At 46.3% G+C, this 142,771-nt stretch overlaps 1 protein-coding gene across 1 annotated transcript; it reads right to left on the reverse strand.

Annotated features, from left to right (window-relative positions):
• Positions 1-30,840: 30,840 nt before the first annotated feature.
• Positions 30,841-75,062, reverse strand: LOC147666758 (myosin-1B-like). Its single transcript, XM_086948898.1, has 40 exons — positions 75,026-75,062; positions 56,832-57,050; positions 56,602-56,745; positions 54,940-55,096; positions 54,822-54,849; positions 54,599-54,719; positions 54,418-54,510; positions 54,246-54,309; positions 54,050-54,148; positions 53,345-53,448; positions 53,073-53,211; positions 51,089-51,207; positions 50,823-50,972; positions 50,561-50,731; positions 50,170-50,476; positions 49,695-49,774; positions 49,475-49,562; positions 49,265-49,382; positions 48,809-48,932; positions 47,982-48,118; positions 47,620-47,875; positions 47,274-47,516; positions 46,577-46,753; positions 46,031-46,176; positions 45,650-45,740; positions 45,175-45,564; positions 44,966-45,092; positions 44,432-44,550; positions 43,452-43,648; positions 43,180-43,363; positions 42,927-43,092; positions 38,573-38,697; positions 38,162-38,470; positions 37,877-38,080; positions 37,642-37,767; positions 35,971-36,141; positions 35,772-35,876; positions 33,092-33,187; positions 32,138-32,272; positions 30,841-30,967 (listed from the first exon to the last, which is right to left on the reverse strand). The coding sequence occupies exons 2-40, from the start codon at positions 57,033-57,035 to the stop codon at positions 30,947-30,949; spliced, it is 5,835 nt and encodes a 1,944-aa protein (XP_086805024.1). The 5' UTR covers positions 57,036-57,050; positions 75,026-75,062; the 3' UTR covers positions 30,841-30,946.
• Positions 75,063-142,771: the final 67,709 nt, after the last annotated feature.

The following is a 142,771-nucleotide window of genomic DNA, read 5'->3' on the forward strand; positions in this document are numbered from 1 at the left end:
GTATAATAGGCTACCACAAAATGTACAAAGAGATTTAGGGCCATATTATCAAGAACAGGCGATAAGGGGCTTGATAATATGCCCCATAGAATTCCAATAGAATCCCAGGTTCTGGTGTGAAGGACATCAAACCTGGGCTTCTATTGGAATTCTATAGGGCATATTATCAAGCCCCTTATCGCCGCATTAGCAGCAGTTTCCTGCCGCTAAAGCTGTGATAATGTTATTGCCCGTTCTTGATAATATGGCCCTTAGTTTTCAGATAAACTAAGTTCTCTCAAATTACATGTTCTCAGTAATCAGACTGTTCCTAATGTAAATATTTTTTTGTACGTTTCCATTAGAAGGAAGCAATTCAGAACTCAGCTGCTAACACCTATATTACACCTCAAAAAGAATACATCATTGTCACCATGAAGCCTCAAAGAACTCCATTAGTTAAAACCTATCTATGCTACCATGCAGCCTTTTAATTTGCTGATTAACCAATTACACACAGTTCTGCTTGTTTTAGGTAGCAGGCACCCTGGCGAGATGGCTTGTTTATTCTTGAGCAGTCTGCTGCAGTCTTGGCTTTCCTTACAGCCAGAGGTTCCTGGAGATAGGAACTAACTGTCCAGGGATGGCTGTTTTTAACAAAACGCAAACAGTTTTTTGTAAAATTAAGAGATCTGAAACGTTTCCAACAGATCCCACCCACTTTAACCACTGACTGCCCTCTTGTGTTGACACCTCTCTGAAAACCAGGACACATGCTAAATTGACAAAAATGTGATGGAACACAGGTGAAAAAAGGAAAATCTGGCAAATCTCGGAAGCCTGGTCAACCGATTGTTGGCATACTGCATAGGGTTGCCACATCTGTCAGAGAAAAATACCGACCGTCTTTTCACGTTTTAAGATTCTGCAAAGGCTCAGACATTAATCCTAAGTGAATTTTATATGATGTCTGTTTTAATTTTAACATGACCTGTCTCTTTGTTTACTTTAATTATCAGTCAGGAGTCATTGGCAGCTGTAGAACACCCTTGGAAGTGTTTCCGTTTAACTTTCACTGACTGACGTATGCACTTATTAGTGGATAAATACCAACTTTAGGTGATTTTTTCAAATTGTTGCACTGGCAGGACAACAAAATACTGGCCAAGCTAGTATAAAACTGTCCAGGTGGCAGCACTAACACTGCATCTGTCGCCACCAAAAATAGAGGCAACTTCTTTGGCACTTGCTGCCGAAGGACGGGAATGTACATACAGCACTGGTCATCAAAAATGTCCAGAATGTAATAATGCCTTCAAGGGACTTATTCAGTCTATATTTGTTAGTTGAAATTATTCTAGAAAGGATCAATGGATCATCCTTGGGGTGAATTAATCAAAACTGATCAATTTATATTATCAACATATAACATATAAACAAAGACACAAGGTGTATACGAAAAGGTTTTTATCAAATAGTTCATTAAATCAACTTCATATACAGATAAATAAACAAATAAGATTTTAGGACTGTGGGTACACATATAAATAAATTGCTAAGTGACTCAACAGAACCTAAAAAACACCTATCCCAAAACACATTGAGTAAAACAAAGAGGGGGATGAGATGTATTGTCGACGTTTCGGTTTCTTAATAATGATTTGATGAAACCATCCTCAGGACCATTATCAGTGCTGATCTGTATAGAAATATTGTAATCTGCTCGCAAATCGCAATCACAGTTTCACGCAGTGAAAACGTTGGTGGATCACAGTATCCTAATGCCTTAACTAGTAGATGTGGAAAGCATTCATCAAGGCTGGATATGAAGTCAAATCTTCACTCCCATGCATGTATATTATAACGCAGAAATCGCCCGGTGTCACTCGTGCGGAGTCTTATCTGCTTTTTAGACACAGTCTGAAGTAATTATGACCAATATGAATTTTAAACAGGTCAGTAAACAGTCATTTGTCCTGCAGCGCCTAGGATTCTGGCGAAGTGGAATCACAAACACGTCCCGTCTGAAATGAAGCCACGGACGGACGGGACGTGTTTGTGATTCCACTTCGCCAGAATCCTAGGCGCTGCAGGACAAATGACTGTTTACTGACCTGTTTAAAATTCATATTGGTCATAATTACTTCAGACAGTGTCTAAAAAGCAGATAAGACTCCGCACGAGTGACACCGGGCGATTTCTGCGTTATAATATACATGCATGGGAGTGAAGATTTGACTTCATATCCAGCCTTGATGAATGCTTTCCACATCCACTAGTTAAGGCATTAGGATACTGTGATCCACCAACGTTTTCACTGCGTGAAACTGTGATTGCGATTTGCGAGCAGATTACAATATTTCTATACAGATCAGCACTGATAATGGTCCTGAGGATGGTTTCATCAAATCATTATTAAGAAACCGAAACGTCGACAATACATCTCATCCCCCTCTTTGTTTTACTCAATGTGTTTTGGGATAGGTGTTTTTTAGGTTCTGTTGAGTCACTTAGCAATTTATTTATATGTGTACCCACAGTCCTAAAATCTTATTTGTTTATTTATCTGTATATGAAGTTGATTTAATGAACTATTTGATAAAAACCTTTTCGTATACACCTTGTGTCTTTGTTTATATGTTATATGTTGATAATATAAATTGATCAGTTTTGATTAATTCACCCCAAGGATGATCCATTGATCCTTTCTAGAATAATTTCAACTAACAAATATAGACTGAATAAGTCCCTTGAAGGCAATTTTACCCTTCTACTTTCATTACCCAAGCCCTCAAGGGTATTCCGGGTTGCTCACTTCCTTGATTATCAGAATGTAATAATGCCCTGGGGTAAAATGTGGACAATCAGGAAAGTTTATGCTATCTATAAAAAGGCTGGCCTAGCCACTCAAAACTAGGGTTTCTACTTTGCTGTTTTTTACTGGCATTACTTATGATGATTGGTTGGTTGGTAATAACAACGAGTGAAAATCACACAAACCCGTATTTTTATTCTAGTTTCCAATACACACTTACATAACTGCCTAGATTCTCAGGCCCATGCTTGACAATTTAGGTCAGCCCTGTATTTTATTTCTATTAAAATACTGGTACTTGTAGTCTTACAAGTTCCAGAAATTCTAAGAAATACATTGGATTTGACTAACTAATCACATAAGGACGGGGGAACATGTTAGCTATGTATTAAGGGTATCAAATGAAAGAAAAATCTGCTTCAAAAGTATTTTGGTACTGCCTACTGTCATTCTTAAATTATTATAAAAACGAGCAATTCAACGAAATAGCAAGTTAGTAGAATGCAATAAAGGGGAGATTGTGCACAAAATATTTTTCAAGTAACCTTCCTGGCTTCTTCATAACCTCGAAGCCTACCAGGTAAAAAAAAAATTTTTTGAAGTGGCAACACTGATTTCGTTATCTTCCCAACATGAATTCTATATTAGTGTTTATATTTTTCTTATTTTTTTTAATTACTTATTGCTTACTTTACCCTGATGTATTGCATTTTATTATAATTGTATGAACATTTACTTTTAAGAATAATAAAGATACTGAACAAAAAAAAGTGGTAACACTACGCCTAAACGTGTATAAAATCACCTTGCGCGCGTTTATCCATCCGGAAGGACAGTTCTTGAAGCCATTAACGGTGTACGAACACAGCGCGCCTCCGCACGCGCTCTTGTCGGATACAACCTCGCGCACCTTGGACCTCCCCAGTGGACGCAAGCGGGCGGGGTCACAGGGCCTCTGGCCAGGTCAAAGGCAGGCACACGCGGCTTTTAAACAGGTGAGGTCAGGTCACCGATGTGACGCGGTCGCGCCGAATTATAAACTGGCCGCGAGCCGCCTCCGCCTTCGTTGTTTGCCTGTCCTGAGGAAACTGCGGGCGGTTGAGAGCGCATGCGCAGACCACCGTCTCGCGCCCCTCGCTCCAGATGAATGTGGTCGAAGCCCGCCTTTTTTTTCCTGTCAGACGACGGCACCAGAAATAAGACAAATGTGTGAAAAGGTGCACATAATCGGCTTTTAACAGGTAACCTCTATGGCGTGCGATTGAAGGGGTTGGTATTTGATTTATTTTCCTGGTGTATTTGGGAATTTATAAGTGCAAGTACTCCTTGTCGCAGAGTACCTGTTTGTTGCTGTGAAGTGCCGGTACTGTTCCACTAAAAACATTGTAGTACTGCTGAGAAGTGCTTGTACTATCCCTTACATTTTCAAATGAAAGAAGTGCAAGTACTGAGTACCTTTATAGTATCTGGCCATGTTTGAAGCACTGTACTACACCCGATTAGGCTTTCAGGTGATTTGAACTGCACTACCTTTTTTCTGTCCAAGCAGCCAGCTCAGTACTTTGAAATAGAGCGCAAACGTGAGGGTTTATTGGTGCGTTTTGCATATTTAAATCTCCAGGGTCAAGTAGACCTCATAAAAGTCTGTTAGCCAGGCTTGTTTTGAGAAAGGCTCTTAACTGAAAACCACAAGCATCTTACGGAAATTTGAGGAGGAATATCTCTTGAGAGCCAATATATCTTGTTAAATAAATAGGAAATAGTGGAGTTTAGTGTACCTCATAGTCTTTCCTGTCTGTATCTTATACTTGCTTAGCAAGTAAAGTTCTGATGGTCACTCCTGGACTTTGTCATTTATTCCATGTTTATCCATGTTTCTTCGATTCTGTTTGTAAGTATATTCTGCTCATTGTAGTCAATCATTTAACGTTGATACAATACTTAACTTAAATAGCAATACCAATTTTCTCATGCAGGCTTTCTGATTCTGTTATGGTGGGCTTGCTTTCAACTTTGCACACGTTCCCAGGATTTGGGAATGGATAAGAGAGATTGAGGGAAAAGGCAGGAGTTTAAGACTAAGGGGCATATTTCAAAAGGTTTTGCGTTACCCTTGCACCGCGCAAGGGTGGGAGGGGGGTTCACAGGTGAGTTACAACCCCCAGGACAAGAAACCCATAGTGGGGGTTCTAATAGTGCAAGGCAGTGTGCTTTAGTGATAACACTTTATTTTAAAGGGAGACATTGCTTGGCCATTAACTCTGGGATGTGAGCCTGGATCTGCAATTCAAAGGCAATATCCCGCTACTTCCTGGGCTTCCAAGCAAACAAGACAGCAATCCCATATAGTCTTGATTTGTAATTGAATTTATACAGCGCTTACAACTCATTTGAGGGGTAATAATTGCGAAATAAATGCTAAAAAGAGAAAAATTGTGTAGTTGTAATTTAATACAATTCCACTCACAGTCCTGACTTTTCTGTCAATAGCAATGCTGGGTGGGGGAATTTCTCATTTTGGTTCTAAAAGTGCCAAGTACTGACATAAGAACATGCAAACTCATGTTGACAACATAGGGGTGGGGTGGATGGATAGCAAAGATGGCCCGTGGGTAGAAGTTCCAATCTTCTGGGTAAAATGTTCCTGGCTGCCTAATGTTTTCATATTTGTGCAGTTTTATATCGCGCAAACGTGGAGCAAAGGCCTCAGGGTGCTTTCTATGAGCACCAGATTACCTTACACAAAATCAGAATTGTTTTTTTAGGCACAGGAAATTAAGTGATTTGTTCAGGATCACAGGATGTTGAGCTGGCGCTGGGACTCAAACCTCGTTCCCTGGTTCCAAAGTTGGCAGCTCAGACCACTAGGCCCGTTCTCGTCAGTTAGTATTGGTGTCAGTGGCAGCTGTTGATCTTTTGAAAGGGGTGTGGGTGTTATACCGCCCAGGAGTTTACCCCATTTTTTCAAAATTTGCCTCACTCATACTCACTCCTGCTCCCATTTAGACCCAGATTAGCAAAAGTGACACAAACCTGTGCAGAATGTTTTTGTAATTTACTTTTTAGAGCAAAACTGTTTTGCTCTTGAAAGTTGCCTGAAAGTAACCCAGAGCAGTGCAAATCGCTGCTTTCTGTTACTCTGCATCAAAGGGGCATTCCATGAGCCGTACACGTGTTCCCATGCAACCACCCATGTTTTTTGTCGTAAAACCTTATCTTCTAACATTACTAGACAGTGTTTTGCCTAAAAAAAATAAACCACTTGAAAGCTGCCAGTGAAAAGGATACAGTGCTTTTATTTCTCCTAATGTTTTGCACTTTGCATGTGCACTGGACTGTACAGCACACATCTGAAGTAGGAAACGTTTTAAAGTTAGTCAAAGCATAGTATTTTGTACTGGAAGGACACCCTTCCAGTCCAAAATCTGTGCCAGACTCATTCAGACACCTCTTCACTATGGCGCAAAGGTGTGTGCGTGACACTTTCTAGCCAAGTTGTGTGCAGTTGCTAGAGAGCAGGATGGTGCCATATCTTTGTAGATATGGTGCTTTCCTGCTCCCTCCCTCTCATACAGCTCAGCAGCTGTGGATGCTGCGCTGCTTTTGGTGAAACTTTTGATTATCTGGGCCTTAGTCTCTTTTCCCTCATGCACTCTGACTCACATTCCCTCTCTTGTTCTTTCTCTCACTCTTACTCATTCCTGGTCACTGACACACACACACAAATGTACCCATACTCACTGATTCTCATCCGCACTTGCTAACACTCACACACTCATTAATTCTGGGCCTGGTGCAACTGCACCTGCTGCACCATTGATAGCTACACCCATGATTCACTTTCACTGCTTCTCACAACCTCCAATCAATAACACATTCTAACACACTCATTCTCCTTCACCTATTTCTTTGTACTTACTTTCACTTATTCATGCACACTCCCAAACTCTGATTCTCACTTACACCCTCATTAACACTTTCGAATACACACTTTCACTCAATCCCATTCGCTCTCAATCATTCACAAATACTCTCACAAACACATAGAGAAATAACTTTTTGTTTTACTTACTTGGCTGGCAACTTGGAACCTCTATGGCAGCAGCAAAACAGGGATCTGGTGCTGGGCATAGGAACCAGCTAGTCATGATTCCCAACGAGGAGCCAAATGGAGTAGCAACAGCAGGTTTGAAAAGGGGAAGGCCCACGTTAATACCCTGTCAGCTTCGTGATAGGCATGAAATACGCATCAGGGGAGAGCCACATTATGTGGGAGGGTAGACTAAATTATGCATCAAGAAAAGACAAATTGTACAGTGTAATGCAGCACATTTTTGTGATGGTATCATTTAATTATCTGGTAATTTTACACTTAATACTTTCTAGGTATAGGTTGACCTTCATTGGTGCCAATTTAACACCTAAATATAGCAATAAGTAGCAGAACAGAAAAGTGACCAGTCAACCTTTCCAAAGGGACTTCCGCTTCGCAGTAACACATTGCTGTTTTTTGTAAATTTTGAACCTTTTTGAGCTAGAAACAAATTTTGTTTTTGTTGAAATCTCGAAATTATTCAAAATATTATGGATAATGTGGCAAAAAACCATAATTATGCAAAAAGAACGCCACACAATCACATATTTCCAGAGGTAAACGTTTACCACACAACTTTTTCCCTGCAGGGATTTACAACGCGGTTGTTACAACAACCACGTTGTAATTCTGCATACCATTACTCCGCAAGTCGTTACAACGACTTGTGGAGGGGGGAGAAGGTGTTGGATTTAAAATCCAACACCTTCCCTACTGTCCGCACAGACTGGAGTTGGAATGGTAAATTATACTATTCCAACATCCAGCGCCCCCCCATACGCAAGTCATTGTTACGACTTGCGGGGTAATGGTATGTGGAATTACAACATGGTCGTTGTAACAACCGCGTTGTGATTCCCTGAGGGGAAAAAGACAGTGTGATAACGAGGTATATTAATTTCCAGTGGCCCTATAGATCGCACTGGAAGCACAGGCCTATAAGAAGCTGAGATAGTTCTGGAGATCCTGGCCCTACCTTCACTTTGTGGCTTTTCATTGTGTCCAGGGATGCACTGATGTGCGCCCTGACAGACACATTTTAGCAGATATACTGTGCAGTATGTCTGCTAAATAAAATGGATTGTATCTGTGTTAGGGGTGCTTACTTACCTGTTTGTAATTGAAGTAATATTGTGTATTTGTATTCATAACTCCAATTAGGAGATATACCAATGTGTTATTGACTGGTGTGTAATAAATAGACATATTTTTATATATACCCTATGTGGTTCTTTTTTGTTTAATCTTCACCACATGATTAGATCTGGTAAAACAAGCTGCTTAACACTCATTCAAGATAAGCCTGAAGATTGCTCTCCACAGCCACCATAGAGCTTTCTATGGTTATCAAAGATCACTAAATTCACTGTAAGGGTTGTCTGGACTAGTGCAAGGTGCTTCACTTAAATAAGTGTGCACCATATACTAAGCCAGCCTCCTACACACTGTGTCTTGTAGATACAGTGCATTCCTGCCCTTTTGAACTGGCATAGGGCAGCACAGCAAAAAGACTTGCGGCGCTGCCCTACGCCAGATCTTTGCAAATGAGGCCCTTAGTGCAGGAAAGTGGGAGAGAACTCTTCAAAAAGAAGCTCATTGGAATTCGAACCAAGGATTACATCTCACCACTTTTAAAGGTCACCAGTCGCCACTGATATTAAGATGCGGTCATGAAACCTAAAGTGTACACAGAATAGTTCAAAAGAGGGAGTCAGTACTGGTGGTACAGAAGTTTGAGAAGTTGGCCTGGTATATGATGATCACTAATTCTAGTGAGCACCTTGCACCAGTCCAAACGACCCTTATGATGATTGGTTGTAAGTCAACCTTATAGACCAGCTATCCTAGGGGTAGCATGGATAAATGCAGTCTTAGGCTAAACTCAGGAGGGCATGTGAAGCCAGCTGTTTTACCATATGCAATCCTTTTAACATCAAATGAAAGGACACCACACAAGTTATATATTACAAAATATATGTATTTATTTCTAGAATAATCCCCTATACTCTTTTTGAGCACAGAAGCACAAGCGTAAAACTAAGAACTCAATATAACATACAATAAGCTGCACAATTATGGATAGGCCAGGTGGCCACTCAAACCATATATTAAAAAAGTGGTATAAGTACCACGTTACCACGTCACGAACAATGGTAAGGCCTAGGGCCTTGGGAATCGCTGGGCCTACACTGGACTAACGAAGGTTAGGACATAGGAGGCCCACAGGATGCGGGTGCAGTGTCTATAGGCAACTGCGTTTACCATACAAGTCAATGGTGCGTAAAAATCAGAAAGTTATAGGTTTAGGAGACTTCCGACTGGACTAGAACTTAGCCACTTGAAACTAGGCCACTAGGGATGTAAATCACTACAGGGGCACCAGAGTACCCTCGTTACCTCACCCACAGGAAGCGGGTGCATAGGTGCCAAAGTGAGTCGGGTTTCTTCGTGGAGTTCTATGGCGCCTGGAGGAAAAGATGCTGCAGGCGGCCAGGAGAGAAGGGTCCGGTTGGATCCAAGGGTGGATCGAAGATGTATAGTGCCTGAAAGCAGAGGGGGCTTAGTCTAGGTCACTAGCCAGTGACCAGGATGGAACCAGGACAGAACCAGGCAATGTCGGGTTGGGATCAGGTGCTGTCGAGTAGTTTGTCTCCGCTGCTGCGTGGACCAGGAAGGATCGAGGATGACCATCTGGCGGACACAAGCTGTCCCACGAAGGCTCTTGCTGTTGGCGGTGTCGGTTCTCAAATCGCAGCAGTCACCAAGCCTTGGCAAATGTAACCCACGCAGGACTCAAAGATGGCTTCTGGATCGGACCGGGAAGGTCAGATCAGTGGCTCCTTTTCAGAGTAGCTAGGGCCAGTCTGGAGCAACCAGACCAGCAGTTCAAAATCGAGGTTCGTTGTCTCAGAGACCACTAGCCATCGGGCAAGTGACCGGACAGACGCGTCGAGCAGGAAAATGCAAAAAAGCCCCACGCAGCACTCGGTGAGTGTGGAGAGGTGATCTTTGGTGCAAAAGCTGCTTGGGACTGGGGCTTCTCAATTCCCAATGCACAGCTTCGAGGGTGCCTCGGGAGCTGCACAGGAAGCACTTCGCTGGCTTTCCAAGATGGCCGGTCCCACGTCTCACGTCGCCTCCACGGTTCTCAGCTTTGCTGGGGCTGTGGATCGGGCTGTTGGATGTCTGGGAGTCTGGTTCTTGTCGGTCTCTGTTGCTCGAGCTCCGGCGGGAGCAACGACAAATAAAACCTATGAGCGCTGATGGTGCCTGCTTGCACAGGGTGGCCACTCCTTGACCACAAGGGAGATTCTTCAGTCTTCTACGTCGAGTAGGATGTCGAAGGGTACAGAGTTTCGTTTCAAAGTTTCAGTCAGGATGATCTGATGTGCCATGGCACAGCTCCTACCTTTATTCCAAATCAAGGGGCTGGATCACCTGCTAGGTTCCTCCTATGGGTGGGACCCAGGAAGGGGGTGGTTACACCCCTTTCCCTTTGTCCAATTTTGCGCCAGAGCTGGGGCTGGAGTGCCCCAGCACCGGTTTGAACTGGGCTTTGCATGGGACACCTTGTGTGCCCCAGGCAGTGTCTAGTTTCATTCAGCCCTCCCTGCCCCAATCCACTATCTCCTGTCTGGGGTGGTGTAACACCTCCCTGTGACAGGAAACCTATTGTCCAGGCCTCCCCTGCCGGAGTTTCGGTCAGCAGCAGGAGGCTAGACTCGTGTCTGTGGCAGCAGCATCCATTTTGTGATGCTGAGGCTCTGGTTAGATTTAATCACGTTTAAGGAAAGTAACATGTCTTCTCCCTCTAGAAGGGTGGAATGCTACCCCCGTCGCCAGGACTGGTGAGGGGGTAGTATTCCAAAGCGTATGACACCTTACACGACATGTTTTGATAAAGCCAAACCAGAGATAGCATTTAGCCACGAGGTTCATAATGCACTTAAGAGTATATGGTATGGCAATATCCCGGAACAGCTATATAAGGACATGGTTCCGAAAGCTGCAGACAGGCTCAGCTCATGCTAGAGCACCATCTCACATAAAACCAAGCACTCTGCCTCCAGGATGTTAAGGCCTGCCATAGGAGTGACTTATATGTGTATATGTGTCCAGATATAGGTTTAGATATAGGTATACTATATCTAAGCAAGGGGTGATTACACCACCTTGCCCCAGCTGAGTGATCAGCCAGTTGTGTCAGTTTGGATGGCCAGCCAGAGGTGGCAGAAGATATGCTGCAGCCCCTGGTAGGCCTTGGATGCACCTATGCCCTGGGTACCTATAATACACTGTACAGGGGCTGATAAGGTGACCCAATATCCAATTGGAGATGTACCTAGGGTACAGGGAGTTCATTTTAAAGAGAGAGCAGATAGCCTGGGGCCCTGATTAGCAGGATCCCAGGCCATCTAAGTCGAAAACCAGCTAAACACTAGGCAAAAAATCTGGGGTAACCATAGTCAGGTATCCACCTTCCTACATTAAACCCCCCCCCCCCAAAACCATAGGAGATAAGGCTATCCTTGACCAGGTAAGCCAATATTGCATAAGTGGCCATATAAGGAAGTACCTGCACTAGCATGGTTACCCCCTGTCTCATGGTCCACTAAGCAATCCCTCACCCTAAGGGTATCAGAGGGTCTCCACCATAGGGAATCTCTACCTGTGGTGTGTTTTGGCAAAGTAAAAGGCTGGTGTGGGAATGGAGTATTGAAGTGAGGCGGGGGCGTGGCTTGGACGCCGATCGGGATGGCGGCGTGAGCTCGCAGCTCCGCGCGGAATCCCGCTAATTCTCCTGTTTTTCGGGACCCTAGGCGACCCGGAGACGACGTTCCTGCCCTCTGAAGTGTAAGGGGACAGCTGGACGTAATCGGTGAATCGCTGGGGGACTGCTGGCCCCGAGGAGATCGAGGAAGAGGCGGCCGAGGTGTAGTCCGGGGTGTGAAGAAAATGGCGGCGAGGAGGTCGGATGGTCCCGAACTTCAGCCCTGAGTCCGGCTGTCGCCAAGCAGAGAGGGACCCCGCACCCGGCTGCCCAACGCACTGGGATTGGCGGCGCGAAGCCCTGAGACCGGGGGACGCTGCCCGATTCACCCAGGAGGTCAGGGGTTCTCGCCGACCACCGCCCTACGACTCATCCTCCCCCCACTGGCCCAGAGGGGGTGACGGAACGGAGCTCGTCCGCCTGGTCAGTGCTCCTGAGACCATTGGCGGTGACATAGCACTACCCGGTGCCCGGTGACCGGCACGGACCCACGGGGGAACCCACAGTACGGGTGGCCGGCCTTGTGACGCAGCGCCCTGACATGGCGGCGATCGGAGGGCCGATGCCCGGGAGCCGCGAGGGGGACTCGGCGACATCGACCCAGCTGAATGAGAATCCCTCCCCGGAGCCTGATCAGGAACAGCGGCTGAACCGGCGCTTGGATGCCATCCTTGAGGCGATCACCTCCACTAAGGAGGCGTTGCACAATGACATTGCCCAAGTGGCCACGGGCCTGGGGCTGCTACGCGCGGATCACGCGAAGCTGGCGGATCGGGTCAAGGATCATGACCAACTGTTGCTGGACCTGAAGCCATCGGTGGTGACCGCGGAGCACAGGATTACAGACATTTTGGCCCGACTGGACACTCTAGAGCGGAGGGCGGAGGATGCCGAAGGCCGCAATAGGCGGAACAACGTGCGGGTCGTAGGCCTGCCGGAACGGATTGAGGGGGAGGATGCGGTGGCCTACATGGAGAACTGGTTCCGCACTGTGGTGGCGCCGGAGGGGCTTACTCCATTTTTCACTTTGGAGCGGGCTCACCGGGTGCCCGCTCGCCCGCCGGGGCTTGGCCGCCCCCCCCGACCAATGGTGGTGCGGCTCCTCCACTACAAGGACCGAGACCTCCTCATCCAGCGGGCCAGGATGTCGGGCCCTTATGAGGTGGAGAACAGCAAGGTAACGATCTTTCCGGACTATACGCAGGCGGTCCAGAAGGACAGGGCATCGTTCCTTGCTGTGAAGAAGGAGCTCAGGGAGGAAGGCATTCAGTACTCCTTGCTCTACCCGGCCAAGCTGCGGATTATCATGGATGGCACCACACACTTTTTCCAGACTCCGGACGAAGTTTGGCAATGGCTGGAGTCGTACAGAGCAGGGACGGATAGGACGCACCAAAGTCGGCGAGACCAGCCCAAGCAGCCCCGGGTGCGGCAGTCACAACGCATCAGGTCCCGCAATAGGCGCCAGCGGGAGAAGCGGGAGGCTCAAATGGCGGCGGAGAAGAGGGATGCACTCGCGGCGACGGCGGCCATTACAGGGTCGCGACAGAACAGTGAACGGGCCGAAACGGACTCGGGAGGAGAAGGCAGCAGAACAGGAGAGGAACTTTCGGAGGCAGAGAGCCAGAAGGGGCCGACGGTGACCCCACAGACTTCGGATAATATTTTCTGCGGCTGAGATAGACTTGGGACTAGATCGGGACTTCATGGTAGGGTGATATCCTGTTGCTGGAGGGCGGGTTGCTGGGTGGGGGAGCTGAGTGTATCGGAGGGGATGAAGGGCGGGACGCGGGCTCCGCTAGCTGGGGTCGGCGGCGACTCACCCCCCCTAGGCCCTTAAGGTCGACTGTGGTGGAGACCACAGGGTAAGTGTGCGAGAAGTTGGATCAAGGTTTGGATGGGGGCGGCCATTGGGTTCATGTGCTCTGTCCTGGGGAGTGGGGTTTGGGGAATGTTTCAGTTTTGGGGTTGTTTGGGGGGGGGCAACTGCATTGGGGGGGTCATGGACCGTTGTTGTTTGATTCGGACTGTACGGAATTGGAATGGGGACATTACCTAATTTGAAATGCCTAACGTGGAATGTCCGGGGGCTGCGGACTATGGTGAAACGTCACAAAGTACATGCATACCTGGTACGCAGGGGGGTTCAGATAGCTATGCTCCAGGAGACTCACCTCACCAAAAAAGAGTGCGCTGCCTTGCAGAAAAGATGGCGGGGCCAGGTTTTTGGCACCACTTACTCAGCGTATGCCAGGGGGGTCTTGATCTGGGTGAGGGCGGGGATACCCTTTCAAGTGCTGAATCAGGTAATAGATCCGGATGGCAGGTTTGTAGCGGTGGAGGGGAGATTGTATGGACGAGATGTGGTTTTCTGTTGTGTTTATGCACCGAACACTGACCAAGGCCGATACTTTGATAGCCTCTCGGGGTCCTTGGCCTCTTTCCTGGCGGGTCCGATAGTGCTAGGGGGGGACTTCAACTCGATTACCGATGTGGCTCTGGATAGGTCCCATCCCCCCCTAGTAGACTCTCCTGTGCGCAGGCTGGCCGCGCACAGGAAGGACTGGCAAGAACGATGGGGGTTACTGGATGTCTGGAGGGAGAGGCACAGGGGAACCAGGGATTACTCCTTTTATTCCGCTCTCCATGATTTACATGTCAGGATTGATTCGGTGCTTTGCGGGAGCTCCCTAGCCCCATTGATTACCCATGCTGAGTACCTTGCTAGGACGATTTCCGATCATAACCCCCTGTTGGTGCATATTCAATGGCAGAGGGAGCGCTCAGTAATACCAACATGGCGGCTTCGGCCGGAGACGCTAGAGGATTCTGTGTTCGACGATGCGGTCCGGCAGGGCATTGATAGTTATTTCGGTGTGAATGAAGGAACGGCGACGAGTAGGTCTACTGAATGGGATGCAATGAAAGTGGTGGTGAGAGGGGTGTGCTTGGGCAGGTTCTCAAATGCTCGAACGACTGTGCTGAATGACTTAATGAAAGCGGAGGAAACTTTGAGGGACCTGGAGCGCCGCAGGCCAACTAGGCCAGGTCTACAGGCCCAGTTATTGGAAGCGAAGGAAGTGGTAGCCGCGGAGACGGAACGTTTGAGATGTTATGACTATAGGCAGTACATTATCAGGGCACACGCAGAAAGGGACAAGGTGGGTACCCTCTTAGCCAGATTAGCTAGCCCGGAACTTAGGGGTTGCCCGATCCTCAGCATTACTAACGCGCAGGGAGAGATGGTGTACTCCCAGGCAGCTGTATTGGACCGCTTTAGGGGTTACTATGAGGAATTGTACCGGAGTCAGTTGGGAGTGGGGGTTCAGGACATCGTGGAGTACCTGGGGGAGAGGCCGCTTCCGGTCTTGGACGAGGACGACGCGAGGGTCCTGGGTAGCCCGATCACGCTTACGGAAATTCGAGTGGCTATCAAACATATGGCCCGTAACAAGACACCCGGGGTGGACGGACTCCCAGTCGAGTTCTATCAGCACTATGTAGACGCTCTGGCACCCAGGCTGCTGGTGGTGTATACGGAGGCCTTCGAGAAGGGGGCATTGCCTGGCTCCATGCGGGAGGCCTTGATAGTACCACTCCTCAAGCCTGGCCGGGATGCCGCGGACGTGAGGTCTTATCGCCCGCTGTCCATGCTGACGGTGGACTATAAGATCCTGAGTCGCATCCTAGCCACTAGATTGGCCCCGCACATGACGGGCCTGGTACACAGGGATCAAGCCGGGTTTATACCCACGAGGAGCACGGCGATGAATATCCGCCGCCTGGTGGGAATAATGGACGCCATCTTGGATGGGGAGGGAACGCCAGCGGTTTTGTCCGTGGATGTTGAGAAGGCCTTCGACAGTTTGGAATGGCCTTTCTTGGATGGAGTGCTGGAGCGGTTCGGCATGGGCGATGGGTTTCGAAGGTGGACGAGGGTCTTGTACACCTCGGCGACGGCGAGAGTTCGATTGGGCGGCTTGGTATCTGCCGCGTATCCGGTGGGCAGGGGAACACGACAGGGATGCTCTCTCTCCCCTCTGTTGTTTGCCCTGGCGATGGAACCCTTGGCGGTCCATGCGAGGTCAGGCGACCGATACGCGGGAATAGTGAGTGATGGGCAATGGCATTATATATCGCTCTATGCAGATGACCTGCTCCTGTACCTAGCTGACACTTCGGGGGCACTGGTTGGAGCGATGGATCTGCTGTCCGAGTTCGGCCGACTGTCGGGCCTTAAGGTCAATTGGGCAAAGACCTGCGTGTTTCCGCTGAGAGCGGGATCGCCAGCCCCTAGCAGCGACTCGGGTGTGGCATGGGAACCCTCTTGCATTACCTACTTGGGTGTCCGCATTTACCACTCGGCGGCTGACCTTTTGGAGGGTAACATCGGCCGTTGTGTCCGGTCACTACGGGGTAGCTTGTCTTTCTGGTCGACCCTCCCGCTGACAGTCCTGGGCAGGATAGCATTGTTGAAAATGGTGGCGCTCCCCCGCTTCCTTTATTATTTCCGAACGCTACCTGTCTGGATTCCCCAGGGGGTGTTTAGGGAACTGCGGTCACTGATTATTGGCTTTCTGTGGGGGCATGGCCGTCGCAGAATAGCCTTGAGCACGCTACTTCACCCCAAGCTGGAGGGGGGCATGGCCGTGCCCGACCTCGAGCTGTACTATCTAGCGGCGCAGTTGCAGGTCCTTACGCAGAACGTAGCCAGGGTGTTCCGGGGGCCGGAGGAAGACCGGGGTCGGGGGATACAGCGCCACGTGCTGTCGTACATCATTATGCAGCAACGGCTCGAGTTACGGGCCCTCACCATGGAGGAGCGGACGCTCCGGCTGTGCTGGCAGAGGAGCCTTCGGAGAGCGAGGGCATCGCGGCCTTATGCCCCGGAGATCCCGATCGGGATGTTGACGGCTTTGCCGCACGGAGGGGATTGGTCCCCGTTGATGGACTGGGAGGACGCGGGGTTGCAGGTGGTGGGTGACTTGTATATAGATGGGGCGTTGGCGCCGTTCGACGTGCTCCGGGACCAGTTCGGACTGCCTGAGGGGGGCTTCCTACTACACGCGGCTGTAGTGGCTGCCATGCAAAAGCACTGGAAAGAGGGGCTCCTGGAGCCCGCGACGACTATGGCATGCCAATATGTGGTGATGGCGGCTGGTACATTCAAAGCTGTGACGTGCCTCCATAATAGGATGCTGAACGAAGGGCTGGAACCACTCCATGGGCTCAAAGCTAAATGGGAGGGGAGCGTTGGCCGGCCCATACCGGATACGGCATGGGGCCATATCCTGCGACGCACGTGGAAGGGCACCAGGAACGCGCGCTTTCAGCAGGTCCATTTTTATGTGCTCCATAGGGCCTATTTAACTCCAGAGAAACTAGAGCGGCACTTTCGGGTGCCGGATGCCTGTTGCCCCCGGTGCTCGTCCCTTGGGGCGGACATGGACCACCTGTTTTGGGGGTGTCCACAACTGGGAACTTATTGGGCGGAGGTAGGGGAACTCCTGAATGAGGTGACTGACAGGGAGGTAGAATTCGACATGGCGGCGTGTCTATTGCTCTGGTTCCCGCATACTAAGCACACCAAGGTGACAAGTAAATTCATAGATCTGGGCCTGATACTGGCTCAAAGGGAAATATCATGGCACTGGAAGGCCAGGGGGGGTCCCTCACTGCGTAGATGGAAGAATGAGTTGCTGCGATGGTCTGACTGCGAGAGCGTGCTCCGGATGAAGCAAGCAGTGAAGTTGGGGAATGAGAAAGCTCTGGATGCGGCGCGTGCATGGGAGTTAGTGGTACAGGCTCTGCGTGATGCTTTGGTTGAGGATGAGGACGGCGAGAACTAAGCCGCTGGACATCGCGGGGCGAACACAGAAGTATCTCACTACGTACTGTAGTGGAACCATCCAGTTCAGTAGAGCGAAGCACACACCTTAGCAGTTGCCAGGGGGGGGGGGCGTTGGGGGGGTTAGTTGTAGAGGGGCTTGGGGAGGGCCGGAAGCCATTGGAGGGTAGCTGGTGGAGGCCTTGGAACTACTGGGACAGGGGGTATTGAGTGGCGGGCAGACTGATTGGGTGGGACGGCCTGGCACGAAGGCCGAATAGCCCAGAGCAGGCCCCGACGGGGGCAATTACGTTGATTCCACGGAGATGGCTGACGGGAATGTTGTTGCGGGTGGGGGGGTAAAAGCAGATACGTAAAACGACCTTCCGCCAGGGTCCCAATGGGACGTACACTGTGTTGTGTTCCTCTCGAGCGATCTAATATGCCGCCCGGCCTCCGGGATGCGGGCTGAATGGCTGTGTACAACTGTGAACTGTCATTGGACGGGGGGAGCCCACAAGTGCACTGGCTGTTTACTTTTTCCTGTTGTTTATAACTCTGCAATAAAAATATATTTAAAAAAAAAAAAAAGAGTATTGAAGTGAGGCTCCACTAATGTAGGGCTCAGCTTCCTCCAATCACTACCCACCATGGATGCCTTTCTTTCCAGGACTGAGTTCCACTGTGCTCTCAGGGTCAACCTCTGGCTACCTAAAACTGGAGGCTGGGTCCCTTTTGTTGGCTTACTGGAGGGACAGGCCAGGTGTGGGGCCTTTGGGTCCCAGGTTTGGCTATGCCCAACAGAATCCATCTGAGGGAGGCTCCTAACTAAGTGTAAGGTAGATCCCTCAGGAGTTTTTGACTTTTTCACCTTGCTAGGGCTGCTATCTTTGGTGCCCCTAATCTGCTGATGGGGTGGTTCTTTTGGACAGGGGGCCCTTTGGGGTCCACCACTGGCCTCCCTGACCTCTACAGCCCTGGGCTGACTGAGGCAGGGTAGAGAGGGGCAGGTTACCTGCTCCAGACTGGGTCCCACCTTGGAAGGGCCCACTGACATCAGGGGCTCTGCCAGGCTAGACCTGACTACTTCTGGGGTAGTTTCTTCACAAGGGGTAAGATCAGTTCCTTGAGGAGGCTGATCCTTTCCTAAAGTCTGGTAGACGGAGATTTCTCTTCCTCCTCCATGCTCTCTGTTTGTGTAGAGTGATCCATAGTTTCAGGCTTCACAACACAGGAATCTGTTTGAGTTTGGGCTGTGGCCATCACAGCCCCACCAACCTTTTCAGGAAGGGACTCAGTTTGGGTTTGGGCTGTTACCATCACAGCCCTGTCAACCTGTTCAGGGAAGGAATCTGCTTGAGATTGGGCTGGGACTGGCACAGCCCTCCTGACCTGTTCAGGGGGGACATCTTGGATTGGGGTTGTGGCTTTCACAGCCCCACTAACCTTTCCATGGAGATTTACCATTTTAGAATGGGTTTCTTGTTCTACCTCAGCCCATGCTGAGATCTCTAGATCATTCCCCAGTAGACAATCTACAGGCAAGTTTGATGACACTGCCACTCTCTTGGGGCCAGTGACACCTCCCCAGCTGAGATTTACCACTGCCATGGGATGATCTTTCTGCACTCCATCAATGTTGGTCACCTGGTATGTGGCTACAGGTAAAAGTTGCCTTGAGGGGACTAGACTCTCAGTCACCATAGTGATGCTAGCCCCTGTGTCTCTAAAGGCCTCAACTTTCAGACCATTGATGAGGGGCTCCTGTCTGTACTTGCCCAAAGTGTTGGGACAAGCAGTGAAGTTGGCAAACCTCATGCCATTTTCACAGACAAGAGTAGCTGTGGTAGGGGACCTGGTTAGGCCAGAGTCCACCTGAGTTCCCCAAGTAAACCCAGCCAAATTTTTGGGGGCACTCCCACCACCCGGGGGATTACTACTAGTAGTAACCGGAGGTGTTGGAGCATTACTTGGAGGAATATTCTCCTTATTGGTGACCTTAGGGCAACTACTGTCAGTCTTATAATGGCCAGGCTTTTTACAAGCGTGGCAATAAGGTTTCTTAACTGTAGAGGAAGTGTCTTGGGACCCACCCCCATCCTTAGAATTTTGGGGCCCTGGAGAAGTCTTGTCTTTAGATTTGTCCGCACCTTTTTCTTGAGGCTTGGTAGACTCCTTCTTCTGGTCATTACCCCGATTTCTAGGCCTAATCCTGGTTCTGACCCATTTGTCTGCCCTCTTACCCAATTCTTGTGGAGAGGTCAGATCTGAGTCCACCAGGTGCTGGTGTAAAAGCTGGTTTTGACAATTACTAAGGATCTGCTCCCTCATAATCAAATTATACAATCCTGTATAGTCATGTACTTTGCTGCCAAGCAACCAACCTTCCAGAGCCTTAGTAGCACAATCTACAAAATCAGTCCAGTCCTGAGTCTGTGTCTTCTGGGTATCTCTGAACATTAACCTGTACTGTTCAGTGGTTAAGCCAAATCCATCAAATAGAGCACTCTTCAGGACAGAGTAGTTCTTTGCATCCTCATGTCTAACAGTGAGGAGCTTGTCTCTCCCTTTTCCTGAAAAGGAGAGCCACAAGATTGCTGCCCACTGATCTTGGGGAATCTGCTGTACCATGCAGGCTCTCTCCAGAGCAGTCATCCATTTGTGGATGTCATCCCATCTTTGTAGGGGGGCACAATCTTACTCAGGTTTCTATGATCATAGGACCTGTCTTTATCCTTAGGGATACTGCTGCCAGCAGTGGAATCTAATCCACTTAATCTTTGCTCCCTTGCTAAATCAAGTTTAGCTTGGGCCAGGGCTACCTCTTCCTTCTCAATTTGAAGTTGGACAGCTCTCATCCTAGCCTCATGTTCTCTTTTCTGGGGGGAAGACATTCCCCTTTGAGATCCCCTGGAGGCAATAGACTGGTCAGACTCCCTGGGAGGAGATCTATCCCTTCTATTGCCAGGGTTAAGTCTACTATTAGGTCTGGGAAGGTGTGCCACCTCTCCATCCCCATGTAGGCTTACATTGGCCCTGCTAAGTCTTCTGACCTGAACTTGACCATTCTCCTGATCATCTGACTCATCCCCATCTACCTCCTCATCTTCTGGAGTGATGGTGTCATCTTCTCTGAAGACCCCTTCTCCTTTATTAACTGGGAGGACTTCTTCAGGCTTCCCCATATCTGCTGTCTCCAGGATATGTATCAGGATAGGGATGGTGGGGTTATGACCCCTTTTCAGCCCCCTTGAGACGCACAAGGCACTCAATTCCTTGAAGCTGAGTTTTTCATAGCTGGATGGTGCCTTGGGAGGGTCACTCACAGGAAGAGAACTGGATGGTTCACCTGTGCCAGCCATGACTAGTGAGGTGAAGGTGGTGCACCTACCTACACTATGTGTTTACCTACTTGAACCTCTCTAGAGGTTGTAGTCAGGGTGTGCTAAGCACTTTGGTCTACAACCACTATGTTCAGTAGAACTTAAGTATATTAAAGCTTTGTTTATATGTACCTAAGGCACTTGATGTGATCTTTCAAATGATATTGTCAAAGATTACAATTGGTAAAACAAACAGCAAGCTCAAATCCCAACCGCTGCACACCAATGTGAGAAGTTGGCCTGGCATATGATGATCACTAATTCTAGTGAGCACCTTGCACCAGTCCAAACGACCCTTATGATGATTGGTTGTAAGTCAACCTTATAGACCAGCTATCCTAGGGGTAGCATGGACAAAAGCAGTCTTAGGCTAAACTCAAGAGGGCATGTGAAGCCAGCTGTTTTACCATATGCAATCCTTTTAACATCAAATGAAAGGACACCACACAAGTTATATATTACAAAATAAATGTATTTATTTCTAGAATAATCCCCTATACTCTTTATGAGCACAGAAGCACAAACGTTAAAGAAAGAACTCAATATAACATACGATAGGCTGCACAATTATGGATAGGCCAGGTGGCCACTCAAACCATATATTAATAAAGTGGTATAAGTACCACGTCACGAACAATGGTAAGGCCTAGGGCCTTGGGAATCGCTGGGCCTACACTGGACTAACATAGGTTAGGACATAGGAGGCCCACAGGATGCGGGTGCAGTGTCTATAGGCAACCGCGTTTACCATACAAGTCACTGGTGCGTAAAAATCATAAAGTTATAGGTTTAGGAGACTTCCGACTGGACTAGAACTTAGCCACTTGAAACTAGGACACTAGGAATGTAAATCACTACAGGGGCACCGGAGTACCCTCGTTACCTCACCCACAGGAAGCGGGTGCATAGGTGCCAAAGTGCGTCAGGGATCTTCGTGGAGTTCTATGGAGCCTGGAGGAAAAGATGCTGCAGGCGGCCAGGAGAGAAGAGTCCGGTTGGATCCAAGGGTGGATCGAAGATGTAGAGTACCTGAAGGCAGAGGGGACAGAGTCTAGGTCACTAGCCAGTGACCAGGATGGAACCAGGACGGAACCAGGCAATGTCGGGTTGCGAGCAGGTGCTGTCGAGTAGTTTGTCTCCGCTGCTACGTGGACCAGGAAGGATCGAGGATGACCATCTGGCGGACACGAGCTGTCCCACAAAGGCTCTTGCTGTCGGCGGTGTCGGTTCTCAAATCGGAGTCACCAAGCCTTGGCAAATGCAACCCACGCAGGACTCAAAGATGGCTTCTGGGTCGGACCGGGGAGGTCAGATCGGTGGCTCCTTTCAGAGGAGCTAGGGCCAGTCTGGAGCATTCAGACCAGCAGTTCAAAATCGAAGGTTCATCCTCTCAGAGGCCACTAGCCAATGGGCAAGTGACCGGACAGCCGCGTCAAGCAGGAAAATGCAAAAGGGCCCCACGCAGCACTCGGTGAGTGTGGAAAGGTGATCTTTGGTGCAAAAGCTGCTCGGGCTGGGGCTTCTCAATCCTCAATGCACAGCTTTGAGGGCGCTGTGGGAGCTGCACAGGAAGCACTTCGCTGGCTTTCCAAGATGGCTGGTCCCATGTCTTACGTCGCCTCCACGGGTCTCAGCTTTGCTGGGGCTGTGGATCGGGCTGTTGCGTGTCAGGGAGTTTGGTTCTTGTTGGTCTCTGTCGCTCGAGCTTTGGCAGGAGCAACGACAAATAAAACCTTTGAGCGCTGATGGTGCCTGCTTGCACAGGGTGACCACTCCTTGACCACAAGGGAGATTCTTCAGTCTTCTACATCGAGTAGGAAGTCGAAGGGTCCAGAGTTTCGTTTCAAAGTTTCAGTCAGGTTGATCTGATGTGCCATGGCACAGCTCCTACCTTTATTCCAAATCCTGCTAGGTCTCTCCTATGGGTGGGACCCAGGAAGGGGGTGGTTACACCCCTTTCCCTTTGTCCAGTTTCGAGCCAGAGCTGGGGCTGGAGTGCCTCCGCACCGGTTTGAACTGGACTTTGCATGGGACACCTTGTGTGCACCAGGCAGTGTCTAGTTTCATTCAGCCCTCCCGGCCCCAATCCACTATCTCCTGTCTGGGGTGGTGTAACACCTCCCTTTGACAGGAAACCTATTGTCCAGGCCTCCCCTGCCGGAGTTTCGGTCAGCAGCAGGAGGCCAGACTCGTGTCTGTGGCAGCTGCATCCATTTTGTGATGCTGAGGCTCTGGTTAGATTTAACCGCCTTTAAGGAAAGTAACATGTCTTCTCCCTCTAGAAGGGTGGAATGCTACCCCCGTCGCCAGGACTGGCGAGGGAGTAGTATTCCAAAGCGTATGACACCTTAAACGACATGTTTTGATAAAGCCAAACCAGAGATAGCATTTAACCGCGAGGTTCATAATGCACTTAAGAGTATATGGTATGGCAATATCCCGGAACAGCTATAAGGACATGGTTCTGAAAGCTGCAGACAGGCTCAGCTCATGCTAGAGCACCATCTCACATAAAACCAAGCACTCTGCCTCCAGGATTGTTAAGGCCTGCCATAGGAGTGACTTATAGGTGTATATGTGTCCAGATATAGGTTTAGATATAGGTATACTATATCTAAGCAAGGGGTGATTACACCACCTTGCCCCAGCCGAGTGATCAGCCAGTTATGTCAATTTGGATGGCCAGCCAGGGGTGGCAAAAGGTATGCTGCAGCCCCTGGTAGGCCTTGGATGCACCTGTGCTCTGGGTACCTATAGTACACTGTACAGGGGCTGATAAGGTGACCCAATATCTAATTGGAGATATACCTAGGGTACAGGGAGTCCATTTTAAAGAGAGAGCAGATAGCCTGGGGCCCTGATTTGCTGGATCCCAGGGCAACTAAGTCGAAAACCAGCTAAACGCTAGGTACAAAATCTGGGGTAACCATAGTCAGGTATCTACCTTCCTACAAGAAGTAAGGAGGGTTTCAGTCATAGTCACAGAGAAAGTGAAAGTAGTACTAATAAAACTGGTCAGAAAAGGAATAATTGAACTGGTTGATTCGTATGGGATTTCTTTCCTAAGTCGTGATCATGTGGAAGACCTTTTAAAGTTCGGTGTGGTCCTCAAGTGTTTGAACCAGAGCATACTCTTGGACGGGCCTCCCTTGTCCAACATTAATGACATGGTCTTACTCCTGTATGAAGCTAAGATTTTTTAAATTAGTCCTGAAGTTAGGGTATCGCCAATCCTGTCTTCATCTGGACTCAAAGGGCCGCCTTCCTAACTTTCAAGAAAATATGTACATTCACATGATTACCTTTAGGTCTAGCCTCTGTCACTGGGGGTTTTCACTAGAAAAAGATTATTCTGTTCTATCATTAACCTAACATACATTTCTCCTAGGATGACACTTTAGTGTATTTAGTGTATGGCAGTATGAAGGAAGACCCTAATGAAGTGTTGCAGAAAGATTTTATGATCTTGAATAGTGCAGTATTGGCTCTTTGCAGGGATACATACAACTTTATGTTGAAGCAAATTGAATATTTCGGATCTACTATCTTATAGAACGAGTTAGACCAAAAGAGGATTTGATGGGTGCCATAAATGTAGCTACTGCTCTTGAACACACAGAACAATTGAGGCATTTTATTGCGTTTTTCTAATTTTACATACAAAAAACAAATTTCTCAAATTTTACGCACAGTTTGTATGTAGCTCTGCAGATAAAATGGAGCCCTTAAGATTGTTGCTGAGGAAGGGGTCAGGTTTTTTATGTGAAGTTCATTAATCCAAGGAAGTTGCGAGGGTAAAAGAAGGTATAGCTACTACAGGCATTTTGAAACTTTTTGACATCTAGAAAAAGACTGTTTCCTCAGTGGTTGCAAATGCCTGAATTGTAGTTGCAGGGTTGCCTCAGATTGATAACCTGTAGCATTTCTTTCCTTCTCATATAACATGGTTGAACAGAATTACAATTTTATGGAGAGCTCAGGTTGAAGGGCATATTATTTCTGCTCATATGCATAGTGTGCTCAATTTCCCCTGTATACAGATCTGAAGTCCTTTCTCAAAGTTATTCATCCAAGAGGCGCAGTAAAGAAGTCCATCCTTTTGGGGCAGTTGTTGTCAGTTTGCAAAACATTCAGTACGTAGTAGAACCTCTGGCCTGGTGTAGGAACAAGCAGGCAGATTGTGGGGGTTCCCTCTAGGGTGAGTGGATATTGTCAGTAGGTCATTTGAGTGTTGGAAGGCTGAGTGGTTACCATTGTAATGGGTCAGGTAGGGGAAAGTGAGGGATTGGTTTGACAGGGTTGAAGCAGGCGATGTGTACAACAGAGGGGGACGAAAAGGGGACGATATTTAGAGGGGTCCAGTGTACCTGTCCTAACAACATGTAACAAAAGAGATGTACAAAGTTCCCCTGGGGGTCATCTTATAGAAGGGTCTCTCTCTCTAAACTGACTGGTGTGGTCGATATTCAGGGAACCAGTCAGGTCCCTTGTCGGAACTAAGAAACCTCACACAACTAATGGGCTGGATGACATGTTTCATTTAGCCCTTGTGGTGTTGTATCATCATCGGCTTCCTGCTCCTACGTCAAGCTGGCGCTGCAATGCCTGACGGGTAACAACAAGTGTTACACTTTTGTGGAGATCTTTTGTTCCTTGCCGTGGTTTGAATGTGTGTGACGGACTATTCCAGAAACAATGGGTCTGCCTGGCACCGGGGTGACTCCCTTGTGGATCTTTGGTAGTGTGTAAAAGTAGGGGGTCACCGGCTCTGTTGTAATGAGGAATTCTGCTTCCTTCTTTGTTAGCCATTCGTTCGTTTCACCCTCAATCACGAGACTCATAATGGTAGTTGTCAGACGTTTGGTGGGGTCTATGGTGAGGGGTCTGTAGTGAGTACTGTTTGACAGTTGTCGTCTACATTCCCGGTCGTATTCATCGTAGTCTTGGATGACCGTGGCTCCTCCCTTATCCGCCTGTTTAATGACGATCGTGTTGTCATTGCCTAAAGCTTGAGCGGCTTGTCTCTCAGCTTTGGTCAAGTTGTTGAATTGGTTGATGCTCGGGTGATATATATATCTAAAACTTGGGAAGGTAGCAAAATACAATAACTCGGAATGTAAACAGATTGTATCTAATACCTCTATTCCTTCCCCAGTTCTGACGGTACCGCAGGACTACCAGCTTGCCCCAGTAATAGACCTACCAGGTTGTATACTGTATACACTAACGCCCACTCCCGGGCCCCTGATTAGTTTATGAGCACTACTTGGTCCTGAAGAATTGCCCTTAGGGTATGAAACATGTTGACCACACCTGAGGGTTGAACTGAGACCACACTAACCCATTTTTGGTTCTCCATACCCCTCATTGTACTTTTTAATAGGGTGGCTTACCACATGAATAAAGGTTACTTAGTGGACTAACCAACCCTTTTTAAACTCACTTTACGCTCACTACTCCCCCCTTTTTTCTAAGTCCCTCACACACATTCAAACCACGGCAAGGAACAAAAGATCTCCACAAAAGTGTAACACTTGTTGTTACCCGTCAGGCATTGCAGCGCCAGCTTGACGTAGGAGCAGGAAGCCGATGATGATACAACACCACAAGGGCTAAATGAAACATGTCATCCAGCCCATTAGTTATGTGAGGTTTCTTAGTTCCGACAAGGGACCTGACTGGTTCCCTGAATATCGACCGCACCACACCAGTCAGTTTAGAGAGAGAGAGACCCTTCTATAAGATGACCCCCAGGGGAACTTTGTACAACTCTTTTGTTACATCTTGAAGCAGGCGACCCAGGAGAATAGAACGATGAAGACTGTACAACGGTTTTTGAAGGATGGTGTTTGGAAGGATGTTTGAAGGCCTCAGTACTATCAGCTAAGTTTCATTGAGGTATAGTTGAGGCAGTACGATGTTGCACTTCAAGGTGAAAATATGCACTACTGGTTTACTAATGAAACTGGCCTGTGATGTGTTTTTTACCTTTACTAGGAAGAATCTAGGAGGTAAGTGCTGATGAAGGATGAGGAGATTTCTCAGTGGATGGAAAACTGAATTAACTTCAAACATAGTCAGCAAAGACTGAAACTGAGGGTGTTCATCCTCAAAGTTATAATAATCCAGGGGAGAAGGGGTATCTTGATATCATAAACCCCTCTAATTTTTTTTTGGGATGTAAATAGATGTGCGGTTATGGTTGCAGTCATAATGTTAGAAGTTTATTTTGTGAGGGAATTGCGATTCTCCAATTACCATGACTAGAGAATCTGGATTAATCTTATTTTTCCTATTTAAGGATGATTTGGGCTAATTATGGATGATTTGGGCTAACCCCCCTTTAAGCTCCCTGCTCCCTGCCCCCACACCGATTTCCAATTTATGGAAATCCCCTTCTTCTCTTTCCTCTCCGGTTGATTGCTGTATTGTCTATTTATCTACATGTGACTTAATTCATGTATGTTTTAAACTTGTTCATTTTACAGCACCGGTAAATATTATCTCTATTTCATTTATTTTTAAATGTTTTGCTTTCAGGTCTCACTTTGACTCCTACGCGAACCACTTGTTATCGTTCGGGATTTACTCCCAGTTCTATGCACTTATTAAGGCTTTCCGAAAATGTTCTGTCCCCAATGCGCGCCGCGGCTCGAGCCCGGTTTTGTAACGCTCCCTACTTAGAGAAATGAACTTTGGAAACCATGACGTCGCGCTCTCACGTTGCCAAGGTTCTTTCTTCTTCTTTTTTCCTCACTCCGGCCTCTAACTAAATCCAGGCACAGGTTTCTATGCCAACCAACAGCAGCAGCTGATCGCGAGCATAAACAAGTGTCAATTACTCGTCAGACTCCGCGATCAGCTGCTGCCTCCTTCTCTAACTGCAAGTTTACTCGTTTTTCTAGCTTCTGCATAAAAAAAAGATACTTGCCTTGCCCCTGCTTTTATTACAGCGCATAGCGCTTTATAAGCTGGTCTTCCCTGCTTTGACCCTGCATTTACTACAGGGCATGGCGCTTTATAAGCTGTTCTTCTCTGGTTTACCCCTTCTTTTATTATAGCACATAGCGCTTTATAATTTTCAATGTAAAAGTTTTTTAGATTCCTTTATTTTTTCTACTTTATTCCATGCGCCATGTCTGACCCAGAGTCAGATGACGCTTCTGCCCCTACAGCTTATCTGGAGAAAGAAGCTTTTAACCCCTTCCGTGCTCATGACGAGCTGAGCTCGTCATGAGTTGTGCCGCTCGCATGCTCATGACGAGCTCAGCTCGTCATGTAACGCAGCTTTTTGAAAAAAGCCGCACAGCACGAAAAAAGCCGCCGCACGCATGTGGTTAAGAAGCTTTTACATAATGAAATGCAAAGCTGTATGCTCAATACCCTAAAGAAAGTCATGTCCTCAAAAAGATCACTCCCCTCTGAGGAGGAAGAGTTTCTTGAAACTCTTAATGATTAAATTTCTAATGTAAGGGGTAAACAATCAAATAAAATAAAAAAACTTAAGAGTATTTAAATCCTAAGAGCACTATGGAAGGTCACAGCACCTCACTGAATCCGGGAGGCCTCAAAGTTATAATAATCCAGGGGAGAAGGAGTCTCTTGATATCCTAAACCCCTCTAACTTTTTTGGGGATGTAGATAGATGTGCGGTTATGGTTGTGTTCATAACGTTGTTAGAAGTTTATTTTGTGAGGGAATCACCTTTAGATCAACCACTGATGTATTAGGGGGCCTTTTCATGACAGATGCTTCCTCTCCTCGTGCATAACATACTATGGTTAACTTTCTAAATGCAGAGTTTTCTATGGAACTAGAAAGTGAAACATCTTGGCACACTTCCGCATAGGCAACAGTCTAATAGAACTGATGAACTTACAGGCTCATTTAAGGGTAACATCCAAATAGCAGAGGTACCAGTTAGAATGTATGGGTAATAGTAATTAAGTGGGTGCGGGCTTCCACCACCACATGTAATACAGTCACAGGGGAAGTTACTTTTTACGTTGATGAGGGAAATCAAAGATGGTGAGAAATGACTCTCCTTTTGGATGTTGGCAATTTTTGGGAGGGAAGGTGAAATGAAAGATATGAGAGAAGGAAATGACTGGGTGTTGGTAAAGGGAAGATCTGAATAAAGGCATATATTGCGAAGAGATTTCTAAGTACTCAGATCCGTGGATGGTTAGAGAAGTCAAAGGGAGTTAATGTTTTGTGCATCAGACAAAGGCAGAACAGAAAAGGAGTGGTATTGTATCAGAAAGTTAGCGGGGTGTGGGGAGAATAGGGAAGAGGTTGTACTTGCGAGGAACGTATATTGCGTTAGTTTTGTGAGTAAGGAAGAGTTGGTGAGTGGTGTGAATGAGAGATTAATAGCAGGAAATGAGTGCCGAGGTTTAGGGGCATGTCTAAGCAATTAAAACATATAGGCTGCAGAAGTGCATGTGTATAGATGTTTCTGGTGTGTTTGGGGGATTATGATCTATCCTGCTATATTTTCATATTATATGTTGTTTGTTTGCCATATCGTTGGTTCTGGTTGTGTATGTAGGGAATGGGATGAGATCAAATGCTTTACCTGGTTGTGATATATGGCTCACTGGGTGTGATGCATAATATGGCTATGATGATATGATATGGACCCATTTGCATGTTCTGTTCAGTGACTACTGGAATATGACCTGACCAGTTGATGCTGGCATGTAGTGATCACCGTATATGACTTGTGCTTCTTAATAAACAATCTGATTATCATGCAAGCATGATGATGATCACGTCACCTGGAGTCTTCAATCTGGTGGTAGAAGACTACCCATTTGGCACGAAAAATCCCTCTTTTGCCAGAAGAAATATCTGATTTATAGAGTGGATTGTTCTTAAATAATGGGTGCTTCCACCACATAGCCTCTCTATTGGTTTCTATCAGCGATTTGATTTGGACCTCATAATAGTGTACATCATTGGGTCTGAATCTATGATTCATTAGTTTATTGCAGTTTTGGAGATATGTGAGAGAATCAAAAGGAACCAAGTAAAGGCATAACTGTTCCTTCCTAAGTAAAAAATGATAAAATCTTCAACATAAGCAGAAGGTGAAAATGAGATCCCCAGCTGCTGAAGACAAATCCCTTGAAATCACAGGCTACTCAAAGTCTGTAAGGCAGTGGTCTGACAAGGGCAGAGGGTGCATGACATTTTTATCAAAAATCAGATCCTAGTTTTGCCCCTGGAAATTTTTGTGCACAATAACCTTTTACTAAATATCGCAAAGTTACAGGCTAGCGATGAGTTAATTTACCACACCATCTGCAAGTTAATCCAAACATGGCTGATCTACAGGGCAGTCTCTTCCCACCTGTAATGTTGCCACCCATGCCCACCAGTAAAGTTGCTACCTCACCAATATATTATCGGCATGACCAGTATTTTTATGTCAAGGTCCGTAAAGAAATTAGGAAAAGCAGCCGAAGACGGTATTTTTTTCTCTGTTTGGTATATAACTAAAGTAACAAATGAAATTAGAAACAATTTAAAACATATTCTACAGTCACTTAAGTGTTACCTGAATAACAGTTCAAGTAAATGGATGCAGACTTGCCATCTTTTGATTAAATATTTCAGGTATCAGCTATTTCTGAATTTAAAAAACTAAATGGCCAGTATTTTCTGTGAGAAAGATGAACACTCAATTAGAGGCAGATGAAAGATACAAATTACGCTCTAAAATGAGCTTCTTGTTTAAACCCAGGGTTATCGTATGACTGCGGAGATTGCTAACTAGATTCAACCTTATATCTGAAGACAGTCATTACCATTAGAATTGTTAAGCTTTTTCATAATTTCAGGTGTAAATAAACCCACCCCCCTCACCCACTCATACTCCTTTTATCATTTCTCAATGAGGAGAACTTTGCTGGCAAATTAATTTTGTGTGCTTACTGTGAGGATAACAGAGAAATATGAGAAAAAAAATGTATACAAATATTTTTTATTGCTTGTTAGAGACAAACTGTGCCAGGGACTCCTTCAGTTCACATTTTGCAAATTTAGGTTTCTTCCCTGTTGACAAGATACTTGTTCATTCTTCGCTTTCAGCCTTCTAAAAAAGAAAGAGTTTGTTAAAATACAAAGAGTAAGGTGCCACCATCACAGTGATATTGTACAAAAATCCGAAAATGACTTTGCAAAGTATAAACAAAGAGCTGTTGAAAATCATACTGGTTGTTCCTCGAAGCGAACACCTAGGATAGTTATAGTGCGATATTGTGCATAGATTGTATTTTCATCATGTCAGTATAGAGCAAAATGGCCATTATTTCTTGATTTATTTCTTATTTCTCGGATTGTTTTTATAGCGTGTCACTCTACCAACACAGTTTGTCAGTGCCAAACCAATGTAGAGGCAGTAGGCAACCCCTTCAATTAAACATGAGGTAACTTTAGTTAACACCTATAAATATCACAAAGAACTTTCTTTCAAAACAAGATTAGAGGATGATTGGTGAAGTAAATAGAATGTGATGGTTTTTGCTAAAGAAGATGTGAGATGCTGCATAGGAACTAGTGTGTGGAAAAAGAGAGGATAAGTATACAAGGAAGAAGTGAAAATGGACATGAGAGCATTGGGGGAATGTAAGTCAAGTAATGAGATGGTGGGAGTAGAACAAAGAAGATACTGAGGAAATAATGGTGTTTGTCATAAAAGAAGAAATCGCCTGTGACCAGAGGTTAAGGTGGGCAGAGGAACAGAGGGGAACTATCTTAGAGGTAAACGGATGAAACTTGGCATAGAGTTAGTTGATTAGTCGAGATAGATTATAAACAGATGAGTTTTTATCCCTTTGTAAAATTGGAACAGATCCTTCACACATTTCCGTTCAATAGGAAGCAAACTTTACAAGGAGGGGGGCTGCTCCAAAGACGAGTTTTTAGTAGCCTGGCAGTTATACTTGAGGGATATGTGCATGCACTCATTGTACCATTGGGTAAGGATAGGAATCAGACTATATTTCTCATGGCAACTCTGGTGGCTGAAAGACTTTGTGCTCTCTGCACAGTTGATGAATCTCATTGGTCACACTCTATTCTGGCGGTTCCCCTTCTAAATTTAATAAAACCCTCTTGTGAGACTGTAAAGTGAGACTTTGGGTAACAGAAGATAGCCTAAAGCTATTAAGTTTAGTTACAAGCAGATGCTTTTGGGGGAAAATGCATTACCACTTCACCAAATGAAGTGACTCAAATATTATGTCTGCTTGATTTATTTCACCTTGCTTCCAACATCACGACTTTTGGTCCTCAGTTTATTCACTTGGGATTCAGCAATGTCGGCTCTTTCTTCAGCTTCTTCAAGCTCATGTTGCACCTTCCTGAATCGGGTCAGATGTGCATTGACTTGTTCCTCCTAAATGAAAAAAAACAACACAGAATTTTTTGTCTTAAATACAGTGGCCCAACTTTATTTGTTCTCTATAGTCAGTTTGGTGATCAAAATCAGAAGTACATGGTATCCAATTTCATATTTTCACATGGTTGCTTTGAATTACAAATTGGACGTCCCAAAACCTTAGTCATTATAGCATGCACAGCCAATAATTGCTGCAGAGTTATGGACGTTTCACAACAAATATATTCACCTGTATAGCGGACTGCTTGGCGCAGTCCAATAATGAACCCGGTGCTGATAAAAATTATGAAGCAGTAAATACATTACTGTCAATGGTAATTTCCTAACCAACTGTAGTTATTAGACAAATTCTTCCAGAAAAAGGACCAAAACCCGCTGCTACTGCCAGATATAATTTTCTACAAATTTGAAAAGACACCTTTAAAAAACCATCCCCCAGATGGCATCTCCACATAAGAGGGATGAAAATCAAAATTAATTTAGGGCTTCTGCACACTGTTTCTTTTTGCCTGGTCATTGTTCTTCAGTGAGCAATACTAATACAAAATGTGCACCGCCGTTTGTCTTGTTTCTAAAGTTATTTGAGTATTGCTTCATTTAACGGTTCCATGATATGAAAATATTGTCCTATTTTTTAGGAGTACAGATGACATATTTTAAAGATGAAGTGGGATTCTGAGTAGAAAAATGTTTCACAAGAACATTTCGCCCCATGTGAAATTTGTACATTGGTTGCATACTTTCACCATTTACTCCACAAACTTTTTTTTACTCACAAAAGAAATATGCTTTTTAAGAAACATCAATAAAACTTACAGATTCCTCTGCCTGCCTCTTGTAGGCTTTGACCTTCAACTGCAGTTTGTCTGCCAGGTCCTGAAGTCTCAATACGTTTTTCTTATCTTCCTCAGACTAGTGGAAACACAGAGGAACAAGAGCAATGTGTGAATTGAATTCAGAATTTTTATATAGGGCAACCAAGAACAAAAATGATATACAGACACTCTACATATACCCATTACTATGAGGGAACAAGGGTCACTGAAATAAGGGAGGAAGGATAATAGATTATTCATGACACAGGAATTAATTCATGGATTTTTGGAACATGAATCCCCTGCATGATGAACTGGCATGTGCCCCTGTTCTGAGAGCTTGACTACAAGTGAACCTGGCATCTTGACTTTTACTTTGGCCCTGGCGTCACACTAGTGTAGCGTGGGCATAGAAACTTAGACCTGCCCCTGACAGTGTGAGGTTCAGAATCGCTCCTCAAACACACACACACCACATATGTGCCTTCGTAGTAGGAAGTGGACTAGTGCGCATAATCTTCAGTAGCAATTTAAGGGGTGGATGCGGCATAACATGTTTTGCAACCTTAAGGTGACCAGACATTTTTTACGCATCTTCATGAGAGCAGTCTAACTCTACTCATGTAAAATTCTGCAATGGCGTAAAATCCTGAAGCTTATGCCTATATCCCATGTGTATGTCCACTGTGTGTGTGTTTGTGTAGTGTGAGGTAGTAAGTCTCTATGCATTGTGAGAGCCTGAGTATTGGAGCCAGTGGGAGTCATTCTGGATTTCCCTTGCTTAGCATGGCATAAGGTTGAAGATGAGGACAGCTCCCTCTATACAATGCAATTGCATTGCCAGCAGTAATGTGGCTTGAGGGAGGATACCAAGACACTGGAGTGAGGAGGATGGGGACAGGGCTTTGTTTAGGAATACTATTGAGGCCTTGTTAGCAAAGGACTGTTTGTTATTTCTGAGCAAGACCGTTTGGAAAATGGCACTGGTGAGGGGTGGGACTGAAGTTTCTGTTCAAGTTCAGGAGGTTTCCAAAGAGGGCCTGTCATTTTGCCTGTCTCTGATTACTGCTCCAGGAAGGCTGGTGACAGCCAGCTACAGAGAACTCATACTTCATTGTGTTCATGTTGTGGTCATTCCTACTTGTAGACAGCCCCATGAAAGGATATCCAGTGAAGTCAACAATTTGGTTAGGGCCTGCATAAAGAGCCTATAAGTCTGCCTGCCTACTGAGAGAGGGAAGGAGTGTGCCTGACCCAACAGGAGGAGAGAATGTTCTGGAGGAGAAGCCCAGCATAGTCCCAGTGTTAGCTGCCCCAGAGGAAACTGATGAACTAAGATTATGATCCAGCAGTGACTTGTGCAGTAAAGGGCCCACCAGGCTCGCAGCACAGTTCACGAGTGAGCTGTATCATGACAAGACCTTTTGAGCTATCTTGCCTCTGCCCATGCGGGGTTAAGGATGGTAATAATGGGATTTTGACCATAATGGGAGGGTGAATGATTACCGGTATGGCTGAGGAGAGTGTAGCACCTCACTGTTAAAAGACATCTTAGTACAACCCTGTATGCCGTAACCATTGAATCATGTAGCCTTAAATATTTCTGTAATATTAGAGTACTATCTTTTTTTTTTTTAAAGTCACTGGCTGGATATTAAATTATTGTGACTATTGGTCTGAACTCTTGTGCTCCACACAACCTCCATGTGAAGCCTGTGACGGTTTCCAGTCGCTAACCTGAGAGTCAAGTGCTGAAAGGGTTTGATTGGCCCATCTTGTAGAGCAACAGTAGGACCCCAGGAGACCAGTGGCAAATTACCTCAGCTCCCACTGTTGAGGCCCAGTAGTCTGCCCTGTGCTCATCCCCTGAATAGGATCTAACAGTGGATAATGAGGGTGAAAGCTTAGTTGGAGAATAATTATACAGATTAGAGGATAGACAAGCATGTTAATTTAGCCTTTTGAGAGGAAGACATTATTTGGGTAGGGTTCATATTGGGTTACAAATTGTTTTAACAGATACTCGGTGAGGTCTGAGATTTCTGAGGCCAATGCTGCTTATAGACTACAATGCAGCAACTGCGGCCCCTGAGATGGCGTGTCTTGCTACAGAATATTTAAATATGGGCAGCAGGGTTATTGCTTCTCAGACCTTTAGACCTTCTTAATGTGGTCAGTAGCTCTTCAGGACAAGGTATACTTTTATTGTGCATGTCTGTACGGACAAGGATTCTAAACTTGAAGCATATCCTTGTTTGTATAGTGAGCCAGTGGTGATCAAAGAGCTGGGAATGATGTGAGAAATCTGAGATAGTTTTGATTGGTGAATACCAGCTAGTTTGGCATTCTCACAGTCTGCTCTGGATATGACAAGTGCTGGCTTCACTGTCATTGATACGTTGATAGATCTCTGTTTATATTCTGTGATCTTATAACAGTTATATTCTCTTTGTATTCCTATTGTCAGATGTGTTAGGATTAAAAAGTAATCAGTAGAAATGATTGTGTTTGTGCTTTTTTTATTGAATCATTGCTTTTTAGATGAAATTACACGCAAACAACTCAAAACATGGTTATTCCATGATTAACCTACCTAGAGAGTCGGCCCTGTAACGCTTCTACACATGTTCAGCTTAGCGCCGGCGCACTTTATAAATAATGAATAACATAACATAACATACCTGGTATGTTAGTTCCTTAACTCTTCTCTCGTACTTCCGTACACCCTTAATGGCTTCTACTCCTCGTTTCTGTTCGGCTTCCAGTTCGTTCTCGAGTTCATGAACCTGAGTGGGGATTTGATGCAAATATATTATTCCGCCACTCACCCCTGTTTCCAAACCTGACAATATGAGCTCTGGAGTCTGGACTGTAACTCACTCTGCTCTCCAGTTTCTGGAGCTGCTTCTTGCCACCCTTCATCGCGAGCTGTTCGGCCTCGTCCAGGCGATGCTGCAGGTCCTTCACGGTCTGCTCCAGGTTCTTCTTCATTCTCTCAAGATGGGCGCTCGTGTCTTGCTCCTTCTTGAGCTCCTCAGCCATCAAAGCAGCCTACATGAAAGTATAAGAATGCAGCTTGTCATTGGTTTTTTCTTTGTAAACACATTCTAACGAATTACATCATTTACATTTGGCTATCACCTTAAATAAGGTGACTAGTTTCTACAGTTATGTAAAGGTTGTAACACAGAGATGGCCAGTAGTAGGAAGTATGGCTTGAACCATTTCCCTGTCCTTAATACGACTGCTATGGAATGATGATGAAGTGAAAATTATGGTGTTGTACAGTGTGTGTGTGAGAGGAACTCTCAGCCGCCTGCCAAAGTCTCATTCTGAGACACCGACATTGTTCCTTCTAGGACACCAGACTGCTCTGGTGAATACACCTAAGTGAGCAGGAGAGGCAAGGTAATGGAAGGTCAATTCTTGGGAACGGGTTCCTCACTTAGTGTGCCGTGCCTCACACCTCTTCTTTGGCATAGCTCAACCCTGAATGCCACACCTCATGGACACTCCTTTTACATGCTGTGTATTGGTTGATGTGTGATACTGAGGTGTAGCATTGCAAGCTGAGAGTGTAGGTGTAGACGGACTGGAGCCTAGGAATTTTGGCCTAACTGACTGAGTGTGAGCAGCCAGTGTTTTATCTGAAACTTCCATACTGCTCTCCCTTGCTTGCACCTTTCAGATAATCTTCATCTTGTATAGTAGCTCCTTAATGTGTCCTCCTTACATAATGAAGCTGCCTTCCTCACCCCCCTAACGTCCCAGTTTTGAGGAACACAGTCAACAGGTGTCCTTACTGGTCATTTTGTGGGCTAGACATCTGTGGTAGCATAAAAATAATTCTGTACACTCTGTTTGCAATGTGAGCCTTTGCTTCTCAAATTCCCCTGCACAGCTCTTCATTTATCTTCACCTGCTTTCTAGACATTCAGTGATCTGGACTCCAGTCCACTCTGTGCTGCTGAAAGTGTTGCACAGCATGAATCAGAGGAAGGGAAAGGACTTGTGTGGGCCAGGGATGCATGATGACTCCTAGAATGCATCTCCAGTGCGCCATCAAAGTACCTGTGTTGGTTGACCACATGTGCCATGGGCTAATACCTTTTGCACTGAAGTTGAGTACCATCTCTATCTGATTGCACAAGCAGTAATAATGAGCACCGATGCGGCACCTCTGGCAAATGAGTAGTGATTTTGAAAGTCAAATAAAATTCTGAGTTCCTTGAAGGTCTATTGGAATGCTAGTTTGAGCTGGACTCATTTCCCAGTCAGCAAATGTTTCACCTATCTTTTCCAAAGCCTAACACAAAACAGCGGGGTGTTTTTTTGTAATTAATATTCCGTGTGTCCCTTGGATGCACCAGAGATGTAGATCAGTGTGCTGAGTTCACTGTCTTGTGCCATTTTATTGAATGTAATAAAAAGTGAAAGGTAACTTATATATTGTGATAGCAGAATACATTTTTCGGTAAAGTGTTTGTGCAATTCCTGTCCGTGTGACTTATGAAAATTAACTATTATCGAACTACTGAACAAAGACTGTACATCGGTGATGGCCTTCTTGGCTTTTTCTTCAGCATTTCTGGCTTCCTGAATGGCTTCCTCTACTTCATTTTGGAGCTGGGTGTTGTCACTCTCAAGCTTCTTCTTTGTATTAATGAGACTTGTATTCTAAAAATAAAGAAGAATGAAAGAAGAATTACTTAACTGGCTCAGTAATCCATAAAACACATCGCTATCTGTATTTGGCTATAAGGGATGATTTGCTGAGAGAGAATACCTGTGAATGCAGAAGCTGCAAACGCTCACTGGAATCAAGAAGTTCCTGTTCAGCAACTTTACGAGATCTTTCTGTCTGTTCCAGTGCAGCCCTCATTTCTTCAATTTCTGCCTGCTGCAGGTTGTTTCTGCGTTCAGTGACAGCCACCTGTTCCTTCAGGTCATCCTGTCCTCTAACAGCATCATCAAGATGAAGTTGGGCATCCTATTTGGTTAATACAGTTAATTTTAAGATCTTGATTAAGCGTACAAAAAAAAGCAGTTTCACTTTTGCAGAAAAAAGTACCTTCAGTTGCGCTTGAACATTTCTGAGCTGCTTCTGAGCTTCTGCTGCTTGGCGGTTGGCATGGCTGAGCTGAATCTCTATTTCATTCAGATCTCCTTCCATTTTCTTCTTCAGCCTCAGGGCATCATTCCTGCTTCTAATCTCAGAGTCCAATGTACCCTGCAGAGAATCCACAGATCTCTGGTTGTTTCTCTTCAGCTGCTCAATCTCCTCATCTTTCTCTGCAATCTTCCTGTCCACTTCACCCTTGACCTGGTTGAGCTCAAGCTGGATGCGCAGGATCTTGGCCTCTTCATGTTCCAGTGATCCCTTTTTATAACAGAAGAGTAGTGTTGTAAACGTTTTAAAGCTATCCAAAACATTTACTCAGTTGAATACATTTTCCATTGTTGAAATGCATCCTTTACTTACCTCTGCTTCCTCCAAAGCTGCATGGAAATCACTCTTTTCTTGTTCAACCTGTTTCTTGGCTTTTTCCAATTCATGGATGGCCTTTCCGGTTTCCCCAATCTGTTCAGTGAGATCTGAGATTTCCTCTATGTGAAATATACACAAATGAAGGCATTAGATTTTTAAAATATGTGTTTGCTGATATAACATACAACAATCATATGGGCATGGATATAAAGTGCATGGATATAAAGACCGCCTGGATTCTGTCCGGAACGGTTGCTCCCCCATGCTCCCTGCTCGATCTATCTGCAGCCCTTACAGCCCGCAGCTGAAGCCTCTTTCACCCTCGACCTCCCGACTGCACCTGGTATCGTAGCCTCAGACGACATAGCAGCGCTTTGAAGCTCTCATTTTGGAAGCGCTTTAGAAACCTAATTGTATCAGCTGCCTCGCGCTCTGTGCATAGTCGCGCTTTGAAGCTCTCGCTCCTGCAGAGCCTTTAAAACTGCATTTATATCATCTGCCTCACGCTCTGTGCTTCTTTCACTAGTCTTATTGCACTTTGTATATCATTAGCGTGTAGCGCTTAGGAATCGCAACTGTGCTCATTGAATTAGCGCTGTGTATTTTCTCTTTACATCTGTGTTGTGTAACGCTTCCAAGGTTGGTTGCTCTGTGGATAGCGCTTGAAGTGTACACATTGTGCAGGATTTAAGTGCCCCTGATAGCTTGTTGGCGAGCATTGTTTCGTGCCTTCGCTGTTTGTTTTCACTTTCATCCCGCCATTTGGTGTTTTGCTCTCCCCTGACCCGTCTCTCTGATCCCGCCTCCCTGCTGACCCTCCCACGCTCCGCCCCCTCCACTGTCCATTTATGTCAGATGGTCCCACGCGCAGCGTCCACGCGCTACGGCCCCGCCGAAGGTGCGCCAAAGGTAAGCCGTCTACGCCCGTCCGCGCCTGGACCGCGCCCAGCGCCAGACCCCCTGCCCCTCGCGCTGCCCAGCCCCCCCGCATTACCTACGATGCCGCCACCCTCCTAGCCCTTAACCCCAGTCGCGCCCCCAACTGCGTCCAAGCCGCCCCTGGACAAACCCATGGACCTTTCTCCTGCTACTCCTGCAAATTCAGCGACACCGACAACATCTCCGCTACGACCACACCACTGACTCCCGACCCCAACCACCTACAATGCATCCTTCTCAACACCCGATCAGTCCACAGGCACGCCATTGACCTATGGAATCTACTAGACACCATTTCTCCAGACATCGCCTTCCTAACGGAAACATGGATGAACGCTTCCTCCGCACCAGACATCACCATTGCCATCCCTGAAGACTATAAGATCACCCGCAAAGACCGTACCAGCCACACAGGAGGAGGAATCGCTATCGTCCATAAGAAATCCATCCGCATCTCAACCAGCTCTGACGCCAACCTCGCCAACTCCGAACACCTTCACTTCCAGATCCACGTCGACCCCAAAACCACACTCAGAGGCACCCTCCTCTACAGACCACCAGGACCCCGCGCAAAATTCAGTGAAGACATCACGGACTTCATCACTCCACACGCGCTCCCCTCCAAAGAATACATCCTTCTGGGAGACCTCAACTTTCACCTTGAAAAGATCAACGACCGCAACACCACCACCCTCCTGGACAACCTCGCCAACCTCGGACTTAAACAACTGGTCACTTCCCCCACCCACATCGCAGGTCACACACTCGACCCCATCTTCACCTCCAGCAATCATGTCTCCTTCAGCCACACTACGGATCTCCTCTGGACTGACCACAGCTGCGTTCACTTCACCTACAACAAGCCCAAACCCACCAACCACCTCCAACAAACTCTGCAAAGAAACTGGAACAAAATCTCCACCGACCAGATCTCCTCATCGCTCCTTCTAAACACCCCAGCCCACTCCTCGGACCCAAACCTAGCCGCCGCCAACTTCACCCTATGGTTATCCAACACCGCCGACACCTTAGCACCACTGAAAAAACGTCAAAGCAAACCTGGCAACAAGAAGGCCTCATGGTTCAACGATGATCTTAAGAAGTCCAAGAAACTCTGCCGCACCCTTGAAAAAGCGTGGAAAAAAGACCCAACCACCAGCACCAAGGACGCCTTCAAAAACGCCACCCGCACTCACCACCAACTAATCCGAAAGGCCAAGAAAACAGCATTCAAGGACCGACTTGACAACAACGCCCACAACAGCAAGGAACTTTTTAACATCGTCAAGGAGTTTTCCAATCCCTCGGCCAACTCCAACGACATCACCCCCTCTCAAGCCCTCTGCGACTCCCTAGCCTCATTCTTCCACAACAAGATTGCAGACATCCACAACAGCTTCGACAACCAACCCGGAGCCCAACCCACCCAACCACATGCTGAACACTCTCCCCCCGCGAACACCCTTAACGACTGGAACCCAATCTCCACTGAGGACACCATCCGCCTAATGAACTCCATCCACTCAGGATCCCCCACAGACCCATGCCCTCACCACATCTTCAACAAAGCAGACTCCGTCATAGCACCGCACCTCCGAGACGTCATCAACTGCTCATTCAACTCCGCCACCTTTCCGGAAAACTGGAAACACGCTGAACTCACCGCCCTCCTGAAAAAACCCACAGCGGACCCCACCGAACTCAAAAATTACCGCCCCATCTCGCTCCTTCCATTCCCGGCCAAAGTCATCGAGAAAGCTGTCAACAACCAGCTCGCCGCTTTCCTCGAAGCCAACAAATCCCTCGACTCCTCACAATCTGGCTTCCGAGCAAAACACAGCACTGAGACCGCCCTCATCGCAGCAACAGACGACATTCGAACTCTACTGGACAATGGAGACACAGTCGCCCTCATCCTCCTCGACCTCTCTGCAGCATTCGACACAGTCTGCCACAGCACCCTTTTACAACGCCTCAGCAACATCGGAATACATGGAAAAGCACTTGAATGGATCACTTCGTTCCTCACCGGAAGAACCCAGAGAGTCCGCCTACCACCATTCAAGTCCGAGGCCACCAAAGTCATCTGTGGCGTACCACAAGGATCCTCTCTCAGCCCCACCCTCTTCAACGTATACATGAGCCCCCTTGCGACCATCGCCCGCCAACACAACCTCAACATCATCTCTTACGCGGATGACACTCAACTGATCCTTTCTCTCACCAAGGACCCCAGCACCGCCAAAACTAACCTACACGAAGGAATGAAAGAAGTTGCTGAATGGATGAAACACAGCCGTCTGAAACTGAACTCAGATAAAACAGAAGTCCTCATCCTAGGTACATCCCCCTCTGCATGGGACGACTCCTGGTGGCCGGAAGCCCTCGGAAAAGCACCCATCCCGACAGACCACGCACGGAACCTAGGCGTCATCCTGGATTCTTCACTCTCAATGAACAGACAAGTCAGCGCCGTATCCTCTTCCTGCTTCAACATTCTTCGCATGCTCAGAAAAACATTTCGCTGGATCCCCTCCGAAACAAGGAAAACAGTCACCCACGCTCTGGTCACGAGCCGACTGGACTACGGAAACACCCTCTACGCAGGCACTACCGCTAAACTCCAAAAGAAACTCCAACGAATCCAAAACGCCTCAGCCAGAATCATATTAGACATCCCACGCAACGAACACATCTCTGGTCACCTGAAAGACCTCCACTGGCTTCCCGTCAATAAGAGGATCACCTTCCGACTGCTAACCCACGCACACAAATCACTCTACGACATCGGACCAGAATGCCTCAACTCAAGACTGTCCTTCTACACCCCCCCCGCCAACTACGTTCCTCCAGCCAAGCCCTCGCCACTGTACCACGCACCAACAAGACCACCATGGGAGGCAGATCCTTCTCTTACCTGGCTGCTAAAACATGGAACTCACTCCCCACTCACCTTCGCCTCACCCAGAACCACCTAGCTTTCAGAAAGCAACTTAAAACATGGATATTTGACAAGTAATCCTCCCCCCCCCCCCTCCTGAGCGCCTTGAGACCCTCTGGGTATGTAGTGCGCTATATAAATTCTCTGACTTGACTTGACTTGACATTATTTATGCAACAGGCATTTGCGTATATTTTACGCCTATCGTTAAAGTGCAAACATTCATTTCTTTAATTAATCAAAAATGTCATAAGCATTCTTTAGCTAGATTTGAAACTTAAATCTCACACTGCGTGTGAGCAATCGCTGCAATGCACACATTAGATTCCTGCTGTTCAGACTTTTGGGAGCACGTATTAGAATCTCACCTAATTACCATGTTCCCTACATTTAAATTTTGTGTTTTTTGTACTGGCACTTGTTTGCTCTTCTACCAAAATCATCTTGCTTAGATGTTGAAAAACTTACGTTGTAGATTTTTGTTTTCACGTTTCAAGGTTTCAAGATGATCTAAAGCCTCTTCATAAGCGTTCTTCATTTTGAAGATCTCGGTACTCAAGGATCGGGCATCCTTCTGAGAAGCCTCTAATTCAGACTGAGCTTCCTCATATTTCTGTTTCCAGTCAGCCAGGACCTGTTAAAGATGGTTTACATGTTATCTCAAATATCACAATTATGAGGAACACTGATTGCTTGAAAAGGATTTTTGTGTCAATGTTACCTTATCAAAGTTCCTCTGTTTCTTGTCGAGAGCTGCAGCAGCACCGTTGGCTCTCTCAACATCAACCATGAGGTCCTCCACTTCAGACTGCAGTCTCTGCTTGGTCTTTTCCAGAGATGCACACTTGGAATTCACAGCCTCAACCTGTTCCTCAGCATCCTGCAGTCTCTGAGCCAGCTTCTTCCTGTAATTTTGGAAATAAAGGTGAGTATTAAATAAGGAGAAGAGTCAGTTTCATGCCGGTATATGTCTTCTTGCTTAGCATAACATACTTGGCCTCTTCCAGTTCTTCTGTGCGCTGGATGGCATCTGTTTCATACTTGGTCCTCCATTGTGAAACTTCCCCATTGGCTTTGGACATTGCCCGTTGGAGCTCAGCCTTCGCTTCCTGCTCCTCCTCATATTGTTCACGGAGCAGATCACAGTCATGTCGAGCAGATTGCAAGGCGTGTGCCAGGGCGTTCTTGGCCTGTAAAACGACAACTCAATTAATTACCTTGGGCACTGCTGATTTTGGGGCACATTTAGACAGGCACAGAACAATGCGATATGTAAATGAGGTTTATATTTGGGTGTTAATGGCCTTTAGGTTTTCACATGCACTCATATGGATGTTGTGTGTAAATTATGCTTTTAAAATATTCACGTGAACGTAACTTTTGGGTTTATTTTTCCTGGCAAACAATATTTTGTGTTTACGTGTCTTTGTTGATTTTATTTTAACCAAACAATCCACAATATAAAGCGGAAAACAATATTTTAAGATTAATGGGTCCCTCCTAAACAGGTCCTAACATATGTGATCGATTGGTGTACTTCCACAAGCTTCCAGCACACACCATATATATTTGTCTGTTGGTTATGCACAGATCAGTGTAGAATTGACGTTTCTAGATGTAGTTTATGCGTTGTGCTTGGGAATTAATTTTGCAATGCATTTCCCTGGTGACTCTTTGTGGAGCCTTACTGTTCCACTTCCAGTAGGAGTTTAGATGTAAGTCATTTAAACATAACTTTCATACATTAAGCACATGCATGCTGGAGGATCTCCACTACGCAGAGAATCGCGCCTAATGTTCGAAAGATAGGTCTTGACTTCCTCCGGGTGTTACTCTGAAAGTACCATTGAACAATCGGGAGAATGAGTGGTGCTACAGACATGGACATCAGAAGTAATACTCTCAGCCCTAGGAGCCTGTTCTTGGTCCTAACTAAATATAAAGACAATCATTAATGAAGGAAAACAAAATACCTTAATTTCTTCTTCCAGCTGCCTCTTCAGTTCTTCTGTCTGCTGAGTAAAGGCTTGTTTGCCTCTTGTCAGCTGAGAGATCAGCGATTCTTTTTCTTCCAGCTGGCGAGCCAGTTCACCTGAAAACAAACAGTGCGTTATGTCGTTTAAGCTCTCATTATTTCACGTTTGATGAATAAACATTAATAAGCTTTAGGAACGTGAAATTGTCTGTGTAGCACCTCCATGGGATCCTGGCAGCTATATCTTCATGGATACAATTTTTGTGAAGGGCAAACAAAATCCCATTCAAAGCTATGACGTTTTTTGGTTTCTTTTATTGCACAAAGTAGTAACTACATTAGTGTGTCAAATAGAAATTAACATTAAATATAGAACGTACATCAGAGTTTGTAAACACACACCCTATATTGTCATGGGAATCAAGGGTGTATTTTAATCTGAGCACTCATTCTGAAAATATATTCTACTGTCTGCACTATAGATGTTTCATTTGTGTTGGTTTTAAGTAAGTTGCAAACTTGAAATTCATACCATTTTCCGTCTGGAAGCGTGCCTTCTGGGTAGTGAGATCATTAATTATGCGCTGATGTTCATCATCTTTTGTTTTAACTTCGCTAAGTTGGTCTTCCAACAAACGGCTCAACTTTTCAAGGTTAGCCTGTGGACAAAAACAGGCATTATTAGGAGTGTCCACAGTTAACTTGCTTCAGAACTGATTGTTTCCTACAGAAAGAGCTTACCTTAGACTTTGAAACATTCTCCATGTTGCTGGCAAGGTCATCGATTTCCATCTTGTATTCACTCTTTTCTTTCTCCAGCTTTTGCTTGACCCGCTGCAGATTGTCGATCTGTTCCCCAAGTTCTGCAACACTGTCTGCGTGCTTCTTACGAAGGGCAGCAGCAGTAGCTTCATGCTGTAGAGTGGACTCTTCCAGGTCTCGCCTTAGTTTCTGGAACTCTGCTTCACGCTTCTTGTTCATTTCAATCTGGGCTGAAGTGGCTCCACCAGCTTCTTCCAGTCTTTCACTGATTTCTTCAAGTTCCCTGGAGAGATCAGACCTCTGTTTCTCAACCTTTGCCCGAGCTGCACGCTCTGCTTCAATCTCCTCCTCCAGTTCTTCAATGCGGGCCTATAAGTTTAGAATGATTTTATTAGTTGATAGTCAGATTTCATCATCATTTGTTGCTGTAATGGCACGTTACATGAATGAATACCTGGAGTTCCTTGATTTTTTTCTGCAGCTGGGCACCCAAAGATTGTTCATCCTCGATCTTGCCGAGCAGTTGGCTCAAATCGAAGTCTTTCCTATTGTTTAAAAAAATACGTTTAGTGGAATTTTTTAGTGGGGTAATTACTCTTGCAAGTTAACATTAACAGTGCCTTTTATTAGCCTTCAGAGGTGAATATGCTATTTTAACAGAACTAAGCACAGAAACAAATCAGCTGATACATTATCTCAACTGTAGTTTTTTTCTTGTTAACATTTTTACATACACTTAAATATAACTTCTAAAGTATATTATGGTAACCTGGTGAAGACACCATCCCTCTTTCTTTACACCATATTTCGGCAAATAGATCTCATAAATTCCTACTTCTTCAGTTTTTCTTCGCTTTGCTGTTTATCATTCTCCAGATCCATCACAGTTTCCTGGGACAGCTTCAGGTCACCTTCAAGCTTCCTCTTGGCCCTCTCCAGGTCCATGCGAAGTTTCTTCTCTTGCTCCAAAGAGCCTTCGAGCTAAGTGTATTGAAACAAAATGTATTCCATAGAGTTCTGACACAAAATGGCTCGTTTTTATTCATTCACAAAATATATACTGTTGTTGTATACAATAGAAAAAATATTTATTATACTTCTGAAAATCATTTTACTGTGAAACATATCCAAAAACATATTAATTTATGCTTAAACTGAGTTGCATTAATACATGTTCACCTTCTTAGCTAATACCTTGTGCAAACTGGGATTATAATGGCTTTATGTGTCACATCACTGCAGGCTAACCTTTCTGTCCTAATATTTGCAGTGTTTCAGTATTTTATAGTAAACCCACTGGAGCAAACCATTGAATTGAGCTAGTGAACTAGCTATAGCTAACTGATACAACGTAATGTATGCAATCTCTGCGAACACTTACATCATCCACTTGCTGTTCCAGCTTGGTTTTTGACTTTGTTAGTGAGCTGACTTTGTCTTCTTCTGCCTGGAGGTCATCCAGAGTCTGCTGATGGGCCTCCTGGAGAGCTTTTTTCTCCTTTGACACCTTTGAAATATTTTCATCAAGAGCTGCCATTTCCTCTGTGAGGTTTTTAACCTAGATAGATATAGATAGATAACCCTTATATAGATGTAGCTTACATATTCGACTTAGTCGAATCATGTTTTAAATGCCAATTTGTATTTACTTTTACTGCGTTTTTAATATTATTCTCTTTTCAGTGCAAATATAACAGTGCCAGCAATTTAGTCCAACTGTACAACAGCCGCATACATCTGTGGTCAGCATTGTGGTCTCAATCAGTTGCATGTTCACCGTAACATGATATTCAGTGTGGTGTGAAAGTTGCTCAGATATTTTATAAAGGCCTTGTTCTCCACCCAGTACTCTAGGATTTTTATTGCCCTTCTTTTTTTTTGTATCAGACCTCAAACAGTTGGGCCTGCACATCTGTCAAATATCAGTACATGTACTCCCCAATAACGAAAGTGCACCATCGACTGCGACTACCCGGTTCACTAGGGGGTGGGGGTCAATGAATAAGGACCCCAAATGTGTCCAGAGGTCCGCAATTGTTTTTTAAAATGGCCATTTAAACAGATCATTGCCAAGTTACCTTATTCTCTGTGGCATGCTTTTCTTTTTCTACTTTGGCTAGAGTTAGCTCAAGATCATCGATGTCTTTCTTCAGCTCAGAGCATTCATCCTCCAGTTTTCTCTTCTTGGCTGTCAGCTCAGCATTACTTTCCTCCTCATCTTCAAGTCTTTCTGTCAGCTCTTTCACTTTAGCTTCCAGTTGAATTTTACTTTTAATGAGACCTTCACATCTTTCTTCTGCATCTGCCATGTTTTCACTTTCCTAATGGAATATTGAATATTACATATAAAAATATAAATATCTTTAATTATGCTTTTGCACAAATTTGACTATTTGTCCTTGATATGTATGTGATTTCACCTACCGCTTGAACCTGTAATGCAAGATCATTTTTCTCCTGCAGGAGGACAACCATTTTCTCCTCCAGTTCCTTCTTTCTTGCTTCAGATTTTACCAGAGCTTCTTTTGTCTTTTCAAACTCTTCTTTCATGTTTGCCATCTCCTTTTCTGTTTCCGCGCTCTGCAGAAGAGGCTTAATCTTAAAGTACAGCTTCATCCATGGCCAGGTTTTGACGTTCATGAAGGACCGTACATTGTACTGGATGGTCATTATGGATTCTCTGTTCAGAGTAGAAGTACAGACAGCGTTAAAAATGAAAAGCATATGGGACCAGTACGGCCCATGGTGTCAGTACATGTATTATGAGTAACTAGTTCTGGCCATACCTTCTTTCCATCATTTTCTTGAATTCTATTCTCATGAGGTACCCTCTGCAGGCCGCCTGTGTTCTGGTGATGAGATCTGCCAGCTTTTCATCTCTCATCTCTTCTAGGGTACCCAGGAGGCCAGCTTTGAAGAATACCTTCAAGTGGGATGTGGTTTATAAATTAACGTACTTGAGAAGTGTAGTGAAAACACAGGATATATACTTTAAATATATGTTACACAATAGGATGAATGAGAAAGCAAATGTTTCTGGTTCAACTGATGTCTTGTGTAATAGGAATTTCAGATTGCTGCTTCTGCTACTTGTACATAACTAATCAAGAGGCAAAAAAATTCTCATTGTGGTGAAATTATGGTCTACCTAAGCTGACATAATTATGTTTTTTTTCACGAATTGAATCAAAGACCCACATACCCCCCTGCGACAGCAGTGTCGGTAGAAAATATCTCATTTTAGCCGAAGGTGTTCTCAGCACACACCTCCCGAATTAGAGTAGTAATGGGCTAGCTAAACCGAGTGGGGTGTACCCTTCTTCTACGGGCCTTGAAATACAAAGTTGATTTTCAGGGCCAGTGGTTGAAAACATTTTCCTTCACCATAAGCATGTGCAAATATGTTTCTGCGTGCTCAGCTCAATAAAGGTATATCCTTTGCCAGTGAGGGAACCCTGCAAATGCATGAGAATGCTTAACTTTGTTGAGTCCTTTTTAATGCTGGGGTATCCTCCCCTACTGCCATTCCCATGTGTGTCACACATTTACGTTATGTAGACCCAAAGAAATGTTTCATTTTTAATGTAATTAAATTGAGTACATCACTTCATACCTTGGTGTGTCCAAATCTGTACTGTGTATGGTCAACATCAATGGATCCCAATAGTTTCTCAGACGCCTTCTTGCTGTCCATAAATGCACCTTCCGGAACAGCACTTGCATTGAGAACCTTGTACCTGAAAGAGAGTCCTGGTTAAACTCAATCCATATGATGAACATGTTAAAACATCAAGGTAAAATTAAGATAGCATGTTTCTTTTATTATCTTAAACAGTTATTTGCTTCAGTCAGACACAAATATTTATTTTGCATAGCTGTGTTCTTTGGAGTATTTCTAAAACATTGCTTTAACTTCTGGGGTTTGTAGTATGTGAGGTTGTACTCTATCTAATATAACAAATGTATATTGCTATAGTTACAGTGTAAACAAACAATTCCATAAAGTTAAACATCTTGTGTGTCATTATACTTCAATTGTTTGTTACTCTGTTAATGATATACAATATACCTTTGCTTAAAATCACCATAAAGAATTCTGCTTGGAAATCCCTTTCTGCAAATTCTGATGCCTTCCAAGACACCATTACATCTCAGCTGGTGGATCAGGAGATGGTTATCCATAACACCTAAAGGGGGAAGGTAGAGTTTAAACGGTTAATTAGATTTTGTTATATCAGCAGGGAACACCATGATCTTTGTAAGCATTGACAGAGAGTACCTGGAGTTTTTGTCTCATTGGGAATGAGACAGCGCACAAAGTGTGGATGAGTGCTTCTTAAGTTAGTCATCAGCTTGCCCAAATTCTCCTATGATATTGAAAAAATACATTTTTTAAAGTCTATCCTAAGTATTGAGTATGTAACAATAGTCATGTTTTTGCTTGGTATACTATAGACACAACAGAGTTGTATTTATATACATTCATGTACAACTCTTACTCTGAACAAAGCAGACACTGTCTGGAAGGACCCTCCTTTCTTCTTCTTTCCACCCTTTCCACCAGCAGCAGCTGCAGCTTCTATGTTTGAAAGTAACAAAAACAATCCATGGATTAGGCATTCTGTCAAGACAACATACTCTTTATGTGATATCTTTGTTTTTTATTTGCATGCTACTTAGCCTGGAAGGTAACTTACTATCATCCTTCCACACTCCTCATATCTAGAGATAAGGCTCTCTTTATGGTTCCACGGGTCAAAAAGTCCTGATCAGGGGGCAGGTTGCTCTCGTACTTAGCCCCTCTATGTTGGAATGCTTTACTGTGCCACATTTCTACATGCTTGCATCACCTTCATTTTAGGAAGCAGTTAAGACTACACTGTTTTATTTGCGGCACCGAGATATCCCTCCCGGGGTGATTAGTGCGCATTACAAATTAAAATAACGTAACATGCCTTTTAGCAGGATACTTACCAGCCTCTGCTGCAGTAGCGCTATAAAGCATGGATAGCACTTTAAGGGAGGACTTCTGGTAAAGCTGGATAACAGATTCATTCAGTGGATCCTTGTTCTTCTCCAGCCAGCCAGTGATGTTGTAATCCACAGTACCAGCGTAATGCACCAGAGAGAAGTGAGCTTCAGCCTTTCCTTTGCCTGGCTTGGGTTTCTCGAAGTTCTTGCACTTGCCCATATGCTGGTCGTACAGCTTGTTCTTGAAGGAGGTGTCTGTAGACTTGGGGAACATGCACTCCTCTTCAAGGATGGAGAAGATTCCCATGGGCTGAAAGAAACATATCTATGTGAGACTTGGGTATATGGGTACGGTATTTTAATACAACCATATGCAGTTTTAACAGTCACCCACCTTCTCAATAAGTTCAATGCAGGCAGCCAAATCCATGCCGAAGTCAATGAACTCCCAGTCAATGCCTTCCTTCTTGTATTCCTCTTGTTCCAAGACGAACATGTGGTGGTTGAAGAACTGTTGCAGTTTTTCATTGGTGAAGTTGATACACAGCTGTTCCAGGGTGTTGAACTAAAACCCAAACCAATTGTTGTGGATTAGATATTTGTTGATTGGTCCAGCATGCCACTTCACCACCCCCTCTTTAGGATGTTAGACTTACATCAAAAATCTCAAAGCCTGCAATATCCAGGACACCAATGAAGTACTGCCTGGCTTGCTTGGTGTCCAGCTGTTGGTTGATACGGATCACCATCCACAAGAAGAGCTTCTCATAGACAGACTTGCAGAGTGCACCGATGGAGTTATACACCTAACGAAGAAGGAGTTGCAATTGAACGTGGAATGAGTATATGACCTCAATAGTACTTTCTTTATTAAAATATTCCTTATTGGCAAGGTGAGTAGAGGCAGTCATTGCAATTTTACCTGGTTAACAGTCTGCCCCTTGGTGACAAATTCATTGCCGACCTTCACTCGTGGGTAGCACAGCGCTTTCAGCAAGTCAGCTGAGTTTAGACCCATCAGGTATGCAATTTTGTCTGCAACTGTGTTAGAAAAACGTTGTAACATTAATGAACTACATAAATCCTTATAACGTTCAGAAACTGTCATAGATTCATCATCCCCAAAAAAGGTTTTTGCCCAGTTACTGCAAGTTGTCTACTTCTCCCTTCCACTATTTTGTACTAGAACTTCTCTTTGAAGACCAACATGTATCCATCTCAATGATCTCATATTTGGTGCTTTTAATTTTAAATTCCACTTAATTCTGGCTCTGTCATAATGATTGCAGTTGTTACATCAATTGAAATTTACAAAGGACATTCTTTAATTAGATTTTTGCATCCAAAAAGTGGTGACGTCGACATTAATTGCCTTTTCAAAACAAAGGGTGTTCCCATGCCCAGACCTGCACCAAAACGTAAGGATCACCAAGCCTTTTATAAGTGACTTTTTTCTACTTCTTGGTGAATGTGGAATAGAATCTGAATGTTTTTCTTGGGTTTCTAAACAGATATTTGTTGGGTTAATCAATTGTATCTTGTATGTAAATGCATCTTGCCATTGCCTATCCCAGTCTAAGATAGCAAGCGATATCGTCCTGAGCCATTTAGCATTTTTCTTTTTATTGCACTTTAGTTGTGTGTCGTGGTGATCTTTGCAATTGAGCAGATTGTTCCTGTGCCACTAAAGGCGATTTCATAGTCTTTGGATTAGTGTTTTATTCAGCCTTTGTGTGCCTTTACTAATGCGCGACTAGCATAGCACTTTAAGGAATGTACACAACTTTTTGTTTTATGCCCGCAGTATTTCTTTCATCCCCAGCACCGGTAAACTATTCGTCTTATGAGACATAGCCCAACAGTGGAAGGGGATGTCTCCACCATCGGTGGGTGGGTGGAAACACGCCATGGACAAATGCATGGGGGTGGTATTAGCAGTATTCAAGGCGTGAGGCTGCCCACAGAAACATAATAAACATAATAAAGTCTGGACGTGTTGGGCTGAATACAAGGGCATATGAAACCCAGAATCCCTCATTGAGTAGGAAATACATTTATATAGACACAAACATACTGATAGCTTGTAGACCCCGCCATCCAAATGCTAGGGTGGGAGGTGGTACCTGGTCTGTGCGAAGGTTTTCTCCTTAGTTTCTTTTATTCCGTTGTTGATGTTCTGAAACATGGGTACTATTCAGCAATGTACTACATCTAGATGTTTGTCTGTGGCCTTCCTGGCCGTGTTGTACCGCCAAAAAACTTCTATAAAATCTGTTATAACAAAAAACTATTCATCCTATAAGGGTCTGGTGTCTCTGATGGTCTTCCTCTATATCCTCTTCTTCAAGTGTGTCATCTTCACACTGTAGTTAACTGTTCTGTTTAGTACTTTTTTATGAATGTATCTATTTTAAGGTACCTCCTTATAGCATTGAACTTGATAATACTCTACACTAATGGGATCATATTATGTTCTTAGTCGGAATTGAGGAATCAGTAAGTAATTCCATACTGGTGATATCAGACCCAAACTTAAACATGTGGGTGGCAAGGTATACCTGTGTAGCCTTTTAACTGTAAATTGCAGGAATTTTATATTGGTTTTTATTAATCACTCAAATAAAATTACTAAATGACTTGTAATTGTGCTGCCTTCATTCACAGAACCCTTGCCTGTTTTTACAATCGTTACGTCTGTTTTTTCCCCCTACAAAGTACCTCTTTCAAATAATTTTATTTATGGTGAGTTTTTCTCCTAAGACTTCACATTCCATTAACAGTCTGCAACCCAGCTTCTTCTCCTATTACTGGTTGACTATATGCCTGCTTAAAGCTGTGCTAGGTTATTGTTATAGAAATAACATACCCATACATACATACAAGGCAATGTGCCTATCATGCCTTACCCTCTGTGCCATCGGGCTCGGCCTGCTCCTCACGCTGTTTCTGCTTGAACTTCATGTTTCCGTGGTGCATGACTGCTCCAGTCAGCTTGTAGATGGCGATCTTCTCATCTTGGTTGAACCCCAGGATGTCAATGGCACTCTGTCATGAAATAAGGAGGAGCGTTTTATGACTGTGATCTTCTACTCAATGGAATGTATTGTTATTTTTACACCTCTTGTTTGTAGTGACTGAGGGTGAAGAGACATGGTGGTTGATATGTATTGTAACTCACATCAGTAGCCATCAGCTCCTCTTCGTCATTGATACTTTTCACCACAATCTCGCCCTGGCTGATTGACGGGAAATCATATGGGTTGGTGGTAATGAGGAGCATTTCTGCAAAGCAAATACATGCAGGAGTGAGGAGTCTCAGAATGCACTAACAGCAACACATTAACCTAAGGTCTGTGTACAAAGTAGATATTTATACCAAGAAACAGGTGAATAATGTAGACATTTGAAAAAGAGGTTGTTATTTTTAGTAATGTTTTCCATTTTACAGAGGCAATGTTCATGATAGTCTTTAGAGGGTGACTCGCTTTGGAGACATATTCCTTGATAGCAAAGAAGGACTCAGAGAAAACTAAGCTAAAGACCAATAGCTGTTCTTTAATTGACTCAATTGCTGCAGTTCGTTTGTGTGTACTACAGTTGCCTAACGCCTTCCTAAGTACTGTGATCTAGTCACCCCCAAACCATTGCTTACATTGGTCATATGGACCAAAACGTTTCTGAGTCTAGAGGGCCAGTATATTTTATCAGAAAATTCAACATTCTTAGAATCATAATCACTAGAACCCTTCTTGCAAATGTATATACTACCAACATTGTTTTTATCTAAAGTTCGATGGTCTGGTTTTCTTCCAGGGTTATTTTTAAACCATTGGGTCCACGCTGAGAAGAGAACTGAAAATAACTAAAGATTGGAGATACATACCGACAAGCTCTGGCTTCTTGTTGGTCATGATCTGGTAGAAGATGTGGTAGCTCCTCTCAGCAGAGAGCTGGAATGTGACTCTGGACTTTTCCAGCAAATCTATAACAAAGAACAACATTAATATGTAAGTGCAAGATATTTATTTTATTACTTCAAACTCAGTATTGTATTTAAATGCTTAAATGGCTGGTCTTACATGTTTCAATATCAGCAGAAGCCAGTTTTCCTGTGGTTCCGAAATGGATTCTGATAAATTTACCCTAGAGAGTAAACAAGTGCTCTAGTCACCCTGGGGTTGCATTGGCAGCCAATAATGTACATTACGCAACAAAGTACTGCACAGAAACTCATGCACTCAGAAGACTTACGAAACGAGATGAGTTGTCATTCCTCACGGTCTTGGCATTACCGAAGGCTTCCAGCAGTGGGTTAGCCTGGATGATTTGATCTTCCAGAGTTCCCTGTAACAAGCAATAGGCAATAGGAATGTATGTGTCTTACAGATTATTTATTAGAAGCAATTTAAGGGGAAAAAATGAATAAACAAACCTGCATCTTGTTGGCCATTGCAGGGGCCTCCTTTTTCTTGTCACCACCACCAACAGCAATTGTTGCAAAGTACTGGATGACACGCTTGGTGTTCACAGTCTTTCCTGCACCAGATTCTCCGCTGTGAAGAGGATCAGCAGTGTGTGTCAGTATGCCTCAGTGAGGCAAAACGTGTCATGAACTTTATGCTGTTTGATATTTCAGAAATATGTTTTGTACTCACGTAATCAGGACAGACTGGTTTTCACGATCTGTTGAAAAATTATTTAAAGAAAGAAGATTACACATGTACTTAGAGTAACAATTCCAGTTAGACTGCGGATAAAAAAAACAGGTTTTACCTGTCAACATGAACTGATAGGCGTTATCAGAGATGGAGAAGATGTGAGGTGGGGCTTCCTGGCGCTTCTTGCCTCTGTAGGCTGCGACCACCTCAGCGTTGTACACCGGCAGCCACTTGTAGGGGTTCACAGTGGCACAGAAGAGACCGGAGTAGGTCTGAAAGGAAAGCAGAATATTATCAGACTGAGTGCATTGATTTTTGTAAACACAGCAATAAAGACATAACTAAATAAGAGAAGCTAATTTGCAATCTTTGTAGATGTTTTAAACTGCCCCATATCAGATCCGTTTACTGTTATTGATTGTTGTTGTGCTTTCTATTTCTTTTTTGAGTTATTCTTAGAGAAGTACAGAATTATGTATGTGAGTCTATTAATGATGTATGCTTTGGAATTAGTCACCGTGTATCATGACTACTTAGATACGTAGACTGCTTTCACACTGTGACTTATTGTCACATCTAATTTCCATTGTTGAATCTTGAAACCCTTAGACCCACTTACTTTTCTCTAGTGCACTTTACTCATCTGCTGTCTTTGTCTTTTAAAGCTCATCACAGCTCAAAGACTTGAAGAATACATTGCCATGCTAATATGTTCATCCTAGCACCTTTTACTTTTACAGTGCCCTGTGAGTTCATATGTTCATTTCATCCCGATAATCTAAATGCAACAATTTACAATAAGACCATGCCATTATGTCCTTGCCACAACATAACTCTGTCCATTTTGATTTTCATTGCTTATATATCAGATAATCCAGATGTCAGGGCACAGATATACTCAATCGGAAATAACATTTTGAAAGGAATTCATTGATGATTTCAGAAAGAAATTGGATTTAGCTCTGCAATGCTGGCAGAGAATGATCTCGAAAGCATGCAACATTGAAGGCAGTCCACAGCCTTCTTCCATACGAGTCTTAGCAATAGGGCGTACACATCTTCAAAAAAAGTGTTGGGGTTATCACCAGGTATGCCCTTGATTCCCAGCCTCTGAAAATATCAGATACTGCTTATTGGAAAGAGTAGGAATTCCAAGAAGGAATGTTTCCCTACCTGGGAGATGGGTCTCCCAGGTGGGGAAACTCAGCAAACAGGTTTTGGAGTGGAAGAGCATGAAAGAGCAGGGGCAAGTAGTGACAGCCACCATAGAGTAGTTGTACTGGGTAAATACAATGGACGGAGAGGGAAATGAAGGAAAAGGTAAAAGCGATTGTTTGCAGTAGGCATATTATGTTTGATACATTTAGTTGTACCTAGCTTGTACATAAGGGATAAAACACATAGGTGCTCATTTATGAGTTGTTGGTGCTGCCAGCCATCCACCATAATTTGAGATTTCTGTGTGCATGACCGAGATCTCTATGCCTTTAGAGGATGCCAGATTGGCTACTCTGAAGGCAGTGTAAGTTTGATAGCAGTTGTCATGTTTCATGCAGCTGCCCAACAAACTTGTTTTTCGAAAGCATGAGTTTGTGGTGTAGTACCTTGTTCACCAGACTGTAAATTTGGTGAATTATGTTCCTCCTCCCGAAGACAGTAAGAGCAGGTGGGTGATTGCATTCAGGCACTTGTCAAGGACCATACAATCTTAGGTTAAATTCTATAGCTTGACTTGCCGCAGCTTGATCAATTGGTTTCTCTTTTATGTCGTACTTACGTAGATCATCCAGGCTGCATACCGCTCGGCGAGGTTATACAGCACGGAGGCTTCATTCAGATGGGTCATTATGACCATGTCTTCAATCTTGTCGTACTTGGGAGGATTCTGGGGGTAGACTTGAGTGTCTTTAACAGTCACAGTCTGTAGCAAAAGAGTAGGAGGAAGAGTTAATGCAAGAGACTGGCAGAAGCTGTGTGGCTGAAATCTATTACACTTATTTTTCTTACCCTTCCGTCGTCAGTCTTGACAGTGACTTTGCCATTCTCTCGGGCGGTGATAGTACCTTTGACGTAGAGCTCTTTTTCATCATCTACGTAGCAGGTGTTCTTGGCATCAAATGGCTTGTTTTGGGCTTCAAGTCTTTCCTTTTCAGACTTCCGCAGGTATTGTGCGGCCTCCCCAAACACGGCCATTTCTGCATCCGAAGCCATGGCTGCAGACGGTTACTAGAAAGATAGCAAAACATGTTTTTATATCGAACATATGTATTTTTGTAACTGTAGGTAAATCTTAGAGTGTTACTGAAGTTGGGTGAAGTCATTCAATAATTACATTTTGTTAGACTTGGCCCTTCCTGCTGGGTCATCCCTAAACTTTTTGCCTTTTTCCTCCTATATTTCCTCTGACCTGTTTTTGTTGGTTTAGGACTCTGGGCACTTTACCACTGCTGACCAGTGCTAAAGTGCATATGCTCTCCCTGTACAAAGTGTATCTGTAATTGATATTCCTGATTGGGTCATTGGATTTACTATCAGTCCCCAGTAGAGTGCACCAGGAGTGCCAGGGCTTGTAAATGCCAATACTGCTAGTGGGCCTGCAGCGCTGGTTGCGCCACCCACAGAAGCAGCCTTTCAAAATGTGTCTAGGGTCTGCCATTGCAGAACCTGCGTGCAGTCTGGTACTGTCATGCTGGCTGGGCAAGTGCACACACTTGCCAGCCCCTCAACCTTCCCTTAACTTCATATTAGTCACCCCTATGGTAGGCCCTAGGGCAGGGTGCATTGTAAGTGTAAGGTAGGACATGCTCTGATGTGTGTGGCATGTCCTAATAGTGAATTACTGCCAAATTCGTTTTTCACTATTGTAAGGCTACCTGCTCCCTTTAGGCCAGAATGGGCTGCTGGAATTATTACACTCTATAATCCCAGCAGGCTCAGGAACATGGTAGAAAGTCAAGTTTAGTATGCCTGAACTCAGAATAATAAAATACTTCTTTTAGTAACGTTTATTTTAATATCCTGTGTTTGTAAATACTACTTTTAGAAAGATAGTATTTACTTGCTTGACTATTTCAGACCGCCTCTGCTGGGATGTGTATCTGACTGTCTGGGCTGTGTGAGTGACAGGGCTGAGGGATGACAGGTAGTTAAGGCTAGGATGACACCTTGGTGGGAGGCAGGGAGTGCTTTGGACTCTGAATAGGCCCGTGCTCTGCCACCACAATGCTGGCTCCGCCCCATGGGGAGCGACTGATGACTCAGCCTGCACCTAGCCCAGGATGGGCAAAGTACTGTCAACGAGGTGCTCATGGCTGTACTTGTCCCCTGAATGCCGGCTCCACCTCCTGTGGAGCGTCTGATGTGCCTGCCCCTCTCACTGAAAGCCAAGACTCAAGCACCCCCAACAAAGTGCTCAAGGACTTAAGATAGCTATGCAAAGGCCCCCCTGGCCTGGGAAGACAAAAGAAATGGTGTATAAAAGTAGGAGCCCTGCTCCTTACAAAGCAGATCCTGTTCAGATCCTGTTGACGCCAAGAAGAAACTCTGCCGGAGGAGAAGGACCATGGAGAAGTACTGTCTCTAATCTTGAGAGACTGGCCTGTGGTGGGTGCCTTGCTGCTGAAGGAGAGGAAGGAAAAGACTGAGAGACTCTTTTTAAAACTGCTTGTGCTTCTGACAATCTCCAAGGGCTTGCTGTGGAACTTGCCCCCTGAACTGCGCCCCAGGAACATTGGGCGCTACCGCCCTCCTGGAAAGAGAAGCTGCCGTGAGCCCTGCATCTGCCTGGTAAAGAGGAAGACCTGAGTGCACTGCGAGGAAATCCCTGGGCACCCCCGTCCCGCCAAGCAACGCATCTGCTACCTGGCAGGCCCCAGATAACATCGCCAGGACCAGCCTCGCTGGCCCCAGCACTGTGCCTGTCGCCTGCCTAACTGCGGACTGCACCGCAAGACCGGACTCTGCCCCCTCCGCCTGCCTCAAAGGAAGAATCTGCCTGCCAGCCCCAGCCGCCGCCGTCCGTGTGCAGCAGCGGCGTGGGGAGAGAAGGAGCACCCCCTGTGTTAATCGAGGCTGTGCTGTTGCCTCACTCTGCGGCCCGGGGCCCCCTGCCCCCCTCCTTCCAGAATCCTAAGGTGCGCGGTGCATCTGACCCGGCCCGCGCCGCAACGCCGACCTCCCAAGCCGAGCCGAGCCCGTCGCTCTCCTCGGCCCCAGAAGGACGACACCGCGACGTGGGACTTCGGGCTGACCCCTGCCGTGTGCCTTGACCCCCCAAGCAAAGAGATCCGAAGGGCTGTGTGCGCTCTGCAGTGCGAGCCGTCCTGCCGATCTAGCTCGCACCGCTCCCTGTCCCCCGAGGTGCCCCTGGGACTCACCGTGGCCCACGCCCCCTCCTGGATCCACTGCACACTGAAGGAAGACTTGCCGAGACGAGAGACCCGGCCGGGCCGTACGCGTCTCACGCGAGAAGCGTGAGCTTTGGCAGGCCGGGCCCGTGTCACCATACGGAAGCGTCCTGAGGCGCTAGAAAGACCATAGACCCCCCCAGAACCCTGGAAGCAGCCTAAATTTGTATTCCACCACTGTGGCAACAAGGCTAAGAGTAACTGGGACACTTGAAACAAAGTACAAAAGTCCGTATTTACAAGCCTGCATACAAAATATATAAAAGAGATATATTTTTACACAACCTACAGTCTAGTGTCATTGTGTGGTGGGTTAGTGGTTGTTGTGTGTGATGCTGCAAATGTTTAACCCTATGTACTCCAGAGTTTAGCCTAGACTGCTTGCGCCACACTACCTAGAGGGTGAGCAGGGGTTATTTCTGGGAGTAATCCTTCGCCCTGACTTAGAGGTGAGGGTCCCTGCTTGTCGCCAATGCTGCACTGCGCCAACCAGAGACCCCCAATTCTAACATTGGACGCAGCGGTGAGGATCGCGAATTTACATTTGCAGTGTCCATGCAGTGATTGTTGACTCTGGCACATTGATTACCGTCCAGTAACTAAGCAACATACTCTTTTTGGATTTATGTTTTACTGAGAGAATCCCCATTTGTTGTGAAGTCATGTCTGGATCAGTCAGAATGGAAATTGAACCAGCAAGAAGCATCATGGATTTTGGTAGAGGCCTGTCGCCAGAGGAGTTGACGGACAGGAAGGAGGCCAGAATACATGAAATGAAGTTGGCGGAGCTGAAATTGAATTGCCAACTGGAGCTAGAATCTAGGAAGTTAGCCCTGGAAGAAATGAAAATGGAGCTTGCGCATGACTTAAGAATGAGGAAACTTGACTTGGAGCTCGAGGGGCGTGAGGCCAGGAGGGCTTCAGCCCAGCAACAAGAAATATGTGTAGCTCAGAGATTGAGCTTTTCTGAGTTGGAGGAGGAGTCCAGCTCAGATGGTGGCAACAGCATTAAGGTAATCAGTGCTGAGAGCATAGTGCACACACCTAGAGATATGGCACCTGACTTGGAGGGGGTTAACTTACATCAGGAGGTTCAAGGGCATGAGGTAGCTCCAGTACTGCGCAGCGTCCCTGAAGGGAATAGGGTAGCTGGCGTAGGAGTTCATGGTCCTAGTGGTGGGAGGGATTCCCCCATGGTTGAGGTCCTGTTGGGTGAGTGTAAGGACCGCCCAGAAGAGTGTGGGTTGTGTGACAGAGACAGTCCGCTACTGTCTGGCCAGTCTCGGAAGAATGGTGTGGAGTATGTGTGTGAGGCACTGGATGGAGAGGTGAAGGATAGTTTGGTTAACCCTGCTAGGGGGCTGTGTAATCCAATTGTGGAAGAGCATACTTTAAGTCCCAGTTTTCCAGAGCTATGCCAACACATGTTTGAGAGTGAGTTCTCTGACCCCAGGGTGCTCACATTGGAGGCAGACCTTGTGGTGGATTCCAGAGGGTCTGGAGAGGCATTGGGGTGTGATCCTGTGGGGAGTGGCTCAGGTATGTTCCAGCCCAGAGTGGTGGAAGTGGCGCAGAGTAGCCCAGCTAGGTCCTGTAGTAGTGAGAGGGGTGTAGGGCCTCACGTCCTGTCCTTAAAGGGAAGGAGTGAGAATGGGTTTTGTCCCGGTAGTGCCCAACCTCAGCCTCAGAGCCTGGATGGTTCTGTAAGGGAACACCAGGTGGGGAGCCTATGCTGTCCGGATGAGTCACCCGCTGAAGGGGATCCCCCAGTGGCTAGAGGACGTGGAGGCTCTGTAAACAGAGCTCCAGTAGTTCTGGTGTCTGGCAGTACCACTCCAGTTGGGAGGGTGCAGAAGTCCAGAAGGAGGGGCGAGAGGGGGAAGGAGTCCCCAGTGGAAGAACCAGTGGGTCAGGTGCAAGCCAGCAGGGCTGCGTCTCCAGTGAATGACAATGGGGACACCACTTCTGTCCTGGGGGATCTTCCCGCACTGTCAGATGGACAGGGGTTGGGAGATCTGCGCCAGGCAGACTGTTGCACGGCACATGAGCTATGTGCTACCCTCAGGGGGGGCATGCGTGCTCCCCGGGAAGTCCTGGTGCGCCAGGCAAGTGTTCAACTGCAGGTGTTGGGTCCCTGAGTTGGAGAGCCAGGTTCAGGTGTTGTCTGACCTGGAGGGCAGGACCACTGTAATCAGTGTCCTGGCCCATGTCGCTTCTAGGGGTACCACTCCAGTTGGGAGTGGGCAGTACTCTGGAAGGGGGTGCAGAGGGAGGAAGTCCTCGCCTCTGACCCCGGTTCAACTAGAGGGTCTAGACCCTAGGTTTAAGGGCCAGGTGCAGGGTGTCCCCCCTGACCTGGTGCCCCAGTTGCAGGATAGCACCCCTGAACTGGTGGGCGAATTGTGCAGATCACCTGCCACAGGTGCCCTGACAATTCTGGAAGGGGGTACCACTCCAGGTGGGAGGGTACAGAGCCCCAAGGAGGAGGACCGGGTGTGGGAGAGGCTACCCCAGTCTTTGGTCCAGCCGCCAGGTACAGACCTGGGGATGGTGGGTCAGTGCCAGGATGTCATATCTGACCTGACAGGAGGGAGAGTGGACAAAGGGTGCCAAGCACCTGGGGCTACTGCCCCCCGCTCTCCAAGGCCACAGAGGTTTGAGAGCCCTGAGAGGCATAAGGCCTGGGTCTCATTCCTGACTACTGTCAGTGGCCACTGTGACATTTTTCTGTCTGCCTGTTGGGACACACCTGTGAGTGAATTAAGGCTAGGTGTTGCCCAGGTGGTGTCCACGGGTGAAGAGAAGGGTTCCACACGGGTTGGCTGTGTGGACCATGAGAGCATACCCAGAGGAATTGAAAAAGGTTCAGTTTGGCGTAGAACTGGAGTCTGCCCCTGCAGTTGCGGGCCAGGTCCTTGTTCTATCGCCCAAAGCAGTGAAGACCATCAAGGTAGTGATTGGTCTACCCTGCGTTTTGGCTGGAAGGGGGTTGTGTTGGACTTGGCCCTTCCTGCTGGGTCATCCCTAAACTTTTTGCCTTTTTCCTCCTATATTTCCTCTGACCTGTTTTTGTTGGTTTAGGACTCTGGGCACTTTACCACTGCTGACCAGTGCTAAAGTGCATATACTCTCCCTGTACAAAGTGTATCTGTAATTGATATTCCTGATTGGGTCATTGGATTTACTATCAGTCCCCAGTAGAGTGCACCAGGAGTGCCAGGGCTTGTAAATGCCAATACTGCTAGTGGGCCTGCAGCGCTGGTTGCGCCACCCACAGAAGCAGCCTTTCAAAATGTGTCTAAAAAGTACTGTCAACGAGGTGCTCATGGCTGCACTTGTCCCCTGAATGCCGGCTCCACCTCCTGTGGAGCGTCTGATGTGCCTGCCCCTCGCACTGAAAGCCAAGACTCAAGCACCCCCAACAAAGTGCTCAAGGACTTAAGATAGCTATGAAAAGGCCCCCCTGGCCTGGGAAGACAAAAGAAATGGTGTATAAAAGTAGGAGCCCTGCTCCTTACAAAGCAGATCCTGTTCAGATCCTGTTGACGCCAAGAAGAAACTCTGCCGGAGGAGAAGGACCTAGGAAAAGCTGCATGGAGAAGTACTGTCTCTAATCTTGAGAGACTGGCCTGTGGTGGGTGCCTTGCTGCTGAAGGAGGGGAAGGAAAAGACTGAGAGACTCTTTTTAAAACTGCTTGTGCTTCTGACAATCTCCAAGGGCTTGCTGTGGAACTTGCCCCCTGAACTGCGCCCCAGGAACATTGGGCGCTACCCCCCTCCTGGAAAGAGAAGCTGCCGTGAGCCCTGCATCTGCCTGGTAAAGAGGAAGACCTGAGTGCACTGCGAGGAAATCCCTGGGCACCCCCGTCCCGCCAAGCAACGCGTCTGCTACCTGGCAGGCCCCAGATAACATCGCCAGGACCAGCCTCGCTGGCCCCAGCACCGTGCCTGTCGCCTGCCTAACTGCGGACTGCACCGCAAGACCGGACTCTGCCCCCTTCGCCTGCCTCAAAGGAAGAATCTGCCTGCCAGCCCCAGCCGCCGCCGTCCGTGTGCAGCAGCGGCGTGGGGAGAGAAGGAGCACCCCCTGTGTTCATCGAGGCTGTGCTGTTGCCTCACTCTGCGACCCGGGGCCCCCTGCCCCCCTCCTTCCAGAATCCTAAGGTGCGCGGTGCATCTGACCCGGCTCGCACCGCAACGCCGACCTCCCAAGCCGAGCCAAACCCGTCGCTCTCCTTGGCCCCAGAAGGACGACACCGCGACGTGGGACTCTGGGCTGACCCCTGCCGTGTGCCTTGACCCCCCAAGCAAAGAGATCCGAAGGGCTGTGTGCGCTCTGCAGTGCGAGCCGTCCTGCCGATCTAGCTCGCACCGCTCCCTGTCCCCCGAGGTGCCCCTGGGACTCACCGTGGCCCGCGCCCCCTCCAGGATCCACCGCACACTGAAGGAAGACTTGCCGAGACGAGAGACCCGGCCGGGCCGTACGCGTCTCACGCGAGAAGCGTGAGCTTTGGCAGGCCGGGCCCGTGTCACCCTACGGAAGCGTCCTGAGGCGCTAGAAAGACAATAGACCCCCCCAGAATCCTGGAAGCAGCCTAAATTTGTATTCCACCACTGTGGCAACAAGGCTAAGAGTAACTGGGACACTTGAAACAAAGTACAAAAGTCTGTATTTACAAGCCTGCATACAAAATATATAAAAGAGATATATTTTTACACAACCTACAGTCTAGTGTCATTGTGTGGTGGGTTAGTGGTTGTTGTGTGTGATGCTGCAAATGTTTAACCCTATGTACTCCAGAGTTTAGCCTAGACTGCTTGCGCCACACTACCTAGAGGGTGAGCAGGGGTTATTTCTGGGAGTAATCCTTCGCCCTGACTTAGAGGAGAGGGTCCCTGCTTGTCGCCAATGCTGCACTGCGCCAACCAGAGACCCCCAATTCTAACACATTTTTTACTTTTTTGCGCAAGATATAGAGCCCTTTTGCAATTCTAGTGTGTCCTAGTCGCAGCTCCCTGGTCCATTTCATGCGGCCTCACAGCCACAACATCCTAGGGTACCCAGCTGATATCATGTGACTGCTCAGTTCACCAGTACCACGGCAGCATATGCAGCTTTTGAGATGTAAACCCATATAAAAATCTGTATGAGCCCACTTGACGCTTCTCATGCCTTTTGTAAGTGTTGGTCTCCAGAAGTCTGATGCAGAGTGGATGCACAGAGTGGTCAAGCTGTTCAATATAAGTTCATTCATAAATCTGGCATCGCGCTATGTGTTCTCATCGTCTCATTCCAGTTTACTTGCTTATCTACTAATATAATTTGAACCTGCAAAGGTCTGGACAATGGAAAGAAATCACATTAACACCCCTTAATGTAATCCATTTCCTCTTCCCTATTACATTTAGTCTCTAGAGTCTAATCCCAAATGAGAGTGCACTGTTAGTTTAGTATGTAGACATCAGACCTTTGGTGAAAATGGAGTTGAGGCAGTCATGCATTGAATAGGATGCAAGGTGTACATGGCTAGGGCTTTTAATGGGGGAGTACTTACAGTTTTTGAAGCGTTCTGCAGTTGTCAATAGTCCTAAACTTGCCAGCTCGAAAGAGCCTATATTCTGGCAGTGTCCAGCTACAACGTTTTGATATGTTAATCTGAAGGCGCCTATGAATTTGAAATGACAGAGAACCCATGCTAATAACTTCTTAGCTAACAAGCAGGTGTGTGTGTGAACTGTCACTCTTTTGCAGCATGGAGCTTTTGTTTCTGGTTTTTGAAAAAGCAGATGTCATACAGACCTGTTGCTAACAATATGCATAGACCAGGCTTTGGGCCTGCCCCTTCAACCATTAGATTTTTTGACCAGCTTCATTCAGCCGTTGGCTCGAGACTTTGTCAATCATGTCTTGTCTCTGCCCAGTGGAATATTCACCTCTCACCTAAGGCTTTTGGGTATTTGGATGTATCCTTCCACCTCCACTCCAGTGCATGCATTGAACTTCCTGAGAGACTCATTTACAACAATGGCCTTTTCTGTCAGTGTCTGTGGCTCCCTCTGGGTGTCTTGCTCCAATGTGCTAATGGTACATGAATTAGCACATTAAACCCAGACCTATTTGCTGTGCCAGTGTTTGTTTCTAAATTACTCTGAGGTTGCTGAAGTGTGTGGACCTCAATGAACCAGTTAAAGTTTTATGCTGTAGACCTGGATAAATATATAATAAGAAATTAACAGCATGTGAGGGCCATAAAAAATGGCGACCGTGCCTACCCGGTGGCTAGGCACTTCGATAGGTTTCATGTAAAGGATGTAAGAGGTTTAATGTATTATGTAATCGATGCCGTAGAAAAGAATGTGATGGGTGGGAATCGAGGGAGACAACTTAGAAAGTTGGAATCATGTTATATAGTTGAATTGAACTCAAAACAACCTGAAGGTTTGAACATGGAGGAAGATTTGTATACTCATTTGGGGTGATTAAATGCAATTTGAAATGTGAATTAGAACAACTGATCTTAACAGACTTGGGGAACAACTTGAGTGTTTTTAATGAATGTTTTAATTTGACTGTTTGCCCACTTGGGCTGAATTGGTATGCGCGAATAACTATATGCCCACTGGGGCAAGATGGTATTTTGATAATGTAAAGTGTAATATTGATATTTTTTTTTAATGTGCCGGCAGCGGTAAATATGAAATTGGTGGTGTACGCCCATTTGGGCAGTATTAGAAAATTCATGGATTGATTGTAAATTACTTGTTTACAAGAGACATCAGCAATATTGCCTAAATATACTGTGTTTTTGAAAGAGAGGTCCGTAATGTAATATTGATTCACTGCGGAACAATGCAGTTATATGCTATCACGCTAAACAAACAGTCATGGTGAAAGTTTTGTAAAAACTACAAATCTGTCTTTGAATGCACTACGTTTGTAGTTTTAATTGCATCACGTGTGATATGATTTTTAAAATGGCCGTGCCCCATCAAACAAATTATGAACAAGAGTGCGCAAGCACTCGAAACGCGTATGAATTTTGATGGCTGAATAAAGGTTTGAAAAAACGCACAAGGCTGCGTACTTCTACGTTAATACTGGGAGTAGTGAAGGTATATATATATATATATATATATATATATATATATATATATATATATATATATAGCATATGAAAAAAGCCATATGGAAGAGAAATGTTAAGGAGGGAGAGCTAGACATCTGAAGTTCTGTACCTGTTTGCCCTGGTACCAAGTTCCTAAGTTGGCAATTAGGACCCACGATTGTCAAGAGTGCGCCATTTGTTTGGCCACTGGAAGAAAAGGACAGGCTAACACAATTATGTTACTATGCATAAAGCATGTTTTCTTTGTCATCCACCAGTCATAGGCTTCTGGTTTTAGTCATAATTGGTTAGATATGTAACATGTAGGTTTTATCAGAGGCTTTATTCTAAGTGGTCTTTGTGGCCTAAGTCTGTGCACAGTGGTTATTTAAATAAAACATATTTCTTGTAAGGTGAGATCATGTGGCGCAGTTCTTAGAAAGTCAGCTCGTTACTTAGAAGACATCTGAAAATGTTTACCTGTATACCTTTTGCTCAACTGGTCAGCTCAATGTACTGTACTTCTGGGCAGCACTCTAGATATTACGATTTTTTCAGAAGACGTCTGTAGGGTGCTCCCATCTGCTTCACTATTCAGGATTTGCAATATTTCTTTTCTATATTTCCACCTTTTTGTTAGAGCCAAAGCACTGGGTATACATGTCCTGCCACTGTTAATTTGAGCTAAGCAAGACAATTGTGTATTGAGTTATTTGCCAGGGACGGAATATAATGGCCCTGTAGGTCTGTTATCCCTGCTGAATGTTTACAGGTGAGTCCTGGGCTTCAAACTGTCTCCTTTTCCAACTCCTGCGAGCTTTAATCTTCAACCCAAGCGGTGTCGGTATTTAATTATCTCTTTACGGTATCTTCATTTGTTACTTGAGTGCACTGTGTGCAGGTGAAGTGCAGGGGACCGGGAAAGGGAAGGGCGATGCCTTGGGAAGCCAACGTTGAGTGGGCATTGGTATCAGTGCAGCAGGCACCACACTAATGCAGCATTAGGGCCACGACGTATTGTATATCATGGCCCTTTCGGGTCCTACCTCTGTGAAAGAGTTGGATTTTACCAAGTGATTTGGTCGCCCCTGCCACTGGAAGCCCAACTGCATGCATGGCACCTGATTCACAAAGTCAGAAATACAACTGGGATATAAAAGGACTCCTGTGTGAAGTGGGTGCGGCGTGGCGCAAAGGCGCGCGTCTTTCATACGCACATGTAAAATCCCACCTTATTTATGATGGTACTCGTGAAAACACCAACGATAACAAGTATTGACAAAGCCAATAACTCTCGCCTACATGAGGCATTGGCTTTGTCTTGTAGTGTAGATCTGCGGCTGCGCTGCAGCATGGCTGGAACTAAAAAAAATGACTATGACACGACCAGTCCTCCAAACTCATGCACTGAATGTTACAGCATTTTCCACAGTTACTATATAGTAGTTAACTCTCGGGACTACGAGTAATTATAAAGTTTTTACTTTTGGTGCTCCTAATCATCCAACAATCAACTGCCATAATGTCCTCCAACTCCCTATATATGAGCCATATACACCTTGGAAATGCATGTTTCAAATCTTAAACCTCTGCATCCTATTTATTGTTTACACTTGCTGTATTATATCTGACCACATGCTGCTAAGAGAAACGCTCTGCTATCCTAAAGTTGTAGTTTGCACTATACACAACAGTAGAATCTCTAAATTCATCATTGTGATATAGTCATGGAGAATTGACACCTTTCCCCTCTGTTGGATGAACTGTCACATTTAGAACAGTCTTAATATGGGGATTAATGCAGAGGGTGATCACGCCTGTACCCTTAAAATCGTGCCGCCCATTTCTGCTTTACTTTGTTGTTTGAAACTTCCTTATTTCCTTTAACTTATTGCATATAAATGTGCACTTTATTCTCCCTTCCACTCTTTTAGCTATTACCCACTTTCCCATCTTTCTGGCATTGATAGGTTTAAAACTCTTGATGCCACAACGAGATTGCTAATGTATTCATACGCTGAATTTTCTTTATCTTTGGCCAAGTTTCCACTCTGTGCCCTGTGTGTGGTGGACTGTATTTCTATTTGATCCTTAATTCAATTCTTTGGAATGTTTACCTCCATTGAGCACGACTGCTCATCTTCAAGTGTATACTGATCGTCTGTCCTGCACGGAAAGCATGCAGCCAGAAGTGTTAAATAAAAGGGCCTAGTGATTCAATTCTTCAGTTTAATGGACTACACCATTGCAGTGAATGAGGTGCATAGTCTCACGCTAGCAGGCCCTCTCCAACTCCACCTCTTTCTTGGCAATGTTTCCCTCCTTGGAGGCCTTCTTCTTGTTCTTCCAGTAGTTACACAACAATAGTATTTGAGCTCCATGCTAATAACTTCTTAGCTAACAAGCAGGTGTGTGTGTGAACTGTCACTCTTTTGCAGCATGGAGCTTTTGTTTCTGGTTTTTGAAAAAGCAGATGTCATACAGACCTGTTGCTAACAATATGCATAGACCAGGCTTTGGGCCTGCCCCTTCAACCATTAGATTTTTTGACCAGCTTCATTCAGCCGTTGGCTCGAGACTTTGTCAATCATGTCTTGTCTCTGCCCAGTGGAATATTCACCTCTCACCTAAGGCTTTTGGGTATTTGGATGTATCCTTCCACCTCCACTCCAGTGCATGCATTGAACTTCCTGAGAGACTCATTTACAACAATGGCCTTTTCTGTCAGTGTCTGTGGCTCCCTCTGGGTGTCTTGCTCCAATGTGCTAATGGTACATGAATTAGCACATTAAACCCAGACCTATTTGCTGTGCCAGTGTTTGTTTCTAAATTACTCTGAGGTTGCTGAAGTGTGTGGACCTCAATGAACCAGTTAAAGTTTTATGCTGTAGACCTGGATAAATATATAATAAGAAATTAACAGCATGTGAGGGCCATAAAAAATGGCGACCGTGCCTACCCGGTGGCTAGGCACTTCGATAGGTTTCATGTAAAGGATGTAAGAGGTTTAATGTATTATGTAATCGATGCCGTAGAAAAGAATGTGATGGGTGGGAATCGAGGGAGACAACTTAGAAAGTTGGAATCATGTTATATAGTTGAATTGAACTCAAAACAACCTGAAGGTTTGAACATGGAGGAAGATTTGTATACTCATTTGGGGTGATTAAATGCAATTTGAAATGTGAATTAGAACAACTGATCTTAACAGACTTGGGGAACAACTTGAGTGTTTTTAATGAATGTTTTAATTTGACTGTTTGCCCACTTGGGCTGAATTGGTATGCGCGAATAACTATATGCCCACTGGGGCAAGATGGTATTTTGATAATGTAAAGTGTAATATTGATATTTTTTTTTAATGTGCCGGCAGCGGTAAATATGAAATTGGTGGTGTACGCCCATTTGGGCAGTATTAGAAAATTCATGGATTGATTGTAAATTACTTGTTTACAAGAGACATCAGCAATATTGCCTAAATATACTGTGTTTTTGAAAGAGAGGTCCGTAATGTAATATTGATTCACTGCGGAACAATGCAGTTATATGCTATCACGCTAAACAAACAGTCATGGTGAAAGTTTTGTAAAAACTACAAATCTGTCTTTGAATGCACTACGTTTGTAGTTTTAATTGCATCACGTGTGATATGATTTTTAAAATGGCCGTGCCCCATCAAACAAATTATGAACAAGAGTGCGCAAGCACTCGAAACGCGTATGAATTTTGATGGCTGAATAAAGGTTTGAAAAAACGCACAAGGCTGCGTACTTCTACGTTAATACTGGGAGTAGTGAAGGTATATATATATATATATATATATATATATATATATATATATATATATATAGCATATGAAAAAAGCCATATGGAAGAGAAATGTTAAGGAGGGAGAGCTAGACATCTGAAGTTCTGTACCTGTTTGCCCTGGTACCAAGTTCCTAAGTTGGCAATTAGGACCCACGATTGTCAAGAGTGCGCCATTTGTTTGGCCACTGGAAGAAAAGGACAGGCTAACACAATTATGTTACTATGCATAAAGCATGTTTTCTTTGTCATCCACCAGTCATAGGCTTCTGGTTTTAGTCATAATTGGTTAGATATGTAACATGTAGGTTTTATCAGAGGCTTTATTCTAAGTGGTCTTTGTGGCCTAAGTCTGTGCACAGTGGTTATTTAAATAAAACATATTTCTTGTAAGGTGAGATCATGTGGCGCAGTTCTTAGAAAGTCAGCTCGTTACTTAGAAGACATCTGAAAATGTTTACCTGTATACCTTTTGCTCAACTGGTCAGCTCAATGTACTGTACTTCTGGGCAGCACTCTAGATATTACGATTTTTTCAGAAGACGTCTGTAGGGTGCTCCCATCTGCTTCACTATTCAGGATTTGCAATATTTCTTTTCTATATTTCCACCTTTTTGTTAGAGCCAAAGCACTGGGTATACATGTCCTGCCACTGTTAATTTGAGCTAAGCAAGACAATTGTGTATTGAGTTATTTGCCAGGGACGGAATATAATGGCCCTGTAGGTCTGTTATCCCTGCTGAATGTTTACAGGTGAGTCCTGGGCTTCAAACTGTCTCCTTTTCCAACTCCTGCGAGCTTTAATCTTCAACCCAAGCGGTGTCGGTATTTAATTATCTCTTTACGGTATCTTCATTTGTTACTTGAGTGCACTGTGTGCAGGTGAAGTGCAGGGGACCGGGAAAGGGAAGGGCGATGCCTTGGGAAGCCAACGTTGAGTGGGCATTGGTATCAGTGCAGCAGGCACCACACTAATGCAGCATTAGGGCCACGACGTATTGTATATCATGGCCCTTTCGGGTCCTACCTCTGTGAAAGAGTTGGATTTTACCAAGTGATTTGGTCGCCCCTGCCACTGGAAGCCCAACTGCATGCATGGCACCTGATTCACAAAGTCAGAAATACAACTGGGATATAAAAGGACTCCTGTGTGAAGTGGGTGCGGCGTGGCGCAAAGGCGCGCGTCTTTCATACGCACATGTAAAATCCCACCTTATTTATGATGGTACTCGTGAAAACACCAACGATAACAAGTATTGACAAAGCCAATAACTCTCGCCTACATGAGGCATTGGCTTTGTCTTGTAGTGTAGATCTGCGGCTGCGCTGCAGCATGGCTGGAACTAAAAAAAATGACTATGACACGACCAGTCCTCCAAACTCATGCACTGAATGTTACAGCATTTTCCACAGTTACTATATAGTAGTTAACTCTCGGGACTACGAGTAATTATAAAGTTTTTACTTTTGGTGCTCCTAATCATCCAACAATCAACTGCCATAATGTCCTCCAACTCCCTATATATGAGCCATATACACCTTGGAAATGCATGTTTCAAATCTTAAACCTCTGCATCCTATTTATTGTTTACACTTGCTGTATTATATCTGACCACATGCTGCTAAGAGAAACGCTCTGCTATCCTAAAGTTGTAGTTTGCACTATACACAACAGTAGAATCTCTAAATTCATCATTGTGATATAGTCATGGAGAATTGACACCTTTCCCCTCTGTTGGATGAACTGTCACATTTAGAACAGTCTTAATATGGGGATTAATGCAGAGGGTGATCACGCCTGTACCCTTAAAATCGTGCCGCCCATTTCTGCTTTACTTTGTTGTTTGAAACTTCCTTATTTCCTTTAACTTATTGCATATAAATGTGCACTTTATTCTCCCTTCCACTCTTTTAGCTATTACCCACTTTCCCATCTTTCTGGCATTGATAGGTTTAAAACTCTTGATGCCACAACGAGATTGCTAATGTATTCATACGCTGAATTTTCTTTATCTTTGGCCAAGTTTCCACTCTGTGCCCTGTGTGTGGTGGACTGTATTTCTATTTGATCCTTAATTCAATTCTTTGGAATGTTTACCTCCATTGAGCACGACTGCTCATCTTCAAGTGTATACTGATCGTCTGTCCTGCACGGAAAGCATGCAGCCAGAAGTGTTAAATAAAAGGGCCTAGTGATTCAATTCTTCAGTTTAATGGACTACACCATTGCAGTGAATGAGGTGCATAGTCTCACGCTAGCAGGCCCTCTCCAACTCCACCTCTTTCTTGGCAATGTTTCCCTCCTTGGAGGCCTTCTTCTTGTTCTTCCAGTAGTTACACAACAATAGTATTTGAGCTCCTTTTGCTGCATGTTACCCTCGGCTGCTCAGATTCACTCAGCCTTGGGCCTTCTGTGGCGTTTTCAACAGTCGATGATATCTTGTAAGTCAACCATCGTAGCCTGGAGGTTGGTGGGCAGCATCCTAAGTCACTGCTACATCAGTCTTTTCAAAGCACTTGCAGTCATGCATGTTGCAGTTACGCACTTGGCTTAGTTAGTTCACTGCTGGGCAGCCCAGGTTGCTTGGACTTGTTCTTTAGGAGGCACCAAACGAAATATTTTACAAATTGCAGTAGGATGTAGGGAATTTATTTTTATTCCCCTATCTACCCCCAACAGAAAAGTATCCTTCAAATCCTATGAAAGTGTGACCATTTCTATAAATGGAAGAGGCTCCCAAATAACAAATTAAATATTTCCCACTACATTTCCAACATAATTTTTGGGGGTGACATATGCCTGAGAGTCATTTTTAACTATGCCAGAGTAATTTGGGTAATTCCGCATTACTCTTTCACATGTAATTCCCGATAATAATGAAGTTATGCCCACTTGTGTAATTTAGAGTATATGGGGCGAGGAGAATCCTACCAGGAAAGCACATTTAGCGAGAGTATTTAGCACTATTTTCTTGAGGCATAATGCACCCTTATGTCCCTTTTGCACATAAGGGTGCATTTTGCTCCAAGAACTAGAGCTAAAGGTCGGAAGTAAGTTGGGGGGAAATTCTACCCCAAGTGCACATTTAGCGAGAGTGAGTGGCTGCTTGCCCTTGTTATTCATGTTTTATTGTATTTACTGTTGTTCTTAGTATAAAACGCATCCTCGCCTCCATTTTGGGCGCCTGAGAGCATTTTTGTGCTAAGAAAATCGCACTAAATGCAGAATTACTCTTCAGGCGTGATTCTGTGTAATGCCGCAGAATTTGTAGGTAGTTCCACTTGATTACACTACACAGAATTACGCGAGTCACGCCCACCCCAAGTGAGAACCTTTCAGTCCGATGCAAAGTATTCTTTATACCCTACACATGTTTGAACAATGATAGTAATTCGGTGTTCTTACAAAGGGAGTCACTTTAGCCTGCATCTTCTCTGGTCCATGAAGCTGGGTGATCAGCCTAAGAAAACACTAAGAACATTAAAAGAGTCTGTCAAGCAGCTGCTGCCCCATGTGCTTTTGATGAAGACATTGGTTACTGACACTGCCATCCCTCGCCTAACATCAAGAGCTCAAGAATATGTGTCTGTCCTGGAAGAAAGACATTTCGGAATGTCATAATTTCTCTTTGGGAGTTGCTTCTGCTGCTGAGTGTCCTCGTTAGAATAAATATTGTATTATAGATTTGTAGTGGGATCTGGAAAGTGGCCAGCAGTCAGCCCCCGATTCTCCTTGGAATCTGCGAAACTGCTTTTCTTTGTTTTGGAGAGTGGGAGACAGACAGGAACTGATGAGAACTTACCCCCCCCCCCCTTCAGGGACACGTGACACTGTCATCCCGGGGTGGGGTACTGGAAAAGCTTAGAGTTGACATACCCCACTTATCCCGAAGGGTGGATTAGGGCACTAAAAAGTTGCCAGCTGCGGGCCGGTACCAGTCGTTATAGTCCGCCGCTGCGCCTCTCTCTTCAGTGGAGCTGTCATCGTCCTAATCTTCTAACATATGGTTCTTATCAATGTGAACTTCAGTACTGTCTCACCTCCCCCCCCCCCCTAGAACCTCATAAAGATCCGAGTCCTTGAATTCAATTGGTTTAGGTGCTTTAGAAATGCAATGACACTTATTTTTAGGAAGTCTTCTCTTGACACCTTGCTCTGGTTATAAAATCATATGATGGGGAGGCTCCTTAGATTGAGCCAGAAGTACTGCGTGCTCGTGAAATTTATGTTTTACAACTGAAAAACCTATGTACAAGATCAAAGACTGCGGTTAACATATGTACTTGTAGTAGGCAAAAGCTTAAGAGTTTTCAGAGAGGAAGTGCATAGCTGTGAAGAAAGGTAATAGAAAGGCGACCTAGGGACCCGTTTGGATAACTGATTTATTTAGACGTTACACAACGGCATTTATAACTTCAGCGAAAATTATAATTTTACACAGGGAATTTGTGCGGAATGTGTCGCATCCAGAAGGGAGATACATGGTACTCTACTTGGCCCCTGGCGATCCTGTTCAGTGAGGCATGAGATCACACCTTGTGTCACATACCGGGCATGATTTTGCTGGTAGAGACGCGTTGGTTCATCAGTCCTGCAAGCATCATTTGACCTGGTACTACCATCAGCAGGGGCTGAGTTACCCTAAGAATCACCTACTTAGTCTGCTGTGTGATTTATAGAGCCCCCCATCCTGTGTCATTGGGAGATGGAAAAGATTTACACGTTGTTTTATAGAAAAGGAACTCGAAATATATTCTTGAAACTTATTGAAAGAAAAATGACCAGTGGTAATTGCCAAATCCTTTTAAGGAGGCTAGAGGGGGAGAGTGGACTTGTTGCTTATTGTTTCTCGTTTGAGGAAGAAAGAAACTCAGTCCTTACCTTAGACACTCAGGGAAATACAGCTGTCTTCTGGCCCTGTAGAGAGAAGCACAATTTGAGAGTTGCTTAAACTTGGTTCCTTGCTTCCAAATTATTATCTATGTATCTATATATATATATATCTATCTATCTATCTATCTATATATATATATATATATATATATATAGCTATAAAGATATATATATATATATAAAAAGATAGATGTTTATTTATGCACGCAAGAAAACCGAAAGGTGAAGATTCTTGATATTGATAGATAGATAGACCATTCGTGTAAATAAAACCAAACTGTTGAGAGGTTTGTTGAAAGGAAATCCAGTATGTAAGTACTTAGATAAATGGATGGATAAAGAGATAGATAGATAGATAGATAGATAGATAGATAGATAGATAGATAATGAACAGAGTATACTTACCACAACCTGACAGCGAAGCATAGGGCAGCCCTGCTTATATAGGCAAACGTCTGCTTATTCAGCATGGGTGCCTCTCCTCTTAAGGGAAGCAAAGCAAGTTATAGAAAGTGTATAAGTAACTGAAACCGAATACTACTGTGTGTGCAGCAGAGAATACTAAAAATAGCTGCCATACATGAGCGCCTCGCTGTTCCTTACGTAGTGACAGTTCATTTTAAATGACGAGCACACATTTCCCTAAATATTACACAGCCACACACATTTGAATCTAGAGCTGTTATTTAATAAGTATTAATGAACCTCTCTTACTCTCTATGCACAGTTCAATCGTTGAAATGCACTCATTATTGTGCAGTATACTTCATTTCTTTGAAAGTTTAAGAGTAGGTTTCTCGTTGAGTCATATGTGTCTGCGTGCATGTGGTATGTTTTTATGGTGCAGTTAACCAACCTCAGTGACCCATGGCAGTACTAACTTGACAAGATAGCTATTCTCTCTGCGTCGTGCTTTGTGCCACAGAAACTTCAGCTTTATACCTTTCTTTAAAGGGCTGCCAATCTGGCGATGTGCTCTCCGCAGTTTTAGCAATTCTTTACGACTACAAACCTTTGAATTGAGTTTTTTGATGTTTTAGTTATGTATGTAATACACATGCCCATATATATATATATATATATATATATATATATATATATATATATATATATATATATATATATATATATATATATATATATATATATATATATATATATATATATATATATATATATATATATATATATATATATATATATATATATATATATATATATATATATATATATATATATATATATAGGGTTGCAGATAATTCTCGGGAAGGGGAGAACGAAAGGCTATGCAGAGCATATACTAAATATATATATATATATATATATATATATGGTTGCAGATAATTCTCGGGAAGGGGAGAACGAAAGGCTATGCAGAGCTGGCGGTGGTGTATGCATACGGCTTCATTTTGTGTTAGATAGTCTGAATCCACTCCAAATACTGGTGGTGCCATGTAGTGTTTAATTTGCTCTGAACATATTTTATAGTACAACTGTCCAATTGTCCATGCGTAAAAAACCACCATTGAAACTCTCGGGGTGTACTGTATGTGCCATGTCCGGTGCCAACGTTTTACCTTCTAAGCTGCAACTTTTAATTCTGCCGCAAGGTGGTGCACGGTTCTCACTTGTCGGCAATGCAGTCCCTAATATAGAGTAACACAATCATGAGTGCTGTTTACTTTTAATGTTTGATAACAGAACTGTCGCTACATGGACAAATTTAAAGGTGGAAATTCACGAGGAAAGTAGTAAATCTGCAGCTGTAAAGAACTCCAAGCAGCGTACAGATGTACTATTTTTTGTGAATTCACAAACATTAAGTTGTAAGGCGCAGCAGTCCAGTAATACTGCAGGAATTGTTACGTGACATGTTTCTCGGGTTCCTAAAGCATTAATGCGTAACCCTACACAGTGTAGGTTTAGGCATAGAGGAAATGGAGCCTAATGTGCAAATCCACGTTTTTTTGTTTCATTTTTTAACTCTTTAGGAAGACTCCCCCCACCGCTTCTGCATTTTTGTGTCGAAGAAATACCCGGTAGTAAACTCATTTATGCCTTTCAGGATTCTGTTTATGATTACGTGGCAGTTGTAAATGCAGAGTTTTCAGCCTTATATGTATGGTTATAGCCAAAATTGTGCGCTGAATTTCCCCCAAAATCAACTATTGCCCGGGAATGACCGGTTACTCACCGGTAATATTCATTACTCCGAGTCGTAGCCCTCCCCGTCCCAGTCCTAACTACATGAGCATAGCTCCTCCCACCAGAAACTCCCAAGCAACTTGAAACCCATCCCTTCCCTCCAGGCCACACCCATACCCTGAGGCATATAACCCTGTGACCTGCCAATCAACAACCTGTACCCAACAAGCACAAGAAGCCGAAACCGGGAGGGAGGGATGGGAACCTGGACTGGGACGGGGAGGGCTACGACTCGGAGTAATGAATATTACCGGTGAGTAACCGGTCATTACCTCCTCGTCAGCCCTCCCCGTCCCAGTCCTAACTACATGAGCAGATACCAAAGCAATAATCGGCTTCACTCAGTAGCAAAAAACAGACTTTATTAAAGCACAGAAAGTCACACCACCGGAGTAGAACGCAACACAGCGTGCAGGCAGTCCGGACCCCCAACCCCACGGTCCCGCTACAGCAGGGACTCAAAGCAAATGCCATCAAGGTAAAAGAAAAACAGGCACAATAGGGGTTAAAAACGGGCACTTAGCATCCCGTTCCACACTTACCAGATAGGAGGCCAATTCCAGTGCCCCCCTCGACGAAGACTGCTCGGAAGTGATTCCGCAGAAAAAACAAACAGGTTGTTGATTGGCAGGTCACAGGGTTATATGCCTCAGGGTATGGGTGTGGCCTGGAGGGAAGGGATGGGTTTCAAGTTGCTTGGGAGTTTCTGGTGGGAGGAGCTATGCTCATGTAGTTAGGACTGGGACGGGGAGGGCTGACGAGGAGGTAATGCCCACTGACAACCATCGGCATACAATAAGTCTAGGGGCCGTATACTGGCGTGGAAAGGAAGGAGAGGAAAGGTTAGCGCAAATGACTGGCTAGCATTAATTTGAGGGATGAGATGCAGGTCATTACAGGGCAGAACCGAGCATACCAGAATAATAGAGTACGAAGAGGAATAGCATGGTTCAAAGTGTCAAAAATCACGTTTGATCCTACTCCACAGTACAGAAGACATACGTGGTGTGGTGACGCTCTAGTTTATCGCGGGGCGGGCGCCGCGGGCGGAAACGGAAGTGCGGCCATTTTGGTATTGCCGCGACTTTCAAACCCGTCGGACGCTCTCCCCGGCGCTCGGAGTAATAAACAGAAACGAATCTAGAACACTGGCTCAGAGTCATTCTTGGAGGATAATAACATCACTTCATGGTATAACTGTATCCTCACAATGGCGACGAGGCGTGGGATCAGGTAGCAGCGCTGAGTTACACGCTGGACTACCTATTACCCGCACCAGTCCGAGCGCGGCAGAGGGAGTGTGTACCCCAAGGAAACAGAGCCCCCTCCTCACGCTGAGCATCAGAAAGGAGATGCACCACGCAAGAGAGAGCAACATAGTGAAGGGAGACCACCGCAGACACGCAGGGCCGGACTGGGAACCACAACCGGCCCTGGCAAAGTGCTCGGCTGCCCCACCCCCCCCCCCACTTGGGGGAGGGGGGTTGGAGGTGCAGCCAAGCTCTTTGCCAGGCCGGTTTTCGGCCGATTTTGGTGCAGGGCCGATTTTGCAGCTATGCTGCAAAAAACGGCCCTGTAACAAAAAACGCCCCCCATCCGTGCGGCGCACCGGGGAATTGCCCGGTGCCCGCTATGGCCAGTCCGACCCTGCAGACACGGGTGGAGGCGACCAGGAGGACAAAGGCAACCCGCCTACGGCACGCGTAAAGGGGAGAAAAACAAGGGGGTATTGAGCAAGAGCACAGGAGTGCTCGACAATTGGGAAACAGCTGCCCTCGTCCTCCTGGACCTCTCCGCAGCGTTCGATACTGTCTGCCACCGCACCCTAGTACAGCGTCTCAGCAACACCGGAATCCAAGATAAGGCACTGGAGTGGATCATCTCGTTCCTCGCCGGAAGAACCCAGAGAGTCCGCCTCCCCCTGTACACATCCGAGGCCACCAAAGTCATCTGCGGCGTACCACAGGGATCATCGCTCAGCCCCACCCTCTTCAACGTTTACATGAGCCCCCTCGCAGCCATCGCACGCCAACACAACCTCAACATCATATCCTACCCCGACGACACCCAGCTGATCCTCTCCCTCACCAACGACCCAGCCACCACCAGAACTAGCCTACACGAAGGGATGAAAGACGTCGCCGGGTGGATGAAGAACAGCCGCCTGAAACTGAACTCAGACAAGACAGAAGTCCTCATCCTAGGATCATCGCCCTCCGCCTGGGACGACTCCTGGTGGCCCCCTGCCCTGGGCACCACTCCCAAGCCAACGGACCACGCACGAAACCTGGGCTTCATCCTGGACTCCTCCCTCTCGATGACCAGACAAGTCAACGCCGTCTCATCATCGTGCTTCAACACCCTGCGCATGCTCCGCAAGATCTTCTATGGATCCCCACCAAAACCAGAAAGACTTTCATCCAGGCTCTCGTCACCAGCCGACTGGACTACGGAAACACCCTCTACGCTGGAACCACAGCCAAACTTCAGGAAAGACTCCAACGCATCCAGAACGCCTCCGCTCGACTCATCCTGGACATCCCCCGACGCAGCCACATCTCCGGCCACCTGAGAGACCTGCACTGGCTCCCGGTCAGCAAGAGGATCACGTTCAGACTCCTCACCCACGCACACAAGGCTCTCCACGACTTGGGCCCCAAATACCTCAACAACCGGCTGACCTTCTACACGCCCACACTCCAGCTACGGTCGACCAGCCTCGCCCTCGCCGCCGTTCCACGCATTCGCAGAGCCACCGCCGGGGGACGATCCTTCTCCTACCTGGCAGCCAAGACATGGAACTCCCTCCCCACCCACCTTCGGCTCACCCAGAACCATCTCTCCTTCAGGAAGCAACTCAAGACCTGGCTTTTCGAGCAGTAACGGACCCCTTCCCCCAAGCGCCTTGAGACCCTTACGGGTGAGTAGCGCGCTATACAAATGCCATGATTGATTGATTGATTGAGGAGTGCGAGGTATCCCCGGAAGGCCCCGCCACGAACCAAGGCAACGGAGGAAGAGAAATTACCAAGTCCAGAAACAGGCTTCAGAACGCAGCCCTGGACTCCCCAGGTACTTCCAGTAGTGAGGAAGGAAGCTCAGTTCCCGCGCAAGAAGACAGACAGGAAGAGAGACAAGCACCAGGAAGCCCCCCAAGCGCCGTCGCACAGCAGAACCCAGGCCAACGTATCGCAGGGAGAATGAGTGCGCAATCATCCTCCCTCACCAACCTGGTCCCATTCTTACCCAAGAGAGTGGAACCAACAATGCCATGGGAAGATTGGAAGAGGTATTTTCTGAATTACCTATCGGCCTTAGAGGAAGAGAGCGAAGGGGCGTACTCGAGCTCCCGGAGGAAGAAGATACTCCTGCACAACCTAGGCCCGGAGGGAATCAGGGTATATGACAATCTAGTGAAAAAGACCAGGCTTCCGACAGACACAGATGAGTTCCAACACGCGATCGAAGACTTGGACGCGCACTACCGACCCGTGGTATGTGTAGCCATAGACAGATGCAATTTCTTTCAGAGGAAGCAGGGTGGAGGAGAATCGATTGACGAATATGTTGCGGACCTGCAAAAACTGACAGTGACCTGCAAATTTGGAACGCTGCATGACAAACTGATAAGGGACCAGATCATAATGCATACATCCAACACGGCCATCCAAGAGAAATTATGGGTATATGGCGACGCTCCTCTCAAAGAAGTACTAGCACTCGTGAAGAAGGCGTAGCTGTCGAAGAGGTGTGCAGAGGCAGCGAGGAAGGAAACAATCAGCTGATGCTGATGCTGATGTTCTCTTTCTCACCGAGACATGGCTAACTCCACATTCTGACCCTGAGTTGGTTCAAACCCTGGGGCAGGGTTACCAAATGGTGAGACAGGACCGTGTAAGTGAAAGAGGGGGTAGCTTAGCAATTATCTTCAGAGACTGTTTCACCTGTCGCTGCACCCCCAACCCCTTTCCGGACTGTGAAAGCCTGTCTTTCTCCCTGGAATTTTCCCCCAACATAAGTTTCTCTGGAGCACTTATATATCGCCCTCCGGGCCCAACCAAACAGTTCCACGAATCTTTGCCCCCGCTAGTTGCTGATTTGGCTTTTTCACCCTCCAACTTCACGTTATTGGGCGATCTCAATATACATTTTGATGAACCTATTGATTCTATCGCCAATAAACTAATCAGGGATTTCTCCGCTTTGCAGCTGCTCCAGCTGGTTTTATCGCCCACGCACACCAAAGGCCACTTGCTGGATCCGGTATTTAGCAACTGTCCCAATTTGAAGCCATGCTCCCCTATAGTACTTCCTTGGACAGACCATGCATTAGTCCCGTTGCTATGGATAACCGACAAGTCTTCGCCCCTCGCACCTATAGCTCAAGAAACACGTAATTGGTCCAAAATCCCGCTGGCCCAGTGGACTCAGGAGTTACAAAAATCAATTCTCTCAGTTGGTCAGACTCCATCACAGGCCAATGAAATATTTAATGAATGGATAAACAACTCTTTAAATGCCACGCTCCCTATGAAGAAAACTGTTTTTAAAAGATCCAGGATCTCAGCTCCCTGGTACTCAAACGAACTACGGGAGAAAAAGTGCTATTGTAAGAGACTAGAACGCAAATGGCGACTAGGATATGCTGGAGCAGACAAAACTATTTATAGAGAGGCTATTAGAGCTTATAAAAAAGACATAAAAAGTGCGCAATCCCTATATTATTCACACCAAATCGCAGAGGCCAGCTCCAAGGAGATTTACAAAATAGTAAAAAGTCTTATCAACCTCCCCACACCTCCACTCATCGATGAAAATCCTCGGCTCCGTTGTGAAGATCTGGCCAATTTTTTCTTCCAGAAAATCAATCTCATCTACTCCTCTTTCCCATCCTCAGAGCAGACCCCTTCGACTGAAGCACCTTTATGTCCCCCACAAGAAGACACACTCAACTGCCCTCCAGTGTTGGCGGAGTTTCCCATGTTAAATGTGGACCACCTCACTTCCCTCATGCATCAGGTAAAGTCAGGTTCCCCTAGAGACCCAGCACCTCCACATATTCTAGTCTCTGCTATACAGACCATCCTCCCTATACTGCTTGCAGTACTCAACACTTCGATCTCCACCAGCACAGTCCCAGTGGCTTGGAAACAGGCCATGGTGAGGGCCCTTGTTAAAAAACCCAATCTGGATACCAAGAATCTCAACAACTTTCGCCCGATCTCCTTGCTCCCTTGGGCAGCTAAAATCCTGGAGAAATATATAAACAGCCTATTAACAACTTTTCTCGAGCAAAACCAGCTACTCGATCCCTCCCAGACTGGTTTTCGCCCCAAGCATGGGACCGAGACTGCACTATTGGCTGTCACAGAGGAGTCCAGGAGGATCTTGCATCGGGGAGGATCGGTGGCAGTCATCCTCCTCGATCTGAGCGCGGCATTCGATACCGTTAACCACGGTATCCTTTTGCAGCGTCTCCTGGACACCGGAATATCTGACAGGGCTCTGGAGTGGTTCAGTTCCTACCTGAGTGATAGATCTTTCCAGGTGTATGAGGGCAATGTCACCTCCTCCAGTAAGCCTCTGGGATGCGGAGTCCCGCAGGGATCATCGTTGAGCCCGACGTTATTTAACGTCTACATGAGGCCACTGGCTGAGATCGTCCGTCCGTATGGTATTAAGATCGTTACCTACGCGGACGATACTCAGCTGGTGGTCTCTCTGGCACAGGTAGGGGGATCTTCAGCGTGTGTGGATCTTGCTGGTTGCCTGGAGAGGGTTAAGAGCTGGATAACCAAGTCTTGTCTCAATTTCAACGGAGACAAGACTGAGCTCATGCTCCCTGGTCGCACTGCACCATCCTCTATTGACACTCTCTGGCCATCCAGCTTAGGTCCTGCCCCCGCTCCTAAAGATACCATTAAGAGCCTTGGTGTCTGGTTGGATAGGTCCCTGTCATTCGACCAGCAGGCAATAAAACTATCTGCCATCTGTTTCGGCATCCTGAGAGTCATTAGGAAGATCCTTCCTCTACTCCCCTTCGAAGCAAGAAAGACCGTGGTCTTGGGCCTGATCCAATCACGGCTGGATTTTGGGAATGCTTTATATCTCGGAGCTCCTGATTTTACTCTGCGCAAACTGCAGTTGATACAGAATTGCGCAGCACGGACTCTTTTACAAATCCCCCGCAGATCCTCAGTAAAGTCCGGCCTAAGGAGACTGCACTGGCTTCCCGTTAGGGAAAGAGTCAACTTCAAATCACTATGTATCGCACACCAGGCCTTCTGGTCTTCAGGTCCGGCAATCAATCTCCCCCTTATCACATCCTATCATCCTACCAGACAGCTGCGCTCAACCTCTGCCAAGCTTGCCATTGTGCCGCAAATAAAGAAATCAAGATCGGGAGGTCGCTCCTTTTCCTATAATGTGGCCAAGCTGTGGAATGCCCTTCCCCAGCATTTAAGATCTAACCCCGACATCCTCTCTTTTCGCAAACAGCTGAAAACGCTTCTGTTCATCAACTAAATAGTGAGTTGACACTCCTCTCTCCCCACCTAAGCTTCAGTTGGTATTCTCAGCGCTTGGATGCCTCAGGGCAGCTATGTGCGCTTTAGAAAACTCAATTCATTCAAAAAATCAGCAAAATGACCGTGTGCAAAGTCTCAGAAGGGAGCAGACCAGCCAAGGCCCAACATGCAGGACCATCCAACACACGGTCCCAAAAGAGATACCCTCAGAGAGCAGGGGGGACGCAAAGGCCTAAATGGAACATCAAGGAAAATTGTTACCGGTGTGGAAGCCCGATGCACTTAGGCAACGACAAGGCCTGCCCAACCTTCAGGGCTAAGTGCCCGTACTGTGGCATTATGGGCCACTATGAAAAAGTATGCCGACGCTGGCCCAGGAAGACAGAAGTGAAGTACGTGGCCCAGGGCGGCGAGGAGGAAGAATAAACACACGGAGAAGAAGAAGAAGAAGTCTTGTGCATAGATGACCAAGTCCTGGGAATAAACTGCTCAGGATCCAAGAAACCTGTACTGAAAATGAAGATCGGCAGCATAGAAATCGACATAGTGGCCGACTCAGGTTCCCCATACACGATAATCCAAAGAACTGTATGGGAAAGAGACTTTCAACAAAAGACGAAGGCAGGCCTAAAGTCCCTGGACATACGCCCTGTCACATACACAGGCGAACCCATACCTATGGTAGGATATTGTCCCCTCACGTTCGAATTCAAGGGGCGAACGGAAAACTGTACATGGCCGAAAAAGGGCCTTCGGTCCTGGGATGGATGAATCAAGGCGCCCTAGGAATTCAACTTAACCCTGGAGGTATCAACCAAGTCATGATGACGGACACCGAACAAGAATACAAGGAAGGGGCGTGGAAGAGAGAGTACCCGGAGGTCTTCAAGGGGACCATAGGTCGGATGACCAAGTTCACGCACAAGATACGCTTAAAGGAGGGAGCGCGCCCAGTGAGTCACAAGGTTTGTAACATTCCGTTCCGAAGTAGGGAGGCAGTACAGGAGGAACTACTGCGTCTGGAAAGGAGCGGGATTATTGAAGCTATCGAGAGTGCTGAATGGCTCGCGCTCCTCGTTGTCGCGCAGAAACCAAAATGGGAAGGTGCGCCTATGTGTGGACTTAAGAGAACTCAACAAGAACATATGGGTTAACAAGTTCCCACTACCCCGGATCAACGAGATGCTGTCGAAGACAAAAGGGATAAAGTGGTTTTCCTCGGTGGATCTCTCATCCGCATACCATCAAATCGCTTTACATCCTTCCTGCAGTCACCTAACATCATTCATAACACCGTTCGGATGTTATAAGTTCCTGAGGATGTTGTTTGGACTAGCATCAGCAGCAGCAGTATTCCAGAAACGAATGCACAGACTGTTTCAAAAAGTAGAGGGAGTACAATACTTCCAAGACAATATCCTTATAATGGGGAAGTCGAAAGAGGACCAAGACACCAAACTGCACACCGTGTTGGCCATACTGGAAAAGAATGGGCTCACAGCGGAATGGGCGAAATGCAAGTTCGGCGTAAGATCGGTGACATACCTAGGTCACAAGATCAGTGAGAAAGGAATAGAGCCGAAGAGAGCTAATGTGGCGGCCATTAAAGATGCACCCACACCAACGAGGAAGGAGGACATCCGCTCGTTTTTAGGCATGGCTGAATTTTACAGCAAATTCATCCCGCATTTTGCATCCAAAACCCATCATCTGCGGCAACTCCTGAAGGAAAAGAACAAGTTCAAATGGTCCCACGAAGAGCAAATGGAGTTTGAAGTCCTGAAACATGAGATCTGCAATGCTGTACCCCTCAAGGGATTCGACCAAGCCGCCTTGTCCATACTGACCACAGATGCCAGCGACAAGGGGTTAGGGGCAGTGTTCATGCAGTGGTCACAAGAGGGTGAAGTCACCACGGTCAGCTTTGCCTCAAGGGTGCTGGCGCCCAATGAAGAAAAGTTCAGCGTGATAGAAAAGGAGATGCTTGCAGCGGTATGGGCCATGGAGCGCTTCAGACAGTTCATATGGGGTTCCAACTTCTTGCTCCGCATTGACCACAAACCACTAATAAAGGTCCTCACCTCCAGCGGGCATGCTCATGCGACACCCCGCTTAGCGAAGATGACCTTGAGACTTCTGGACTACGTATACGAAGTGGAGTACATACCAGGAAATAGAAACAAAGTGGCTGATTTTTTAAGCAGGGCGGCAGCTATGGAACAAGCGGCGGACCAAGAACCCTCAGGATAGGGAAGGCTACATGGTGGCGCTGACGCAAGACCACGAAATGTAATCAGCAAGAAGGAATGGGAAGAGGCGTACACCCAAGACGAGAACTTGGAAGCAGTGAAAGGCTAAGTGACACACGGGTGGCCGGACAAGAGACACCTCGACAGCCAGCTGAAGAAGTTCTGGGAAGTTCGAGAAGAACTGTCGATAAGAGACAATCCAGCGTTCCTACTAAGAAGGGACAAAGTAGTTCCCCCGCAGACCTTGCTGGAACACCTCCTAGCGATTCTCCATGAGGGACACCTTGGCATACTGAAGACCAAGACCAGGGCGAAGCAGGCGTACTGGTGGCCTGCCATGGACAGTCAAGTGGAAAGACATGTCCGGATGTGCGAACCATGCAGCAGGGCGGACAAAACACAGATCTTGCTGAGGCCACCCCTGGGAAAATTTGCCGTCCCCTCCAGCCCGTGGGAGATGCTATCAGTGGACATCTTAGGACCCATCCTGGATACCCACGGAGTGCCGAAATATGCCATAGTACTGGTGGACCGGTACTCCAAGTGGCCGGAGGTGGAAGTGCGAGAGACAGTGGACACGGAAGCCGTGCTTATATTCCTAACCTCTACATTCGTGAGGGAAGGAACCCAGAAAGGTAATCTCCTGTGACAATGGACCGCAGTTCGTGTCCGCAAAGTGGGATGCTTTCATGGCCCGCAATGGAATCGAGGTCAAACACACGCCTATCTACCACCCAGCCGGGAACGGATTGGCAGAGAGGTTCAATAGAGTGATAATAGGGTCAGTGCAGGCTGCGATAAGTGCAGGACAAGATTGGGAGAAGGAGCTCCCGAAGATGTTATGGGTGTACCGCATCACTCCTGCCAGCAGGGGGTATAGCCCCTTCCGAATACTGTGAGGGCGTGACCCTTTCACAAAGGACAATCTGGCGTGGAAACATCTAATAGTCCAGAGCAAGTGGTCCCCGTCAGTGGTGAGGAGGAACATTGAAAGGGCTCAAGCCCTGTATACAGAACAATACAACAAACAACAAAATGTTCAGGAAGTGGCCCTAGAAAAGGGCGAGTGGGTGAGAGTGAAGCAGGCCATGTTGAAAAAGAAGGGTGACAGCAAATTCACGCCACCGTTGCAAGTGATAGAACTGTATACTAGATCGGCTCTCCTCAGCGATGGAAAGGTAGGGTCGCAAGACAGGATGGCAAAGTGCAGCAAAATCCTAAAGTGGGAGGTTCCTGAGGAGACCGAACCGCTAGGCATGGAGAGTCGCGAAGAAGCGGGACAGGATGCAGCAGAGGAAGCGGTCAAGTCAGGAAACCAACCGCGTTCGGAAGGCGATGAAGACCAGCGATTTCCGGAGGAAGGTGAAGAAGACGGAAGGACCAACACCCCAACACCAAGGAGCCAAGGACATGATGGACATAGCCGTGGGCTAAGAATGACAAAAAGTAAGAAGGACGGAAGCACTGTCAGAGGCCAAGGTGAGAACACCAGCCAGGAGCCTGTGAGAACAAGGTCAGGCAGAGAGGTCAAAGCTCCCAAGAAATTCGAGGAGTTCTGGATGGGAATCAAGTAAGACTGTTCCATTTTTTTTCCCTGTTAAACTCTGCTACCAGGACTGATAATTTATCATGTTTTAGGTGGATTCACTGTGGGTGTTAAAAGGGGGAGATATGTGGTGATACTCTAGTTTATCGCGGGGCGGGCGCCGCGGGCGGAAACGGAAGTGCGGCCATTTTGGTATTGCTGCGACTTTCAAGCCCGTCGGACGCTCTCCCCGGCGCTCGGAGTAATAAACAGAAACTAATCTAGAACTCTGGCTCAGAGTCCTTCTGGAAGTATAATAACATCACTGCAAGTATAACTGTATCCTCACAGGTGACAATCGGTATAAGCAGCATCTACTTTTTCTTGCCCTACCCATCGCAAAACGGGACATTGCCCAACTATGGAAGGGTACCTCTCCTCCGACAATGGGAAAGTGGCAAGGATAATTGGCTAAGTGTATGGGAGCTGAAATGGCTGTATTTCAGGCACGGGCTGCCCCCAAAAACATAGAGAATTCTAGTCTCAATGGACTGCATACAGGGGTATTGATCTTCCACCTCTTCGATCACTATCCCTGTAATGGTAATTCAATGGGCATTCCGCAGATTGCTATGTGTAAAGTGTTCTCTTGTCCTTCTGGGTGTATGAAGTTCTCGATATTTGTTTGCTACTACCATTAGTGTCCAAAGAAATAGAGAAATCTGAAAGAAACACGTTAGTGTTAGATTCCTTACCTTAGAATATCCCCAGGCGTCAGTCTGGATCCGGAAACTTCTGCGTAGCAGTACCCTTGCGCGTCGGTAGGCGTCGTCTGCAGGCGTCTCCTGCGGCTCCGCGTCCGTCGTCGGCGTCGTGCGCCGTGATGACGTCGCTGGAGTATATAGACGCCGCCTCCGCGCGCTGACGTCAGTTCTTCTTTTTTCCGCGCCAGTGGACGCAGATCTGAAGAGCGGTACCCGGTCTTTTGACCAAGTTATTACAAGTATATCTATCTTTTGTGCCTGGTAGGATGCCCGGTTTCAAAAATTGTGACGGTTGTGACCGCACGATGTCGGTCACGGACCATCACCGACTCTGTCTCCGGTGCCTGGGCCCCGACCACGACGTCGACTCCTGCGTCGATTGCCGGGCTCTGACTAACAAAGCTAGGCGGGAGCGGTCCCGCAAGCTACTCGAGCTCCGGGTGTCGGCCCCACGTCGAGAACGGTCTCGGTCCGGCCGGAGGTCCAGGGAGCGTTCGAGGGAGCGGTCGCGGAGCCGCGCCGGGCGCTCCGGAAGTCGACATCACTCGTCGAGTTCATCAGGTAAGAAACACAAGAAGTCGGGGCGTCGTCATCGTACCCCCGACTCCCCCCGACGCTCGCGCGATGCGGCCGGGGGTTCGGGTGATCCCAACCCCGCGGCTCCGCGAGAGTCGCCGGCGCGGCCTGCCCCATACCCTCAGGTCCCTGGGCAAGGTGCGACGCCTGAGGAGATAGAGGCGTTCCTCGTGGCCATGAGGGCCCTGGCTCCTCCGGCGGGTTCCACGGCGCCTGCGGGCCCAGTGAACCCGTCCGGGGGCCCTAGCGGTTCAGCTGACCCTGCCTCGACGCCGTCAGATGCTCCGACACCGGCGCCGCCGACGGCGCCGATCCCGGCGCCGCTAGGGCCTTCGGGGTCGACGCCGGATGGACGTCCATCCACTCCGGCGCCGATTCCATCGGGGTTGCCCCCGACGCCGCCCCCGCGCGACGCCGGTTCCTCTGTGCTGGCTTCGGGCGGCACTGGGGCTCCAGCGCCGGCTCCGGGCGGCGTCGTCCCCATACCCTCACCGAATCCGGACGCGGAGTCGGACCGGCGTCGTTCGACGCCGGGCTCGACGCCGATGGGGCCTGTCGACCCCGTGGAGCCGGTCTACATGGTTGACACCGAGTATGGTGATGATGTGGAGTACGGTGAGGGCTGGGAGGGGTCTGAGGACCCTCTGTCACGTGAGTGCCAGTATGACATGGACTGGACAGGTGATTTGGGGGACGCCAGTGGTCTGGATGACTCTCCTAACCCTGGTTTTGTCTCTCCTCCTTCCGTGGCATCGGAGGAGGGAGCTGCTTATTCAGTGGTGTTGATGAGGGCTGCCAAGGCCTTACACCTTGAGCTCCCCGTCGCGGCCGTGAGGCCTAACATCCTCACTGAGGTCTTCAAACCGCGGTCATGCCCACAGGAGCCACTGCTGCCGTTTAACGAAGCCTTATCAGACGTTCTGTTGGGCACTTGGTCCAGGCCCTCTTCAGGTTCGCCTGTTGATCGGAACGTGGCCAGACGCCACCGTCCTTGTCCGGACGACCCCAAGTTCCTGTCCACCCACCCCACCCCTGAGAGTCTGGTGATCCAGGCCTCTACCTCCCAGTCCGCATTCCCATCGGCCCCGCCCGACCGGGAATCCAAGAGGTATGACCAGTATGGCAAGAAGGTCTTCTCGTCCCTGAGTTTAGGACTGCGGTCTTGCAACACTGCTTGCCTCTTGGGCCGCTACACCCACTCTGTGTGGGATACGGTCGCGGAACTGGTGCCAGAATGCCCCATGGAGGTGCGGGCAAAACTCGGCAAAGCTGTAGCTGAGGGCCGAGATGCAGCTTGATATTCTATTCGATGTGGTCTTGATACGACCGACTCGCTAGGCAGAGCGATGTCCACGACGGTGGCGATTCGTCGCCACGCCTGGTTGAGATCCGCCAACTTTTCGGCAGATGTCCAGAATACTTTGATGGACATGCCGTTCGATGGCTGTCACCTGTTTGGTGACAAGGCGGACCACGCGCTGGAACGCTTCAAGGACTCCAGGGTCACGGCTAAGTCCTTGGGTCTCTCGACCCAGCGCCAGCAAACGGGTTCGTTTCGCTCCTTTCGTGGCCACGGAAGGGGCGTCCCCACACGTGCTGCCAGCCACGCACCGCAGCAATCATTTCAACGCGGTGGCGGCCGTGGAAACCGCCGTGGAGGCGGTCGGGGTCAACGGCGGGGTCAGGCCACATCTCCCCCCGCAGCATCTGCCTCAAAATCCTCCTAGTCCGTGCTTTCAGGCCCACGTGACGCCAGTGGGTGGCAGGGTTCGCCATCACCACGCCCGCTGGCGCACGATCACATCGGACAGGTGGGTGCTGCAAATCGTCCGAAGGGGCTACTCCCTCCCCTTCGAGACCACTCCTCCAGCCATGCCACCGCAGAACCACCGTGTGTCGGGGGACCACTTGCAACTTCTGCAGGAGGAATTTACGGCCCTCTTGGCCAAGGGGGCCATCGAGCGCGTTCCTGGGCCAGAAGTAGGACGTGGTTGCTATTCCCACTACTTTCTGGTACCCAAGAAGGACAAAGGGGGCCTACGTCCTATCTTGGATCTAAGGAACGTCAACGGCTTCCTCCGGAAGGAGAAGTTCAAGATGTTGACTTTGGCTCAGGTCTTGGCTGCCCTAGACCCGCAAGACTGGATGGTAGCGTTGGACTTGCAGGATGCGTATTTTCACATCCCCGTCCTGCCGGCCCACCGGTGTTACCTGCGGTTCACGGTAGGCCAGGAGCACTTTCAGTTTATCGTGCTCCCCTTCGGCCTTACCAGCGCCCCACTGGTGTTCACAAAGGTGTTGGCTGTGGTCGCAGCCCATCTGCGCAGGTTAGGGGTTTCAGTCTTCCCCTACCTAGACGACTGGTTGTTGAAGGCGGGCTCGCCCTAGACAGTCGTCCACCACCTCCAGATGACGGCAGACCTCTTGCACGGCCTGGGGTTCTCCATCAATGTGCCGAAATCACACCTGTGTCCCTCTCAAAAGCTCCTTTTCATCGGAGCGGTTCTGGACTCGGCGCAGTTTCGGGTTTACCCTCCGGAACGGCGGATCCGGGATATTCAGGCGTTGATTCCCATCTTTCAGCCGCTATCCCGGGTTTCGGTCAGGTTGACGCTGCGGCTGCTGGGGCTGATGGCTTCCTGCATCCTTCTGGTGCATCACGCCCAGTGGCGGATGCGGGCTCTGCAGTGGGACCTGAAGTTTCAGTGGGCCCAGCATCAGGGCAACTTGTCCGACCACGTCTTGATCTCGGAGGGCACTGCGAGACAACTGCAGTGGTGGCTTACGGACCGCGATTGGGTCAGAGGCAGATCCCTCTCCCTTCCCCAACCGGAGCGCGTTGTCGTGACGGACGCGTCCCTCCAGGGCTGGGGAGGCCACTTGGGAGAGGCGGAGATCAGAGGCATCTGGTCTCCGGCGGAGTCCCGGCTCCATATAAACCTGTTGGAGCTACGGGCGATTCGTTTAGCACTGAAGGCATTCCTCCCCTTTGTCAACGGGAGTGTAGTGCAGGTGTTCACGGACAACACCACCGCCATGTGGTACTGCAACAAACAAGGCGGGGTGGGGTCGTGGACCCTTTGCCAGGAGGCTCTGCGCCTCTGGCAGTGGCTGGAACGTCAGGGTGTGACTCTGACGGTTCAACACCTGGCAGGTTCTCTGAACGCCAGGGCGGACGAACTCAGCCGTCGGTGCTCGATGGATCACGAATGGCGTCTGAACTCGGACGTGGCGCAAGGCCTCTTTCTGCAATGGGGAGAGCCTTGGTTAGATCTATTCGCCACAGAAGAGAACGCGCAATGTCATCAGTTCTGCGTGTTGGAGTTTCCAAGGCGGCACTCGCACAGCGACGCCTTTCGGCGCGAGTGGAGTTGCGGTCTGTTATACGCCTTTCCGCCTATACCACTTCTGCCCAGAGTGCTGAAGAAGATCAGGCGCGATCGGGCCCAAGTTATCCTTGTGGCTCCGGACTGGGCTCGAAGGTACTGGTATCCCGAGCTACTCAGCATGTCAGTCGGTCCCCCGATCCGCCTGCCCCTTCAGGAGGACCTTCTGTCGCAGCAGCAGGGGACGGTCCTCCACCCGAACCTGTCCAGTCTACACCTCCATGCTTGGAGATTGAGCGACGGCAGTTGAGGCCATTTGACTTGCCTCCTGAAGTCTGTGATGTAATTCTGGCAGCCAGGCGTCCCTCCACAAAGTCGGTATACGCCTGTCGGTGGAACAGATTTGTGGCATGGTGCACAGCAAAGGCTGTGGATCCTCTTTCTGCCCCTCTCTCCGAGGTTCTTCTGTTTCTTCTCTCTCTTGCCCAGCAGGGCTCTGCTCTGGGCACTATCAAGGGCTACCTTTCAGCCCTTTCAGCCTTTCTCAGGCTTCCTGATCAGCCTTCTTTGTTCAAGTCCCCAATTGTAACGAGATTCTTGAAGGGCATCACACACATGTATCCACCTGTTCCGTTTGTGATGCCTCAGTGGGACTTGAACCTGGTTCTAACCTTTTTGATGTGTGCTCCCTTTGAGCCCCTTCATTCTTGCCCTCTCCGTCTTCTGACTTTAAAGACGGCTTTCCTGGTTGCCATCACCTCTGCCAGGAGGGTGAGTGAGCTCCAGGCTCTTTCTGTCCAACCTCCTTTCTTGTCCATCCATCCTGACAAGGTGGTTCTGAGGACTAGGCCTTCTTTCCTGCCCAAAGTAGTTTCTGCTTTTCACATCGGGCAGTCCATCACCCTCCCTTCCTTCTTCCCGCCTCCGCATCCTTCAAAGGATGAAGAGCGGCTCCATCGTCTGGACCCGAAACGTGCGCTTTCATTTTACATGGATCGCACACGCCAGTTCCGGGTGGATGACCAACTGTTTGTTGGCTACGTGGGTGCGAAGAAGGGACGGGCGGTACATAAACGGACCATCTCACGGTGGGTCGTTCTCTGCATCAAAGCGTGCTACTCTTTGGCTCGGAAGGAGCCTCCTGTTGGGCTGAGGGCCTATTCCACTCGGGCCACGGCGGCTACTACTGCCCTGGGCCGGGGAGTCCCCTTGCAGGACATTTGCCAAGCGGCTACGTGGGCCTCGCTGCACACCTTTGCGAGGCACTACTGCCTGGACAGTCAAGTCCGGAGGGATGGCTTCTTTGGCCTTTCTGTCCTCCAGGACTTTCTGGTGTAGGAATGTATTGGTTCGCAGACCCACCACCGGGGTTGGTATTGCTGGGGTATCTATTCTAAGGTAAGGAATCTAACACTAACGTGTTTCTTTCAGATGAACAAGTTACTTACCTTCGGTAACGATATATCTGTAAGAAACATTAGTTAGTGTTAGATTCCTTACCGAACCCACCCATCCTCCCCGTTCTGCGAACTGATACGTTAAGGTCTGTCCCTTTCAGGGCCCTAGTTTCAAATGGCACCAGTGTTGGTTCTCTCATGGCTCTGCGTCTTCTGGCGCGGAAAAGCTGTGTACAAAGAACTGACGTCAGCGCGCGGAGGCGGCGTCTATATACTCCAGCGACGTCATCACGGCGCACGACGACGGACGCGGAGCCGCAGGAGACGCCTGCAGACGACGCCTACCGACGCGCAAGGGTACTGCTACGCAAAAGTTTCCGGATCCAGACTGACGCCTGGGGATATTCTAAGGTAAGGAATCTAACACTAACTAATGTTTCTTACAGATATATCGTTACCGAAGGTAAGTAACTTGTTCACTTGAACCGAACATCACCTCCTTCAACAACCTTAGTAGACGTGAGCGTGAAGCTTTTAGGAACCTGGAAACAAGAACAGATATTGTTATAAAGCCAGCGGATAAAGGAGGCGCCAAGGTTATACAGTACCAAGCAGAGTACAGAGAAGCCTGTCTGAGCCTCTTACGGGATGAACAACATTCTGAAAAGCTAGCCCGGGATCCCACATGACACCTACAGAAAACAATCTTTGATCTTACTGAAGGAGCATTTGAGAACGGACGGATCACGAAAAAAGAAATGGAGTTCCGACGGACTATTGAACCGAGGACTCCGCTGTTCTATACACTACCCAAAATACATAAAGGGCGAAACCCCCACCAGAAAGACCCACAGTGTCGGGGATAGGCTCTATATTAGAGCCACTGTCTCAATACACCAACAGTTTTCTACGCCCTCTGGTTACTGATATAAAGTATTATGTGAAGGATACTAAGCATCTGCTTAATATTCTTGCGGATTTAGAGTATGATCCCACACAAGAAAGACTGGTGTGTTTTGCAGTGGAAGCTTTGTACACCAGCATCCCCCAGGGGGAGAACCTACTAGTCATCGAAAATATTCTGCGGGCCCAGAATTGGACCTGGGAGGCACCAATTGAGTGGGTCATGACCCTTATGAAACTGGCATTAACAGAAAATTTCTTTTTATGAAGACCAGCTGTACCTACAGAAAGCATGGGACTTCAAAGGGCAGCACATTCGCCCCGAGTATCGCATGCCTGTATATGAGCCACTGGGAGGAAAAGAACATCTGGACCAGACATCTTTTCTCAGAAAATATCTGGACTTGACTCTGGTACATCGAATATATCCTTGTGGTATAGCATGGTGATCTGGAAAGTGTTAACAAGTTTGGGGAGTGGATAAACCATCTGAATCCATATCTCCACTTTACAATGACCACTGACAACTAGAGCGTGCCATTTCTGGATGTAAATATCTTTGCAAATGATGGGAGATTGGAGAACTCCTTATACATGAAACCTACGATTAGGAATAGCCTCTTGAGTTTTAAGAGTGCCCATCCACAAGCCCTTGCTTGACTCCATTGAAAGCGGTCGCTCCAGCCTTCCTCCCGACATCATAGCGCTGCTGTGGTATCGTTACGCTGCTTCTTACTGCATTACTGCTCATTTGAATTGCTGTAGCTTGCAAGGTTTAACGTAGCGCTCCGCCCTGCCTGCTCTGCATATTTCGCCTAGATTGTGGCTGTGTGCGTAGCGCTGCTCCTCTCCTCTCCCGATCGGTGGCGTAGTGCTCCGCATCGCTTTGTGTGACTATTTAAAGATTTTATTTCATTATTGTTCCTTCAGTCCACTGCTAGCCCGCTCTTCCCGCACTGCCCCCTGTTTGCCTGATTGCGCCCATAGCGTAGTGCTGTCCTTCCTTGTTGTTGTTTGGACACCATTTTGTTGTGCCTGCAGCCCGTCCCTCCCCCTACGCCCACGCCTCCCTGCTCCCCCTCCCACGCTCCGCCCCCTCCACTATCCTTCAAATGCCAGATGCTCCAACGCGCAGCGTCCACGCGCTTCGGCCACGCCGAAGGTGCGCCAAAGGTAAGCCCGTCTACGCCCGTCCGCGCCTGGACCGCGCCCAGCGCCAGACCCCCTGGCCCCCGTCCCTCCCAGCCCCCCCGCATTTCCTACGATGCCGCCACCCTCCTAGCCCTTAACCCCGGTCGCGCACCCAACTGCGTCCAAGCCGCCCCTGGACAAACCCATGGACCTTTCTCCTGCTTCTCCTGCAAATTCAGCGGCACCGACAACATCTCCACTACGACCACACCACAGATTCCCGACCCCAACCACCTACAATGCATCCTTCTCAACACCCGATCAGTCCACAGGCACGCCATTGACCTATGGAATCTACTAGACACCATTTCTCCGGACATCGCCTTCCTTACGGAAACATGGATGAATGCTTCCTCCGCACCAGACATCACCATTGCCATCCCTGAAGACTATAAGATCACTCGCAAAGACCGTACCAGCCACACAGGAGGAGGAATCGCTATCGTCCATAAGAAATCAATCCGCATCTCAACCAGCTCTGACGACAACCTCGCCAACTCCGAACACCTTCACTTCCAGATCCACATCGACCCCAAAACCACACTCAGAGGCACCCTCCTCTACAGACCACCAGGACCCCGCACAAAATTCAGTGAAGACATCACGGACTTCATCACCCCACATGCGCTCCCCTCCAAAGACTACATCCTTCTGGGAGACCTCAACTTTCACCTCGAAAAGATTAACGACCACAACACCGCCACCCTCGTGGACAACCTCGCCAACCTCGGACTTAAACAACTAGTCACTTCCCCCACCCACATCGCAGGTCACACACTCGACCCCATCTTCACATCCAGCTACCATGTCTCCTTCAGCCACACCACGGACCTCCTCTGGACTGACCACAGCTGCGTTCACTTCACCTACAACAAACCAAAACCCAGCATCCACCTCCAACCTACCCTACAAAGAAACTGGAACAAAATCACCACGGACCAAATCTCCGCATCGCTCCTTCAAAACACCCCAGCCCTCTCTTCTAACGCTAACGAAGCCGCCGCCAACCTCACCCTATGGTTATCCAACTCCGCTGACACCTTAGCACCACTGAAAAAACGTCAAAACAAACCTGGCAGCAAAAAGGCCTCATGGTTCAACGATGATCTCAAGAAGTCCAAGAAACTCTGCCGCTCCCTTGAAAAGGCCTGGAAAAAAGACCCAACCACCAGCACCAAGGACGCCTTCAAAAACGCCACCCGCACTCACCACCAACTAATCCGAAAAGCCAAGAAAACAGCATTCAAGGATCGACTTGACAACAACGCTCACAACAGCAAGGAACTTTTCAACATCGTCAAGGAATTTTCCAATCCCTCGGCCAACTCCAACGACATCACCCCCTCTCAAACCCTCTGCGACTCCCTAGCCTCATTTTTCCACAACAAGATTGCAGACATCCACAACAGCTTTGACAACCAACCCGGAAACCAACCCACCCTACCATTTGCTGAACATTCTCCCCCTGTGAACACCCTTAACGACTGGAACCCAATCTCCACTGAGGACACCATCCGCTTGATGAACTCCATCCACTCAGGATCCCCCACAGACCCATGTCCTCACCACATCTTCAACAAAGCAGACTCCGTCATAGCACCGCACCTCCGAGACGTCATCAACTGCTCCTTCAACTCCGCCACCTTCCCGGAAGACTGGAAACACGCTGAACTCACCGCCCTTCTGAAAAAACCCACAGCGGACCCCACCGAACTCAAAAATTACCGCCCCATCTCGCTTCTTCCATTCCCGGCCAAAGTCATCGAGAAAGCTGTTAACAACCAGCTCGCCGCCTTCCTCGAAGCCAACAAATCCCTCGACCCATCACAATCTGGATTCCGAGCAAAACACAGCACTGAGACCGCCCTCATCGCAGCAACAGACGACATTCGAACTCTACTGGACAATGGAGACACAGTCGCCCTCATCCTCCTTGACCTCTCTGCAGCATTCGACACAGTCTGCCACAGCACCCTTTTACAACGCCTCAATAACATCGGAATCCAAGGAAAAGCACTTGAATGGATCACCTCGTTCCTCACCGGAAGAACCCAGAGAGTCCGCCTTCCACCATTCAAGTCCGAGGCCTCTGAAGTCATCTGCGGCGTACCACAAGGATCCTCACTCAGTCCCACCCTATTCAACGTATACATGAGCCCCCTCGCGGCCATCGCACGCAAACACAACCTCAACATCATCTCATACGCGGATGACACTCAACTGATCCTTTCTCTCACCAATGACCCCAGCACCGCCAAAACTAACCTACACGAAGGAATGAAAGAAGTCGCCGAATGGATGAAACAAAGCCGTCTGAAACTGAACTCAGACAAAACAGAAGTCCTCATCCTAGGTACATCCCCCTCTGCATGGGACGACTCCTGGTGGCCGGAAGCCCTCGGAAAAGCACCCATCCCGACAGACCACGCACGGAACCTAGGCGTCATCCTGGATTCTTCACTCTCAATGAACAGACAAGTCAGCGCCGTATCCTCTTCCTGCTTCAACATTCTTCGCATGCTCAGAAAAACATTTCGCTGGATCCCCTCCGAAACAAGGAAAACAGTCACCCACGCTCTGGTCACGAGCCGACTGGACTACGGAAACACCCTCTACGCAGGTACTACCGCAAAACTCCAGAAGAAACTCCAACGAATCCAAAACGCCTCAGCCAGACTCATATTAGACATCCCACGCAACGAACACATCTCTGGTCACCTAAAAGACCTCCACTGGCTACCCGTCAATAAGAGGATCACTTTCCGACTGCTTACCCACGCACACAAATCACTCTACGACCTCGGTCCAGAATGCCTCAACTCACGACTGTCCTTCTACACCCCCTCCCGCCAACTACGCTCTTCCAGCCAAGCCCTCGCCACTGTACCTCGCATCAACAAGACCACCATGGGAGGCAGATCCTTTTCATACCTGGCTGCTAAAACATGGAACTCACTCCCCCCTTACCTTCGCCTTACCCAGAACCACCTAGCATTCAGAAAGCAACTTAAAACGTGGATATTTGACAAGTAATCCTCCTCCCCTTCCTAAGCGCCTTGAAACCCTCTGGGTATGTAGTGCGCTATATAAATTCTATGACTTGACTTGACTTGACTCAGGCTCAGGGAAAATCTCTTGGTGGGGCAGTTCCTAAGGATCCGTAGGAAATGTTCGGATCTAGAGACGTACAAGACAGAGGCTGCAATTCTTTGAAAAAACTAGAAGAAAGACATTATCCTAGAAGGATAATGGAATGGGCCCAGAAGGGATTCCGAAATACACCAAGGGCCGCCTTATTGGAAGATCACCAGAGTCAGGGGAGAGAGGCACTGATATATGTTTTCAGCTTTAACTCGTCCTCAAATCAGTTAAAAAAAATCATAAACCAAAAATGGAATATCTTAACATCAAATCAGCTGACCATCACAAAACCCATGTTTTCCTTCAAAAAGAATAAGGGCCTCAGGGATTCTCTGGTACATACTGAGATGCACCAACAGAAACTGGAGAATCAGATGACATTATGAAACACACCTTGCGTAAAAGGCCATTTTCCGGGTGGAAAGTGTACAGTCTAGATTCACAAGCCAACCTTCCTATATTGATTTAGGTCTCCCAACGACTTTTGGAACAGCGTAATAATTCGAATTGTAATACAGAGAACTGTATATACATGATCACCTGCCCCTGTGGGCAGAAATTTATCGGAATGACTGCAAGAAAGGTCAAGATTTGGAATGGGGAACATCGAAGCAAGATCCGCAGGGGAATCAATGCAAAAAGATTGAATGCGCATTGAGGAACCAAAATCTGAATTAGGCCTAGTAAAATACATAAATACGGTTAGAAATTAGCGTGATGTACCTATTAGGCTAATGTAGGTGCTCGAGTATTAATAAGCTCACATATGTAATATCTTTGGGATTAACGTACACCTTATTTTACTTTTCGTCTTCTCACAAGCAATATAGTTTGATCCTACGGGCGCCATCTTGGGGCCTAATCTGCTTGCAGCATTAGTGGAAACCTACCATTACACTTAGTAAGAGCTGTTCTCCTGAGAAATAGTCTGACAAATGTAACAAGCTGCTGCTTCTGCATGTCAGGCCTGTCAAGGTTGTAGGTGGTGGTAGGCTGGATAAGCACATTCCAGGAGGCGCTGTGCGGACTCTCCTAGAGCTGGTAGAAGGGAGTCACCCTCCTCGACCTTGCTATAACGAGGTGAGCTAAACTAAGGATGCTTTGTGTCCCATATATGGTCTTTCCTTTGCACCAACCTGTACCAACTTGTATTTTTCCTTCTTAGGTAACAGTTTCGAAATGTAACAGTATATATATGTGATCTGTTAATAATGTGCCAGCAGTCTTTTTGGCGGACCTCGAGGGGTTAGGTCGCGAGAGGCTCCTCTGGCAGAGTTTGTTTGTATAATAAACGATTGGACCTTCTACACTGCCAACTGACTGATTATTGGTAAATGGTATTAGGGCTATTTGTAAGTATAGCTCTATTGGGTTGTAGTAAATTTTCGGTACTTCAGTTGGCGACTCCGCCGGGACTCCGCGTTGTGGTCATCCCTCTGTAATCAGAAAGAAACGGGACATTGGGAAGGGTGATCTTGATCGGGGGGGGGGAGGATCGACCGAAAAAGTTTGGGGGTTGTTCCGCTCTCCCGATCGAGAGAGCCCCAGCTGCTAGTGACCTCACGCTGGAGTCCTACGGGTGTAACCCGGGAACAGACCACGTTGGTCTACAGGAGTTGGTAGTGGAGAAGCTTGCAATCAAACCTGAGTGCACCAGGTGAGTGATTTGTTTTGTCTGGTGTTGGATATTCTTTGGATTTGAATTTGGTATTTGGTGGTTTCAGGCCACGGAGAACTCAGAAGGGGGTCTGACGGGGCAGTATTGAGACTGCACGGGCAGACGCTCCTGTCTTGGAATATTTTGGAGAGTAATAGAGATTGGAACCAGACGCCTTGGTGTAACTTGCGAAGGAAGTTCACACCCGGCCGGACTGCTCTCGGAAAGGCTGACAGCTGAGATTGGGTAGCCCTCAGACAGATCTGGAGCGGTGCTTGAAAAAGCGGGCTCAGCCAGAATAGTCCGGGAGGTAAACCATGAAGGTTGCCGGATGGTCCGTAGGTCGGTCTGTGGTTTGAAGAAAACTGTGTGGCTATCTCTAGACAGTCTAAGGACAAGACTGTTTGATACTGACGCTTGATTTTGAGTCTCTTTGTTTTGGAAATTTGGAAAGAGTTCTCCATAGGTGGGAGTCGACGGGCTCCACCTTCTGTCTGATATAAGTTATTTTGTCTTTTTATGTCGATGTAAAGTTTGGGGTCGATTTGTTTGTGTGTAATTGAATTTGATTGTAAACATGGCCATGTGTATGAGAGTGTTGTAAATAACCCCTTTTCCTTTCCAGCTAGAAGTAGTTAGATTCTAGAGGAGGGGCAATGCCGTGTTTCAGTAAGTTATGCTTCGGCTGTATTTGCCGGAGAGGTACGAGACAGGACGAAAGCCACCCATCCCCTCCAGAGGGAAGTCCCAGTCATGATATGTACTGTAAGCATGGGATTGGCCCACTCCTATTTAATACCTTATGGAATAAGTACACCAAAGATAATGTAGAACTACAGTGGCCGCTGACAGGATCTTTTGATGAGAAAAAGATCCAGTATTTGCAAGACCGTCTGTTTGCTAAACGCAGCAGACAGGCTATGTTCGATACTCTCAATACATGGCAGAAGGAAGCAAAGCGGAGACGTATCAGGGCAGAGAAATTAATAAAGATAAAGCAAGGACAAACTGTAACTCAGAAAGCCATTGCTCATGATAAAAATCAGACCGAGCAAAATATTGAGTGTTTAGATAGACAGTTCAGGTTACAGGTAGACAAGAGTTATGTGACTCAAAAGGAAGCGGAAGATGAGATAGAGGATTTATTGAATGTTCGGCCTCCGCCACCGTATGCGCCTCAGCACATATACCCTGTGCTTCTTCATCCGGCTACTGCCTCTTTAGCCTCCGCCCCGGAGGCAGGCGTGTCTCTCACCCCCCCTAGGTACTACTTGTGCCACCTCTACCTCATTGAGAGACACGGCTACCCTTATCCCTGACACACGGCAACCCCCGGGAACATCCCGTATAGTTCTGGCAGCCCCAAGTCCCATATGGACATCTCAATCAGCTGGTGTGACCCCTGAAGAGAGGGAGCGTACTCCACTGGGGGATCCAGGTGGAATGAACGCTAGGGGACTGTTTACAAGAGCCTCTTTGGGCTATAGTGAGAAGGAGGCTATAGCAGAACAGGCAGTCAAATGGATGCGGAAGGATGTATATACAGTGGCCGATTTATGGAGTACCATAAGGGACCTCGAACCGGTTATGCAGCAACATGCTTTGCATCAAATGTCCCGTTACCTTATTGACGCATGGGAACAATGCTTTCAGGACGGATTAGCCCCTCAAATATTGTATGACATCTTCGACCAAGCTCATAAGTCTGATCTGAGTCCGGTGGAAGTGTACAAAAACGTAGAAACCTTGGTGAAATACTGGGGCAGAATGTTCGTGAAATGTCCCAACTGGGATTTTCAACATCCCATGAGGGAAGTGCATCCTATTTTCCATCCTGAAGTGCCTGAAGCACGTGATGATAACAATCAAGTTACAAGAGCTCAAGTAGATGCACGGTTTCAGGAACAATGGGTATATACACCATAGAAACGAAGCGAGGTCCTTGCTTTAAAATCGCAACTGCCTGACCCTCGTAAGAACCCCACCGCTTACTATAAAGAACTCACTGAAGCTGCAGCATCGGCTGTAATGACCGTAGCAGATGTCTAACAGTTTTTCGGGTTGCTGGTTCCTGTAGATATATGGCGACAGGTTCATGACACTGATCACGCAGCGGAACTAGGGGGGACGTGGAATCAGTTGAAAGACTGGAACCGAGACCGCAAACCTGGGGACAAGCCCAGAGATTAAATTACTACCCTCCCCGCAAAAATAATTGCCTACATGCACACACTGATTCCCCCACGTAAAGTTGTTTGGGATAAATTGACTGCTTGTAAACAGAAGAAAGGCGAAAGTGTTTCCGATTTCTTCACTCGGTTTGAGGGTACTTTCGTCGATTTTAGCGTGCAGGACCTAGCCACGGAAGGCGGGGTCCGGTTGTTTGTAAACCGTTTTGTGACCAACTTGATACCTGAAATCTCTGCTCGGCTGCAAGCCGCCGAGAGTACCTGGACTACCTCTACTCTCTCCGTGATATTAAGTATGGCCCAATACTAGGAGCATAGGGAAAATGAGAGCAAGGATAAAGTGGAGAAAAAGGCAAAGGATCTTAAGACCCGAGTATTGCTGCAGCAAGTCATTCGAGGACAAGGAGGAGGGAGAGGAGTCCGAGGGCCAGTATCTCGAGGGGTGGGGACAGGAAGAAGTGCAGGCGCGGCCCCGCCGTTAGGGATAAATCAGTGTGCTTATTGTAAACAGGAAGGACATTGGAGAGCTCAGTGTCCGTTATTGCTTGCCCAGAAAAGAGCTGTCCGGGGACGGGGACGTGGGCGAGGCGGCCCAGACCGGAGCGATATGCGTAGGGAAGAAGTTGCTCAAGGCAAGCCTGAACAGAACCACTTTGATAACCCTCAAGGTAGGCAATACTTTAATGAGGATTACGCATTTGGAGATCAGGATGGATATGTACATCCATAGGACAGCCAGGGACAGAGTAGGGGCCAAGTGTCGATCCCAGTCAATCAACAAGAACCCTATGTGAAAGGGGAATTGATGGGGACTTCCGAGAATTTTCTAATTGACACAGGAGCAATGAATAGTTCTGTTGCTCGATCATTGGTCCCAGGGGCGGCTCTGTCCGGGCAAAATAATGTATCAGTGGGATTTTTAGGAGTTCCGGTGCTAAGGCCCCATCTCTAAACCCCTCCAGTTCACTATTGGTCCTGTTACTATTGATTCCCCCTTTCTGTTGACCTCACATTGTGGTGAGAACCTATTAGGTTTGGATATGTTAAAGAAGTTGAATGCGAAAATCTATTGTTCCCCCGATGGTGTTTACCTAACGATACAGCCCCACACTGATAATATGAAACAGTGCTTTGCCAAAAATGAACCTCTTCCCCCTGAGTTTGATGCCATCCCTACTACATTATGGGCAACAGGGGATGCGGATGTCGGTAAATTAGACATCCCTCCCGTCCATATTATGCTGAAACCTGGTACGAAATTGCCACATATTCCTCAGTACAAAATTTCGCCGGCTGGCGAACGAGCCTTGCTCTCAATTATCCAGGACTTAATTGATAAAGGGGTGGTTGAGGAAACAGCTGCGAATATTTGCAACAGTCCTATTCTCCCGATTTTGAAGAAATGCTCTGATTCTGTATCCCCTGGGAATATTGATGCATATCGTTTTGTGATAGACCTGCGGGAGGTTAATTAGATTGTAGTGCTACAGTACCCTGTAGTGACTGATATCACCACTATACTCACGATGATCCCACCAACTTCCCAATATTTTTCGGTCATTGACCTGAAGAATGCCTTCTTCAGCATCCTGATTCATCCAGATAGCCGGCAGATCTTCGGCTTCTCGTTATCTGGCCGAAGCTTTAGATTCTGTCATGCACCTCAAGGCTATACTGAAAGTCCGAGCATCTATAGTCAGGCCCTTAAGGCCCTGTTTGACGATTTAGTTTTACCTACAGGTAATGTGCTCTTGCAACATGTGGATGGCCTGTTGATAGCGTCCGACACTGAGGAAGGTTGTAAGGATGCTACTGTTAAATTATTGCACCAAATGGCAGCGAGAGGCAATAAGGTGTCCCTGTCTAAGTTTCAATACTGTCGACAGGAGGTGATCTACTTAGGTCATCTACTGTCGAAGGAGAGTAGGCGTTTGACTCCTGAACAAATTGCTACTATCTCTAACATGTCTGTCCCTTGCACCCAACGTGAAGTTTGTGCTTTTCTTGGCATCGCTTCTTACTGTCGCCAATGGATACCTAATTTTTATGTTCTTGCTAAACCTTTGTTGCATTTAACCACTAAAGATGTGCATGAACCTCTTCCTTGGACTGACGAAAGTCAGCATTCTTTTGATTCTTTGAAATCTGCTCTTTGTTCTGCACCCGTCTTGGGTACTCCTGATTATGGTAAACCCTTTGTACTGTACGTGCATGAGGTCGACGGTTGTTCGCTTTCAGTGTTAACGCAAGGATTTGGTGGTAAGCAAAGACCTTGCGCTTACTTCTTGGCCACATTGGATAAGGTTGCCAGAGCGCTTCCTAGCTGTCTGAGGGTTACTGCGACTGTTGTGGTGGCCATCCGGCAGTCGGAGGAGCTCGTTCTAAATTCTAGCCTAACAGTGATGGTGCCACATGCTGTGGATGCATTGCTAAATAAAACTAAAACACAGCATCTTACAAGCGCACGCCTCACTGGTTATGAATTGACACTATTTGTTCCACATATTACGATTATGCGATGTGCCACGTTAAACCCTGCCACATTACTACCTCTCCCTTCAAGTGAAACTACAAATGATGTACATGATTGCATATTTCGAACTGAGGAAGAAACAAACGGGAGGATTGACCTCACTGACATTGCTCTATCTGACCCCCAAGGGGAATTATATGTGGACAGGTCTTGTTTTAAGTTAGCAGATGGCACAACAACAGCTGCATATGCAATTACCATGCTGAAAACGGAAGTTGAGACTTCTCGAGTTCTCTATCGATCAGCCCAGGCTGCTGAACTGGTGGCATTATTACGAGCCTGTGAATTAAGTGAGGGACTCGAGGTTAACATCTATACAGACAGCCAATACGCCTTCGGCGTGGCCCATAGCTTTGGGCGGCTGTGGAGGGAGCGGGGTTTCCTCACCTCTCATGGTCAGAAAATACAGAATGGCCCCTTGGTGTTACGATTACTTGCTGCCCTAACCTTACCCAAGAAACTAGCCATAATAAAATGCAGTGCCCATAAGGCGGTGGTAAACGAAGTAGGGGAGGGAAATGCCTTTGCTGATCAGGTTGCTAAACAGACGGCTCAGTCCACATTATCGGCTATGCTTGTAACCTCTTCTGCAAGATTGGTGGAAGATTCTGACCTGTTCAATAATACCATAGAAAGTGTGAAAGAAATACAGAAGGAAGCTACTCCAGTTGAATTGGTGCGATGGGAGCAGGAAGTGGGAAGGTTGGATGAAAATAACTGTTGGGTTGATTTGACGGAAAAACAAAGATGGCTGTTACCCAATGCTCTGGTATAAGCCGTCGTAACCATTGCCCACGGTCCAGCTCATATTGGAGCTAAAGGTATTTGTGCTTTGTTGGACCCAGTATGGAATAACCCCAACATTCAAAGGACGGCTGTCCATTTGGTCCAATATTGTATGGTCTGTTTACAACACAATCCGGGAAAGGGAGAAAGTGTTTTGAGTGGGAATTTTACACCTCCTGTTTTACCGTTTGAAGTACTCCAGATGGATTACATCCACATGGAGCGCGTTAACAACTTAAAATATGTTCTGGTAGTGGTTTGTGCCTTTAGTAAATGGGTTGAGGCTTACCCAACTAAGGAGAACACTGCTTTGGCTAAGGCAAAAGCTCTTATCAAAGATTTTATCCCTAGATATGGGCTGCCCCGTTTGATTTGGTCAGATAACGGGGGGCATTTCCATGGGGCTCTTGTTAGACATATCTGTGACGGACTGCAGATACAACAGAAATTTCATGCAGCTCGACACCCTCAGTCGGCAGGGTTAGTGGAAAAGTATAATGGGATTCTGAAACTAAAAATGGCTAAGATTCAGGAAAGTACTGGTTTGAAGTGGCCCGATACCTTGCCCCTGGCCCTCATGTCATTATGATTTACCCCTCATTCACGTTGTAGTCTCTCTCCCTATGAAGTAATTTTTGGGCCACCTGCTAATGTATGAGGAGTGCCCAGACCACGGTCCTTTACCGATGTTGAATATCCTATGCTAATTGATTACCTGTATACTTTGACTAAAGACCTCCGTTCTATTCATCAGCAGGTATCATCTGTACTGCAGCCCCTTCCAGAGGGTCCTGGACATTGATTGGAACCTGGCCAGTGGGTGCTGGTCAAGAAGTATGAACGAGACACTAGCCTGGCTCCGAGGTGGTCCAAGCCATATCAAATTGTTCTTGCCACACGGACGGCTGTAAAGGTGGAGGGGAAGAAACACTGGATCCACGTTTCTCACCTCAAACGGTTACCACTCCCGCTCCCTTATGATCAGCAGCATCCTGATGGAATTTTGACCCAGGAAAGTGAGAGAGCCACTGCATTTATTCCTTTTTCCAACGCCTGTGAAATAGAGCAAAGGCAAGAAGAAGGAGTGATGGGATCGGGCGAAACGGCCCCAGGTGAATCCGCAATTGCCCTTCATCCTGTCACTGATATCCCAGTAAGCAGGGGCTCTGATGAAGGAAACGTACCTTCGGTGCTGTTCTCCGATCAGGAGGTTCCGGGTCATGTACTTTACAACCTGCGGCCAAAAAAACATCACAGTACCTCAGACGCCACGGTTAGGAGATAAGGAAAGACTTGAATAAGTAGGGTTTGCTAGATTTCAAGTCTGAGGTACTGAGCGAGACACTGGACTGAACTAGTTGAGAGCTGGAACTTTGGTCTTGTGCTCTGTTCAGAAAGAAAGGCTGTTACGTGTAAACAGCCAGGTTGTACATTGGATTTCCTTGACGACAACGTTTTGCTTTCTTGAGATGAACGATAGGAGTCTGCCTGTGAGACTCTAGACGGACACAGGGAGAAGAACCCCTCTGGCAGGACGGACTGCTGTGCCCGAGTTTAGCTTTGGACTTTTAGTTAGGAATGTACTCTTTTGGTCGCATTGTACCTGAAGAAGAACGTCCTTTTGCACCACGATATTTGCCATTTTATGAGCCAATGTTTTCTACCTGGACCATCCGTGTAAAATAAGCTTTTGTGTTAATAATAACCGTTATATTAGCCTTTTTTATGAGTATATTCGTATATTTGGAGTATAGATATCCAATGCAAGCGATGATGCCCTCTACCATTGCCCCGCCTGAGCACTTGATGTTCACTTTAGCACCGCATAACGGGAGACACCGCCAGACTTATGCTAAGAATGTATTCGTAGAAATGCTCCACCAAACCCATAGTACTACTAATATGACTGATTGTTGGGTTTGTGGACTGTTGCCATCAGTTATGCATAAACACGACTTATTTCTCTCTCTGCCCTTATTATACTTAGGTAGCTGTGAAGCATGGTTCCAAATGTTCTCCGCCATGTACAACCATTATGTGGAAAACCCCAAACAGTACTCAGAAAAAGATTATAATATGATTCTAGCTTACATTGAAACACACCAGGGATTCGATCCAGCGGGAAATGGGGGAGAGGGATCACTGGACCCAGATGCTTGTATGAATTTGTATACTACTAATGAAAACAGTTCTTGGTTAAAAGATGAACTTTATGATTTTGCTAATTTTAATCATTCTCAGTATTTCCAGCAGTTTGTCACCAGGAACGTTACAAGTGAATGCATTATTCCCGTCCCTATCTTGAATACCTCCTCTGCTTTTTGTGTGCAGGGAATTGGGCATGTGCAAGTTGGGAATAGTGTTTATAATTACACATATAGAATGAACATTGTTAGCAGTCCTCTACTGTTGACACCACCGAATGTGTATTTTGTATGCGGGGAAAATGCTTACACCTGGTTACCACGGGGATGGGCTGGGCAATGTTACCTGTCTTTCCTGTACCCTCCCGTATACACAAAAATGGTTTCCAATAGACAGCGAAGACAGCTCGGAATGACTGAGGTTGATCAAACTGATACTTCCTTGCAACAGTTTACGGATTTTACAAAGGGATTGGTCCCTTTCTGGGGACCAATACTCAATAGTAGAGAAATAAGACGATTGTCCAGGATAGTGGAGAATGTCATAAATATCACTACTGAGATCATGACAAATATTACAGTAGAGCTTCAGGCTACGAGGCTCGTTTCTCTTCAGAACCGGATGGTTCTTGACGTTATCTTGGCTGATCGGGGAGGAGCATGTCGGGTGATCGGCAGCTCCTGCTGTGTTTACATTCCAGACTTCGCCCCCACGGTTCACTTGGCTATTCAAAAATTGCATCGCATTGCGGCAGAAATGCACACTGAGAATGGATTCTGGTCACTCTCTAGTTGGTTTTGGGGGCTTCTATCTACTTTGGGTTGGAAATTATTGATGATAGTTGCTGGAGCCGCAGGTATCCTCTTCACTTGCTGCATTTGTATGCAATGTGGTCCAGCCTGTTGCTCCTATTGTGCCACCAAATTAACAGCCATGCTCGTCCCTTCTCCTACCCTTTCTAAGCCTCAGATGGTCCAACAGGCGATTCGTGAGTTAATGGCCGTTGATGAGGAAGTTTTCCAGGATTAGTATTTCTCTTAATTAGCCACATCACTAAAAAAGGAGGTTTTGAGGAACCAAAATCTGAATTAGGCCTAGTAAAACACATAAATACGGTTAGAAATTAGCGTGATGTACCTATTAGGCTAATGTAGGTGCTCGAGTATTAATAAGCTCACATATGTCATATCTTTGGGATTAACGTACACCTTATTTTACTTTTCGTCTTCTCACAAGCAATATAGTTTGATCCGACGGGCGCCATCTTGGGGCCTAATCTGCTTGCAGCATTAGTGGAAACCTACCATTACACTTAGTAAGAGCCGTTCTCCTGAGAAATAGTCTGACAAATGTAACAAGCTGCTGCTTCCGCACGTCAGGCCTGTCAAGGTTGTAGGTGGGGGTAGGCTGGATAAGCACATTCCAGAAGGCGCTGTGCGGACTCTCCTAGAGCTGGCAGAAGAGAGACACGCTACTCGACCTTGCTATAACGAGCTGAGCTAAACAAGGATGCTTTGTGTCCCATATATGGTCTTTCCTTTGCACCAACCTGTACCAACTTGTATTTTTCCTTCTTAGGTAACGGTTTCGAAATGTAACAGTATATATGTGATCTGTTGATAATGTGCCAGCAGTCTTCTCGGCGGACCTCGAGGGGTTAGGTCGCAAGAGGCTCCTCTGGCAGAGTTTGTTTGTATAATAAACGATTGCACCTTCTACACTGCCAACTGACGGATTATTGGTAAATGGTATTAGGGCTATTTGTAAGTATAGCTCTATTGGGTTGTAGTAAATTTTCGGTACTTCACCATTACCTTGAACATCAGCATAAAGACAATGATTTGCAATGGACAGTCATTGAAAGGATGAAGGGCTGCTTGAACCTTTCTAGAAGATTACTGATGAAAGAACAGAAATGGATATACTCGCTTAAAACATATGAAAATGGCCTGAATGATTCTATCCCGTGGGCCCTGCTGGGAAGGTCATAATACTGCCCATACTTCACTCGATCAGAAGACTTTTGCATTCCTTACAATCAACTAGTCTGGGCTGTAAAAATGACAGGGGAGGTTTGTTCACCCCAGTAAGCAAGCTGATTAGGACGAGGATATCATCCTCTCTGATAATGTCTTCATGTTATTATTCATAATGTATTCTCCCAGTACCCTGGGGTGTATTGTTTAATCAATAGAGCGGCGCTAGAAAGTGATATAAATTGATGATTCAACCTAGCAGCAGGAATAGACATAGTAAGACTGGCACAATCCAAAAAAACACACTATATACCGTAGTTGGGAACATTTAACATGATAATAATTCGACCTATCATCAGATGACATAAAAAATATAATAAGAGGTCCCCATACTAAATAAAGTAAAATAGGAGAGTTAGTAAAAAACTATCTCTTACATGAGAATCATCTGGGAGCGTGAATATTTGACATTTGACTAGTGAGAGAAATCCCGGTAACCTGAATAAACATTGGGATGCCTAGGTTTCACAGATACGCTTCAGATTGAAGCATTAACTACAAGTACCGGCACTTCAAAGATGGCGCTGTAGTTTTCCGACCGTCCGAGTGACCATGATGGCACTGTTGTCAGCTGGCCCAATTAGATCGCTTCCGGACTGCGTCGGAAGAAAGACTACAATTCCCAGAATATGGATTAGTTGCAGGCCTTCCCCCTTGTCAGGATATGATGACATTGGGGTGCGCAGGCCATTGGCAACGGCACACACTTGAGGAATTATCTTCTCTCAGACTCCTTTAAAACTCGTGAACTATCATTGTTCCATCGCTCATGCCGGGTGGACGGAACAAAGTAGGTGAAAAAGCGGGACCGGATCTTTGATGAAGTAAGTGAGGGAGGGCCAGGATGGCGGGGGGCATGATCTTACAAGCGGCATGGAGGATCTGCTGATCTCCTTTACTTCATGCCCCACCGGCACATTGATATGCTTACTTCATCTTAATTTAATCTTTTAATTTTTATCATAGTGTTTGACTACAAGATCGGCCTCTCTTTGCCAGTCCCCGCGAGAAGCGTGTAGTCCTCTGTGTTCTGGTAAAGAACCTACACATAAGTATGACTCACACACGAGGGCTGCACATGTAAATACATATGTAGGCACACTTTCTGGCACCATGAGTGAGAGTGTGATGTTACGAATCCGGTCAGTTATATGTTTTATTTGTGTATCGAGATATATGCATCCAGCACAGGATGGGTGCATGTACACTTTTATGAAGTTACTGTGATTGGGATCCCCTTCTTTGGACCCAGAGAGTGAGTGAGATATTCACATAGGAGGTTGAGATGAAAGAGTGGTTGCACTATAACAATATGGCCATTGCAAATAGTAATACTGTCTATATATGAATTTGTGATGCGCTTTTTTGACTATTGAACATTTGCGCTCAATCTTCAAGGTTCTAATGTAGTGGCACTAAGTTTGTTCTATTAAATAAAATAATGAGCATAATACATGGTAAAAAAGTTCTTTCTCTTTTATTTTTAGGTCTGATACCATGTTTTGAGAATGCACAAATTAGGATAAGTATATCCAACAGATGTTCGCCTGATAATTTGAACATTTTTCGGATTATTGTTTTGATTTTATAGTGTAGGGAGGGGCATCAAATTTACCTGTGCCCTGATGAAAGCCAAGGACCCAAAGGGCCCTAGAGTGGCTGAAACATGTTGGCATACATAGGGTCATAGGACCATTGAATCCTACAGAAACCTGTGTTCTTCTTGTTTTTTAATAACCACTGCCCCTCCATATTAAAGGGATACCTGGAGGTGATTGTGGTCTTTTAATCTTTAAAAACCCCCAGCCTTTTTCTCTTAAGAGCTCCCTGAAAAACGGTCGAGCCCACCCAGGCCTTTGGGAGCCAGGGTGTCCCTATGATGAAGCATGTCACTATTAGTCTGTGTGAGGGGAATTTAACAAAGAGGTTGTGCTCCCACTAATGGTAGTAGCAAACCACTGGATTTAGAAAAAATGAGGCCACTACCTTAGGATCAACAATTTTCACATTTTGTGTGGGTTGGATACTTACTTCGTTTTGGTTACTGTTGGAGAGGACGTATCCATCCCCACTTCCGATGTGTAAGTACCTCGCTACCCTTAAGGCCCCAGGCCAGTATTAGTCGATATTTGTTTGCCAAGACGGGTGGGGTGGGGTAGTCTGCGTACAGTTCTAAGTGTGTTTTCATTTGTTCTGTAATTCTGCATTTGGTAATCCTTTAATAATGTGCTTGTTATGTGGATTTAGTTGGGCCTTCGCCCATGTGGTACTCTCAGAACCTAACAAAAAATAAAAATAAACAAATAAAATCACAAATAGACAAACAGCATAAAGGTATGATCTTTTCACCTAATGGGAATATGATAAGAGATAGAATAAAAGTAGCTTCAGTACAGTCTGAAATAGGAGTGAAGCGGAAACACATCAAGATAAGCTTCACAGTAGGCAGACAGTTTAAGGTAGACCAAATATATCAAGAGTTTTCATAGCAAAGTAAGGAGGTGGTTGCAGTGCCCTATGGAGGCCTCTAGGCAGTCGCCATTTTGGGGACCTCCTACGCAAATTATCTCCTAATTTATTTTTAATCTTACCAGCCAACAATTTCAATAAACCAATTTTATTACACAAAATTAAACATTAACAATTCTTAATGTTATTAAACAAAAAAGGCACTTTAATTATTTTTTAAATAAACCAACAAAACTTTAAATATTCACTTTCCTCAAATTATTTGTAGTGAAATCTTTCAGGATATCGTGGAAGTCTACCTTTTGCAAGACGTCCTATTCAGTGGAGTCTTTAATGTAAAGTTTTTGCTTCTTTGAGTTGATTATTTCATTATTATCTTTTGGAAACTATTTACGAAAGCTTGATTGTAATTTTCTTTCAAGATCAAATTAATATTATTTTGATGCATTGGTTCGGGCCCCTAAAAGGAGCGGGCCCTTAGGCCGGTGCCTACTTTGCTTATTTGGTAATCTGGGACTGGGTGGTTGGAAATAAAATAATTTTTTAACAGTTTTGGCATTTTTCAAAGAGGTAGCCAACTGTTCCTGTTTTTTGTGCATTCAACCTGCTTTCAGTTTGTGGTGGAAACCATTGAAAAACCCATGGTTGATCCAAGAAAACTATATATTTCTGAAAAGTAGACAACATTTCAAATTCAGCATGGGGTCATATGTGTAGATCCTTCAAGGTGTTCCCAAAAAAACTAAGTGTTACATGAAATATTGAAAATGCATAGAAGAAAAATCCAATTGTGACAATGTTATCATCTGTAACTTTTTGTCACAATTGCCGATTTACAAAAGCAGTATACCAGTTAATTTGCTAAACCCTTTTGGCTGTAAGGATATATATGGTTTATAGGTTGTCCAAGGACCCGAGATACCCAGAGCCAACAACTGAGCTGCACCTTACAATGTTTTTTCACTGTGTATTGAGTATAGACCAATTCATATGGTGAGATATGTAGAGTGAAAAATAGGTATTGAGGTATGCTATGTATTTGGTAACCTATGTATTTCTGAAATGGGCAGAAGATAAGGAGTTTAGGTGCAGTTGTTACTTGTACGTCCATGAATTTGTGGGTACCTGTACAAGCTTATGATTTAGAGGGTATTTTTCAAAATTTCTTTTTTTCTTACACACTGGCATACATTTGGAAGGCACATATGCAGCAAAAATCAGTTGATAATAAATATTTTTCTATTCTATGCTCCCATTTATCTTCTGATAAAAATGGTACTTCATTTGTGTGGGTGGCCTAGTGCCTGCAACAGGAAACGCCCCAAAACCCAACATGGATACATCACATTTATCCGCTCAAAACGGACCCTTTTTTTGCAAAGTGGGTAATTGTGGATTTTGGACCCTAGCCCATCTGCCACCTAGGGAAACCAAGCAAATCTGTAAAGTTTTGAAAACTAGACACCTAGGGAATCCAGGGTAGGGTGACTTGTGTGGCTATCACCAGGTTGTTTTACCCAGAATCCTTTAAAAACTTCAAACTTTAATTAAAAAAACCTTTTTCCTCACATTTCTGTGATGGTAAAATATACATTTTGTTGGGAGCCACAAACTTCTTGCCATTCAGCATTCCCCTAATTCTTCTGATAAAATTAGTACCTCACTTTTGTGGGTAGGACTAGTGCCCTCGACAGAAAACAGCCCAAAAGCAACATGGATACATCACATTTTTCCACTCAAAACGTACCTGTTTTTGCAAAGTGGGTAGCTGTGGATTTTGGGCCTTAACTCAGGCAGTGCATAGGGAAACCTAGCAAATGTGTGTATTTATGAAAACTAGACAGCAAGGGGAGTGCAGGGTGGTATGCTGTGCATGGATCTCATGAGGTTTTGTAACCCACAGTGCCATGCACAGCTCAAACATTACCTAAAATCACACATTTTCCTTACATTTCTGTGATGAAAACTCCTGGAATCCTCAGGAATCCACAAACTTCCTACCATCCTGCATTGCCCCACTTGTGCCGATAAAAAGGTGGTAAAATCAAAGCTGTTATTGATTACACCTTAGTATCCCTCCCATTATATCAATCAATAATAAGCTACAAGCTGGGCAATCGGCTGGAAAGTGATCACCAGCCACAAATGATCAGCCTCAATCTAAATATTACCCGATAAGAACAAATGGCCCCAGAGTTAGGGCAGTCTATTGGTCTTAATTGTGAGAGGTTAAACTGGTCAGTAAATAGCATACAAAACATTGAACAGCAAGCAAGAGACCAGTGGGAAGAAGAGTTAAATAAAATAGATCAAAATCCTTTGACCCTTTGGGAACCGTTCATAATTCACCTAGTAGAGAAAAATGATGTACGTTCTAAAGGCATGGCAGCAACGGCTACGTCTTTTCCCAAAAAAATGTCTGTTCAACTTAAAATAGCGAAAAGGAAATTGGACCATGCCTTGAGGATCCTAAGAAATCATGCATCCTCAAGTGTCAGGAGTGAGATACTACCAAAACTAAAGTCACTCTATAAAAAAGAGGTATGGATACAAACAAAAGCAGAATAAGATCTGTTCTGGAGTAAAATCAATTATGCAGCAAACTGCAAAGATGCACTTGAGTTTTGGAGACTGGTTATTCAAGCCAATGGTAGGAAACAACAACAAGCAACTACAAATATATCGGAAGAAGTCTGGGAAAAGCATTTGGGATCCATGACAGGTGGCATAAGAAATATAATAAATCCATCAGAAGAAGGTACAGCTGACAACATAAGGGACAATGACAATGTAAGGAAAAATACCCAGCTAATGATCCTGCATATAGCAGTGGAAAAAATTATAAGTTCTAGCAGATGGAGTAGTGTTTCAGGGCCAAATGGCCTTCCTCAAGCACTATTCAAAGAAAATCTGCAACATTGGGCAAAGAAATTGTCTATCTTATTTAATTATGTTCTGATGAAGGAAGAAGTCCCAGATAAATGGAGGGGCTTAATTTTGGCCCCGATTTACAAAGCTGGTCAAGCCTCAGATCCTGCTAATTATAGACTTATAGCTTTAATGGATTGTAAAGCAAAGTTTTTTGCTAAATGTCTGCTGGCAGAGCTAACCGCTTGGGTTGATGCCAGTAATCTGCTTCCAAAGAATCAAACAGGGTGTATTAAAGGCATTGGGACGATTATTAACATTTAAATGTTAGTACTTATAATGGAAATGGCCAGGCGCCGTAGGATGAATCGTCATTTGTGTTTTATTGATTTTAGCTCGGCTTTCGACACTGTGCATAGACATATTCTTTGGAACAAGTTATCGAAAATGGGAATCACACCTAGTTTGCTGAGAGCGATACAATTGTTGTATACCAATACTTGGACGAGAGTAAAGTTGGGACAGGGCACAATACTGTAAAAAAAAATATGATAAGGGACGGGTTAAAGCAAGGATGGGTTTTGGCCCCTACCTTATTCAACTTGTATTTAGCTGATATGTCATCATGGCTTAATGATATTAATTCTCACTCCCCGACTGTGGCAGCTTTTAAGGTTTCGCATTTACTCTATGCCGATGATATTGTATTAATAAGTTACACAAAGGTGGGGTTGCCGATATTAATTAGTGAAGGTGCTCATTATGCCTCTACTCATGGGCTAAAGATTAACTTAAAAAAGACAAAAACAATGCGGGTGATAAGGGGGTTGGCTGGAAGACCGAAATTGAGAATGGAAGGTTCTGTCTTAGAATCTGTTTCTGAGTATAGATATCTGGATGTTATAATAGATGCCAGGGGTACGGGTAAAAATCAGTGCGCTGCACTACAGATAAGAAGTAACTCACTAGTTGAAGCATTTGCCGCACTCCAGAATCATTTAAAAGGGCTTCCCTCAATCCATTATTACAAGTCATGTAAGTTAAACATGTTCCATCTCTCGCATATGGAGTAGAGTCTTTAATAGGATGTGCTGATAACACCATAGACAAATTAGTGACAGGGACCTACCGACGCCTGTATAATCTTCCTCTGCAGACTTCACCAGCGCAAATCCGACTTGAGTACAGACTCAAACGACAGAACCTAAACAGCTTAGGAGCATATTTAAAATTCTGCCATAAACTTAGAAGGGATAATAACTCCTCGCTTATGATAGTGGTCTGGGAGGCAATATATGATAGTAAATATAAGCAGGCTCATGAATATTTTAAACTGGCAATAGACACGTTTAAGGCGGAACAATTATGAGCTTTACCCCTCTCACAGGTGGCTTTTAATAAAGTAATAAATGGGTACTGTAAAAAATTGTCCTCATTATGGGATAAAGCAGTATTGGCAAAGAGATCCCATGCGTGGACAGTTATTGCTTCCTACGGTATGTTAAAACCTCAGAGCTATCTAGGAGACTTAAATCGCCAAAGGGCAAAGTTGAAGTTTATGAATCTCTGATTTGGAAATAGCCAATTTCTTGGAGACGCCCCTGCTTAGAAAATGATGAGTAGTGAGAGGATTTGTCGCCTCTGTAACAACAAGAGAGAAGATATTTGTCATATCATTTGTAGCTGTCCTGCTTTAATAGGGGAACGTAGGAGGCTGCTGAGGTTGGACTTTAATAGTCAAATGATACGAACACGTCGACAAGCAGTCATAGCCAGTTTACAAGGAGAAAGTTTGCAATTCACGGGTAGACTTTTGAAGTTTATGGAAATAGTGGAGAAGAAACTGGTTAACTGTGGACAATGAGGATTGTTTTATATATTCTTTATTTTTATGGTTTGGTCCCCTGGTCAACCGGGGGACCAAACCATATACTGAAATAGTCGAACTTGAGGCAAGTACCAAAACAGGACTAGTACCCAAGGATAGAGGACCATATGGGAAATATGGAACCACCCCAGATGAGTAGCCAGGCACACCCAAGGTGCCCGGGTGCAGAGTGGTTACATCGGGTCAAACGTCCATAGGATAACAGAGGATAAGTTGCGGTTGGAATTTTAAAGTTATAGGACCCTTCCCAAAGGACCCCGAAGAAACCACTTGGATCAGGGAACGTTGGAGAGCCACCCCACCCGTGGATACCCTAGGAACCTGGATACCTACACCAGGGAGCGCAGTTGCATAGGGAGGAAGTGGTGTCAGAGCCGCCCGTAGACGCCAATGGACGTTCTTAGAAGATCAGCAGCTACAGAGTCTCATGGATCAGGCTGGTGGAACCAGGACATGGAATACAGACGAAGAGAACCTGAAAGCAGAAGGGACAGAGTCCAAACCACCCATAGGTGACCAGGATGCACAGAAGCACAATGCCAGCCCTTGTTGGAGGTTCTTTTTGTAGCACAATGGGGTTGAAGCAGCAGCTGTGGAGCCCAGGCAACGATGCAGGCGCACAGGAGCCTTCCACAAGCTGTTTGCATGCTTTTTGGGGTGCCGCTCGCAGCAGTTTTGCGGACCATTGGATTTGCCTTTGCCCTGGGACGTCTACTGCGGGACTGCGAGGACCAGCAGCCCATGTATTGATTGCAGCTAGGTCCTCTTCCCGCCCACTCGCCTGCCGCACTTAACTGCTCGCGGCCCGCAGCAGTTTTGCTGACCATTGGATTTGCCTTTGCCCTGGGACGTCTACTGCAGGACTGCGAGGACCAGCAGCCCCGGTATTGATTGCAGCTGGGTCCTCTTCCCGCCCACTCGCCTGCCACACTTAACTGCTGGCGGCCCCCGCTTCGCGGGAGACGCTCGCAGCAGTTTTGCTGACCATTGGATTTGGCTTTGCCCTTGGACGTCTACTGCGGGACTGCAAGGACCAGCAGCCCCGGTATTGATTGCAGCTGGGTCCTCTTCCCGCCCACTTGCCTGCCGCATTTAACCACGCCCGCTCCACGCATCGCGGGACGCGCGCGGGGCGAAGCCCAGGCCAAGGACGGGCCCGTTTGAGCCCGTTCGAGAACGTGTGAGGACGGGACGGGGCTTCCTCCCTAACATTTTTACCGTAAGGTCAGTGTATACTAGTTCCCCAGTTATTTGTTATAGGTTGACAAACCACCAATTGTAATCCAAATACTGAAGGGAGGCGGGTACTCCAACCCCTCTGGAAATGACTTCCTTAAACATTTGGAGAGTCGGGAATTCATCCAAGGGCACGTCAATAGTGGGCACTTTGGACCAGTTCCTTACGAGAGCCTCTTCTGTCTTGGCCCATGAAATTGCGTTGACAGAAAGAAGGTTATCTCTTGACCCCGCTTTCAACAAACTGTCATCAATGGGAAGTTTGGTAGGGGCGCGTTCACCAAACCCCATAATTAACATTGATCTTTTAAATCCGGATGATAATGACAAAAGAGAGAGGGGAATCAATTATTTCAAATTGTCGGTGGTTTACCTTGCAACCCAGTAAGCGAAGCTGTTATGTCAAGTAATGCAAACGCCCCGGTTCCAAATATTGTGCATTCTGGACCGCTTATAGCTAGTGCTACAACGAGTGTTATAACAAGATCTGCTGGAAGCTCTGTAAGGTGATCAACCGCCCCAGATACTATGGCCCACATGCATCAAGCATTTTTTATGCGATTCGGTAAAAATAGCGATTTCTACCGAATTGCATAAAAAAGGAAAAAATAATCATGCATAGGCTTTTGCGATTTCTAAATTGCGAATCGCTATTCTTCGCAATTTAGAAATCGCAATTGCCGATATTGATGCATGTGGGCCAGTATCACTTCTTAAAAGGAAGAGGGGGGAGCTCCGCTTAAAGGAAGGAAAGCCAAAATCCAAAAATCCGATAAAACAGCGGGTAGCAAAACACCACCATCCGTGTACAGTTCTCCCGAATGTCAGTCCATCACGGAAGAGCCCCCACTGTCTTCAAGCCATGGAGATGCCCTTCCTGCTGAGCAAGGTTCAGATTTTTGGACAAAGCTGGAATGTATTTTTAGTAAGACTTGTCTCCCCATTTATGACAGACTAACCCTGATTGAAAGTAGACGTGCATGCCTTGAACTATCGGTTGTTTCGTTACAAGCAAGGGGTGGGAATCGGGATAAAGGAACAATAGAAAATCAAAAGAGACTTTCAAAGCAAAATATGGAACCTGATTCCTTCCCTAACCCAATGCTAATGAGAGACACAGCTGATATTAGTGCCCCTGATGAAGTCGCCCGTAGTCCTGCACCCCTCATCCCATAGCTACAGCAAAGACAAGCCAAATCGTGGTGAGTGGTAGGGTGGAGACGGGAGAAGGGAATAGGGTTACCATAGAACCATGCCAAATGGTCAACAATATTTCTAATGTTGAACTAAAAAAGGGACTACCGCGTATGGATCTTCCTCCGGAAGCTAAACCATACTTAGTGGTTCTTGCAGGGGTCCCACACATGAGAGGAGTATGCGGAGCTAAAGAATAAATGTATACAATGGCTAAATTTCAATAGGCCACTCCCTCCAATGATATCAGCTGAAATTTTGTTTGCAAGGCAGGTGGACTGGATCGTGCCAATGAAGAAGTCTATTGAGGGATATTGCATAATCATTCATTTTAGGGATAGAAGGGCAGCTGATCATATCTGTGGATGGGTTTCGGACTGTCACGCCACGTTAATACAATCTTTATCCCTGACTTATTTGTATCCCCCTACACACACTGCCCCCAGAAATATGATCCTAGTTGGTGGGAGGCAGACTTGGAATAACATAGGGGGAATTAGGATGATTAACAGATATGAAGTGTTGTCAGGTCTGGAAGATTGTGATTGACGACCAGCTAAGCATAGTCTGAGGGCCTTTAGAGAAGAATCAAAGGAAGGTAATGTTGGAATGGGTACGAACCGATTCGAGGGAAATGTTACAATTCATGATGGGGCAATTGACTCACCAGGCATTAGAACCCAAGTTAGTCTATATAGCCCAGACTTAAATCCAGGATGGTGTGAATTGCAACAGACCAAATGGTTGGGAGATATAAATCATATTCTATCCCCTGTATATAAAGAGGTACATAGTTTATCCATTCCATGTAGTTGGTCTGATAAGGAAGAAGATCTGAACCACAATATTTGTTTTACATCGATCCTATCCTGGAACATAGCGGGGCTGGGCCCCAAACTCGACTTGCCTGAATGGTCTGACTTTATCGATAAATACAATATTTGTCTCTTTCAGGAGACTTGGATGGTGGATCCTGTATTTCGGTTGAGGTATCTCAACTTCTACGTCCCAGCTGTTAAGAAGGATAAAGGTCGACCGTTTGGTGGATTATAAGTATGGGCGGAAAATCCGTTCCGCTCGCGGATTTTGCGGATTTTCGGTAAATTCGCAATCCGCAAGATTCGCGAATTTCCCGCAAAATCCGCAAATCCGCGAGCAGCGGATTTTATGGCTTGCTCGCACTGTTCGCGTGAGTTCGCGGCTTCCCAGTTCAACTTCGCGCCCCGGGAATAAGCGCTAAATTGCAGAAATACGATCTTAGCAAAACTGAAACTACTTACCAGGTTCAAAAGTTCAAGCTCATCATTAGTAGCCATTTCCTGTAGTGCTTCCTGAGGGGCCCCTCCAGAGTTCAGTTGCCTACTTGCAACTATTATGTGACCCTGCTCTGACCCTCAGAATAGTTACAAATATGCCACAAAGGTCCTGAATTACAGCTAAGGGAGACAAGCAGGAGCCAGGCTGGAAGTTCAAATCCAGTGACACATTAATCAGCCCCTAATTCATTATTGTCAGTTGGGGCAGGGCAGGTGTTGTAACTAATTTTGCAACAATGAAAGCACTTAGCAAGTGCAAAAGATCACTAATCAGGAAGCACTAAGGAAGCAGGTGCCAGCTAAAAAAATATTCTGTGACACATTAATCAGCCCCAAATTAATTCAGGTCACTTGAGGCAGGGAAGGTGTGCTTTGCTTTGCCACAATAATGTACACTGGACAACCAGAGGGTGCTGTGATGAAACAGAGGGTGGCATGGGTGGGCCAGAGGGTGGCATGAGTAGTCAGAGAGTGGCAGTGGTGACAGAGAGTGGCAGTGATGAAGAAGAGTGTCCCAAACAGGCTGGACACGTAGAAACAACAAGTTCGCAAAACTTGCGACCCGACAGGTAAGTTCACGTTTGCGAAATTGTACAAAACCCTCGCGAACTGGCAGAAACCCGCGCGAACACAAAAAAAAAAATCCGCAAATTCGCGAGAATTCGCGGATTTTTGCGGATTGCGAGTTCGCAAATCCGCAAAATTCGCGAACGCGAGATTCGCAAAATTCGCCCATGCTTAGTGGATTAGTAGTATGGGTCAGGCAGGCTTTGGGTTGTAAAGTCCGGAACATCTTCGTATCTAATAATGATATCCTAGCAGTGAGACTTATTTATCACCAGGGAATCTTGTAGACATTTATAATATCTATGCAAGAGGGAGCCCCGGGGGACCCAAGTCAGAAGTAATTACAGCCTTAGACGACCTAATGGATGACATGCCCAATAATACACTACCACTAATAGCGGGGGATTTCAACACAACATTTGAGCCACTAGGGCAAGAAGATCAATGCCTCACGGAAGAGGAAGACCGTAGGTGGGGTATTCACCATCTGGAAATGCCACCCATAAAAAAGTGGACAGAGGCGGCGATACAATTGAAAGGGTTTATGTATGGGGAAGCGAATGAGGGCGGCTAATGGCCGAACGCCATCAGATAGACAGGGTGCCAGAACATACGATAACGGCCATAGGACAAGTTGCATAGATTATTTGCTGGTGCATTTTGAACTGTGGCACTGTCTCAAGGATATGACTATACTGGGACGCGTAGAAAGTGACCACAACCCGCTTTCCTCACAATTTAATCTAAGTATAGGAAAGGTGGTTTCGGCAAACCAGGGTGTACTAGCAACTGACCCTATTCTAACTAATGATATGCGCCACCTAAAATGGAGCAAAGTTGTGGAACAACCTGAGACCCTGGCTACCATAAATAAAGGCGTTACCAACGAATTATTAGAGTTGAGATTGTGTAATAGTATCAAGTTAACTCTCTTATGGCCGACACTAATATTAAACTTTTTGCTCAACTAAAATCATTTTTCTGTTTGTCGGGCCCTGTTAGGAAGAAAAATAATAAGAATCCCGAAGGCTGGTATAACGAGGCGTGACGGCAAGCTCCGGCCGTGTTGGTCATAGCATTGAGAGAAAGGGATCCAAGTAACGTAAGAGTGGCACGGGGCCGTTACCGGAAGGCACAGAGAGAGGCAAAAAAGTCATGGGACGAGGCTAAATGGCAGGAATTAAAACAAGCATGTAGGACAAAGAATCCAAAATTGTTTTGGGACACTTTTAGATGGGATAGGGGAGCATGCTCAGATCGCCCGCAGAATAACGTAGCTCCACATTCATGGATTGAATATTTTAAGCCCCAGTACGCTAGATGTGATATGGAAGGAAGTATTGAAATATATCCACATACATTTTAAGAGGGGGAGGTTTTTAGTCTTAAGGAGATTGATAAGGCGCTAGATGCAGTAACAGAGCTCCAGGTATGGACTGCATCCCATCCGATGTATTCTTAAATGATAGGCAAACATGGCGTTTTTATATCGCCTACCTGGCTAGCGCTATTGCACATGGAGTCGCTGTCCCCCGTCCTGGAAGGGGGCAGAAATTATTACAGTGTATAAAAAGGGTGACAAGTCGGTCGCAGGCAACTATAGGCCTATTAGCCTAATTGACTCAATGCAAAAAGTGATGGATAGATTGGTTTTGGGTAAGGTTCAGACATGGATGGAGGAATCTAACATCTTGACCCCATTACAGGCCGGATTTCGCCCCATGACAAGCACGACTGACCAAGTATTCCGTTTTATCACTCTATATTGGAGGACAGTAGTCTTGGGGAAGGGGGCACTGTATGCAGTGTTTGTTGATTTGAGGGCAGCTTTTGATTTTGTACCCCGTAGTAAATTATGGAAGGTCCTGGAAGACATGGGGATGGCTTCGGAGTTGCTTTCACTGATTGTCCGTTTGCATGAGGATAACTTCGCTCGGGTCCGGTGGGGGTCACAGGGGGAGGTGACGGAAGCCTTCCCCGTTGATCGGGGAGTGAGGCAGGGATGTGTCTTGGCGCCTACCCTGTTCTCCCTCTTCATCAATGGGGTGGCGGACCATCTCTCCCGGGCCCCCTCGAATGCGCCGAAGCTGGCAGGTAATTACATCCCAATCCTCTTTTTTGCGGATGATACTTTGATCATCTCCAAAACCCCAAGTTGTCTCCAGAGAGCCTTACATAGGTTTGAAGAATTCTGCCTTTTACGTGGATTAGAAATAAACACTGCCAAGACCAAATTCATGTGTTTCAATGAGCACGGATCTTTTAGAGGCAGCATATACATGAATAGTCTCCCCCTGGAACAGGTTAAGGCCTTTACTTTTTTGGGTATCACGTTACAGTAGGACATGCGCTGGAAAAGCCAAGTTGCTCTGGCTGCACTAAAACTTCAACAACAATCAGGGATTCTTTTATCAAACTTTAAATCCTCAGTAACGAAGCCAATAAGTCCAGTGTTAGAAATATATGGCACAAAGGTGTTAAGTTCGGCCTTATACGGGGCTGAGCTGTGGGGGTTCGAAAATCTGAAGGCTCTGTCCCTGTCTGAGAACGCATTTTTTCGTAGGATTACCGGTGTCCCAAAAAGTACCCCACTTAGACCTCTTCTTTTTGACTTGGATAGGAAATCAGTAGAAGATTTGGCTAAACTCCGTCCCCTTTTATTGTGGCGTAGAATATGGTGTACGGAGGAACTAACTCAGTACGCCCAGGGCCTAATGGATATTATTAAAGCTGACAGGTTCCATAAAAAAAAAAATAGCTGAAGGAGATTAAATCGCTGATAGTGAAAATGGGTATGCTTGAGTTATGGGAGGATCCTCTCAATGCTGTCTTTCCTTCAAAAAAGATCTTGAAGGAGAGATATTGGGAAATGGTCCTTTCGGCAACTTGTTCCAAAGGCCTTTCTACTCATCTTATCGGCAGGTTTCTGGAACTTAAGTCCAGGCCAGTGTTGGAGAAGTATTGGGATCTCATTGAAAAGCCGTATGACCGAAAACTGTACTTCCAGCTTAGAGTGGGCACCCTGCCAACAAGGCAGTTCACTGGTAAATGGGCTGGAGCTATCACTGATATATGCCCAAGGTGCGTGGATCAGCAAGAGTCAGTCAGCCATATACTGTTCTTTTGCCCATCATATGCCCAACCACGCCGAATGTGGATAAAACAAATTTGTAAACTGTCGGGTATTAGAAGGTATGTGGAGGCTATGAAAATCTTATGCTCTGACCCCTCTCCCCCACTAGCTATTGCTATGGCTACGTTTTTGAATTGGGCATGGTCTATTAGATCAAAAATGACACTATCGCCCAATTAGGAGTTGGCTTTCCCCTACCCACTTAAAATCCTCTGATGTACACCTTTTGATAGTAGAGATATAACCCAATGATGAATTTATAGTTGATAACAAAACATTGCATTGTGATGGTATAATAATGTATGAAGGTTTTGACCAAGTATTTATATTTTAAGTCAAAGTAAAAGCATATTATTGCATTCGATAGTTATATATGGAATTTAATCACTTCTTAAATTATATATTTATATTGCCTAATATGGGAGTTTAGACTGTTTTGAATTATACTGAAATATTTTATTGTCTTATCCCCCGTATTGATTTATGATGAAATGCTTTTTACTGTCTTATTGCTGTACTTTTATGACTTAACTGTCGAATAAAGTTTATATGATGATGATGATGAGCTTGTTGACGAGTGCAGCAAGGTCTGTGGCCGGCTGGACCACCAAGTGTTGGTTCGCAGGAGAAGATTCTGTGTTGCCGACTTACAAGGTCTGTGGGACTAACCCAATAAGGGTAAGTCAGGGCCGGCCCTCAGCACACAGGAGAGACAGCAGAAATTGATAGAGCCCCCTTGTGGACCCTCTTGCAGCAGTCACAGGGAGTCGCAGAGAAGCCTCTATAGCACACAGGAGATGAAAGCCCACAATGCAGAGGATGCAGGCAGGACATCTTTCTTGGAGCTGTGCAATGTTGAAGGATGGGGTTTCTTGGCGTTTGAAGATCTTTCCTGAGGAGAGCTAACAAGCCTTGGTAACAGCAAACAGACGCGTGCACAGGGAGGCAGTTCACGTCGGCTGGCGAGGGATTACAGTCAGCTAAGTTGCAGGGAAGACTGGTCAGGCCTCAGGAGAACCAACAAACCACCACCTGTGCTGCAGAGCCGGGCGATGTCCGTGGGACACCAGGTTCAGCAAACTGGTCGTTGACCTAGTAGTTCCTGCGGATGCAGGGAAGGGACTCCTGCACTCCAAGGTAGATTCCTTTTGGCTGGGATGCAGTCTGAGTCCTTGGTGACTCAGAGGATGCCCTGACAGAGTTTCAAAACTTGAAGAAACAATGGGACGCAGAGGCAGCAGGAATCTTCCAGCCAAAAACAGTCTGGTCCTGGCTTGAAGAATAGCAGAGTTCCAGTACCAACCAACAGAAGAGTCTTTGGACAGTCTTCAGACGACAGGCAGGTGGATCTTGAAGTTGTTGTCGGTACAAATCTAAGAACCCACCCTCAGGGGAGCCCTTAGGTAACCCTAAAAAGGGGAAGAAACTCTTCTCTAGTGACATACCTATCACAGGGGTCAGGGACGCTACTCAGCTATCTTAGTCAGTCAGATGCTCTCAGGGGCCAAGATTCAACATGGTACAATCATATGGCCACCTGGAGGAGCTCTGGGCACCTCCCTAGGGTGGTGCTGGACAGGGTGGTGGATACTCCCCTGTCTTTTGTGTGGTTTCGTGCTAGAGCAGGAGCCAAGGGCTCCCAAACTGGGCAAAACTGGGTTATGCATGGAGGGTGCCAAATGAGCCCTTCAATGCAGTCTAGTGGCGCACAGAAGCGCCCCACCCTAACTCATTCTAAAGGAAAGGTGGTCACACCTTTCCTCGCAGGAAACCCTTTGTTCAGCTTTCCTTGCCCAAGTTAAGCTAATCAGCAGGGGGCAGAACGCTGTCTAGGGTGGCAACAGGGCGGGCTGGCATGCAGACCCTGTAAGGCTACACAGGTAGATATTGAGGAAACCCCCCAGTATATGATATCATGCAACTAACATGGGAATCAGTGTAGTTGCAGAATTCTAGCATGTTTTATACCAAACATGACCAGATTTGGGGCAGCCCTCATGTAGTTGGACATCTCGACTAGTCAGTGTCCACTACATACCTTATAATGGCTGTCCCACACTTACAAAGCCCAGAGCATGGAGTCCGGGGTTTGTAGGGGTACCTCTGCTCATACCGGGGTACCCACACACTTAGAACCGTGCACCCAGCCCTTGGGACTACCTTAGGGGTGACTTATAGGTTAGAAGTGCAGTGACTGAGTTATTAGGGAAATCTTATATCCAATTTTAAAGGTGTAAGCACCATTTCACACAGACTGCAATGGCAGCTCTGTAGACACAGTATCCATGGGCTCCCATGGGGGGCATATTACATACTGCAGCCCATAGGAGACCCCTGGTGTACCAATGCCCCGGGTACCTCTGTACCATATATTAGTGACTTATATTGGTACCCCAGTATGCCAATTGTGGGGTGTACAAACAGTTTGCCAGAGAATTTAGAAGATGAGACGGAAAGTAGTAAATCTGCACTTGTCAAAGTACCCCCATGCACCGTGCAGATTTAATACTTTTCTGAATTCACAAACATTTAAAGTAGTATGAGGAAGCTTCCAATGCGTTCTACTGGAAATGTTATGTTTACATATAGAGGATATGGTATCTGATATGCAAATTCACGTTTTTTGTTTCATTTTTTTATCTCCATAGGAAAACATTTCCCCGTGGATCAACCTATTTCTCTTCCAGGGGATGCTCATCATTATTATTCCCACCTCTGGAGCATATATATATATATATATATATATATGTATATAAAGTAGGATCTTTCTGGCATAGATACCCCCACTTGCCTGGGGTCAGAGTGTTTTGACTGTACGTCACTGGGATCCTGCTCACCGGAATATTATGGTGAACCGCATTTCAATGCCAGATTGTGAGAGTGTTGTTGTGTGCCCTCTCAATGCTTCGGGCACTTTGTTGTTTTTATATATATATATATTTTCTTTTTCTCCGTCCTGACAGCGTCAAGCAAACAGGCACGACTCCGTGAGAACTTTTGGCACAGATGGCGTTTATTCTATACAACAAAGGTCAGACGCGTTTCGGGGGTACAACCGCCTTGCTGACTGCATTCAAAGCTCTGTTATTTTTCACCAGTTATATACATGAAAGTGCATTCTCCCTTGATTGCCGTGGCAACCGAAAGCCAGCCATAGATATAGAAAATTATTCTGTAGCTGGGTTCCATGACTTTGCAGTTTAACCTAAAACTTAGTGTCCGTATAGATAATTACACAAAAGTGGAAAAATAAATTGAGAAAACAAATCATTACATTTGAGTTAAATTATGGCACTCAAGAATATAGCATACAACAGTATAAAAGCACACTGTTTTCCCAAATTGCGGCACCTGACTATACACACTGAAATACGAGACATATGGTCACATGGCACTGACATAGAAGTGATAATCTGTCTCTTATTCACATATTTGTACCGCACCAAGGGCCTCATTAGGATGGAGGATTTTCCGCATCCTCCGGGCCGGCGGAAGCCACCGCCGGCCCGAAGGATGCGGAAAATCCTCTGCGGACCCACCAAAGACCCACCGCCACATTAGGATGGCTGGTGGGTCCTGGTTTCCGTCCGCAGCTTTTCCCCCACGGTTGGCTTACAACCGCGGCGGAAAAGCACTAATATGGTGACGGTGTCTCTCAGACACCGTCAGCCAGATTAGGATGGGCTCTGAAACATGCTTTTCAGTGGCGGCTTTTCCGCTGTGGAATAGCATGTGTAACTTCACTGCGGGGGCCCGTTGCGGGCCCCCTAGGTGAAGGGGGGGTGGGGGGTGCACATGGGGGGTACCTATGGTACCCCCCTGCATTTGTATGCAGAAAGCGGCAGGCACCGTGCTGTGCCTGCCACTTTCTACATACAAATGCAATGCGTGCATTTTTAACATTGCTGCGGGTGCAGCTTGAAGCCGCACCCGCCGCAATGTTAAAAATAGAGGATGTGACCGCCAGGGTGGCGGTCACATCCTAATTGCACAGGAGGGAACTCCGCAGCCCATGCGGAGGTTCCCTCCTACTCCATGGTGGCGGACGGACTCAGGTCCGTCGCCATCATAATGTGCCCCTAAATGTTGTTCCCAAATGCACATTGGCCTAAATATGATATTTAGGAAAGTATATGCTGGCCACCAAAATTGATCCATGGGCTGGAGGGTGTCTTTGTACCTATTCTCCATTAGATGTTATCTATGGGCATATCGCTCTCGTAAGGGAAAACCTGCTATCTTCCGCGCTTATGTGATGCATCACGAAACATTAATGCATAATGCATAGAAAATGAGAGCATGAGTTTATATGTACTAATATTAAAGGACAATAATGCAAGGAGAGGATAAGTTCTCCAGTATTAGGGGTGTCTTTCATAGATTCACATGCTTGAATATTCCCCGTCGTCGAAGTGGGAGTCCCACGGTACATAAATAGCAGTAATATATATGCATGTATACATGAGAAATATCATAAATAAAAAATACATACATATAATGCAATAGAAATGTAAACCTGAAAAAGTACCATAGAACAGAATAGGCCCATTGAAAAGCCCAAGGGAGAATTCACTTTAGTAACATATTAGAGTCATTATGTGTTGGTCCACATTCCAGCCAATCAGGCTGTAGCCTCCTCTAGAACCTTCTCCTCAGAAGCCCCAGTCCTTAGATTTTCTACTGCACGTCGTGTGAAGGGAGTCTCCCTGAGCTCTGCTCAGTTTTTTCCAGTTTTCAACCTATTTTTCTTCAGAAATGTCTTCTTCTAAGAAAACTTTGTTCAAGGCTTGTCCATCCTGTGGTAAATTACGCCTTTTTCATGAGGACCCACACAGTAAGTGTATTTACTGTCTTTATCCGAACCACATTGCCTCTACCTGCAAGTTCTGTCGCACTTTTCCCCCTAAGACATTGAGGGATAGAGAGGCCCGTCTCCTTCTGTGGCTACAGAAGTTGAAGACATCTGAGAATGTGATTTCCGATGCTGAGAGTATGTCATCTGGATTTTCAAAATCCTCTCAGAAGCGTGGGTCTGAGACTGAAGTTCCCTCTCCTTTTCTTAAAAAGAGTAAAAAGTTGGGTTCTTTCAAGGATGTCTCCCCACAAGACTTGCTTCAGGGCGCGCCTACGGGACCTGGCTCTCTGGCGTCTAGACCCAAGACTTTGCCCTCCTCTTCAAAAACGGGCACTGGCTCGTCGACGGGCTCGTTGACGCGTCCGTCGACGTCTTCAGCGTCTACGAAGTCCGTTTTGGCAGTTTCGACGTCGACGACTACTTCTTCCATGTCGACCAGCTCTGCAACGACAACGACTACCTCGTCGACAAGCAGCCAAGAGGTGAGACCCATCTCGTCTATTATTATGATCTCGTCGATCAAACCGTCGACGAAGAAATCATCGTCGACGCGCCTCCCGTCGACGGTTCCTCCGTCGACGAAGAGCAAGCCATCGTCGTCGACGCCTGTCCCGACGACCGGATCTTCCTCGTCGACGACTGTCCCGTCGACGATTACCTCTCCGTCGACGGTGACCCCCCCCCGCCGACGGCTGTTCCGTCGACGGCTACTATCTCGTCGTCGACAGCCTCATCGTCGACGGCGAAGAATGCAACCTCGTCGACGACCTCGTCGACGACCAAAAAATCTTCGTCGACCAAGACTAAGCTGTTAATTCCTACGCCGGATTCTGCGGCGACGACGAAAAAACAACAAGGGGGTTCTAAGGCTTTGGAAATTTCGTCGACGGGCTCGTTGACGACGCACCAACCCCTACAGACTACTACCACCTTCAAAGTGGTTACTGCTTCGTCTCTTAAGACTGTACCACTCATACAGTTAAGTCCAGTAAGGAGTGGATCTCAGCCTCCGGAAAAATTGTTTCAGTCTGGAGAAGAGGAGTCCGGAAATGATTCTGAAATGGATCAAACTTATGAACCAGCATCCAGTCCTTCTGAATTACACATTAAATGCCAAGACTACAGTGACGAGGATGAGGATGTGGATAATAACGTCGAAGATGGGAATGTACTTTTTCCAATAGATAGATCACAACCTCCAACTTACGAACAGGTTACGCAAATTCCTCTGTCAATGGTGAAAAACCTGCAACATATGCTGGATGACTACAATCGTAGGTTTCCACCGTCGTTGCCTCCTTCCCCGGCACCTCAAGTACACCGGTCTCAGTCTCCAGCTCCTCGCCCTCCGTCTCCAGCACCTCGACCACAGTCTCCAGCACCTAGGCCTCAAGCTCCGGCGCCTGTCGCGCCTACGTCTCCTTCGGGTGCTTCTCATGATACTGATAATGAGAATCAAACTCCTCATAACACTGGGGATAATGACACTGATGATGAAATGCAGGAATGGGACAATTATAGGGCACAGACACCCTCTACTCCACCGACATCACCAAGAACTTCACCACCAGTGGATATCGCAAGTTTCCATAACCTTATGGTTCGTGCAGCGAAAAGGTTCCACTTAACAATCGAAGCACAACAAACGGAATGCTTTTTGTATGATTTTAAGGACTTACCGCAACGGCAAACTCATACCATCCCTATCATAGACCACATATGGGAAGAGGGTCTAAAGTTGATGGAACGTCCTAATTCCATTCCGGCCGTTCTACCGAGATTGGACAAAAAATATAAAGCGCCACCTACTTCTCCGGCCTGTTTGGTTTCACAACCCAAGGCAGATTCTGTTATCACTCAGGCGGCACAAAAAAGATCTCGGAATCCAGCCATACCCCTGACATCTCCGCCTGATCAGGATGGCCATAAATTAGACTCAATTGGAAAGAAATTTACCACTATGGCAGCAACAACGGTGAGAGCATCCAACGCCTTAGCCATTCTAGGTCGCTACGACCGTCAAATGTGGTCTGAGATCGCTGGTCTGATCCCTCAAATGCCCGACTCCATCCGGGATGAAGCGCAGGCCATCATTCTCGAAGGAGAAAACATTTCAGCAGAAATAATCGACTGTGCCGTCGATATATCCTCTACTGGTTTCCGACAACTAGCGGGTGCTGCAGTCTTGCGCCGTTAAGGCTGGCTGAAATCAACCACCTTCCGTCCAGAAGTTCAATCCAGAGTGTTAGATTTACCTTACGACGGTGAATCTTTGTTCGGTAAGCATGTTGATGATGCTTTGGAACTTATAAAAAAGGACACAGATACAGCAAAGTCCTTAACAACTCTTCAATATCGGAAAAGGCCATTTCGTGGGGCACGCGGTAGAGGAGGAGGAACCTCTACTTTTCGTGGAACAGGCCAATATCAAGGTTACAATTACAACGAAAACAGACAAAGAGGATCCTATCAGTCCCAAAATCGTTCATCCACCTCCAGACCGTACCAGCGTAAGTCCAACTACAGAGGTGTTGCGAACACCAACAAAAAACAGTGAGATGACTGTGCATCTTGGAGGTCGAATCTCGAAGTTCTTCTGCAATTGGTCGCATATTACCAACGTCCAATGGGTCTTGGACGTTGTTTTAAAAGGACATACCCTGGAATTTACGAAATTCCCCCCCGCTCGCCCGCCTTCGGGTCCACCTTCTCCCCATTTCAAGGAACTGTTGGCCCAGGTGCAGCTTTTGATCAGGAAAGGAGCCATAGAATTGGTACCGCAATGTCAACGCGGCAAGGGGTTTTACTCCCGTTTCTTTCTAGTGAAGAAAAAATCAGGAGAGTGGCGCCCCATCTTAGATTTGAGAGCTCTAAACAAGTTCATCGCATCAAAGACTTTTCAGATGCTTACCCTGCTTCAAATCTTGAATTTCCTCATTCCAGGAGAGTACTTTTCAACAATAGACCTTCAAGATGCATATTTCCATGTGCCTATTCATCCCAGGCACAGGAAATACCTCCGTTTTACAATCGGCCAATTTCATTATCAATTCAAGGTCCTACCATTCGGCCTTCGATCAGCACCGAGGGTATTTACAAAGATCCTAGCCCCGGTGGCTGCCTACCTGCGTTTACAGGGCATCCAGTTTTATCTGTATCTGGACGACTGCCTGATAAAGGCTAGGACTTTTCAACTAACGAAACAGCACACACAGGTCTGCATATCCCTGTTCGAAACGTTAGGCTTCTCCATCAATTGCCTAAAGTCACACTTTCACCCTTCTCAACAGCGAGATTTTCTGGGAGCCTCGCTCGATTCTCGGCTAGGGCAAGTGTTCGTTTCACAGGAGTGACAGAGCCGAATGTTACAGAAAGTTCAGTTCCTGCAGTCAAGGCAGTACGTTTCTGTCCGGATGTACAAATCATTCCTCGGCATGGCTTCTTCGTGCATTCAACTGATTCCCAACTGCAGACTGCACATGAGAGTCCTTCAAGAAGAACTAGACAGCCAGTGGAAGCAGGTATCGGGGTCGTTCGAAGACAAGATCCGTCTAACGCCCCGCATTCAAAAAGCTTTGGAGTGGTGGGCTCATCCTCCAAACATAGCGACAGGTCGCTCATTCAAGGACGAACCACCAGCACTTACACTGACGACAGACCCTTCCCTAGAAGGTTGGGGGGCTCATCTCGACGGGATGTCCGTGCAGGGAAAATGGACGGCGTCTCAGCGCACTTGGCACATAAATCGCTTAGAACTACTGGCGATTTTCTTGGCCTTGAAGTCTTTTCAGAGAGTAGTGCAGGGACAGACATTGCTGGTGAGGACGGACAATACCACCAGCATGCACTACATCAACAAACAGGGCGGCACAAGATCTCTCGTGCTGTCACAACTGGCACAGGAAATATGGGATTGGGCTCTCCAACAGCAAATACATCTCCAAGCTATCCATGTCCCAGGTGTGGCCAATGTGCTGGCGGACTCGCTCAGCAGAGCCCTCTCGGACAACCACGAATGGGAACTCAACCAACCGACGTTGGATTTCATCTTCCGACAATGGGGCCGACCACAGTTGGATCTCTTTGCAACTGTTCTCAACAGGAAGTGTCAACAATTTGCGAGCCGGCATCCACACAAGGAGTCGAGCGGGAATGCCTTTTCAATCGACTGGTCGAATGACTTCATCTATGCATTCCCTCCACTGCCGCTCATTCCTCGTCTGTTACACAGAATGAGATTCCAACCGTGTCGGGTAATCCTGATCGCACCCAAATGGCCGAGACGTCCTTGGTTCTCAGATCTTCTTCTGTTCTCTCTGACACATCCGATACAATTGCATCCTCTGCCACATCTTCTCACAATGCAACAAGGTCAAATATGCCATCCGGATCCAGCATATCTCTAACTTCATGCTTGGAACCTGAGTACAATGAATTTGCACACATGAATATCGACAAAGATTGTAGGGCAGTACTAGCAAGTGCTCGCGCCCAGTCTACCATCAAAACTTACCAGTTGAAGTGGAAGCGTTTCTGTGCTTGGTGCTCCACTAAAACACTGGATCCCATGTGTGCTCAGCCAGAACAAATCTTGCCGTTCTTTTGTCACTAGCAAAATCAGGACTATCACACTCCACTCTAAAGGTTTTTCTAGCTGCAATCTCTCGTTTTCGCCATGATGGCGTAACATCTTTATACTCCTGCAGGATAATAAGACAATTCTTCAAGGGCCTTTTTCGGATGTTCCCACCAATCCGTCGGCCCCCACCTTCTTGGCGACTCAACTTAGTTTTGTCTCAACTACTTTTGCCCCCATTCGAGCCCATCCATTCTTCCAATCTGAAATTCCTCACTTGGAAAGTGGCTCTGTTGCTTGCTCTAACCTCATCCAGGCGCGTCAGCGACATTCAAGCCTTTACTATACAGCCACCGTTTCTACAATTCTCCAACGAGGCTGTTACTTTGAGAACAAATCCCAGTTTTATTCCTAAGGTTCCCAGTGACTTCCATCTCAATGAACCTATTATCCTTAAGACTTTCTTCCCTGCACCTCAATCTGCAGCGGAACGCTCTTTGCACACTCTGGATGTGAAGCGCTGCCTTAAATTTTACATTCAACGCACAGCTCCTTTTCGGAAGACTGATCAATTATTTGTAGCATATGGCCCAGTGTGCAAAGGACAACCTGTAACTAAACAGACTATCACCAGATGGATATCGTCTGCCATATCCTACTGTCATCAACGGGCTGGCAAACCCCTTCCTGCTCTGGCTCGAGCGCATTCCACGAGAGTTGTGTCGACTTCTGCTGCCCTCTTTGCGGGGGTACCTCTGAGACACATCTGCAGAGCTGCTACTTGGTCTAGCAGCCATACTTTTACGAAGCACTACTGCCTGCAATCAACAGATGCCGCGGATGCGGCAGTAGGTCAAGCGGTGCTGCGGAATCTTTTCCGATAAAGGTGAGCCTCTGTTGCTACCCGCCTCCAGTCATAAAGGTTTTGTCATGTTTTGGTTTTTTAGTAGTTGCTTATTGAGTAATTTGATTTACCAAGACTTAATTGTTATATTCCTTTATGACTAATGTATGATTTACTGCTTTCTATTCTTATTCAAGCATGTGAATCTATGAAAGACACCCCTAATACTGGAGAAGAACAAAAGTTACTTACCTGTAAACTGTGGTTCTCCAGTATTGGTGTCTTTCATAGATTCACATGCGACCCTCCCATCCTCCCCTCAGAGGCTCTCTCTCTTCTCCTCAAGCATTGGTACTTACTTGTGCTACGAAAATCTGAGGACTGGGGCTTCTGAGGAGAAGGTCACAGAGGAGGCTACAGCCTGATTGGCTGGAATGTGGACCAACACATAATGACTCTAATATGTTACTAAAGTGAATTCTCCCTTGGGCTTTTCAATGGGCCTATTCTGTTCTATGGTACTTTTTCAGGTTTACATTTCTATTGCATTATATGTATGTATTTTTTATTTATGATATTTCTCATGTATACATGCATATATATTACTGCTATTTATGTACCGTGGGACTCCCACTTCGACGACGGGGAATATTCAAGCATGTGAATCTATGAAAGACACCAATACTGGAGAACCACAGTTTACAGGTAAGTAGCTTTTGTTCTTATTGTGGCTCTACTATGGAGGCTCAATGTTTGTTACATGAATGGTATATATATATTTTTCTTTTTGTGCCTTCAGTTTGTACATCTACCCAAGGTGTGGTGTTGGATATAGATATATCTATATCTATAGATATATCTATATATATGTCTATATATATATATATATATATATGGCGGATGGCTGGTGGAAATTTTTGATTGAATAAATCACCGAAAATATCAGCACTGAATTTGGGCTCACTCTCGTTATTCTGCTTGAAGTGCGGATATGAATGGCGTTTTTCTCATATATATATATATATATATATATCACATAGTTGGTTTGCTCGTTTCAACAAAACCATGGCACTTTAATGCTGTGTATATTCTCTTGGTTTATTTGCCCAAGAGCGGAAGACACATCAACACGTTTAGGTGCCTGAACGCCTTGGTCACAAAGCTGATCGCAATGCATGAATGGTCATTTAAACAAATCCTGTGCTCCGTACAGTAGATTGCTTCCTTTTCTTAAATTTCTTTTCATTTCATTTACAGTAGACACTTCTAAAATTTGCCTTTATAGTTTTTCAACAATACATTTGTTAATCTCATTTTTGCCTATTAGTGCTTAATCATTACAACTTTTTATTAAACAATGACCGTTCTTCCCATGTGGGTATACTCATTTTAAAGTTTAATTCCCAAGTGGGCTTTCAATTCATTGCTATACTTTCATAAAAAGGGATCCTAGTCATGATTCTATGCGCTTGGCCTCCCTTGTGTTCCTTTATAGTCCACTTAAAACAATGATTCATAAAGACCAAACTGATCTATTGTGAGAAAGTGCCATCTTTCTTGCCTTGGTATGCCCCCACTTTTTTCTGAATTGCTGATGTGCTTTGACTGAGTGTACCCTGGGCTCCTGCCAACCAGGTACCCAGGGCCTGTGTTCCTTCCCTAAAACTGTACTGAAACAAAACCCAATTTGCATCTATGGCCAGCTGTCAGCCCCTAGTAGTTGGTACCCTAGGTACCCTGGGCAATGTGACCAGAGAAGACCCCTGAGGGCTGCAGCACTTATTGTGCCACCCTCTGGGGCCTCTGTACCCTGGCACCCACACACTGCCTTTGTGCCTAAGTACAGAACTAAACCCAGAGTCAACATGGCACACATCCCTGTGTGCCATGCCCACAGAACCCAGTTCCCTGGCATACTTCAGTCACCCATCTAGCTGGGTGCCCTATGCCAGAGGTGTGGGCACAGGTGCGTGAGTCCTGTGCCCCTACAGTACCCAGGGCCTTTCCTGGGCACTGTAAGTGCAGAGATGCCATTAAGAGTATATGGTGCTAGGAGGTTGGCATTACGAACTCCACAGCACCATAATGGTTACACTGAAGACAGTTTAGTATCAAACTTCTCAGCACATTACACCTGCACTGATGCCAGTGTAGGATTTAATGTAAAATGCACCAGAGGGCATCTTAGAGATGCCCTCTGAAACCCTAACCTACAATCCACGTCTGGCTGGGTGGTTGCAGAGGCTGCCACACAACAGACATGTTGCTGGACCCCTGGGTAGGAGAGCCCCCGCTCTCCTGGACCTGCAACAATGCACATCCTGGACAAGGTGCTAGGTCTCCTCCCCCAGGATGGGCAGACGGAAGCTTCAAAGTCATGCCGCCTCTGTGAGCTTCCCCAGACCATTTTCTGTACGCAGCAACCAGCCCCCACCATTCCTGCCCCCCACTCTGTCAGGAAGACTGGCGGGTAAAACTACGTCAGGACGAGGGGTGCCAGCCTGTGCCAACCCCACCCCTCAGGTGAGGGAGACGAGGTGAAGCACGACCCCGGGCTCCGGCCATCTTGAAGATGGGGAGACCTGCCCTATCACAGCTAGGCTCCTGCCACCCTCCCCGAGGAGAGGAGCAGGCGACGGGGTGTACCCACCCCAGGGCAGGGACCCATTGGTCCCTGTCCTTGAGTCACGATTGCCGATTTCATTACCCCACAAAAGATGGCTGCCACGCACTGCGCATGTGTAAGGAGGTCAGGCAGCCTTAAAAGCCTGACTTCTACCTTATGACGCGCTTTGCGTTCTTGATTCGACTCACGTCGCGTCACTTCCGCCTCGCCGCGTCACCCTTCTTGGATCTTCTGTCCGTCAGCTGCGTTCCTGTACAAGACCGTCTTGGCGTCTTGTTTCCTCGTTGCCTCCGTGTTCTTTGGTGTTTCCCTGGCAGCCGCTGGTCTTTCGTTGAGACATAGCCCCTGCATCTCCCTGCATTAACCCAGAAAGCCTTGCCGCTTATTCAGCCTTGAAGCGGTCCGTCTCTGGCTAATTATTCTTTCCCCAAGCCGGCTTTTTGCTCCTGTGTCTCGGGGGGCCGGCCGGACTGTTTCTGCAGGGTTTCGTTTGTCGGCCGGACTTGGTGTTCCGACGGCTGGCTGGATCCTGTTAGTTGCGGTTCCGCTAGCCTTCCTGGGGCATTGTGGGTATTGAAGTCCGCTCCTATTGCCTTACTCCTCCCCATTTCATTCCCGTTTTGGATTCCTGTGATGAGCTGACTATCTTCAAAACGCATGACTTCAGCTTCACTGTGAGACTCCAGAGATCTGGTAACAGCGCTGTGTGCCATTCCATTATTTCTATATCCTTGATTGTTAAATACATGCAAGTTTACATCATTTTTTAGGTCTCGCTCGAGACCTATTGTGATTAAGTCGGCTCTCAAGGGACGTAGATAGGGGCACACGCGGCGATTTCACAGCGTGGACGCGCATGCCCCGCCCCCCCAGCCGTGCACATCTCCAGAAGCCGATTGCCAGGGTCAGCCATGCCTCTCCAGTCACACGCGCACACACACTGCATACACGCACGAGCACACACACACACTGCATACACACACGCTGACACACAGGTGCCAAGCCCCCCAAGCCCCACTTACCGCCTCAGCCGCCTCTCCTGACTTCTGCTGCCATCCACTTTGTGAGAGTGGGCGCGGGCTTCTCCAAAAGACGGAAGTCCCGCCCCACGACTGCCGTGAGCGTGCACATCCCAAGACTGGAAGTTCGGGAGAGTGCACGCTCACGGCTTGTTTTTTCTTTTGAATACTTTTCTGATCGTGTTTCGCTGAAAATGCAGGAGTGAAGATGGCTGCTAAAAATCCATACATTAGTCCGTCCTCTCTTTCAGTCCACTGAAGCTGTGGCCTACTCCGTGTCCCGCCCAGCTCTCATGGTTGGTGTTACGTTGGGCTGTGTAAGATGGCTGCCAGGCGGTGAGGAGGAGTGGGCGGTGTACCAGAGGGCACTGCCAGGTAGGACCTGACTCGCCACTTCCAAAACCTCGCGCAAGTGTCTTGCGTTGGCCGCCGCACCTAGGCTTCCGTGCTTTTCCTCCTCCAGACAGTGAATGTGCCCTTTGCCGGGAATGAAACAATTCAAGCCGCCGCACCGGTAGCGCTATTCCGTGTGCTTGATTGGCTGATGGGGCGGGAGGGGAGTAGCGGGTGGCGGCGGGCAGACTCGGGCGGGATCATCGGCGCGCCAGCGGCTGGACAGCAGCAGCATCGGATGGCCGGGCCGTGCTGTGGGTAACCTTCTCGCTCTCTGTCTAGGGGGCGGGGGCGTTATGGTGGGGGCGGTTGAAGTCCCGCGGGCTGCCAGACGCAGGGATTCCCTAACCCCTCCCTCTCCCGGCGAGAGGCTTGCATCTAACTCGGGCGGTGCGGACATGTCAAACGGGCAACCTCGGTTTCTTCTACACTGCTGCGTGCGAACTTTCCTCTTCTGGCAGCTCTCTCTGCGGCCTTTGCCTGCACTCTTTTCAGAATAACGTGAATTGAACTTGTGTCCGTGTTTGCTCTGCTTGAGTGCATGGCAAAGATCGGACCTTTAAGAGGCAGAATAAACGCTTCCGGCAATTGCTTCATGTCTTGACTGTGTTTACCGGGATATTATAAAAAGAAACTGAACCCAACCCCCCCACCTGCTGTTCCCGAGAAAATAAAGGCCTTTAATTGCATGTTTTCGATTCCTTATTGTTTTTGAGAGCTATGTAACAAAACTGTAGTGTCGCATTTCTTCCACCACTCTTACGTTTACATACCCGCCGGACGTCAGCCAGTCATATGCGCCGGAGGGTGTTGATGACATTTGGAACCTTTAACTCGGTTGGTTGAATTTCACTGGATTTCAACAAAAAAAATCTTTCTTTTTGTCATTTTCTAAGTTTCGTTAATATGGACCTACATGTAAAATTACTGGCCATGTCTGTAAAATACAAGTCGAGTTGTAACCCTGCTTTTACACAAAAAGACTTGCGTACATATCTTGCTTTGGAGTTTAGCTTATGTTTGCGAAGTTGTAATATTTATTATGAAATACTGTGGACAGGTTTGTGTATTAAAAACATATATATCCTCCCCGTCTCGAGTTACCCTGGCAGAGAGCTGGTATTAATGAAAATTATTTTTTTTTTAGTAATTTTAAAAACTGAAATTGATTAATGGCTTGGAGAAGGCGAATACATTATCATTTGTTGTTTTTTGAACCTGTTTAGAGCAGATGAAAACCCTATTCACATGTTCAATAAAAAAACATTGGTTTTCAGGCTTAATTGCAGAATCAACCGATCGTTTTTCTACTGTAACTAGCTACTGTCACTTTTATCCAACTCTGCCAGTTGAAATGTACCACTTGACAGGTACCATCTTTCCTTTCCCAAGTGCTATTCGGTGACACGTTTCAAACGGAAAAGACCTGCAAGATATTTTGTAACTGTGTGTACGTGCGTCTGTTTGTTTTGCTATTCTGGCAGGAATGCACACAAAGTATCGTGCGCCTCTTCTATTTGTAACTTTTTCGTTGCCTTTCAGTGTTGCTTGCGCTTTTTTTAACCTGGTAGTTTTCGTAGTAGAATAATATGTCTGTGTTCAGCTTCCATTTGAAGACTCCTCTGTATGTGCTCGTGACTTTCTGAAATTGTGTTCCAGAAGCCTGTATTCCAAACAAGGGCGTAGATGCTACGACCTGTGCATGGTAGGAGTTGGTCCCACCCATAGGCGACCCCCACCCTGCTCCTAACCTGCCTAAATGGCTGACCATTTCATGATTTTTCTGCAAGGGTTAGTGGGTCAGCGCACTTTCGCTATTGGCTCTCTTGCACTGTTATTGACCACATTTTGCGTAATCATGCTCACGTCCTCCTTAAAAGAAGTACACTCCAGTGTCAGGTTGGCGGCCAGTGTTTTTTTCTTTCCAGTCTTATCCTTTCTTTTTAAAGTGCGTTTAAATTGTGTCTTCAGGTTACACTAATTAAAAGTCAATAGTACCTTTTATTTGCTATACATATCAAACCAATTTGCCAAGGCCAGATCTGTTTGCTTTACCAGTGCTTGTTCTATTTCACATTTGTTACTTTAGTCCTGAGTTTATTCATTAAATCCACTGAGAAATATGAGTTAATGCAATCGTGTTTGAGGTAGGTCAAGATCATTGACAGATTTTCAGCATACTGACTAGCTAGATAAATGAGCTGCACTTACATCTATTATGTTAATTTATCTTATACCAAAAATCTGGTGCTGTTCCAACTCACCGAGACCTACATTGAACAGCCACAACAGAATATTGTTTTAGTTTTTGATTTGGTTTTAAAGTACGCTGGGGACAAGTTGGCACTGCGAGGTGCACTCTATGTTCACTTTTGACTCCCTCCAGTGAAACCATATGTAAAGATAACTGATTGGAAGCACCTTTCTTTTCAACACATGACTCCTCATTTCATCAATTTCCCTAAATAAATCAGGCTATTTCTGTCGCAGGACATGCATGTTTCGCATTTTCCATGCTGCTTGTTCAAGGCTGTAACAACAAATTGAATTTGAAACTCTTTAAAACCATATGTAATCCAAATAAATCAGTTAATTCAAACTAAACAGTTAAAATTATCAACTTTTGTAATCCTCTTGAACGATAGCCCTAATGTTTTTTTTCTGTGATGATGGTGGTAATCAGCCCACAGTTAGTATGTCTGATAATTTTTAGGTCTCAGATAGCACATGTGCTGTTTTTTATTGAGACTTGGAGCCCGCCCTTACTTACCATTGGATGGTTTAATCGTCACTCTAATTTCCTTGCTTCTCATTACTGGTTGCTTTCCGTTATTTGGCTTTAGTTCTCCTCATTTTTATTTTTAAAAAATGCATGTGAATTTGAGTGTCACTTCAAAGGCTCTGTATTTAGTCAGAAAATACGCTCGCACAAATCAGTAGTTCACATTTATGCTGTACAATTTGATTTTGAGCAGTTGGCGGTTTACTCTTTTGGGGAATCAAAGGCTGTTTAGTTCATAATGCTTCAATGCTAATGTTATTTAAACATATTACAATTCAAAATGCATTTTGAGACAGGAGCCGAAAGCCTGTCTAAGAAAAGATCTGTTTTACTACTGATTTCAAATGTATAAAAGTCATATCTTTACATCTAGTAAACCACAAAACTATTCAAGGGGGACTCTAAACTGATTACACAGCAGCACTGAATATATTTTACTTTACCGTATTGGTTCTGAATGAACTTGATCAAACATCAGAGCGGCAATATCGGGCTATGGAATCCCTTCTCACCATTTGTGTTAGAACACTATTTACTTTTCCAATGCAACTTCTTTCAAATTTTTCTTTGTCATTGTTTTAGGTTTTGCCTAAATGTCACTGCACAGTGGCAAACATACGCAAAACCTACTGATGTGGAATAGAAAAGGTATTGGCAATGCTAATAGGTCTTGTATATAAGAGCTATTGGCTTTGTGAGGTTTTTAGGTCTTGCTATAACACGCAACCACACTCACAACACGCAACCACACTCACAACACGCAACCACACTCACAACACGCAACCACACTCACAACACGCAACCACACTCAACACGCA

Source organism: Lissotriton vulgaris, unplaced genomic scaffold, assembly GCF_964263255.1.
Source record: "Lissotriton vulgaris unplaced genomic scaffold, aLisVul1.2 SCAFFOLD_1309, whole genome shotgun sequence".
Classification (NCBI taxonomy): domain Eukaryota; kingdom Metazoa; phylum Chordata; class Amphibia; order Caudata; family Salamandridae; genus Lissotriton; species Lissotriton vulgaris.

Coding starts and splice junctions, on each gene's coding strand:
- LOC147666758 (XM_086948898.1), bottom strand. CDS start 57,035: ATGGCTTCGGATGCAGAAATGGCCGTGTTTGGGGAGGCCGCACAATAC. Junction 51,208..53,072: donor CGAGCCCGATGGCACAGAGG/GTAAGGCATGAT, acceptor TTTCTAACACAG/TTGCAGACAAAATTGCATAC. Junction 32,273..33,091: donor AGAGGCAGGCAGAGGAATCT/GTAAGTTTTATT, acceptor TTTTTCATTTAG/GAGGAACAAGTCAATGCACA.